At 45.0% G+C, this 144,179-nt stretch overlaps 1 protein-coding gene across 2 annotated transcripts; it reads left to right on the top strand.

Moving 5' to 3' along the window:
- The first annotated feature begins 42,815 nt into the window (after window positions 1–42,815).
- LOC138732945 (Golgi phosphoprotein 3-like) lies at window positions 42,816–103,645 on the top strand. Of its 2 annotated transcripts, XR_011339344.1 has the most exons (5): window positions 42,816–43,210; window positions 78,394–78,525; window positions 89,682–89,796; window positions 92,081–96,207; window positions 103,532–103,645. XR_011339344.1 is itself a non-coding variant. In XM_069879751.1 (4 exons), the coding sequence occupies exons 1-4, from the start codon at window positions 42,998–43,000 to the stop codon at window positions 92,503–92,505; spliced, it is 885 nt and encodes a 294-aa protein (XP_069735852.1). In that variant the 5' UTR covers window positions 42,816–42,997; the 3' UTR covers window positions 92,506–96,257. The 2 variants fall into 2 exon arrangements, 1 of the variants encoding a protein (XP_069735852.1); XM_069879751.1 differs by lacking the exon at window positions 103,532–103,645 and having other exon boundaries at window positions 92,081–96,257.
- Window positions 103,646–144,179: the final 40,534 nt, after the last annotated feature.

Here is a 144,179-nt window from a genome sequence, read left to right as displayed (position 1 = left end):
GGGTTTAGCTGTATTGGATTGTGCAGACTGGTGTGTGGGGATGGGGGGGGTCTGCGTTCATGGAGCCTCGGGGAGGAGCTCTTGAGAGTCCCTGGGTGGGCCGGGAGGGGCCGGGTGCACTAAGGGGAAGGAACATTCTCGAAGGTGATTGTAATATTCATGAAACTGAATGAATATGCATGAGAACCAATGTATAAAAAGGTATGGCAAGGGTGGTTTAGTGTGTGTGTTGGTAGAGCAGGAGCTCCCTGCGCACCCAGCGCTGTATTACCCAGCTCCCCATCCCCGGATAATAAAATACTTCGCTGCTGAATGGGCCTGGCAGTGTAGTCATTTATAACAAATTTTGGGGGCTCATCCGGGATCCTCCTTTGAGTCTCGCTTGGGGCTCGGAATACCCAGGCAAGGCGCCTACAGCTCCCTATTTGGAGCATAAAGTCTGGATATTTCAGGTCCGGGCAAAGGAGGATTTTGGGGGATTCCTAGGTAACAATAATAAAAAAAAAAAGTAATAGTACAGTTATTCCCCATAATTTTTGTGCACATGAAGACCCAAGTGAAGACGTTTGGACAGCTGGAGTCGTGAGTATATCACTGGTTTGGGGGTAGGGAGGTGTCCTGAGACAGGGGGGTTCCCCGGGACCAAACTCCCTAAGAAGGGTCCTGAGACGGGGGGGGGTTCCCCGGGACCAAACGAAAGTATGATTGAATGTGTGTGTGTGACGTAGCATAGCTATGAAGTGAGTGCGGATAAGTTGGTCACTTCTACATCCTGGCCCATTGTCCGATTTTACCTGTGTGAGAAAGGTTTTTAGCACTGCATATCGTTCCATTCCTAGTTTTGTGCTGTAAAAAGTTATTAATCGGGCTTTCTATTCCTTTGCTAAAACCCCATTCACTGTTGTCTGTGCCAGGGCCCAGCAGCTGCTGATTTGATAAGGGACACTGGAATGCAGAGTGTTCTCACAAATTGGCATTCCCCTAGAAAGATAAAACGGTTAACTCCTCTGGACTGCTTGGTGAAAGAGCTGAAAAGAAAAAAAACTTCACATCCAGGGAGAAAGGAAGGGGGGTGGGGGGGTGGCACACTCACACATACAGCTGCAAGGCTGGGCTGTTTTGGGGTTTGTTTGTGGTGTTAGGTATTTTAAAATTTTTTCCTTCTGAAGCCTTTCATTCTAAAGATCCCCAGGTAAATCTACTTGCTTTCTGGCTTAGTGGACATTTGAGATTGAAAGGTCCCAGAGGTGTATTTCCAAGATTAATCAAAACCAATTTATAAGTCTTACAAACATTTGAAGCGCTTCAAACACACCCACACACACCCACACCCACCCACCCACCCACTCATTTCTCAGCTAGCTGAATACATTCTTACTGACACGATACAGTTACACTGTACTGTTTGTGTAACTCTCAGGAGGTCACATACTGCAGCAGGGTTCCAGTCCCATGTTTCCAGGTCTCGAGCCAGCTGGTTCCCAAAAATAGTTCAGCTGTTCTTAATACCTTGAGGCAATACTGTTCAGGTTAGTTGTGTTTTACTACCAGTTTCAGGGTTTTCCCATTCAAAGGCAAATCACTTTCTTTTTTTTTTTAATATACTTTCTTCAGGCAATAAGAAGGCTTCCTTTAAATCCAGTATGGTAAACCACAACTGATCTTTTAATTGATCAGCAAAGTATAGGGATTTGCCACCACTGGATGTAGTTGTTCTTACAATTTTATTCTTGACCCTTACATTTGGCACTAACCTATAACCTTTTATCTAGTTTCTTTACAGGCATTATATTCTGATTTACATTCTTTTAGTAATCTCAGTTGTAAAAATTGTCACTAAACATTTCTATCCCCTTGCAATCTTTTAATCGTAGAGGGTATTACCTGACATTCACAGGGGCCAATTTTACCTTCACATGCTCCACATTTCTGGCCGTGCCAGATATCTCAGAAGCCAACATGCCTGGATAAACCTATTCCAAAATCTCTGCTGTTATCGGTGTTTCTTTTCCACCTGTTTTAAAGACAAACTCAATACTTTGATTAGTTGATGATCTCTCACTTTAAATTTCGTACCTCCTGCTCCAAATATTATTTCCGTCTCTAACTGCTTTAATAAATCTCCTCTCAATAATGGTCTAGGGGCTCCTGACAAAAATCATATATACCTACTTGTTTTCCCAATTCATATTTAGCAGACTGCATAGAGAATGCTTTTTCAATTTGGCCAGTAGCTCCTATTACAATATTTTATTTTTATCTGCAGGAATCAGTTGCTAGTTTACACAGAGGCTCCCGTATCTATCAAAATATAACCTCTTTACCTTTATTCCCCAGCTTTATTTTAAGCAGTGGATCCTCTAGGGTAACTTCCCCAGGTCCCTGCCATTCAAGCTCAGCTACAATACCTGGTCCTGATTCCTCTACAGTATGCGCATCGATTATTTCTTAATCCCGGACCCCATTCTCTTGCCACGTTCTCTTGCCACTCCAGGTGATTTTGCAAACTGAAAAACAGATCTGCACACATTACTTCACCCAGTTCTCCTTACACTTCAAGAACAACATTAATTACAACAAGGTGTTATGGCCACTTTTCCCATAATCAAGCTTATACACCAGCCACCACTGATTATCAAAAGTTTTTGTCAGGGTTTTTCTGTTTGTCCACCATTCGGTAGACCACTGATCCCCTTATAATCTGAGATCTTAGTGGTCTAAAATATATCCCAGCTGGCTCTTCTTTATAGTGCAGCCACTCTGCCAGCCTCCCATCTCATGGGTTCTGTATTCTGTCTCCCAGATGCAAATCACTTGCACTGCATAGGTGGATCTTTCCTTGTTGTCCTGGATCTTACATTCAGGGCAACTTAAATCCCAACTATGTGTTACCCACAGTTTCTTGTTACACCACATGCATTACATCAGGATGCGATAAACACCCACCAGTCATTCGTATACAATCTGGACAAAACTCATCATTATTTCTACAACAAAAACCCCACAATTTTATACAAATACCCCATTTCACTGAATGAGGGAATAAATCATGTTAAGGGTTTCCCACAGCAGGAACACAGGACAGGCCTGAAGACACAAGAAGGAGTGAGATAAGATAAAGACCAACAGAGGCAAACAGAAGACACAAAGAAACTGTGATATGCATCCCGGAAAGCAATGGACATGCAACATGTAACTGCTTAACCAGCATTTCCTGAAACCCACACAAACATACATGTTCAACCAGTATAAAAGTCATGCAGCCAATGGGGGACTCATTAGTGGGACACATTAAGTGGACTAACCCATGTGTGCCCCAGAATTGTTTATTAAAATCATCCCTGCTTAATAATCGAATTGGCATTGATAATTGGGTCTGGCTTTAACATCACAGCATCATCGCAAAAATAACACACACAACACAACAACGTTAACTTGAACAAATCAAATTGGCACATAGAAACCAAATATTCACTCAAGCTTCCACATAACTCCAGTTTCTTTGGTTAATATCACCTGTTACAACCAAGACCTCCTAATCAAACCGACAGAAACCAGATATTCATGTAGATCTTCAGTTGCTATCAAGATGTCCACAGCAAAACCAAATATTTGCTTTTACAACCAAGACTCCTCACAGAAACCGAATGTTCTCCTCTTACAATTAAGACCTAAACAACTTCAATGTATGCCTATAAGATGCTAACAGTCCAGCATACACTCACCCTGCCTTATACAGTAACGACTTATGAGGAGCCAAACCACACGGACTGGTCCTCAAACCAGAAAAAGAAAAAAAATTTTAAAGCATACCTTTTTATCTGATGGTCCTTGTCTACCCCCGCAGAGATCCAGTTGAGAAGAGGAGTCTCTCCGGAGAAATCCCTGGGGGTGCCCAAGAGAGTCCCGTTCTCAATGAGTCCTGCAGCCGGGCAGAGAGGGTCCCATCTGGGTCACCAAATCTGAAACAAAGAAACTTAGACTTAACAGTTTAATTTAACCATTAAGGCAGGTACACTTTATTCAGTGCTGGAGAATGCTCGGGATTTGTCCTCAGAGTGCTTCTGCCAATCAGTGGTTTCAGAATTCTATATACACAAAATTATTTCCATATCCATATTTCAAATATCATATTCAAATGACAAGCATGCTTCTTTCCTGGAACCTCACTGCATATCCAGAGGGAAATGAGACCAAGCCCGCCCAGAGCCATTAAGGTGTGGACATATCCCAGCAGTCAGTCTCAGGGACTCTATCTGACAAGACCATAAGGGTCGTTATCAGTATTTTAGTTGTTAATCTTGTTTCTAATACATTGCAGTTGACATTCCACCTCACCATTTACAAATCACCATTTCACAATATTTAATAAGAGTCGTCTTATTCTCTGTGCCCCCAGTTCCAGCAATATCCCTTCAATGCATCAGTATGCAACCCAGGGAGCTCTTCCTTAAAATTTCTTTATTCTGAGTATTACCCATTTCTGACTCCTAAAGTTGTTTCTTACTCTTTATTGCTCTCTTTCTTAGCTTCTACTCAAATCTCCTCTTACACTGTTTTAAGATTCGCTCCCAATCTTCCTCCCAAACGTTACCAAGTATCCCTTTCTGCAGATAAACTTTACTATTTCACATTTTCAAATTGTCCTTTTTACTGCACCAATGCCAATACTGTCTCTTTGACACACAAGCAAGGCCATGCCCCTCACAGCAATACTATGTCTCAACACACACACAGCGCATTTAACACAGAATTCTCAGGCTATCACAAAATCAAACACACAAATATCACTCCAGTTAGGATCCCTCCAGCAGCTGCAAATATTACCTAGGTAACTAAGAGGTTGTGCTTACCCTTCTCCCACTTCTCACAGTCATTAGCAGGTCCATCCTGGCTCCCAATTGGGATGCAGCAACAAGCTCAGGTTTGCTCGATCTACCACCAAGATCGCTAGCGTTTGTTCTATCGGTCAGCAAACCCTGGGTACCCTCCTTCCCATATGGGGAACTATGCTGTACGCCAGACGTCTCTGCACACTTTACCAGCAGCCCCAGCCACATGTGGACGTCCCCAATGACTTACTGTCCTTCCCAACCTTTCCAACCTTCCCAAACTCCTTAACCTTTGTTAAACGCACCGTTTGTCCACTGCTACAGGTGATTTTTTTCTGCCCCGTATTGAACAGCTGGGAGAGGAGCTCCTTTGAGGAATAAGCTCGGGGCGCGCCTAGGATGTCCACTCCACAGTCGGTCCCACAGCCGGCAGAAAGGTCTCCTGGCTGGCTCTCCAAAATTGACACGTGGAATCAAGACTCTATAACTTATAAAGTTATAAAGTAGGCATGTTTATTCAGCGCTGAGACGCACAGGAGAATTATTTCTCCAAAACAACGTGCGTACCCATCATGACAACTTGTCTTGGCTTTATACAGTAAACCATTACATATTCCCCAAAACGCCTATACATATTCATAACCTTTCCCCGCTTCTTATTATAATAAGTTTGAGAAGAGTCGTCTTCCTGTTTTGTGCCTGTGCAGGGTTATCTCAGGGATGGAGTCAGTTGTCTTAACTTCCTTTAGCTTCAATCTGCGTCCGTGTTCTCTGGATCCTTGCCATCTTTATCAGTGTTGTTTTCGCTCTTATCACAGGTCCAGATGACTTGTCCTGCTTATCAGAAATCTTCTAGCAACAGACCCCCTTCCCACATAAAGGCTTATAGAAATATGTTGCTTTAGCTAAACAACTGTCATCCTGTGTATTCTTTAAGTGTGAGCAGCTTCTATTCTGCTATTCTTTAAGTGTCAGTTGCTTCGGCTAAATTATTACTATTCTGTTTACCCTTAAGCGTTAGTCCTTTCTTTGTGTTTATCTCGAGCTGCTAAACAATGGTTATCCTGTTCATCAATGGTTAATTCACCTGCCCCGTATCAATATAATGTTGGTTATCACTGTTGAATTCACAATTTTTCAATGCCATGGATATTTAAACTACACACGATACTGGGCACATGCAACACTTGATTTTTTTTTTTTTTTTATTGCTCTGTGAGTACTGCATGTTGCAGGTTCACTTATTTTGATCTGTTGCAGTCCCTTCGGTCCCAAAGGACCATCCTGGGGATGCTGTAAATGACCCAGGGTTGTCAGCCCCCCCGTCAGAGGGTGCAGGACCAAGCGCAGCCAGTTCAGGAGAGTGGGGGGTTAGTGCAGTTGTTGACGATCCTGCACTCGGCTCTGAATTATCGCTGTGCTCTTTAGAGCAGACATACACCTTTAGCGCTTCAAAATAATTTCTCCAGGGACTGAGCAACTTAATAGCCGCGTTATCTACCCAAGTCGCTTGATCCCATTTTCGAACTCCAATTCTATCCCAGGTTTCTTGCTGCTTGAATGCTGAGCAAACATCAAAAGGCAACTCATGATTTTTAGGGCATACTCCACAATCTACTTTCTTTTCACCTTCTAACTTTACTTTCCCAGTTGTTCCCTTCGCGTTCATATCTTGTTTACTCCCTGGAGTCTGTTCCTCTGGAAGGAGTGGCACGGGAGGTGCAAGACACTGCATGGTACTAGAAGCAGAGGCCATGCCCTCCGCCTGGTCTCGCTACAGCTTAAAATCATTCAGAGTCTCATAAAGCAGACACCACGTCAGTAAAAGTACTGCAGCATCTTTATCCCCCCGTGTAGCAGAGTCAAACAGTTTATCGCCCGCGTCTTTCCAGACAGAAACAATAAAAGAAGTTACAGTAGTTGCTTCACATCCCTGTTCTTTACTCTATAGGAGCATTTTTCACAGTACTGACTCTTCTAACTTAACTCCCCGTTTTTGCAAGATCATTTTCCACATAGTAACGATCGTTGTCTCTTCCTTACTTAAGGAAGTACCCATATCTCCCAGCAGCTCACCTCAATCCAGGTGCTTTCTTCTAATAACAGCTCTGGAGACTCTCTCCCCCACCGGTCAGCCGGCAGCGTTGGAAACTTTCTTCCTTCACCACTCAGCTTGCAGCTCTGGAGCCCCACTCCTCCACCGCTCAGCTTTGCTGGGTATTCTTATGGCTCTCTGGATCCGCCGTCCAATTCCTCACAGCTCTCCGGATCTGCCGTCCAATTCCTCACAGCTCTCCGGATCTGCCGTCCAATTCCTCACAGCTCTCTGGTCCACCATCTATGGTCCAATTGCTGCGATCACATCGGGGTCACCAGATGTCGCGGTCGGGGCAATCCACAACACATAGAAGTTGTGGGCAAAAGGCCATCTTTATTGATTTTACAAGACTTTTAATACCCCTTCTTGAGCTGCGTATCCATGCACGATTGGTTTAGCTAGAGATCGACAGTTCATAATTGGATGGCTGCTTCTCAGTTGTAACTTCATAATTGGGTGATTCCACCTGCGGCCTGGCAGCTTCCTAATCTTGTTTACTCGGCTCTTCTTGGCACCTTCCAGCTTCTCCAAGGATACATGGGCATCTATTCAAGGCCAATGTTTAAGTTCACACACCCTGACTCCCCAGACCAGCTGAGGTTTCCCACAAATATTAACATCAAATGCTTGCTCGCTAGATACCATGCCACTGAAAGTTAAGCTTAATGAAAACTAACTGTAGGTACATCACTGTTTGCACCAGCTTAAATATCCAGCATGGGAAAAGAAGTTTCTGTATAGCTACTTTCCTCCTAATACATCACAACCTGATCTTATTCTACAGAAAACCCTGCATCTACAGATTAACACTAAGTACTATAACATGAATTTAAATCCTTACTTCTTCAAGTTTGGGGCACTCATAATTCCAGCCACATATCTTATCATTCCCAGTGAACATCTTCATGGACATCATACAGATGGTGAGAGTCACTGTTGCCACAATGAATTCCCATGGATGAGAGGCTACAACACATCCATGCATTCAAAACAGTCATGACAACATTTTCAGGACTGTTTTTCTATACTTAGCAAGCCTGCAACAAAAGAATATTTCACATAAGCAAGTACAAGATTCAGGGGAAAAGGACAGAGCTATATAAATTTCTGCAAGTCACCTGTCAGGAAAAAAAAACACAACAAACAAACCAAACCAAATCCAAACCCAAAAAAACCAAACCCCAACCAACCAAAATAACAGTTAAGTAACAGGTAAGTAAGAAAACTCATCTTCACCCTTCAAATTCCCATGTAAAGCAGATTTGTTTCTAAACTTCTAAAAAACAATATGACCTGCCCCTGCCAACTCGATCATTTTTAACACATATCTCCCTTGTTTCTTCAAAAAGTCTTAAAAGACTGCATCACTTTCATGGCCTTTCTTAGTATCTTCCTTTCACAGCTTTGATAATAACACTTTGACTTCAACTTCTTGGTTTTCATAGAACCATAGAATCATAAAATAGTTGGGGTTGGAAGGGACCTTAAAAATCAACTAATTCCAACCCCCCTGCCGTGGGCAGGGACACATCCCACTAGATCAGGCTGGCCAAGGCCCCATCCAACCTGGCCTTGAACACCTCCATGGTGTTCCAGGGCCTCACCACTCTCATTGTGAAGAAATTCTTCCTTATATCGAGCACAAATCCGCCCCTCTCCTGTTTATACCCATTGCCCCTCATCCTATCACTACAAGTGTTCAGGCCCCTTTCAGGTACTGGAAGGTCGCTATAAGGTCTCCTCAGAGCCTTCTCTTCTCCAGGCTGAACAAGCCCAACTCCCTCAGCCTGTCCTTGTATGGAAGGTGCTGCAGCCCTCTGATCATCTTTGTAGCCCTCCTCTGGGCCCTTTCCAAGAGTTCCATATCCTTCTTATGTAGAGGATTCCAGAACTAGACACAGTACTCCAAGTGGGGTCAAGAGAGGAATAGAGGGGCAGAATCACCTCCCTCGACCTGCTGGCCATGCTTCTTTTGATGCAGCCCTGGATACAATTGGCCTTCTGGGCTGCGAGCACACACTGCCGGCTCATGTCGAGCTACCCATCGACCAGGACCCCCAAGTCCTTCTCTGCAGGGCTGCTCTCAATCACATCATCCCTGATCCTGTACTGAAATAGGGGATTGCCTCGCCCCAGGACCAGGACCTTGCACTTGGCCCTCTTGAACCTCGTGAGGTTCTCGCAGGCCCACTTCTCCAGCCTGTCCAGGTCCCTCTGGATGATATCCCGTCCTTCCAGTGTGGCAACTGCACCACTCAGCTTGGGGTCATCTGCAAACTCGCTGAGGGTGCACTCAATCTCGCTGTCAGTATCATTGATGAGGATATTAAACAGCACCGGTCCCAGTACAGACCCCTGAGGGATGCCACATGTCATGGATCTGCATCTGGAGTTTGAGCCATTGACCACTACTCTCTGGATACGACCATCCAACCAGTTTCTTACCCACCATACCATCCATCCATCAAATCCATATCTCTCCAATTTAGAGAGGAGGATGTTGTGTGAGACCGTGTCAAAGGCTTTACAGAAGTCTAGATAGATCACATCCGTTGGTTTACCCATGTCAACTGCTACGGTCACCCCATCATAGAAAGCCACTAGGTTGGTCATACAGGATTTGCCCATTGTGAAGCCATGCTGGCTGCCATTAATCACCTCCATGTCCTCCATGTGCTTTAGCACAGCTTCTAGGAGGATCCATTTCATGATCTTCCCAGGCACAGAGGTGAGGCTGACAGGTCAGTAGTTCCCAGGGTCGTCTTTTCCACCCTTTTTCAAAATGGGCACAATGTTGCCCTTCTTCCAGTCACCAGGGACTTCTCCTGACAGCCCTGACTTTTCAAATATCATGGAGAGGGGCTTGGTCACCACATCGGACAATCCCCTCAGGACTCTGGGATGCATCTCATCAGGTCCCATAGACTTATGTATGTTCAGGTTCCTCAGGTGGTCACAAACGTGATCCTCCTCTACTGTGGGAGGGGGTTTTGCCCCGCTGGTCACCATCTTGCTTTCCCATGACCCAGGAGGGGTGAGGAGAGTGATTGTCAGTGAAGACTGAGGCAAAAACGTTGTTAAGTCCTCCAGCCTTCTCCTTGTCTCTTGATATGAGGTTACCATTTCCAACCATCAGTGGCGGTATGTTCTCTTTGACCTTTCTCTTTTGATTGACATACCTGTAGAAGCCCTTCTCGTTGGTCTTCACTTCCCTTGCCAAGTTCAACTCCAGCTGTGCCTTGGCCTTCCTGACCCCACCCCTACACATCAGGGCAGCGTTCCTATACTCTTTCCAGGTTCCCTGTCCCTGCTTGCACTGCCTGTGCAGTTCCCTCTTCTTCCTTACTTTAATCAGCAGGTCTTGACTCAGCCACGCTGGTCTCTTCCCTTCCCTGCCTGATTTTCTACATACAGGGACTGAGCGCTCTTACACTTTATGGAAAGCATCCTTGAATATTTTCCAGCTCTGTTCCATTCCCTTGTCCCGGAGGGCCACATCCAAGGGGATTCTTCCTTCCCAGTCTGTCCCTTCTGAGCAGCCTGTAGCTGTCAATAGCCACACTCCAGTCATGGGATTCATCCCACCACGTTTCCGTGATGGCAACTAGATCATAGGTTTTTAGTAGCATGGTAGCTTCCAGCTCCTCCTGCTTGTTACCCAAGCTGCGTGTATTAGTGTAAAGGCACTTCAGCTGGGCTGCCAGTTGCATCACCTTCCCAGTGGGACCCTTTATTACCTACAAGGTGTTTTAGAGAAATGGCCTCCCTAACACCTGACCCCTGCCACCTGTCCTCCCACTGCTTGTTACAGGGTAGCTTGATGTTGTCCCCCTCCCCCCTCACATCTAGTTTAAAGCCCTATCTGCAAGTCCTGCAAGCTCCTGGGCAAAGACCCTCCTCCCCTTCCAAGAAAGGTGGCTCCCATCCGATACCTGTAATCCCACTGCTGTGTAGGCCATGCCGTTATCAAAACCACCAAAGTTATTGCGGTGACACCAGCCATGGAGACATGTATTAATTGACTGGATCCATCTGAGCTGTGCTATGTCACCACCTGTAACTGGAAGGAGGGAAGAAAAAAAATCACCTGGGCCCCAGTATCTGTCCCAAGGCCCTAAAATCCCTTTTAATCCCTCTTGGGCTTTGTACTGCAGCTTCATCCCCTCCCACATGGAGCAGCAATAATGGGTAATAGTCCGTAGATCTCACCAGGTTGGGAAGTTCCCTTACCTGGGCTCCTGGTGGCACTCCGTGCAGCCCGAGACCTAGACAGCTGCGTGCTTGCCCAGGAGCTCAGTCTGAACTGAATCGCGCCTTCTGGCAGGTGCAGAGGATGCAGCCTTTCGCTGGGTGGACACTGTGGCTGGGCTCCCTCACACTGACCTAGCTTACCTTTTGAGCACAGGAACCACACCCTGCCTTCACGAACTGATCTTACAAACTCTTTGAGCTCGCCCCGTTTGCGTGCTCCTGTTTGCAGCGCTCCCTTGAGACCATTTAAATCTCCCGCGGCTGCTTCCGGGACCGCCCCCCCCCCCATCAGCTGTCACGTACAAGTCTGGGCTTCCGGCAGTCCAGAGGTTTTACCACCTCTCTATGTAAGCACTCACTAAATTCTGTTACTTCTTTCTACTCGCTCTTCCTATCAAAAATATTGATTAACTGCATTTTAACTGTATAAATTACCAACAAACCATTGTTGGTAATGCTCAACTTCAACAGCAGGAATTGCAATGCTATTTTCCTGATTGTCTCTTCTCTACTTTCTGCTCAATATTGAGCAGCAATTCATGTTAATCACATTTAAAACAGTTCTTTCTTCATCTGAAACACATGAATCCTTCTCGCATACAGTGTTCTGCAACAGTTCTCATGTATCCATAACCAATTCCCAGGTTACTGATGCATTTTCATCATCCCCTTTGATTTAAATAGATCAGATTCAACAGAAATTTCACATAACTGAGAACACGGATGTGCCGTACAAATAACAATAATTGCTCTGAAATGGTGATTTGTAAATGGTGGGTTGGAACATCAACGACCCTTATCTTCTTATCCCCAGAGTCATGGAGATTGACCACTCAGATACGGCCACACCTTAACGACTCTGAGCTGATCTGATTTCATTCCCCCTGGATATGCAATGACGTGCCCAGAACAAGTATAATTGTCACTTTGAATTTGAAAACAATTCTGTGTATAAATTTTCTGTGTAATCACTGCTCAGCAGAAGCACTCTGAGGACAAATCCCGCGTCTTCTCCAGCGCTGAATAAAGTGTACCTGCCTTAATGGTTAAATTAAACTATTAAGCGTAAGTTTATTTGTTTCAGATTTGGCACCCCAGATGGGACCCTCTCTGCCCAGCTACAGGACCCATTTGGGATCGGGACTCTCTTGGGTACCCCCGGGGATTTCTCCAGAGAGACTCCTCTTCTCAACTGGATCTCTGCGGGGACAGACAAGGACCATCAGATAAAAAGGCACACTTTTTTTTTTTTCCTTGGGTTTGGGGATCGGTCCATTTGGTTTGGCTCCTCATAAGTCGTTACTGCATAACGCTGAGTAGAGCGTATGCCGGACTGCTAGCATGTTATAGGCATACATTGAAGTTGTGGAGGTCTCGGTTGCAAAGGAGTATTTTGTGTTTTTCAGAGCTCTTGGCTGTAACAGGAGTATTTTGTATTTTTCGGAGGTCTCGGTTGTAAAGGAGTATTAACTAATACCTGATTTCTGATTTTTGTCGCTGTGGTCAGGAGGTCTTGGTTGTAGAGTGACATTAATCACAGAAATTGGAACTATGGCACTATACGTTGTTTTGAAGTGAATGTGTGGTCTCTGTATGTTTTGAAGTGAATAAGTTAATGTTGTTGTGTGTGTGTATGTTTGTGGTGATAATGTGAAAAGCCAACCCCAATTATCAATACCAATTCGATTATTAAGCAGTAATGGTTTTAATAAACAATGCCAGGGCACACATGGGTTAAGTCCACCTAATGTGTCCCACTGATGAGTCCCCACTGGCTGCATGGCTTCTATACAGGTTAAACATGCTTGTTTGTGTGGGTTCCAGGAAATACTGGTTACATGTTACATGTCCATTGTTTTTTGGAACTTATTAGCATACCCAATCTTGTAAGCATATCACAGTTTCTTTGTGTCTTCTGCTTGCCTCTGATGATCTTTATCTTATCTCCCCCCACTTCTTGTGTCTTCAGGCCTGTCCTTGTTTCAATTAGTAAACAAGCTAAACTAGCTAACTAATTTCCTTAACATGATTTATTCCTTCCTTCAGTGAAATGGGATATTTGTATAAAACTGTGTTTTTTTTGTTGTAGAAATAATGATGAATTTTGTCCAGATTGTATATGGATTACTGACGGGTGTTTATTGCATCCTGACATAATGCATGTGGTGTAACAAGAAATTGTGGGTAACATGTGGTTGGGATCTGAGTTGTCCTGAATGTAAGATCCAGGACAACAAGGAAAGATCCACCTATGCAGTGCAAGTGATTTGTGGTTGGGGAGCCAGAACACAGAACCCATAAGATGGGAGGCTGGCAGAGTGGCTGCGCTATAAAGAAGAGTCAGCTGGGATATATTTTAGATCATTAAGATCTTAGATCATAAGGGGATCAGTGGTCCACCGAGTGGTGGACAAACAGGTAAACCCTGATAAAAGCTTTTTGATAATCAGTGGTGGCTGGTGTATAAGCTTGATTATGGGGAAAAGTGGCCATAACACCTTGTTGCAATTAATGTTGTTCTTGAGGTGTGAGGAGAATTGGGTGAAGTAATGTGTGCAGATATCATAGAATGGGTTGGGTTGGAAGGGACCTTAAAGATCATCTAGTTCCAAACCCCCTGTCATGCGCAGGGACACCTCCCACCAGACCAGGCTGCCCAAGGCCTCATCCAACCTGGCAATATGTTTTCCAGTTTGCAAAATCACCTGGAGTGGCAAGAGAATGTGGCAAGAGAATGGGGTCTGGAATTAAGAAATAATCGATGTGCGTACTGTAGAGGAATCAGAATCAGGTGTTGTAGCTGAGCTTGAACGACTGGGGAAATTACCCTGGAGGATCCACTGGTTAAAATAAAGCTGGGGAATACAAGTGAAAAGGTTATATTCTTGATAGATACGGGAGCCTCTGTGTAAACTAGCAACTGATTCCTGCAGATCAAAATCAAATATTGTGATTGTAATAGGAGCTACTGGCCAAACCAAAAAAGCATTCTTTATGCAGTCTGCTAAATATGAATTGGAAAACAAGTCGGTACACATGAATTTGTTTGCTAGGAGCCCCTAGACCTTAATGAGAGGAGATTTACTAAAGCAGTTAGAGACAGAAATAATATTTGGGACAGGAGGTACAAAATTTAAAGTGAGAGATCATCAACTAATCAAAGTATTGAGTTTGTCTTTAAAACAGGTGAAAAAAAACCCACTGGTAACAGCAGAGATTTTGGAACAGGTTTATCCAGGCATGTTGGCTTCTGAGATATCTGGCACGGCCAGAAATGTGAAGCACGCGAAGGTAAATTTGGCCCCTGTGTCAGGTAACACCCTCTGCAAGTAGAAGATTGCAAGGGGATAAAAATGATTATTGACAATTTTTAAAAAATATGGGTTATTAAAAGAATGTAAAGCAGAATATAATACGCCAATATTTCCTGTAAAGAAACTAGATAAAAGCTATAGGTTAGTGCAAGATTTAAGGGCCATAAATAAAATTGTAAGAACTGCATCCTGTGGTGGCAAATCCCTGTACCTTGCCAACCAACTAAAAGATCAATTGTGGTTTACCGTACTGGATTTGGAGGATGCCTTCTTCTGCTTGATATTGGCTGAAGAAAGCAAAAGGTGATTTGCCTTTGAATGGGAAAACCCTGAAACTGGTAGTAAAACACAACTAACCTGAACAGTATTGCCTCGAGGTATTAAGAACAGCTGAACTATTTTTGGGAACCAGCTGGCTCAAGACCTGGAAACATGGGACTGGAACCCTGCTGCAGTATGTGACCTCCTGAGAGTTACACAAACAGTGGAGAACTGTGAGCAATGGACCGTAAGTCTATTCATCGAATCACAGAATCATAGAATAACCAGGTTGGAAGAGACCCACCGGATCATCGAGTCCAACCATTCCTATCAAACACTAACCCATGCCCCTTAGCACCTCGTCCATTCGTGCCTTAAACACCTCCAGGGAAGGTGAATCAACCCCCTCCCTGGGCAGCCTGTTCCAGTGCCCAATGACCCTTTCTGTGAAAAATTTTTTCCTAATGTCCAGCCTAAACCTCCCCTGGTGGAGCTTGAGGCCATTCCCTCTTCTCCTGTTCCCTGTCACTTGGGAGAAGAGGCCAGCTCCCTCCTCTCTACAACCTCCTTTCAGGTAGTTGTAGAGAGCAATGAGGTCTCCCCTCAGCCTCCTCTTCTCCAGGCTAAACAACCCCAGCTCTCTCAGCCGTTCCTCATAAGGCCTGTTCTCCAGCCCCTTCACCAGCTTTGTTGCTCTTCTCTGGACTCGCTCCAGAGCCTCAACATCCTTCTTGTGGTGAGGGGCCCAGAAATGAACACAGGATTCGAGGTGCGGTCTCACCAGTGCTGAGTCCAGAGGGAGAATAACCTCCCTGGACCTGCTGGCCACGCCGTTTCTGATCTGAGCCAAGATGCCGTTGGCCTTCTTGGCCACCTGGGCACGCTGCTGGCTCATGTTCAGTCGGCTGTCAATCAACACCCCCATGTCTCCCTCCTCCAGGCAGCTTTCTAGCCAGACTTCTCCTAGTCTGTAGCACTGCATAGGGTTGTTGTGCCCCAAGTGCAGGACCCAGCACTTGGCCTTGTTAAACCTCATACCATTGGACTCAGCCCAGCGGCTGAGTCCTATTGAACTTTTGGACTGAGCAGGTATCAGGTCTTTCAGCAGAAGGCCCAGCCTATGCAGTGACGACTTACTTACCTTGGATTCGAGATCTCCAGAGGACACAGGCAGCCCAAAAGGAAGCTATTTGCTGCACACTCATGCCAGGAATGGTAAAGGAACTCAGAACCTTTCTGGGAATGACAGGTTGGTGTCATTTATGGATATATAACTATGGACTCTTAGTGAAACCATTGTATGAACCATTGAAAGAATATTCAATGGGATCATCAAAATTGGCTTGGACTGGGGAGGCAAGAAGGGCATGTGAACAATTAAAGAAGGAATTGATGAAGGCCCCAGCTTTAGGCCTTCCCGATGTTTCAAACCCATTCTGGTTATTTTCTCACGAAAGACAGGGGATGGCCCTGGGGGTGCTGACACAGCAGCTAGGCCCCTGTAAAAGGGCTGTAGCCTACTCCTCCGAACAATTGGATGATGTAAGCAAGGGATGGCCTGGATGCCTACGGGCAGTTGCAGCTGTAGTTCCGAATATACAAGAAGCCCGAAAATTCACTATGGGCCAAAAATGACTGTCATGGTGTCACACACAGTCTCAGCGGTGTTGGAGCAGAAAGGTCACTGGCTTTCCCCCTCTAGATTTTGAAGTATCAAGCCATATTGGTAGAGCAAGATGATGTGAATATAATCACCACTAACACTGTAAATCCAGCATCTTTCCTTAGTGGAGCTGCTTCAGAATCAGTGATACATGACTGCCTGAAGACGATGGAGACAGTATGCTCCAGCCGCCCGGATCTAAAGGAAAAACCTCTCATGGATGTGGAAGATTCCTGGTACGCTGATGGAAGCAGCTTTGTGAAGCAAGGACATCGCAAGGCTGGATATGCAGTGGCTACCACCAGAGAAGTGATCGAGGCCAGACCATTACCCCAGGAACATCAGCCCAGAAAGCCAAAATAATCGCCTTAATGACGGAGACCAGCTCACAGGGACGTCTTAGAGAGACTAGACGGACTACTGCTCTGGTGGCAAGTAGCAATTCTTTATTCCTCAACCAGAGTTTTTATACTCTCCTGGGAGAGCTTGTCAGTTTCTACCAAGCTTGAGTGCACTGTTTACATTACGGCTATTCTTACCGTGAGAATACAAGTTATGTAAGTTCTACAAGTGAGGGACTACGTGTCTGTTCAAGGATTCACACATTCTTCTGTTTGTGCTGGTCTTATCTTAGACCTGCAGGTGCCCTGGAAATATATTTAACTCGGGCCCTGGAATGATGAGAAACTAAGCATGTTGCCAAGAGCCCTGATAGTCCACATCCTCCCTGTCAGGAGGAGCAGCTTTGTTGTTGGCATGATATTCCGTTCCTGACCCTTTCAGGCCAGACAGAATATTGCTCTCCAGGCTCTTGGCTTTCATTATTCTGTCTTTGACCCTTTCAGGCCCCCAGAATGTCTAATAGTTCTCCTCACCTTAACTCAAGCACTGGAATTAGCAAAAGGAAGGAAGATAAATAGATGGACAGATTCTAAATACGTCTTTGGAGTGGTGCACGCTCATGGTGCTATACGGAAAGAGCAAGGACTCCTTGCTGCCCAAGGAAAACACATTAAACATGCAGCAGAAATCCTAAAGCTGCTGGAAGCTGTAAATCTTCCAGGAGAAGTGGCTATCACACACTACAAAGGTCACCAGAGAGGTAATACTGGCCAGAAAAATAGGTAAGAAATTGGCAGGAAATTTTGAGGCCAGGATGGCTGCAGAAAAAGGCAGAAGTAATATCTGCTTTGATTCCAGACCGTAAACTTCGAATCCCTGATTCTGATTTAAAATTGGATAAATATTCAAGGGAAGATAGAAAATTAATTATCAATATGGCAGGAAGAGAAGTAGATAATGGGTGATTTTATGTTCCAGATGGACAAATAATAATGCCATCAGGAATGCTATGGAAACTGGTCTTAGAGGAGTTACAAATAAAATAACAAAAACCCAAAGAAAACCAAAACAAACAAACCACACCGTTTGGGGCACAGATATTCTGTACAAATAATAGGAATGCAAATAGATCTCTCTGAACTCCCAGTTGAAAAGGGGGGGCACTGCTATTCATTAGCATTAACAGATACTTTCTCAGGTTGGCCAGAAGCTTTTCCTTGCAGGACAAATAAAGCAGAAGTAACAAGAGCATTGTTGAATGCAATTATACCTCCATTTGGAGTGCTTGCAGTACTATTGTCATGTAGAGGTACACATTTGTGCTAAAGTGGTAAAAAGATTAGTGAAATTTTAAGAATTGATTGGCAGTTACATTCTCCATACTGACCACAGGCTAGAGGCCAGGTGAGAAAATGAATCATCAGATTGTTGCTGATAAAACAGCAATCAGCTAAAATTTGTCAGGAAGCCAATCTATATTGGCATAAAGCACTTCCTTTGGCCTTGCTTAGGTTTTGAAATAATGAAAGAAAAGTATTAGCCCTGTATACCAATTGCAGTGTACAGGAGAAGATCTCACAGAATTAGGTGAGAATTTGTCTAATCAGCTAACAAAACCATCTGAACCTGCTTGAAAAACAAACAAAAAAACAACCAACCAAACAACAAACAAAATAAAAAAGAACAAGCTGCATGGCCTAGAGGTTTAAGATCAACCTGTACATCATTTTACACCTGAGGATGAGTTTTTCTGTTAAAGATTTTAAAGGAAAACCACTGGGAGAACAGTGGAATGGACCCTACCAAGTATTGTTAACAGCCTTCGCAGCAATCAAGATGAAAGAACTTGGATCAAGTGAAGAAAATCACCTACCAGTCAGTGGACAACAGAATGCTTAACACCTTCAAAAGAAAACTTGCTTGTATAATATATGACAGTATGGCCTTTTGTTTAAATGCCGTTTTTTCAGTACAACATACATATCTTCCATGTATTTTGGGAATTCCCCCAAGCATTCAAACCTTTGGAAACTATACGTGGTTGTCAAAACTGTCATATAAATCTGAAACTACGCTGGCTTCCTTTTAACACCAGGAGTAGCCGTGCCCATGAATTGTAATAATTTAAAGAGTTTTATTTGTAGGTATGCAAGGAACCTCAATTATACCCCGAGCCTTGGAGGCCTCAAATCTTGAAACTAGACAACTTCAGCATCAGTTTTAGAAAATAAAACTGCAATTGATTATCTGTTCTTAAGACACCATAAATGATTCTCTGATTTTGAGGGCATGAGTTGTTCCAATTTGACCAATCAGTCTCAGACTGTGGGAACTTGTATAAAAAATTAGTATGGCCTTCTTAACTCCATACAAGAGTGGGAGGGTATAGATATTTCTTAGTTAAATTCCTAGCTCCTAAACTTGCCCTGGTTGAAACAATCCTTTCTCAGTGTTGTAGTGTTAGCAGAATGACAAACACATAACCACACTAGGAGGTTATATGTGGTGCTTTATTTCGAGGCCCCGGGAACCAGGGGTACGCACCCTGATCTGGTTCCAAAGACCGTCACATCGCGTCCGCTTTTTATTCTTTAAAAGTTTCGCAATCTAATGTATATTCAACAGGTTACAACATTCTTTAATACATATGCATAGGTAAGTTGCTTCATCGCCTTATTGCGACATCAGTCTCTACTGCGCCTGTGTAGCCCCCTCTGGTGGTCGTCCTGATGAAGTAAGTAGTCTTCCTCAGATGAAGTAAGTAGTCTTCCTTGCGTTGTCCTTTTCACCTTTTGTTCTTTTGGCAAACTTGTCGATTTTTCTTGGCTGGATCTGCTCTTATCTCCACTTGACCGCTCAGGTATATCTTTCTTGCCCCACGAAACTTATTCTTCTGTCTTCTACAAAATTTATGATGGTCTTTTGGCTATTGCAGGTGTATGTTCTACTTGGGTAGGGTAGTTAGTACATACTTTTCCTAAACACACTTTGATCCTATTTACCATATAAGGTCTTTTGAACAAGTACCTTAGGGTTCGTTACTAGGATACAGAACAATACATTGGAAATCAACAGAATCATACTGTTCCTACATCCAATCCTAGTTATTGATTCATCAATGATCAGTGTTTCTGTTATAATTGCTATTTTAAATATAACATTTCTTAACAGTAGCATTGGGACTATCAGCTTTGTTAACCCGTATAGCATTTTGGTGTTGTCAGTGAACAGTAGAAGGTTATTAGACATGGAAAAGAAATCAGATCAGACACGCAGTAGAATAACAAAAAGATTTTAAGAGAACTTTAAACAATAAGACCTCTTGTGACTCTTCTGCAAAAGAATTTGCAAAGGCCTTGAAAAAGGGGGAATTGAAATGGTGATTTGTAAATGGTGGGATGGAACATCAACGACCCTTATCTTCTTGTCCCCAGAGTCGTTGAGATTGACCACTCAGATATGGCCACACCTTAACGACTCTGAGCTGATATGATTTCATTCCCCCTGGATATGCAATGACGTGCCTGGAACAAGTATGATTGTCATTTCCGGGAAAGGTATGAATTTGAAAACAATTCTGTGTATAAATTTTCTGTGTAATCACTGCTCAGCAGAAGCACTCTGAGGACAAATCCCACGTCTTCTCCAGCGCTGAATAAAGTGTACCTGCCTTAATGGTTAAATTAAACTATTAAGCGTAAGTTTATTTGTTTCAGCTGTGTTCTACCTTTAGATGATTCATCAAGGATGTTTACTCATGAAACATAGAAACAATATGCCATAAAACACTCTTAAATACATTAGTACTGGGACTTTTCTCATTGCACAAAATCAACAATTTAAGACTCTGTGATTAATGTTAAACATATGTCGCTTTTTCGGCATCATCCAGCAGCAGGACGGTGAGTATTGCGGCGGGGTGGCCATTTGAGGCGGTGGGGCACTTCCCTGAGCCGGGAAAAGCCCAGGAAAACCCAGGCGGGAGCGAGGCGGGCGGCGCTGGGCTCCTGACACCCGGAAGCGGCCGGTCCCGCGCGGTGCCTGACGGGAGGGGGCGGTCCCGGCGGCTACCGCGGGAGATTTAAACACTCCCTAGGGAGCACCCTGACCCGGGGCACGGTGAACAGGGGCGTGGCAAACAGGTGCGGGATGCGGTAGTGTAACAGGGCAGTTTGGGCGAGCAGGGAGGGCAAAGAGAGGGACTGGAGGCCGGCCAGAAGGGACCGAGGACCATGGTGGCCACTCGGCATAAAATTAAAGCTGCTCCAGGTGCTGCAGCAGCCAGGATGGATGTAGCCACCCAGACAGAGCCTCAGTGGGTGCATGCAGCTACCCAGAGCCTGGGCTGCAGGCAGTGCCCCCCTCCCACACCGACTCACGCCTCTGGCACTGGCTTCACTTGTGGCAGCTGCGCTCGCGTGGGGGAACTCCTCTGCTTGGTGGCAGAGCTGAGGGAGGAAGTAACTAGCCTAAGGACTATCAGGGAGTGTGAGAGGGAGATAGATCAGTGGAGCAGTGCCCTCTCACAAACTCAGTAGGCTGCTGGAGCTAGTGCGGCTGAGCACCACCCATCTGCCAATTGCAAGATTGAGGGAATAAGAGATGGGGAATGGCAGCAAGTTCCTGCCTGGCAGAGCAAACCCGCTGCCCCCGCTCAGACAACAAACCCCCAGATTCCCCTGAAGAACAAATATGAAGTGCTGCAGGTGGAATCCACCCCCAAGAATGAAGAAGACAGCTCCCACAGCCTAGAATCTTTCCCTAGGCTGCGCCATCCTCAGACAACCATAAAAACATCCTCTGTTTAAAAAAAAAAAAGAAAAAAAAAAAGGAGGGGGGTTGGGGAGAGTGATTGTCTTAGGGGATTCCCTCCTAAAAGGAAGAGAGGGACCTGTAGCGATTAAGGCACGGACCTTGTCAATGCGGGCGACACTTGAGATCAACTTTATTTAGAGATTGCAAAGCTTATATAGTACCTCTGTATCCACTAACAGCTATCCCAGTGAATTTCCACCTGTGAGAATCCTGCACTGCAGCAACAGACTGCAACCCCCTGTTTTCCACAGATGTGCCCATTATCTTCATGTTTTCTGCCTAGTTTGTTCCTTTCCTATTAACCTATGACTCTTAATAAAGATTCTAAGGTCTCAACAAGCTAGCAAGCACGAGAATGTCAGCCGTTTGTTCTGTGCTTGCTGCTAATATTGCAGGCACACCAAGGCATTGGCCATTTGCCCCAGCATACATGCAATACTGGAATCTTCATGCTCACAGGGATCCGTCTGCAGACTGGACCTGCTCTACACTGAGGTCTGCTGCTTACCTGGGACATCAGTGAAGGATATAACTAGAAAATGTCCTTCCTTGCTCAAAGACACAGATTATTACCCTCTGGCAGTATTACAAATCGGCAATGATGACACACAGCACAGAAAGCTGAAAGCCACTAAGAGAGACTTCAGGGCTCTAGGGAGAACGCTGGAGGGCTCTGGGGCACAAGTAGCGTTTAGCTCCATTCCAAAGCTAAGGAATGAGGAGCAAGAGGTCAAAAAGAGGGGCTGGAGAACAGGCCTTATGAGGAACGGCTGAGAGAGCTGGGGGTGTTTAGCCTGGAGAAGAGGAGGCTGAGGGGAGACCTCATTGCTCTCTACAACTACCTGAAAGGAGGTTGTAGAGAGGAGGGTGCTAGTCTCTTCTCCCAAGTGACAGGGGACAGGACAAGAGGAAATGGCCTCAAGCTCCGCCAGGGGAGATATAGGCTGGACATTAGGAAAAAATTCTTTACAGAAAGGGTCATTGGGCACTGGAACAGGCTGCCCAGGGAGGGGGTTGATTCACCTTCCCTGGAGGTGTTTAAGGCACAGGTGGACGAGGTGCTAAGGGGCATGGTTTAGCGTTTGATAGGAATGGTTGGACTCGATGATCTGGTGGGTCTCTTCCAACCTGGTTATTCTATGATTCTATGAAAAAGAATCAATTGATTAATACCTAGCTCTGCACCTGGTGTGAGGAGAGAGGCTTTGGGTTCCTTGATCATGGAGTGGCCCACGTATACCCAGGCTTTCTTACTAGGGATGGGGCATGCTTGTCTCCTAGGGGGACTAAAGTCCTTACTAAAAATCTAGCTAGGCTCTTAAATAGAGCTTTAAGCTACATGTGAAGGGGGAGGGGGACGAAGCCAGGCTAGTCAGGAGTGAGCCTGGAAGTGGAACTCCAGTGACTGAGAGATGGTGTGCTGGCAAGGGCTGCCAGTATGTCACCACAGAGCAAATGTGGGAGAGTACATCTGGTGACGGTAAGGATGAAACTGGCACTGAGGGGTTAGATATTCCAAGGACCAGTCAACTGGGAATGAACACTATTCTCTTTATGAGAGCTGAGGGTTCACCAGCCCAGCTGAAGTGCATTTACACCAATGCACACAGCATGGGCAATAAGCAGGAGGAGTTGGAAGCTGTTGTAGGGCAAGGAGACAATGACATAGTTGCCATCACAGAAACGTGGTGGGATGACTAGTATAACTGAAGTGCAGCTATGGTGGGGTATAAACACTTCAGGCAGGACAGGAAGGGTAGGAGAGGAGGCAGGGTAGCCCCCTATGTTAGATAGTGGGCTAAGGCCCAATTAGAAATCAGATTGGCTAAGTCTGTGAAAGATAAGAAAAAATCTTTCTATAAATACTTTAACAATAAATGGAGGACCAGGAAGAATATTCAGTCCCTATTGGATGCAGATGGAACAACAGTGACAGGGGATGAGGAAAAGGCTGAGGTACTTAATGCCTTTGCCTCAGTCTTTAATTGTAAAGAAAGTTGTTTTCTCTGTGTACAAGCCCAAGAGTTAGAGGAGCAGAATGAGGCTCCCATGATCCATGAGGAGGCGGTTAGAGACTTGCTCGCCCAGCTAGATACCCACAAGTCTATGGGGCCAGATGGGATCCATCCAAGGGTATTGAAGGAGCAGGTGGATGTGCTGGCCAAACCCCTTTCCATCATCTTCCAGCAGTCCTGGCTGGCTGGGGAAGTCCCACTGGACTGGAGGCTGATGTTGTGCCCATCTACAAGAAGGGTCGCAGGGAGGATCCAGGGAACTCCAGGCCTGTCAGTCTGACCTCAGTGCCAGGGAAAGTCATGGAGCAGGTGATCTGGAGTGCTATCATGAAGCACATGCAAGAGAACCGGGTGATCAGGCCCAGTCAACATGGGTTCATAAAAGGCAGGTCTTCCCAAACAAACCTGATCGCCTCCTATGACAAAGTGACTCGACTACTGGATGAGGGAAAGGCTGTGGATGGATCTTCCTGGACTTCAGTAAAGCCTTTGACACAGTTACTCACAGCGTTCTGCTTGAGAAACTGTCAGGCTCTGGAGTGGACAGGCGCACCCTCTTCTGGGTGGAGAACTGGTTGGATGGCCGGGCCCAGAGAGTGGTGGGAAATGGAGTTACAGTTACAAGTGGGGTTCCCCAGGGCTCAGTGCTGGGTCCAGCCCTGCTCGATGTCTTCATCAATGACCTGGATGAAGGCATTGAGTGCACCCGTAGCAAGTTTTTGGATGACACTAAGCCGGGTGGAAGTGTCGGTCTGCTGGAGGGTAGGGAGGCTCTGCAGAGGGATCTGAACAGGCTGGACCACTAGGCTGAGACCAATGGCATGAGGTTTAATAAGGCCAAATGCCGAGTCCTGCACTTGGGGCACAACAACCCTATGCAGTGCTACAGACTAGGAGAAGTCTGTCTAGAAAGCTGCCTGGAGGAGAGGGACCTGGGGATGTTGGTTGACAGTGACTGAACATGAGGCAGCAGTGTGCCCAGTTGACCAAGAAGGCCAATGGCATCTTGGCTTGTATCTGAAATGGTGTGGCCACCAGATCCAGTGAGGTTATTCTCCCTCTGTACTCGTCCCTGGTGAGACCGCTTCTCGAATCCTGTGTTCATTTCTGGGCCCCTCAACACAAGAAGGATGTTGAGGCTCTGGAGTGAGTCCAGAGAAGAGCAACAAAGCTGGTGAGGGGGCTGGAGAGCAGGTCTTATGAGGAGCGCCTGAGAGAGCTGGGGTTGTTTAGCCTGGAGAAGAGGAGGCTGAGGGGAGACCTCATTGCTCTCTACAACTACCTGAAAGGACGTTGTGGAGAGGAGGTTGCTGGCCTCTTCTCCCAAGTGACAGGGGACAGGACAAGAGGGAATGGCCTCAAGCTCCGCCAGGGAAGGTTTAGGCTGGACATTAGGAAAAAATTTTTCACGGAAAGGGTCATTGGGCACTGGAACAGGCTGCCCAGGGAGGGGGTTGAGTCACCTTCCCTGGAGGTGTTTAAGGCATGGGTGGACAAGATGCTAAGGGGCATGGTTTAATGTTTGATAGGAATGGTTGGACTCGATGATCCGGTGGGTCTCTTCCAACCTGGTTATTCTATGATTCTATGAATCCTGTGTTCAGTTCTGGGCCCCTCACCACAAGAAGGATGTTGAGGCTCTGGAGCGAGTCCAGAGAAGAGCAACAAAGCTGGTGAAGGGGCTGGAGAACAGGCCTTACGAGGAGCGGCTGAGAGAGCTTGGGTTGTTTAGCCTGGAGAAGAGGAGGCTGAGGGGAGACCTCATTGCTCTCTACAACTACCTGAAAGGAGGTTGTGGAGAGGAGAGTGCTGGCCTCTTCTCCCAAGTGACAGGGGACAGGACAAGGGGGAATGGCCTCAGGCTCCACCAGGGGGTGTTCAGGCTGGACATTAGGAAAAAATTCTTCACAGAAAGGGTCATTGGGCACTGGAACAGGCTGCCCAGGGAGGGGGTTGAGTCACCTTCCCTGGAAGTGTTTACAAGACAGGTGCATGAGGTGCTGAGGGACATGGTTTAGTGATTCATGGGAATGGTTGGACTCGATCATCTAGTGGGTCCTTTCCAACCTAGTGATTCTATGATTCTATATAATCATATCCTAGAGTTTAAAAGATGCTTAAATAGCAGTCTGACTTATAGAGGCATTCTATGGTTCAGTATTTACATGTATAAACCTAGCACTGTGGAGATTTTCCATAGAGAATTTAGGGATCGAAACACAGTCACTTCAAAGTGCCTTAAAATAACAATCAGGCTTATGGGAAGACAGTCTTTCTAATATTACTTCTTTGTATGGCATCATAAATGAGAGTCATGCAATGGAAAAAAATAGACAGGGAAAATCTATCTGTTACTGAAGATACCAGGATCATTTTGATTTCTTACCAGTGCCGATCTTGATCATATGAGCATCAATAGCACCAATATATTTTTCTTTACCCTTCCATGGTTGTGGCAGGATTTTCATGTCTGATAGAACTAACTGAGGAAAATCATTAAGTGGGCTGCCTTCCTTATGAACAAATTCTTTCATTCCCTGACAGAACGCTTTTCTTAAAAAAAAAAAAACAAACAAAATAAACCAACAAAACCCCCAAAACCAAACACCCACACCCCCAAACACACATTAAAAAACCCTCCTTTTGAAGGCAACATTATCCTTAGTTTTTCCCTATGTAATGCAATCTACATACCTTTTTGTAAATGTATGTTCTTGTAAAACTTTCCCAAAGTGGCACTATGTTTTTTCTTCAGCAGCATGGAAGGTATTTTTTAATTAGGAAATCTAAAATAAGACATAGACAGAGACCCAGGTGGCCAAGAAGGTCAATGGCATCTTGGCTTGTATCAGAAACGGCGTGGCCAGCAGGTCCAGGGAGGTTATTCTCCCTCTGTACTCAGCACTGGTGAGACCGCTCCTTGAATACTGTGTTCAGTTCTGGGCCCCTGTAGGAGTCGGTCAAAGGATCGATTTCTGTCTCAACATTTTCTCATTTTTAGCAGAAATGCAGGCCTCAGAAAACAGCCAGAGCTGGTACGGAACGAATGCTTTGTACCTAACTACCTGTACCTGCCTCCTTATCTCAAAAATGTTTTGTACCTGTCTTCAAGCCTCCCTGCTCCCTACCATTGTGAAAGATCCATGAAGCAAGGAGGAAAAGACAGGAAGATTAATGACGGGACTTACCACAGACCCATAGCCAACAGAGCATGCGCGCAAGGTGATGATGACTACTGGCCTTCATCGGGAGACCCCAGGTCGACCACTGCTGCCAGAAGGAGCGCATGCGCAAGGGGAGGAGACCTGCAGACACTCCTCTCTTGGCATGTGTGGCCTGCTAGGTGGAGATTGGCACATCTCCACAGGCAAAGGCGGGTCACAGGTGTATTGACTAGCATAAAAGACAGCTCTGGAGCAGCTGAATTAGGGGGAAACAGAAGACCAAGACAGAAGAAGACCCCCCCCCTCACCGTGGGATCACCTCCATCAAAGACCAAAACAGCAGAATGCTTTCTGGACCGGGACTCCCAGAGACACCGGACATCTGTGGACCCGTGGTGGTAGCTATGAACCCCTTTTCCTTCCCTCTTCTCCCCATCTCTTTCCTTGTTCTCTGTCTCTTTCTATGGTAAGTCGCTTTATGGGCATAATTAATAAAGTGCCAGTTTAGATCGAAATTTGACTCCCTTGACTCTTTGAATTATTTGCACTCTGAAATCATAAATGAAACGAACCATCACGTGTCCACTTACGGGTGGACTGTGACAGCCCCTCACCACAAGAAGGATGTTGAGGCTCTGGAGCGAGTCCAGAGAAGAGCAACGAAGCTGGTGAGGGGGCTGGAGAACAGGCCTTATGAGGAGCAGCTGAGAGAGCTGGGGTTGTTTAGCCTGGAGAAGAGGAGGCTGAGGGGAGACCTCATTGCTCTCTACAACTACCTGAGAGGCGGTTGTAGAGAGGAGGGAGCTGGGCTCTTCTCCCAAGTGACAGGGGACAGGACAAGAGGGAACGGCTTCAAGCTCTGCCAGGGGAGGTTCAGGCTGGACATCAGGAAAAAATTTTTCATGGAAAGGACACTGGAACAGGCTGCCCAGGGAGGGGGTTGAGTCACCTTCCCTGAAGGTGTTTAAAGGGTGAGTGGATGAGGTGCTGAGGGGCATGGTTTAGCGATTGATAGGAATGGTTGGACTCAATGATCCTGTGGGTCTTTTCCAACCTAGTGATTCTGATTCTATGAATATCTTAGAGCCAAAGATTTTGAAGCAAAGCAAAACATAGAAAAGGCATAGCAATATCCTATGAAAATACTACTACTTTTGAATACCACATTGTTTCAGGAAAATGGGAAATAGTTCTTACTATAGTCTTACCAGTCCTAAAATTAGCAATAAAACTCCTAAATTCTTACAGCTGGAATTATTATCTAGGCAATTAACAAATGGTTATTAGGTCAAGAAAGTTTCCACAACCTTTCTTCACATATTGCTTCTTACATTTCTAAGTAAAACTAATAAGTGTAAAATGGCTTCACATATATCAATTAGGAAAAAAAGCATTAATTTGATTATGAAAGTACCTCTCCATAATATGTATTATTAGCCAGTGTTTTATAATTAACTGCTGCTATGAAATGCAAGATGTCTCACTACTCATCTTAGGGTTAACTGAATAGCAGCAACTCCTAATCTAAAAGGGTTCTTTAAGCCTTCATATTTATTTAACCTGCTTGGAGTGCATCCTTTATTTTGTTGCTAAGCAATTAGCATTTCTAGAAAACATTGATGAAGATTTCATGCAGATTCTGCACTACTGAGTGCTGTAAAAATAATAATAATGAAAAAGAAATCAATGCATACTATCAGCTCATATTCCTAATTATCTTTAAAATATTCCTAATTGTCTTTGTTTTTATAGCTACACTGACTTATAGCTTGAAATTAATAGTACATAACTTTATATTTAAACCTGAAGGTTATCATTAACATAGTTTTGTTAAATTTCAAAATGGTGGTTCAGAAGGGATGCTTTATAAATCCTATCCATTTCCTGCTTGTCTTTGTTTTCAATCAAAAATTTCCAGAGACTATTTAAGCAATCCATTCCAGGAATCAAAACAAAATACAAACAACAAAAATACTCCAACTGCAACACGTTTAAAAACTTGACCGGAATGTAAAAAGCAAACTAGATTGGTTGTATGTAATGCTTTAGAGCATTAAATCTGTCACTTAACTGTATGACCATTTGATTTAAATACCCAAGATTTATCACATAGCTCTCACTAACCTCAGACCAATCCTCTGCAACACCATCTATTAGATCAGCACAAATTTCCCATTTTTTGTTGGCTGACTCAGCAACGTCTACAGAATTATACAGGAATGGAGTGGAAAAATAGCTGACTGAAAAACCTGTGTGGAGCTTAACTGAAAAGCATATGACAACACACAGAGTATCAAACTGTCAGATAGCGTTCTTTTGGTTTTATAAACGGAACCACACTCACACGGGCCCATCACTGTAGCTCCTCAAACCCCTAACGGAAGGCTGGAGACACAGGGGACGGAGGGGAGGGAGAGGATGCATGGGAAGGCCGACTCTCTCCCTACAACCACAGAGCCCCCGCGCATTGCCGGGCAGAGAGCCGTCGAGGCCTGTGCAACGGTAGCTCACTCAGGAGCGCTGTAGATGGCAAGTGACGAAGACAGCCTTCTTCGGCCCCACGGTGTGGGCCGCGGGGCCGAGCCCTTCGCCATCCAGGAGAAGGCAACAGGACAGCGGCTCTAACCTCCCCTGCCAGCCACTCAGAGCAGCAGGTAAGGAGGGCGGGGATGCGAAGCCACCACTCCCTGGGAGCAGCGATGACGACAATGCCCGCCCCAGCGCCACTGTTATCGGACTGATCTCCAAAGAGCCGCTTGGGACCCAGAGCCCCAGCCCGTCCCCTGACCACCAAGGACCCCTGTAGAAACGGCAGGCTGTCCGCACCGCACCTGATCCATAGGCGGCCCATATCCCCTCCTCAGTCCCACCGCTCTCCTCTCACCACCTTGACATTCCGCCGCTACACAGGCTACACTTTTCTCCTTCCCGCCGCGCTACGGACTGAGGCTGCTGCTCGCCTCTGAGCAAGGACACCCAGGACACACCACGCCAACCGCCACCATCACCCGACTGCACAGAACAATGGCGAGGGCCCGGCATGCCCAGCCTGCGCCACATCACTCACTACGTCGCCGAAGCAACCACCCGGTGAACACTGTGCAGCTAGAGACTCGATCAGGAGCAAGGAACACGCCATCTCGCCATGGGCTGCCCACCAATATGCCCCCGCGCTCCTCTCTTCTTATTTCCTGATTGGACGGCAGGATTCGGCTTATTTACATACACTGATCGACTGACAGGTTGGCTGACTCAAGTTGTGCTCCGTTGTTCAGATTTCATCTTGCTGACCACAGGAGCCCTGCTCTGTCTCATCTCCTATTGGCAGGTTGGTGCCCATGTCCTTCTGGGCAAAGCAAGTGGGTGGGGTACCATTTGTAAGCTCTTACTGTCATAGCACATCTAGGGCTCAAACTTATGCTAACCCTTACTATGTGCCTGTGGTACAGCCTGGATGCATCTTACCAAGGCATTAAGAAATACTGTAATAATTCACAGGTCTCTTGTTTGTCAAAAGCAGCAGTGTCCACTGACATTCAGGAAAAATGCAGTATACTTACGTTTTCACTTTTCAGCTGTGTATTTGAGAAACAATCTGTTTTCAGAAGAATTTTAAAGCTCTTTTAATGATGACAAATGTCCCAGAACAGTTGACAGTAGACGTGCTCTTGGAGCGATATATACAAAGTATGAGCACATGGAGAATAATGCAAACCACGTTCCTTTTCCTACACCTTGTGGTACTCTGTCTTTTCAGCAAGGTGACAGACTGGTGTTGCAATCACGGGGGGTGGGGGGACACAACTAAAAATTGATGACATTTACATCTAACAGGATAACAATTGTTTAGCTTTTTAGCAATTAGTCAGCTCGAGATAAGCACAAAGAAGGGACTAACACTTAAGGGGTGAACAGAAAAGCAATAATTTAGCCAAAGCAACTGACACTTAAAGAACAGCAGGATAGAAGCTGCCCACACTTAAAGAATACACAGGATAACAGTTGTTTAGCTAAAGCAACATATTTCTATAAGCCTTTATGTAGGAAGGGGTCTATTGCTAGATGATTTATGATAAGCAAGACAAGTTATCTGGAACTGTGATAAGAGCAGAAAATAACGCTGACAAGAATGCCAAGAATCTGGAGAACATGCACACAGATTGAAGTTAAAGGAAGTTAAGACAATTGGCCTTATCCCTGAGAAGACACTGCACAGGCACAAACAGGAAGAAGACTCTTCTCAAACTCATTATAATAAGAGGCGGGGAAAGGTTATGAATATGTATAGACCTTTTTTTGAATTTTATGAATATGTAACGCTTCCCTATATAAAGTTAAGACAAGTTGCCACGGTGGGCATGCACGGGTTTTTTTGAGAAATAATTCTCCCGTGCACCTCAGCGCTGAATAAACATACCTACTTTATAACTTCATAAGTTACAGAGTCATGATTCCACATGTCAGGTGGGGCAGGGAGGTGGCCAGATGTGGCAGGGTCATGGCAGATGTGTGGCAGAGGTGGGGATCACAAACGCCCTCCCGCTCCCCCCCAACTTCAGAGAGCATGGGGAAAGGTGCAGAGGATGCCCACCCTAGGATGAAGGAGGCAGAAAGTGATGGAAAGTTCCAAAACCATGGGGTTGATAATTGGCTCTTGGTGCACCATCACTTGTAGCGATTAAGGCACGGACCCCGTCGATGAGGCAACAAGCGAGATCACCTTTATTGAGGGGATGCAAACCTTATATAGTGTTTCTGTGTCCAGTCAGCAGCTACCCCAGAGAATTTCCACCTGTGAGAATCCCGCAGTTACAGCGATAGACTGCAACCCACTATTTACCACAGATGTGCCCCTTATCTTCATGTTTTCTGCCTAATGCATTCTTTTCTTATTAACTCACGGGTCTTAGTAAAGATTCCAAGGTCTCAACAAGCCAGCAAGCATGAGAACATCTGCTGTTTGCTCCCTGCTTGCTGCTAATATCACGGGTATGCCAAGGCAGCGGCTGCTTGTCTCAGCATACACGCCACAGTGAAATCTTTCATGCCCGCAATCACTAATGCTTTCCAGATTCAGCTTTATCTTATGTATCTTTCCCAAACGAACAAGGCAGTTCAAAGCATCTCTGCTGTGACAGATCCGTGTGTACGGCTGCCACTTCCCTGTCATTCATTAAAAGGAGATGAGCGACAACAAACTTGGATAAAATAGTGCACCAGATCTAGCCCATTGTATCATATCCTGTGGCATGGTTAAACTGCCTGGAACAAGGGGAGCAAAACTAAAATGACAATGCCTTTGCAAAGTGTTTGGCTGATACATTGACTTAGATCACCACAAAACTTCCTACAAGTATGAAAGGCTTCAGGGAATTAGGGTGTGCAAGTCAGCCTTACTAGCACATTCACCTGTAGCATAAATAATCTCATTTTACAGACAAATCAGGCATATGTGAGCAACAGATTGTACTCGTACATTATTAAAACCAGAAAAGCCAAGGATGTGCAAGTAACAAATTGTAACTCCCAGACTAAACCAGCACAGAAGTAATAAAGAGATGTAAGAGGACTTGAGCAACCTGCCTTCTATTTCTTGCTCTACCACAGGCAACATTTGAACAAGCCATTTCACCACCCTGTGCCTCAGTTTATCCCATCTGTAACAGGAAGATCCTAATAGTTAAAAAAACATAACACAGATCCCCATATATGAATCAAATATGGTTAAACCTATTAAAGACAAAAGCACATATCTAATCAGATCAGATAAAAGAAAGCTTCCTGAGAATCCAATCCTGCCCCATCTCATACCACTCAAGCCCTGCTTTGTACTTAAGGAAAATGTCCTGCAATACACCAGATAAGGAGATAGGTAGTTACCATGCTTGACTCTGGATTAGCAAGATCAAGGAAAACTAAATTTACAGTATAGTGAAAGACTGTCAAAAAATGAGGATCCCAACTATATCAGATAACAGAATCAGAAGGTTGGAAAAGACCCACAGGATCATCGAGTCCAACCATTCCTATCAATCACTAAACCATGCCCCGCAGCACCTCATCCACCCATCCTTTAAACACGTCCAGGGAAGGTGACTCAATCACCTCCCTGGGCAGCCTGTTCCAGTGCCCAATGACCCTTTCCATGAAAATTTTTTCCTAATGTCAAGCCTGAACATCCCATGGCACAGCTTGAGGCCATTCCCCCTTGTCCTGTCCCCTGTCACTTGGGAGAAGAGGCCAGCAACCTCCTCACCACAACGTCCTTTCAGGTAGTTGTAGAGAGCAATGAGGTCTCCCCTCAGCCTCCTCTTCTCCAGGCTAAACAACCCCAGCTCTCTCAGCCGCTCCTCATAAGACTTGTTCTCCAGCCCCTTCACCAGCTTCAATACTCTTCTCTGAACTCACTCCAGAGCCTCAACATCCTTCTTGTGGTGAGGGGCCCAGAAATGAACACAGGATTCGAGGAGCGGTCTCACCAGGGACGAGTACAGAGGGAGAATAACCTCCCGGGACCTGCTGGCCACACCATTTCTGATACAAGCCAAGAAGCCATTGGCCTGCTTGGCCACCTGGGCACACTGCTGCCTCATGTTCAGATGGCTGTCAACCAGCACCCCCAGGTCCTTCTCCTCCAGGCAGCTCTCCAGACAGACTTCTCCTAGTCTGTAGCACTGCATAGGGTTGTTGTGCCCCAAGTGCAGGACTCGGCATTTGGCCTTATTAAACCTCATGCCATTGGACTCAGCCCAGTGGTCCAGCCTGTTCAGATCCCTCTGCAGAGCCTCCCTACCCTCCAGCAGACCGACATTACCTCCCAGCTTAGTGTCATCCATAAACTTGCTAAGGGTGCACTCAATGCCTTCATCCAGGTCATTGATAAAGACATTGAACAGGGCTGGACCCAGCACTGAGCCCTGGGGAACCCCACTTGTAACTGGCCTCCAGCTGGAGTTAACTCAATTTCCCACCACTCTCTGGGTCCGGCCATCCAACCAGTTCTCCACCCAGGAGAGGGTGCGCCTGTCCACTCCAGAGCCTGACAGTTTCTCAAGCAGAATGCTGTGAGTAACTGTGTCAAAGGCTTTACTGAAGTCCAGGAAGATACATCCACAGCTTTTCCCTCATCCAGTAGGTGAGTCACTTTGTCATAGGAGGCGATCAGGTTTGTTTGGCAAGACCTGCCTTTTGTGAACCCATGTTGGCTGGGCCTGATCACCTGGTTCTCTTGCATGTGCTTCATGATAGCACTCAAGATCACCTGTTCCATGACTTTCCCTGGCACTGAGGTCAGACTGACAGGCCTGGAGTTCCCTGGATCCTCCCTGCGACCCTTCTTGTAGATGGGCACAACATCAGCCTCCAGTCCAGTGGGACTTCCCCAGCCAGCCAGGACTGTTGGAAGATGATGGAAAGGGGTTTGGCCAGCACATTCACCTGCTCCTTCAATACCCTTGGGTGGATCCCATCCGGCCCCATAGACTTGTGGCTGTCTAGTTGGGCTAGCAAGTCTCTAACCACCTCCTCATGGATCATGGGAGCCTCATTCTGCTCCTCTAACTCTTGGGTTTGTACACAGAGGGAACAACTTTCTTTACAATTACAGACTGAGGCAAAGAAGGCATTAAGTACCTCAGCCTTTTCCTCATCCCCTGTCACTGTTGTTCCATCTGCATCCAATAGGGACTGTATGGTCTCCCTAGTCCTCCTTTTACTGTTAATACATTTATAGCATGATTTCTTCTTATCTTTCACAGACTTTGCCAATCTGATTGCTAGTTGGGCCTTGGCCTTCCTGATTTTTTCCCTGCATGATCTCTCTTCCCTCCTGTAGTCCGCCCAAGATGCCTGTCTCTTCTTCCAAAGCTCATAGACATTTCTCTTATTTTTGATATCTCTCAAGATCTCCCTGTTCAACCAAGCTGGCTTTTTCCCCTGCCGGCTCTTTTTCTGGAACATGGGGATGGCTTTCTCCTGAGCTGCTAGGATTTCCTTTTTGAAGAGCTCCCAGCCCTTGTGGGCTCCCTTGCCCTTAAGTACCATCTTCCATGAGACTTTGCCAACCAGCCTTCTGAACAGTCCAAAGTCTGCCCTCTGCAAGTTTAGTGCTACTTACCTGCTAACCACCCTCTTCACCTCACCTAGAACTGAAAACCCTATCATCTCCTGATTGCTTTGTCCTAGGGATCCTCCTACTGCCACATCCCCCACAAGGCCTTCTCTGTTCACAAACAGTAGGTCCAGGAGGGCACCTTCTCTTGTTGGTTCGCTCACCAGCTGTGTGAGGAAGGCGTCTTCCACACACTCCAGGAACCTCCTAGACTGCTTCCTTTCTGCTGTATTGTACACCCAGCAGATATCTGGAAGATTGAAGTCTCCCACAAGAATGAGAGGCATGGATCTAGAGATTAACCCCACCTGTTTAAAGAAGAGCTCATTAGCTTCTTTATCTTGGTTGGGTGGTCTGTAACAGACTCCCATCACAAAATCTGCCTTCTGGTGGGCTCCTCTGATTTTAACCCACAGGCACTCAACCTCCTGATCGCCACAATCCATCTCAATGGTATCCAAGTCCTCCCTTACAAAGAGGGCTACCCCACCTCCTCTCCTGCCCTTCCTGTCCCACCTGAAGAGTTTGTACCCCACCATAGCTGCACTCCAGTTATATGAGTCATCCCACCACATTTCCATGATGGCAATGACATCATAGGCTCCTTGCTCTACGACAGCTTCCAACTCCTCCTCCTTATTACCCATGTTGTGTGCATTGGTGTAAATGCACTTCAGCTGAGCTGCTGAGCCTTCAGTTCCTTCCCAATTGCCTGGTAACTGGAGTAGCTAGCCCCAGAGTGCCCGTATCTCCCTTAGCACCCCGAGGTGTGTTCTTCCCCACTTTCTGTGTGGTGATGTATTGGTGGTCCTCACCAGCACACCATCTCCGAATCACCAGTGCCCCATGTCCAGGCTCACTCCTGTCTAGCCTGGTCTCATCCCCCTCCCCCTTCACATCTAGTTTAAAGCTTAGTTAATGAGCTTAGCTAGGTTTTCAGCAAGGGCTTTAGCCCCCCTAGGAGACACACGTGTCCCATCCCTAGTAAAACAGCCTGGGGGTGTGTGAGCCACCCCATGATCAAAGAAGCCAAAGCCCCTTTCCTCACACCAGGCCCGGAGCCAGGCATTAATCAAATTCTTCTTGACTTCCTGCTCCTCTATATTTAGCCTTGGAATGTAGCAAAATACTATTTGAGCCCCAGAGCTCTCTATCATTTTCCCTACAGCCCTGAAGTCTCTCTTGATGGCTTTGGGCTTTCTGTTCTCTATATCATCACTACCAATTCTGAATACTATCAGAAGATAATAGTCCATCTCTTGGGCCAGGGAAGGAAGTTTTCTAGTTATCTCCTTCACTGATGCCCCCGGTAAGCAGCTGACCTCTCTGTGGAGCGGGTCCGGTCTGCAGATGGGTCCCTCCATTCCTTTTAGAAGGGAATCCCCTTTGACAATCACTCTCTTCCTCTTCTTAATGGAGGATGTTTGTATTTTTTTCTGAGGATGGTGCAGCCTAGGGAAAGATTCTAGGCTGTGGGAGCCATCATCCTCATCCTCAGGGTTGGATTCCACCTGCAGTGCTTCGTATTTGTTCATCAGGGGCATCTGGAGTTTTGTTGTCTGGGTGAGGGGAGCAGGTTTCCTTCATCAGGCAAGAACTTGCTGCCATTCCCTATCTCTTGTTGCCCCAACCTTGCAGGTGGGTGGTGTTCGGACACACCAGCTCCAGCAGGCTGCTGAGTTAGTGAGAGGGCACTGCTCCACTGGTCTATCTCCCTCTCACATTCCCTGATAATCCTCAGCATCTTTACCTCCTCCCTTAGCCAGTCTCCAGTCCAGTGGAACTTCCCCAGTCAGCCAGGACTGCTGGAAGATGATGGAAAGGGGTTTGGCCAGCACATCCGCCAGCTCCTTCAATACTCTTGGGTGGTTCCCATCTGGCCCCATAGACTTATGGGTGTCTAGCTGGGCAAGCAAGTCTCTAACCACCTCCTCTTGGATCATGGAAGCTTTTTTGTGCTCCTCTAACTCCTGGGTGTGCACACAGATGGAACAACTTTCCTTACTATTGAAGACTGAGGCAAAGAAGGCATTAAGTACCTCAGCCTAATCGGGTAAGAAACTTGATTTCCCTTCTGTATGGAAGTAATCATAAGACATACAGTTACAAATAAGTTCCACTGACAGTAAAACCTTTCCATCATCTCAACATTTATCAGCTATTTGTGGTCTCCCATGCATTAAAATACATGCAGGTGCTGATGGCCTACAAATGGCTCATAGGACTTGTGGCTGCTTAATGGCCCTCAGTCTTGGTTGCTATCGATGAGAGGCACTGGCAAAAGGCATGTTCCATCATGTATGGCTTGAGTGCGAGCTATATGGTGGTATTTGTCTCTTCACAGTGAGGGTGGTGAGGCCCTGGCCCAGGTTTCCCAGGGAAGCTGTGGCTGCCCCATCCCTGGAGGCGTTCAAGGCCAGGTTGGATGGGGCTTGGAGCAGCCTGGTCCTGTGGGAGGTGTCCCTGCCCATGGCAGGAGGGTTGGAACTGGATGATCTTGAAGGTCCCTTCCAGCCCAAACCATTCTATGGTTCTATGATCTATAGTAGCGGATTTCCCTGCAAATTTTGGGAACAAAATACCATATGATGCCTTTGTGGAATTCTGTTTCCAGCTGGTTCCCTCAGTGTGGCACGTGAGACAGCAGATATGTTCTGGCTTAATTGCTCTCTGCATCATCCTGGTAGTTATCAATTTTAAGCGCTGGATGAAAGTGATGCTCGTTATTTGTGGTCTCATTGTAATATACCTTGCGATACGCGTAGCTGGGACTTTATCCGAGACTCTTGGGCATCACTTTGCGAGCTTTTCTTTAATTACACTTTTGGCCTTGCCTGGGATAAGGAGGACTGTACTGCTCAGTTTGGCTGCCAGCCAGAGCAGCTAAACTGGGGGAACTACACTTCCTCCTCTTATACCGAGCCGGTTTCACTAGATTCTGAGCAAAATAGCATTATGTTGTTAATAATGCTCCTGAATTTATTACTGAATTTATTTAAACCGCTGTCTACCTTGCCTGGTCTTACAGAGGCCCCTTCTGCTGTGGGATTGCTGAAGGTTGAAGACCAAGAGGTGCTAATTGCTGACACTAATGAAGAATGAAGACTAACAGTGGACTATTGTGGTCTAAATGAGGTCACATCACCGCTTAGTGCTGCCCTACCGGCTGTGTTAAGACCTGCAATATGAACTGGAATCAAAGGCAGCCGGGTGGTTAACCACAACTGATATTGCTAATGCGTTTTTCCCCATTCCGTTGGCGGCAGAGTCAAGCTGCAGTTTGCTTTCTCCTGGAGGGGCATCCAGTACAGCTGCAATCGACTGCCCCAGGGGTGGAAACACAGCCCTACCATTTGCCATGGACCGATCCAGGCTGCACTGGAGAAGGGTGGAGCTCCAGAACACCTGCAATGCAGCGATGACATCATCATAGGGGCTAAGACAGCAGAGGAAGTTTTTGACAAAGGCGAGACAGGGAACCAACTTCTTTTGACAGCCAGTTTTCCTATAGAGGAGAGAAGCAAGGTCAAGGTGTGGGAACATTTTACAGAGAAGAAGGCCTGGATGCTGTGATACAGAACAACTCTAACAAGGCCTTGAAACAGAGAGCCAAAAGATAAACAAAGGCCAGCTGAAAGGAATACAGCAGCTAATTCAGTGGGAACGAGTGCCAGCTGAAAGAAAAACAATTAAAGAGAACTATCAACATAGTTAATTTTAGTGTAACTTGGTTTCTTAGCATGTGTGGTAGTTTAGCCAATAATATGTTAGTAATAGCTTTATGGACAGCTACCTTTAACCAATAATACACTGTAGATACCCTCATGGGCACCCAGTTATGTAACCAAAAAGGGTTTATAAAGAAACAGCTAAGCTCAATAAATGGAACACTCGCTGATCATATTGATCTCTGCATTTGATTTCGTGATGCTCCCGTCAACATCAAGGGACCTGCACGAGAGAGCCAGATTTAGGAATTAAATGGCAAGATGGGTGTGACCAAATCCCATTAGATGCGATCAACAAAGTAACAGCTATGTCCCCACCACCTAACAAAAAGGAAACATAAGCCTTCCTAGGCATTGTGGGTTTCTGGAGAATGCATGGTCCTGGTTCGTCAGATTCGGGAAATTCTTGATCTCTGTATTCCAGCACGAGTTCTAAAGTTACTAGACATAGTGGAGGCGGCAACTCACCATTCACACCTTTTCATATTTCCTCCTAAGATGCAAGGAAAAATCATTTAGACTCTTATTGTCGGTCCCCTTATTTTAACAGTACAGCCAGATTGTTCTGTGAATGTAGCCGTAGAATTAAAAAAGCAAATAAATAGAAAACCATATCTGGCCTTGACATTGTCTCCTGCCCCACTGGCCGATGTCAGATCTGGATCTTCCTAGGCATTGTGGGTTTCTGGAGAATGCATTTTCCTGGTTCCATTCAGATTGTGAGACCTCTCCAAGAAGTGACTCAAAATAAAAACAGTTTTAACTGTTTAAGTCTTTGAACAAATTAAACAGGAGATCATGCCCCAGTAGCCCTGAGGCCAATCTGAACAGGACAGGACATCAAAAAATGTGCCCTACACCACAGCTGGAGACAATGGTCCTACCTGGAGCCTTTGGCAGAAAGCACCAGGGCAGACACGAGGTTGACCCCTAGGATTCTAGGGTGGAGGATACAAAGTCTCCGAGGCCAACTATACTCCAACTGAAAAAAGAGATCTTAGCAGCTTATGAAGGAGTTAAAGCTGCTTCAGAAGTGATTGGGACTGAAGCACAGCTCCTCCTAGCACCCTGATTACCGGTACTGGACTGGATGTTCAAGGGTAAAGTCTCTTCTGCTCATCATGCCACCGATGCTACCTGGAGATGTCAGTTGTTGAGGGACAACGGATGCAATGGACGCCACAAGCGGGACAATTTGAAGATATGCAAGAGACTTCCAAAGGAGAGTTTACCAATCTGTACTAACAGTGTCACAAGGGCAAAAAGATATATATTGTTGAGCCAGTGTAATTATTGTATTTAATGAGCAATAACAGAAGGATAATTGATATCCAGCTTGCCACATACCATTTCACTTTAGATTCAACAATGTCACAAAGATGATAAATCTAGTCTAGCTTGTTGAATTTTGAATTAGAAAAATCCTTTAAATCTCTCTTAGTATAAAAACAAGTTGATGTTATTAAGAACAGCAGCTCGTAACTTAATAGGGTTCGGTACCAGCTGCGGAGAAGATACTGTTAAGGTTAAAGTACAGAGAGATACTAATAATCAGCTTGATGCTAAGATGTATATTTAGTGCCCTTAACACAACGTCTTATCCCAATGGAATCCGATGGGGAGGGGGGTTCAGCCCATCAGCTGATCCCTAGAGTTTCGGTGACATTTTTCCCTTCTCACACCACAACTCTCCCTTTGTTCTAAACTATTTATAGTCACTTGCACATTAGGGGCGGAGTTTAGGTGAAGCTTGAGTGACTGTGGTCACTACATCAAGCCCTGCTGATTGGTGGAGAAAGAATTCTCACTTTGCATGCCAAAACTTAACTGCGCATGCCCAGGAGGCATGGTTTTAGGAATGGTTTGCCTCAGAGGCGGCAAACAACCAGCAAGCGGACAAGGCTGCTCAAGTACTCCAAACAGATCTGGCAACATGAAGGTTAACTATTTCTAGCTCGGTGGGCCCATGACGCTTCGGGTCACCAAGGAAGGGATGCAACATACAAATGGGCGCGTGACCGAGGGGTGATTTAACCATGGACGCTATTGCGCAGGTTATCCACGACTGTGAAACATGCACTGCAATAAAACAAGCCAAGCCGTTAAAACCTCTGTGGCATGGGGAGTGATGGCTGAAATATAAATATGGAGAGGCCTGGCAAATTGACTCCATCACACTCCCTCAAATCTGCCAGGGTAAGCGCTGTGTGCTTACAATGGTGGGAGCAACCACCCCATGGCTGGAAACATCTCCCATGCCACTGCCCGTAACACTGGCCTGGGCCTTGAAAAGCATGTTTTGTGGAGGCATGGCACTCCAGAAAGAATTGAGGCAGACCACGGGACTCATTTCAAAAACAGTCTCATAGACACCTGGGCCAAAGAGCATAGTATCGAACAGACGTATCATATTCCCTATTGTGCACCAGCCTCCGGAAAAACTGAGAGACACAATGGACTATTACAAACTACCCCGAAAGCACTGGGGGGGTGGCACATTTAAAAACTGGGGTAAGCAGTTGGCAGAAGTCACCTGGTTGGTGAACACCCAGGGATACACTGCTGGTGGTGCTCAATCAGACCTTCTACATACCATAGAAGGGGATAAAGTCCCTATGGTGCATGAAAGGGATTTGCTGGGGCAAACCGGTTGGGTTTCTCCTGCTTCAGGCAAAGGCAAACCCATCTGTGGGGTTGCTTTTGCTCAAGGGCCTGGACGCACTTGGTGGGTAATGCTGAAGGATGGTGAAGGTCAATGTGTACCTCAAGGAAATCTGGCTCTGGGTGAGAATGCTCAGTCTTAAGCTGTATGATAATTCCTACATAACACTAACACTGTTCACTAAGTGTTTTTCAGGGTAACGAGCCAGCATGGCATCCAGTGGCCTCCTCGAGGTTGACATCTCTGACATGCTGCCTGTGGGTGTGAACCACGATGAAGCCTCCCACCATCCTCTTGCCCTGAGAGACTGCTATAATGGAGGGAAACCCACCGTCAAGAACTTAACGAACTTCTGTGTGGATAAATAATGAACTGGCAATATATATGTATATTTGAAGATATAAGTAATAATTACCTGAGCATGATGGTATGGAACAAGGGGTGGAATGCTGTGGTTTGAGCTAAAGTAGAAGGCTGCATGTTTTCAGACAGCGTTTCTCTCTACAACTGATAACACGGGGCACTGGTGTGCAGAAAGGCCACCGCTTACACTTATCCCTATGGAAACCAAGGCCGTCCTCGAGCTGGTGGAGCTGTAAGGGAAAGGGGTGGAAAAGGGTGGCACTTGCAGGGAGGGGCAGACAGGAGAGGTGACCCCAACCAACAGAGGATTCCATCCCATAGACGTCATACTCGGTATAAAACTGAGAGATCACGAGGGTGTCGCTCTCTTCTGTGATGGCCGATGTTCAGTGAGGACCTCGTCTGTCTGTTTGTCCCCGATCTGTGCTTTCCAGAATCCAGTTCCTGAGCCCAGCTCCCTCCTGCCACTGAGTCCAGCCTGAGACCTTTCCCAGTGCCTGCTCTGCAGAGTCAGTGGAAATGAGAAAGTCATTGGAGGGGGTGTCATTTCATATATTTGTATATATTTCATTATTTTCTTATTAATATTGCTTTGTTTATTTTTATTATTGTTTGATTAAAGCCATTTTAGTGTTAGTTTCCAACCCACAAGTGTCTATCATTTCCCTTTCCCTGGGGGTGTGAGGGAATCAGACACAACTGTTTCTGTTTAGCTGCTGATCAAGCCAGGTGGGGCTAAACTGTGACAAATGTCAAGATTGTTGAGAGGTCTATGTGCTTACCTGAGCTTAGTCCATGAGTGTGTGTGTGTATATACATAAAAATGGTATATTCCTGGAGGGCTGCACTAGTAAACAGACATGGTCTTATAGCTAAAAATGAAATCAAGCAGACTTAAGGGTTCGCAGCCCTTGGGTTATGCCACAGCGGGTGCCGGCCCGCCGGACCTCTTCCCCTCCACCCGGAATTATGGATTAACCGTCCTCCACAGTCCAGGTAACAGTAACAGTTGACAACGGCAGGCACCACCCGCACTCCATGAGACCGAGGCCACCGTGTCCTCCCGGCCCACGGCCCTTTCAGACCCCCCCGCCTGGCTCTTCCACATCCTCCGCTGACATCAGCCCGCACCGCCATATTGAAGGAGAAGCCGCCTCTGCAACTCGTCTGCCGCAGGGAGAGGACGCCGGTTCACACTACTTCCGCTTCCCCTGCTACAGCCGAGCCCCTCTCCACATGACTCCCCCCAGGCGGCCGCTGCCCTGGTGCGGATAGGCCGGCGGCAGGAGAGGCCGCAGGAAGAGTTCCTTCTTCCCCCCGAGGTGTCGCCGAGCTCTTCTCGCCCCGGCGGGCCTCTGCCCTCCCCCCTGTCTCCAGCCATGACTTCCCTGACCCAGCGAAGCTCCGGCCTGGTGCAGCGCCGGACGGAGGCCTCCCGTAACGCTGCTGCTGACAAGGAGCGGGTGGCAGGTGGCGGCCCGGAGGATGAAGGCCGCCGGAATGAGCCCGGCGACGACGAGAAGGGCGATTCCAAGGAAACGCGGCTCACTCTCATGGAAGAGGTACTGCTCCTGGGCCTCAAGGACCGTGAGGTGAGGCCGTGGCGGTGGGGCTGGGGCGGGCCGAGCCGAGGTGAGGGGTGCTGGGCAGGAGGTGCCTGAGGGGACATAGTTTGTTTGGGGGCTTACGGACGTCGTTGATAGGGAAGAGGAGCCTAAGTGGCACTAGGGTGAGGGTGGGATGAGGGCAAGGACGCTGTTGCAGTGTTGGTTGCTGTGGCTTTAGGGCAAAGGCTTTGCTGGGTATGGGGACTGTGATGTTGTTAGGGGTAGGAGTGCATGCTGGAAGAGGCTCGGGTTTTTGGAGGAGGTGGGAAAGGTGCTTGGGCGTTGGATGAGAGGGAACCTGTCAGAGATTTGTCACACTATTTGTATGCAGGGTTTGCAGAGAGGCTCTAATGTCTGTAGCATCTTAAGGAAGTCAGCATAAGGCTTGGGAGAAGACAGGGACCTGGAGCCTCTGACAGCATTGATGGTTGACTTTGAGACCCTGGTTAGACCTGTGATATTTATACTCCTACACTTACCATAGCTCTAATGTGGGAGCCTTGTCTACTCCCGTGTATTTTGTCAGACACAACTATATGGTCCTTATGGGGTTCTTTGGTGTTTTAGGATGCTTTGCAGCCCTTTTTAATAAGACTTTCCAGACTAATGTATGTTAAAAATGTCTTAAACTTCAGGGAGATGCATTTGACAAAAATGGGCCTTGAATAATAAGGAAATTACATTATTATCTTATTCTGTGTTTTTACTGAATTTATAGCTTAATTGGCTGTCATAATACTGTGAATAACAGTTATTCAGGAATGTATACTTCTACCAGTGTGCTGAATTCTTTCTTTCATTTGAAAGAAGTAATTAATATAAAAAGCACACACAATGCAGAGTCAGTCCTGTCAGTTTAGTTCGATGTGGTATATGGTGAAGCATAATATACCTTTATTTTAGATGTGACTTATAATATGAATTTAATTAAGCAGACTGCTTTATTTCTCTTTAGTGATAAACTAATTAAGTCAGTTCATTGATTTGGGCGAGAGTCTCAAAACTGCATGTTCACAAGCACAGAATAACAGGAGGGGGAAGCTGTTAAGTTATATGTTCTTTGACAGTATGTTGCATCCAAAATAAATTTGCTGTTTGATAATGAATAGGTTAAAGAGTAGTTTTACTAGTTAACTTTTTTTTTTAATGGGTATGGGTACATCTGCATATATACCTGCCACAATAACATATTTTATTTCTCTCTCAGATTGTATATTTTGGGCCATATTCTTGTAATCCTATTTTTTTCAGATGGACCTTGCCATAGCATCCTAATAAGTCAGTAGATATTCAGTGTTGTGTTCTACCTCTTGAATCTGAAGACTTGTGCATATGCACGTTTCTCTTTCTTACACACCTGAATAGTTGCAGGAAAGTAATTTAGGTATGACAAGATAGATATGTGGCAGGATTGCATAGGAGGTCTTGCCTCGAGGAAGATGGGATAGAGTAGGTGATCTTTCAGCCCTTTTATTTCCCATTATTGTGTGCTAAATCTTCTGAATTTGTGGGCATTAGGCTGTAAAGATTTCAAGACAAGGAACGTTCTGTCTGCATAGATAGAATATACGATGCAAATACTCTTAGTATGTCAAAAGTTAATACTTAACATTGGGCTTAAAAATCCAGCTTTGCACCAGTGTGCATCAAAATTGTAAATCATCTAACTTTGCTAAGTGCAGCAGTGGCATACATGACAGTTAATCTAGTATTTCTTTGTATGGAAAAAGGAACTAAGTGATTACAGTGGTACAGATACTCATGACTCCCCTGAGATTTTGCAGTTGAGATGTTGACATTATAACGTAATGAACACACCTCCTGGCATGCCCATCTACCCCTATGACACCTCCAAGGCAAGCTGCTTCCCAAACCACTCCCACTGGGCATGTACAGTTAATTTCTGGTGCTATGCCTTTAAACTCAAAGCAAGAGCTTTCTGTGCCAATGTGGAATGGAAAATTGTATGACTAAAGTCACTCAAGCTCTACCCAAAGGTTCAAGTTATGAAAATGGAAAACAAAGGGGAAAGTGTGGGGAAGATTCCATCAAAACTTTCTGGGATCAGTTGACAGGCTGAATCTTATCTTCCCTCCCAGGACACCATTGGGTAAGATCTTTGTGTTATGTGTGCTATATTCTAACATCACACTATTAGTATCTTTGTATATTCAGGGTTTTTGATATTCTCTACCTGTATATTGGTCCTTTCTACACTTGTTTCTTGATTGCATACTGCTTAAGATGTATTTTCGCTGACAGTATCTTAGCCCCAGCCATCATCGAATCTTTATTTTGGTGATGAATTGTTATAATGAAAATTGCTTGTATGCACGTATATAAGTCTCTGGAAACTTTACTAATTGGTATAAAGGAATAAAGGGATTTACTTCGTGATGCTGCCTACATGGACCTAGCAGGCTGGACAAATAGACTTGTCCTTGTGAGACTGCTCATATGGTCCAGGCAGATAGGTAAGATTTCATTGCTGCAGACCTGACAAGCTGGACAAATCATAAAATTTTGTCCTTGTGAGACTGTCAACAAGGTCTAAGCAGACTAGTAGGATTTCCCCCCTGTTTTGTTCCATGCTCTAACTCAAATCATGGCATTAACTGGTACCAGGAGTGGTCTGGCTATATGGATAGGCTCTGCGAAAATACTAGTGTTTCCAAAATATGAGAAGGTGTGAGGCTCAAAAGTACTGAAAAGACTAAGAGAAAGTGATAGACTGCATAGGGAACAGAAACTGTAAGTGGACAAAGGAATGTTTTGTACTTGGAGCCTGTTTCACAGAAGGATTCTTTGAAGCTGAAGACTGAGGTGTTAGGAGCCATTAGCCTCAACAGGAAAAGAGGAAAAAAACAACTGCAAGAAAAACCCAAATCTTTTACTAAGCCAAATCTTTTCCTTGGTTTGGGCTGGATCCTATCTAGCATGATAATGACAATGATTTGGTGGAACATGCTGACCGTGGCACCCATGCACTCAGCCCAGTCATAAGATCTCGGTTACCTGGGTGATCTCCCCACTTACTTTACATATTTCCTCATTGGCATGGGTGCTCAGATGTCAGTAACGTGGGCTTGTAAAAGAACGCCCCACAGCAAAAATCACCCTTTGACGGCCAAGTGTGGAAACTCCCCAACGGGTGCGTTTGGAGTTTTGCTGAATGAGACTATGAACATATTAGAGGTGTCTATACTGTTATTCCTGCTAAAAAATTACCAATGTAAAGCAATACCCCTGCCAGCAGCTACATGCTTGGATATTGCTGGGGTGGTGTCAGTTCTAGAGAGAAATTTGCAGGTTAGGAATAAATTCCAATAACAAGGAATGAAGAGGGAGAGAACAAGAAAAATCAGAGAATTAATACCTGGCTCCAAACCTGGTGTGAGGAGCAACACTTTGGGTTCTTTGATCATAGACTGGCCTACACACCTTCAGGCTTCCTTTCCAGGGATGGGGCACACTTGTCCCCTAGGGGTATAAGAATTCTGTCCAAAAATCTAGCAGAGCTCATTAATAGTGCTTTAAACTAGGGGAGGGGGATGAAACCGGGCTTGACAGGGGGGAACCTGGAAATGGCACTCCAGTGCATGAGAGATGGTGTACTAGTGAGGACCTCCAGTATGTCACCTCAGAGCGAGTGGGGGCAAGTACATCTTGTGACAGAAAATATGTAAATGGCACTGATGGGTTAGATAATATAAGGACCAGTCATTTGGGAATGAAGACTATTCCCTTTATGAGAGCTGCAGGATTAACAGCCCAACTGAAGTGCATCTATACCAATGCACGCAGCATGGGCAATAAACAGGAGGAATTGGAAGCTGTTGTAGGGCAAGGAGCCTATGATGTAGTTCCCATCACGGAACTGTGGTGGGACAACTCGTATAACTGGAGTGCTGCTATGGTGGGATATAAACACTTCAGCTGGGATAGGAAAGGTAGGAGAGGTAGTGGGGCAGCCCTCTATGTTGGGGAGTGGTTTGATACCCTTGAGCTTGATTATGGTGATGACAGGGTCAAGTGCCTGTGGGTTAAAATCAGAGGAGCCCACAAGAAGGCAGATATTGTGATGGGAGTCTGTTACAGACCACCCAGCCAAGGAGAAGCAGCTCATGAGCTCTTCGACAGACAGCTGGGAGAAGTCTCAAGATCGCTAGCTCTTGTCCTTGTAGGAGACTTTAACCTACCAGATGTCTGCTGGAAGTACAATACAGCAGAGAGGAAGCGCTCTAGGAGGTTCCTGGAGTGTGTGGAAGACAACTTCCTCACACAGCTGGTGAAAGAGCCAACAAGGGAGGGTGCCATCCAGGACCTGCTGTTTGTGAACAGAGAAGGCCTTGTGGGGGATGTGACAGTTGGAGGATGCCTGGGGCACAGTGACCACAAGATGGTAGAATTCTCAGTTCTAGGTGAGGTGAGGAGGGGGATTAGCAGAACAGTCACATTAAACTTGCAGAGGGCAGACTTTGGACTGTTCAGAAGGCTGGTTGGCAAAGTCCCGTGGGAGACAGTCCTTAAGGGCAAGGGAGCCCACGAGGGCTGGGAGCTCTTCAAGAAGGAAATCCTGGCAGTGCAGGAGCAAGCCGTCCCCATGTTCCAGAAAAGGAGCCAAAAAAAACCAGCTTGGTTATGCAGGGAGATCCGGGTGGACATCAAAAAGAAGAGGAATGTCTATGAACTTGGAAAGAAGGGACAGGCATCTTGGGTGGAGTACGGGGAGGAAGTGAGATCACGCTGAGAAAAAATCAGGAGGGTTAAAGCCCAACCTAGAGCTTAGACTGGCCAATTTGGTGAAATTTTTTTTGGTCACAACTGTGACAAAGGATGAGGAAAAGGCTGAGGTACTTAATGCCTTCTTTGCCTCAGTTTTTAATTGTAAAGAAAGATGTTCCCTCTGTGTACAAACCCAGGAGTTAGAGGAGCAGAATGAGGCTCCCATGATCCATGAGGAGGCGGTTAGAGACTTGCTTGCCACCTAGACAGCCACAAGTCTATGGGGCCGGATGGGATCCACCCAAGGGTATTGAAGGAGCAGGTGGATGTGCTGGCCAAGCCCCTTTCCATCATCTTCCAGCAGTCCTGGCTGGCTGGGGCAGTTCCACTGGACTGGAGGCTGATGTTGTGCCCATCTACAAGAAGGGTCACAGGGAGGATCCAGGGAACTCCAGGCCTGTCAGTCTGACCTCAGTGCCAGGGAAAGTCATGGAGCAGGTGATCTGGAGTGCTATCATGAAGCACATGCAAGAGAACCAGGTGATCAGGCCCAGTCAACATGGGTTCATGAAAGGCAGGTCTTGCCAAACAAACCTGATCGCCTTCTATGACAAAGTGACTCGGCTGCTGGATGAGGGAAAGGCTGTGGATGTATCTTCCTGGACTTCAGTAAAGCCTTTGACACAGTTTCTCACAACGTTCTGCTTGAGAAACTGTCAGGCTCTGGAGTGGACAGGCGCACCCTCTCCTGGGTGGAAAACTGGTTGGATGGCCGGGCCCAGAGAGTGGTGGGAAATGGTGTGAAATCCAGCTGGAGGCCAGTGACAAGTGGGGTTCCCCAGGGCTCAGGGCTGGGTCCAGCCCTGTTCAATGTCTTTATCAATGACCTGGATGAAGGCATTGAGTGCACCCTTAGCAAGTTTGCAGATGACACTAAGCTGGGTGGAAGTGTTGATCTGCTGGAGGGTAGGGAGGCTCTGCAAAGGGATCTGAACAGGCTGGACTGCTGGGCTGAGACCAGTGGCATGAGGTTTAACAAGGCCAAATGCTGGGTCCTGCACTTGGGGCACAACAACCCTATGCAGTGCTACAGACTAGGAGAAGTCTGTCTGGAGAGCTGCCTGGAGGAGGGGGACCTGGGGGTGTTGGTTGACACCCGACTGAACATGAGCCAGCAGTGTGCCCAGGTGGCCGAGAAGGCCAATGGCATCTTGGCTTGTATCAGAAACGGCGTGACCAGCAGGTCCAGGGAGGTTATTCTCCCTCTGTACTCGTCCCTGGTGAGACCGCTTCTCGAATCCTGTGTTCATTTCTGGGCCCCTCACCACAAGAAGGATGTTGAGGCTCTGGAGCGAGTCCAGAGAAGAGCAACGAAGCTGGTGAAAGGGGCTGGAGAACAGGCCTTATGAGGAACGGCTGAGAGAGCTGGAGTTGTTTAGCCTGGAGAAGAGGAGGCTGAGGGGAGACCTCATTGTTCTCTACAACTACCTGAAAGGAAGTTGTAGAGAGGAGGGAGCTGGCCTCTTCTCCCAAGTGACAGGGGACAGGACAAGGGGGAATGGCTTCAAGCTGCGCCAGAGGGGTTCAGGTTGGTCATTGGGCACTGGAACAAGCTTCCCAGGGAGGTGGTATTTAAAATCCCTGGTGGTATTTAAAAGGCACTCCAACATGATGATTCTGCAATTCTATATCAGGAAAGGGATAGAATGTGAAGAGCTGTCGTTCAAGGGTAGCCACGAACAGGTTGAGAGCTTGTAGGTCAGAAGAAAAGACTGAGGAACCAACGGGAACCTTGTGGTTGGTGTATACTACAGGCCACTCGATCAAGGAGAGCCAACGGATGAAGCCTTCTTCTTCCAGCTACAGGAGGCTTCATGCTCACAAGCTCTCATCCTACTCGGGGACTTCAGCCGCCCCTGCATCTGCTGGAACAGTAGCACGGCAAGCTGTAGGCAATCCAGGAGACTCCTGGCATGCATTGAGGATAACTTCTTAGTCCAGCTGATAGAGACTCCCACCTGAGGGGATGCAATACTGGACCTGATGGTCACAAATACAAGTCAACTCATTGGTGGATTGGAGGCAGCCTGGGCTGTAGTGATCATGCACTAGTGGAGTTCAAGGTCCAGAGGGATATAGGACAGGTGAGGAGTATAGTCGGGACCCTAAATTACTGGAAAGCAGACTTCCAGCACTTCCAGGAATTGATCAGTAGGACCCCCTGGGATAAGATCCTCAAGGATGAGGAAGAAGAGCAGAGGCAGGGAAGGGAAGAGACCACCATGGCTGAGTCGAGACCTGCTGGTTAAACTAAAGAAGAGGGAACTACACAGACAGTCCAAGCAGGGACAGGTAACCTGGGAAGTGTAAAGGGATGCTGCCTGGTTGTGTAGAGGTGAGGTCAGGAAGGCCAAGGCGCAGCTGGAGCTGAACTTGACAAGGGAAGTGAAAACTAACACAGAGGGCTTCTACAGGTACCTCAACCAGAAAAAGAAGGTTAAATAGAACTTACCCCCACTGACGATTGCGAATGATGGCCTAATATCAGCAGACAAGGAAGAGGCTGAGGTATATTAACATCTTTTTTTTTTTTTCCTCTCAGTCTTCACTGTAACTGCTCTCCTTGCCCCTCCTCTGTCATGGTACAGGAAGATGGTGACTGGTGGGGTAGAATCATAGAATCAAAGAATAGTTAGGGTTGGAAGGGAACTTAAAGATCATCTAGTTCCAACCCCCTCTGCAATGTGCAAGGACATCATACTACATCAGGTTATTCAGGTCCCCATGCAACTTTGCCTTTAAATACCTCCAGGGATGGGGCATCCACAACCTCCCTTGGCAACAGATTCCAGTGTCTAACTACTCTCATAGTGAAGAAATTCCTTCACTAGTCTACATCTGCCCCTCTCCAGTTTATATCCGTTCCCCCTCATTCTATCACCACAAGCCTTTATGAATAGTCCCTCTCCAGCTTTCTTGTAGGCTCCTCTCAGGTGTGCTGGAAGGACATTATATGATCTTCTCGGAGCCTTCTCTTCTCCAGAAAGAAATTCTTCCTTATATCGAGCACAAATCCGCCCCTCTCCTGTTTATACCCATTGCCCCTCGTCCTATCACTACAAGCGTTCAGGCCCCTTTCAGGTACTGGAAGGTCGCTATAAGATCTTCTTGGAGCCTTCTCTTCACCAGGCTGAACAAGCCCAACTCCCTCAGCCTGTCCTTGTATGGAAGGCGCTCCAGCCCTCGGATCATCTTTGTAGCCCTCCTCTGGACCTGTTCCAACAGTTCCATCTCCTTCTTACATTGAGGATTCCAGAACTGGACACAGTACTCCAGATGAGGTCTCACAAGAGAGGAACAGAGGGGCAGAATCACCTCCCTTGACCTGCTGGCCACACTTTTTTTGATGCAGCCCAGGATACAATTGGCCTTCTGGGCTGCGAGCACACACTGCTGGCTAATGTTGAGCTTATTGACCAGCACCCCAAGTCCTTCTCTGCAGGGCACCTCTCAATCACATCATCCCTCAGCCTGTACTGAAAACGGGGATTGCCCCACCCCAGGTCCAGGACCTTGCACTTGGCCTGGTTGAACCTCATGAGGTTCTCGCAGGCCCACTTCTCCAGCTTGTCCAGGTCCCTCTGGATGACATCCCGTCCTTCCACTGTGGCAACTTCACCACTCGGTTTGGGGTCATCTGCAAACTCGCTGAGGGCGCACTCGATCTCACTGTCAATATAATTGATGTAGATATTAAACAGCACCGGTCCCAGTACAGACACCTGAGGGACGCCACGTGTCATGGATCTGCATCTGGAGTTTGAGCCATTGACCACTACTCTCTGGATACGAGCCTCCAACCAGTTCCTTATCCACCGTACCATCCACTTATCAAATCCATATCTCTCCAATTTAGAGAGGAGGATGTTGTGTGGGACCATGTCAAAGGCTTTACAGAAGTCTAGATATATCACATCTGTCGGTTTACCCATGTCCACTGCTACGGTCACCCCATCATAGAAAGCCACTAGGTTGGTCAGGCAGGACTTGCCCCTGGTGAAGCCGTGCTGGCTGCCATTAATCACCTCCATCTGCTTTAGCATGTCTTCCAGGAGCACCTGTTCCATGATCTTCCCAGGCACAGAGGTGAGGCTGACAGGTCAGTAGTTCCCAGGGTCGTCTTTTCCACCCTTTTAAAAAATGGGCACAATGTTACCTTTCTTCCAGTCACCAGGGACTTCTCCTCATTGCCATGACTTTTCAAATATCATGCAGAGTGGCTTGGCCACCACATCAGACAATTCCCTCAGGACTCTGGGATGCGTCTCATCAGGTCCCATAGAGTTATGTATGTTCAGGTTCCTCAGGTGGTCGCGAACCTGATCCTTCTCTACTGTGGGAGGGGGTTTATCCCCCTGGTCACCATCTTGTTGTCTCATAACCAGGAGGGGTGAGGAATGCAGTTATTGGTGAAGACTGAGTCCAAAGAACAGCAATAAAATAAGTAGTTTCCCAATAGTTATTACTTCTGGCAGTATTGCATCTGCCCTAATTTGAAACAAAGGCAGTACAGGAAGAGAGAGTTACTCAGTCTGATGCAGCTGTTGTCCAAAATGAGGATCTGTTGCCTAGTGTGCAGTAGGCAATCTGTCCGTCACCAAGAGAGACATTGTTTATTCACAGTTTGTGCAAATAGACACTCAGGGAGACAGACCCTCCAAATTCGAGTGTGAAGCCCCTGACATAGACCCCACAATTTTATACACTGCAGATAGAGAAATATTCATAGAGTTTTCAGAAAAGTCATGCATATTCATAACTAATTCTACTATCTTGGTATTTTACTGCATGCACCCTGGAATCTTAAATGTATTATTCTATGGTCGTTATGCGATCTCTAGTGGCTATTTCACAGTCCTTCACTGATGAACTTTTGCTGGTTTCTTGCTGGTATTGAAGTTAGCTCATTAGTTCTTGCATTTCTCAGTTATCACATCCTTGCTTGGCTCAGCCTGTTACAGACTATTTTTCATCTTCAGTTTGCCCCAGGGTGCCCATTCAAGGTTAGTTTTGCTAAAAGGACAGCGCAAAGTGTCTCCCAAACTGTCTCTCTTTATTCATAACAAATTGGGGAAAATGTCTCCTTTTTTATAACAAGTTTAGTGATAATAAAACCATCTGCGATCTGACTTTTAGTTCCTTGTAAAAATATTTTAAATGTAGGGCCTTCTTGCAGTTTTATAGTTTCGTGATTTCTTTCAACACAGCATTCTAGAAAATAAATACTAGCTAACTAGTCTTATCTGGATTTTAGGAGGTTGAACTAGGTATTTTATCAGGTCTGGATTTCTTTTGCATGTTGGTACGTTAAGAACTGAAGCAGTCAGTGAACCCAGAAAATATGTTGCTAAATACTTCATAGTTGAAAGATTTAAGATATTTAACATATATCTTGAAATATGGCTATGGAAATAGCCATATAATAGTAAACTTTGGTGTTTTGTTCTTCTGAATGGATCCCCCACCATTTCTAGGGGTGGATTGGAAATGGAGTGAACAGGATTTTTGTCAGGGAGGACATTTAGTGTACTGATCATACACTGTCCAAGTCAGTGCAAATCTGCCTGGGAAAGCTACCTTACCTCTGTAGCAGTGTTGTTTCTCCTGAGTCGAGAAACTTTCCAATTATCCAATAGTTCTCTCACATCATGCAGCAGAAAAAGGTTCTGTCATTTCCAGTGTTTTGCGGAATCAAACTCTATAATTCCATTAAGGGTTATAAAGTAGGTATGTGTTTATTTGCCGGCGGGTGCGAGGGGGTAATCCTCCTAACTCGCACACCAAACGGTCTAACAAGCAGATAGTTATACTGTAAAGACAGGCCTATTCATAAGCGCCTATTACATATTCATGACCTTTCCCCGCTTCTTATTATAATTAGATTCGAGAAGCTTCTCCCATACTTGTGCAGGCGCAGTGTCATGGTCTGGGGCTCAGGGCTGAAGTAGCCTTCATCTTCCTCATGAATCGTCCCTGAACCCGATCTGTGCGCAGACTGCAGAGACGGATGCAGTCAGCTTTCTGCTGTTGTGCACGTTTCAGCTTTCCCTTATCAGTGAATGTCTGCGAATGAGCTCCTCCCTTATCAACATCCAGGGTCTTCAAGGCCTTTACTAGCAGACAGTGTGTATTTCAGTGAGCTAAGCCCTCTAAGATTTTCTAACTTTTCCCCTGTATCATATGCCTGCACATCAATTCCCCCCGTCTTTTAAACTCAGGCAAATTCATTTGCCTCACACATGATCTACCTTTTGAAGGGGAAGTGGATAGTATTTTGCTTGAAAATTACTTTTTAACGCATTTTCATGGGCATTAAACATAGAAGTCAACATTGTTAGTCGTTGTAGCATTCTCCAATTCCAAACAAACAACACAGTAGAGAAAACAAAGCTAACTAAAACTAACATCAAAAGGATAATAATGGGGTAACAAAGCTTATTTAGAATGCCAGTCGAAGTGGGGGACCATCCAAATAGCATGTCCCGCCAATGATGGTTCGCATCTTCTCTTACCCTTTCCAGGACCCTGTTCATTTCCTCCGTGTCATGGTGAGCTGTTTTCAGGGTCTTTGTCCCACTTTCTTGGACTTCATCCAAGGTCTTGATCAGATCCTGATGTTTCGTTAATTTTTTTACCAATATAAGATTCATTCCAATAGGTACAGGCGATAATTTGTGATACATAGTGTAATTAGACTTTATCGACTGGTATGATACGACTGGTGCTAAGTAAGGAAAGTCACACCCAACAATCTTAACAAAATTACAAATGCAAAAATTAGAATGATTCTTGCTATCTATAATTGTCTCATCTATTACTATAGAAATACAAGCAGTTCTTAAACATACACAACATAGGCCAACATATACGAGTACGGTCTTCCGATTAGTGTCCACATGGATCTCAACGTGACAGATGGGTCACTGGAACCCCAAAACAGTGTATTATCTCTTGTATTAATGTTCTGGTTACCTCTCGAGCCTTAGCTGTTCTGGTAGGCAATGCCTCTGGCCAAGCTGAAAAGGTATCGGTTAGTACTTACAAATATCAATAGCCCCCTTTTCTTGGAAGTTCTAAAATAATCAATTTGCCATTGTCATCCAGGCCTGTTGCCTTTCCTGATTTGGCCCATTTCCAATGTGGGGGTATTTTTGGGATTAGTCTGGAGGCAAATATCACACTGCTGAGTCACTTGTCTCACAGTAATGCATACATTTCTAGCTACAATTCCTCTAATTAGGCATTTCTACAGGGCCTCTGCTCCCCAATGCCTTTTTCTATGCTTCTCTTTTAATAAAAACCATATGATTAATTTACCTTGTAGGGTGAGAACTCATCCCTCCTCATTATGTGACCCTTCCAAATCTGCAGTGAGCTTTTGATCTTCTTTGGTATATTGGGGCTCTCCTTCCAGGGAGATTCGCCCATCAGGGGTCAAAGCTCCTTCTGTTTTTACCTCCCCTTTGGCTGCCTGTTTTGCCTCTCTGTCCACCAGCTCATTTCCTCTTTCCAGTTCCAAATTCACTTTCTGTTGCGCTTTGATTTGTGTGGTTGTTACCTTCTCAGGGAGCTGGACTGCTTCCAATAGTTTCAGGATGTCCATGTTTGATGTGTTTACCCTGTAAGTTCAGTACTCTTTCTCCTTCCAGATTGCTCCGTGCGCATGTACAACTCCGAATGCACACCTCGAATCTGTATAGATATTTGCAGCTTTGCCTTTAGCCAACTCCAAGGCATGGGTCAGAGCAGTTATCTCTGCCTTTTGTGCAGAGGTATTCATGGGTAAAGGTCCTAACTCTGTTATGTCTCGACTAGTGATCATGGCATATCCAGCATGTCTTTTACTGCTTAGGACATAACTGCTCCCATCCATGAACCAATCTCCAGCACTTCCCATAGGACTGTCCTTCAAGTCCAGATGGCTCGAGTATGTTGCCTCAATAGTTTCCAGTCAGTCATGATGTACTGGTTCCCCTGTGTTTCCCCTAAAAAGAGAGGCTGGATTGACAATGTTAGTAATTACAGTTTTCTACCATTGCAGTCTGGTATTTCAAGAACCTTTGTATGGAAAGCCAGTGTCCACCTTTCACTTCCAATACAGCAGATATTGTATGGGACACCAATAGAATCATTCTCTGGCCCAGGGTGAATTTTTGGGCTTCCTGGATATCTAGTATTACGGCTGTAACCGCTCGCAGGCATCCAGGCCAACCGTTTGCAGTTGCAGCCGATTGCTTGGAAAAGTATGCAACTGCTCGGTGATACGGGCCCAGATCCTGTGCCAATATTAGAGGAGAAAAAATGGCTTACTCACATCTGGGAGTCCCAAGGCTGGAGCCGACATCAGGGCCTTTTTCAGTAGTTCAGAGGCCTGTATAGCTTCTTTATTCCTTTGAAGGTGTTTCTGTTCAGTGGTTGTTAGTGCGTACGGGAGTTTAACAAGCAGTCCAGCCACAGTCAGCACCACCCAGTCATTCCCAGGAGAATTTGTAACTCTCTCACTGTTTGCAGTCTCGGAGTTTGCATGTTGCCTCTTTTCGGGCTCATCCCAAAGTCCTCTGTCCAGCACTGACTTCATAGCCCAGGTAAATCATCTCGTGCTACATTATCTGGGCCTTCTTTTTGGATTCCCGATATCCCTGGAGTCCTAGAAAATTCAATAGGCTCACCGCCCAGGTCATGCAAGCATCCCTTGTCCTGGTGGCAATCAGGATATCACCCACGTACTGTAACAGCTTTTCTTCCACAAACGGGGCTTCTTGGGACTCAAGATCTTTTGCAAGTTGATTGCCATATATAGTAGGGCTGTTTTGAACTCTGCAGTAATACTGTCCAAGTAAGCTGATTTCTGTATCCACTTTTGAGATTCTCCCCTTCAAATGCAAATATTTTCTGTCTGGCCTCATGGAGAGGGAGGCAAAAGAAGGCATCCTTCAGGTCTAAAATGGTAAACTAGGTTAGTTCAGGTGTCAACACAGTCAATAGAGTATATGGGTTTGCCACCACCGGATAGAGGTCTTGATTATTTTATTTACAGCTCATAAGTCCTGGACCACTTGGTATGATCCATCAGGCTTACAGACAGGTATTGGCCGAATTTCTTCCCTGTCTTCTCTCTTTAGGGGATCTTATTTAATTCTTACCGGCTGCTGCCCTTCTTTGATTTGACCTAAACAGGTGGAGCATTCTTTGTTTTTCAGGCACATCAGTGGCCCATACCCCAGGGTATACCTGGTCCGCAATTTCCTCATCGACCTTTCCTCCTGTGGGCACACTAGCTAGAGATAAACTCATTATTTGTATGTATTGTTGATCATTTACCTCCAGAGTAATTTCTCCTTTTACAAATTTAATCACAGCCCCTAATTGTTCTAGTAAATCTCTCCCCAAGAGTGCCTTCGGGGAAGTGGGGCATGTACAGGAATTGGTGTATACCCCATTGTTTCCCCAATTTGTATTTCAAAAGTTTGCAAAAATATGCTTTTTCGCTTTGGCCAGTTGCTCCCTTTACCATCATGTAGTCATTTCCCAGGGGTTTCAAAGCTTGGTTTAAAACTGAATATGTTTCCCCAGCATCAATTAAATTTCTACCTTATTTACTCTTTCCCTAGCTTCGTTATAACTAGAGGATCTGCTAGGGTGGATTTCCCAGATCTCCCTCAATCCTCCTTCACATGAGCCACTATCTGTCCTTTCTGATTACTCCGCTCTCTTTCATTTCTTTTTCGCCTCATCCAACAATACTTGCAGGTTCCTATCTCCTATGGAACGCAGCTTTTGGAGTTTATGCCTGATATCCCCTGCTGAGTGACCAAGAACAAAGAATCTAGTTGTTGTATTCCTACCTCCGACCCAGGATCCAGCGGTGTGCTGTGGGACATTGTGTCCCTTAATCAGTCCAGGAATTCAGGTGGTGACTCGGAAGGACCTTGCTTAACTGCATATAATACTGACCAATTTATTGTTTTGGGAATGGCTCTCCATCCCTTCCAGAATCCACCTCTGATCTGCTTGCAGACTTTCTTTATGCGCATTCCTGTTTGCATCCCACTTTGGGTCTTGAAGAGGGAAATAATCTTTAACGTTCACCCCTTCTCGTTTATAATAATCTTCGGCCAAATCCTCCACAGTCTTTAAGACTGTTTAATTGTTTCTCTGTCTCTGTCAAACACTCCAATAAAAACTGTAGATTGCCCCTATTGGGGTTGTGCTGTCTTATAACAAACTGAAAATGTTTGGCTATACTTACTGGATCATTCCGGTAGTCTCAGGCAACCCTTTCCATGCTTCTAAATCGACAGTGGGAAAGGTACCTTGATTAGCACTGGCCCTCCATCAGGTCCTACTGCCTCCCGGAGAGCTGCCTGCAGGACCACTGGAGCAGACTTTTTCTGATGCGGGAGGATACAGGGCTATCCAGAGGAGTGGGAGTCCTTTCTGAGTCGGCATCTTGTTCCTGTGGTTGAGGGGGAGGCTTAAACAGATCAGTTAGATCCTGTTCTGGTACCTGGCGAGTTGTGTTTAACTTTGTGCACTTCTGAATGATGCTGCACACTGAACAACAATTGCCTCAGTTTACCTCCAGATTCCTTTTTATTCTCTCGCTCAAGGGCGAGTGCCAGAGGGTCCTGTGGGGGGGCACAATTCCACAGTCCCTTTGCCACTCCGGATTGTTATGGAGGGTTAAAAACATATCCTTGTAAGACACTTCATCCCACTTTCCTTCTCTCCTCAAAACCAATATTAATTGTAAGAGGATGTTATAATCCATTGTCTCATTAAGTGGCCACTTTGCCCCATCATCAAATTTGTAAAGCAGGCACCATATTTAATAAGGGTTTTTGTTTTCCGTGCTCCCAGTTCCAAACAACATCCTTCCCACGTGTTAATACACACCCCAGAGGGCTCCTTTTGTTTTCCATTTTTAGTTTCTTTAGTTTGCCTTTTCCTTAGTTTCACCTCTTTCTTTCTCAGTTTTCACTAAAACCTTTCTTTACACTGTTCTTTAACCCATTCCTGGTCTTTCCCCTCAAGGTCCTGGATTTCTGGAACCAAACTTTCTTTTCCACTACTGATCATACTTTCCGTTAAATTACATTAAGTTTTGTCCTTGCCAATTAGGCAGTAGTTCGACCTTTCTTACATTACTGATAAACATAATATACGCACACGTATACCAAACCTGAACGTATTGTTCCCCAATTATACACAATAAAACTGTCCGCAGAAATAATCACACGACAAATTTTGATAAATTAATAGTTGGCACTCTTAAAATTTTAAGGATAATTTCTCCCATCTTTTAATAAAGCCTGTTTAGGAATCCCTACAATAGCTGGTTTGCTCATTGGTCTTATGCGAATAGAATTGTTCATAACCCAGTATCTCCCTACAGAGATAACATGTTTAACTCCTGCCGACTCAGCAAAGAAGCAGGGAGGGGGGGCACTCATACACACACACAGCCACAAGGCTGGGTTTTTCCATTTTTTTTCTCTTTTCCTTTTTGCTAGATATTTTCAAAACTAATTTGTAAGTTTTATAAATGTTTGAAGCTTCAAGCGCTTTGTCTCTGGCAGCGCCCCTTGCTCAGAGTGAGCAAGCTGTCCTGCCTAGTTTTACCTGCATAGTACTTGAAACTCCTTGGTGGCACAGGTCGGCAGCTCAAGCCCACCCTGGCGTACCCGCTTCTCTCCCCACCAGTCTCCAAAGTTTTAAATTCCTGCCAAACTCCAGCACTCTATCATATATTAAACAATTCATGGAGCACAGAACAAATTAACAACACACAACAATCGGAACTCCTCACTCACTTTGCAGCGATGCTGCGTCTCAAACACACAGCCATTCATTTCAGGGCCAGCCCAACTCACACAGTGTTAGTTACGACCAGTCGAATTGGATCCACAATTTCCGATGTTATGGATATCCAAACCACACATGGTACTAGGCACATACAACACTTAAAATACAATGATAGCTATCCCCAGCTTCAGATGCCTTACAAGGTCTTGGCAAGCTATAGGAACCCCCCACAGCTCACCTCGCTACGCATCTCATTGGGCCCAACAATTCCTAGGAGCGAGCATTCTAGCTCCTCGTCATCGTGTGTCCCATACACGACTTACAGACTCATCCCCTACCTCCCCTGCAGGTATCCGTATCCCCAAGTCACATACCTTGTCTGCCCCACCTGTGGGCTGTCTCTCTCCCCGCAGCGATCGGGTGGGGATGGGAGATTCTCCGGAGAAATAGTCCGGTGGTGCCTAGAACATCCTGCTCCCCACTGGTACTGCAGCCGGATAGAGAGGATGTACCATCTGGGGTGCCAAATTGTTTTGCGGAATTAAACTCTATAACTCCCTTAAGGGTTATAAAGCAGGTATGTGTTTATTCGCTGGCGGGTGCGAGGGGGTAATTCTCCTAACTCGCGCACTGTATGGTCTAACAAGCAGATAGTTATAGTGCAAAGACAGGCCTATTCTTAAACGCCTATTACATATTCATGACCTTTCCCCGCTTCTTATTATAATTAGATTCAAGAAGCTTCTCCCATACTCGTGCAGGTGCGGTGTCGTTGTCTGGGGCTCAGGGCTGAAGCAGCCTTCATCTTCCTCATGAATCGTCCCTGAACCCAATCTGTGCGCAGGCGCAGACTGCAGAGACGGATGCAGTCAGCTTTCTGCTGTTGTGCACGTTTCAGCTTTCCCTTATCAGTGAATGTCTGCGAATGAGCTCCTCCCTTATCAACATCCAGGGTCTTCAAGGCCTTTACTAGCAGACAGTGTGTATTTCAGTGAGCTAAGCCCTCTAAGATTTTCTAACTTTTCCCCTATATCATATGCCCGCACATCACCAGCATGATCTTGTGGCCTCTTCCTCACTGAGGGACCTCATAACTCAGGTGTAGCTAAATAGCTGTGCTTCAACCATGGCCCTAAAGTAGGGGAGTGGATGTTTCATAGTTTCGGCCTTTTTGAGCACACTCTCTCTCTTTGCTCTCTGTGGTATAACAGACTTGCTAGGCATTGTGGATGACAAATACCGAACTTTGCAAAAGGGAGCCGTTTGACTTGAACAATGAACAACTGTATCTGGTGAGACAGATAGATCAGATAGATCTAACGCTCAGTGACAACTAGGGTACGACAGAGGCCCCACAGCCTGTTGTTGCTTCAGTTAAGAACAGAAACACCCCCAGAAGCACAGACTGAGCTCCCTGCCTCGAAGGCGTGGGGAACCTACGAGTCCCTGCTTTGGATGACACAAGCAGCCTTGCCAAGGGCCAATCAACACCTACAAATTGACTTAGTCCCACCTCGCCAAGAAGCACCAAAGAGTTTGTAAAAGGTATAAAACTGGCACTTGAATAACCTTTTTTGGGAAGAGAAAAAATGATCGCCTTACCTGATGGATGGATGGACCGACCTGAATCTCTCTTCCCTCCCAAGAAAGGACACCTTTTGTGTAAGAATTACACGCCTCTGACTCTGTTGGATGCTCCCCAAGAAAATAGCTTCTAACTTGAATTTTCATTGTTGCTTCTTACATATATATATAAAATCATTGTCAACTGGTTGTAATTGTTTAGCGCTAACGCAGCAAATGAATTTATGAACAACAATCCCAAACTTGTTTTTATCAGTCTCTTTAAATCACTTATTGCCTCCAGCATTGAGAAATTGTGTCTCTGACAATCATTGTGAAACTTTCTAAACTGTGGCAGCCACTGGCTTGGGTTTGCTGGCATCAAGCATTAACCCTGTGGGTGCCAGTCTCTGAGGAGACTCTCACAGGTGACACTAATTCTGACTGGTGGCAAAGCACATATACATACACACACATAATCCTTTAGTCATAAACTGTCGACCAAGCTTGGAGCTAGAGACAAATCCAGCCACACCTAAGGTTCTCTTTGAGGGGAAGCTTAGAAAGCAAGGGGGTCCATCTTGAACCTTGTGACTTGACAGGAGGGTATCCTTCAGCCACCTATCAGAGTCATATCTATTTAATGTGACACCCTGGTGTTAAAGAAAAGTTCAAATCCTAGATTCTGACACAGAGTCTGTTTTTTACAGCCCGGGTTGTATGTCTCCTTGTGGAGAGACCCAGAACAAAGGAACTACTGGGTGATTATACCTTTTACAATTTAAGTTTTCACCCCCCATGTATTCTTCATGTGCTGTCCACACAAAAGTTGATCCAATGGTATCTCAGGGCTGGTGTCTTCTATTCCTTATTTGATTTTGTTCCTGTTTACAGGCAAGCCACCCCTTTTCTTATCTTCAAGGTATGCAGCTGGTCATAATCCCTTATCTTCTGGCCTGAATCAGTCCCTGGGGCCCCCTTCTGTGACTCAGAAAAAGTTAACCACAAGTCCATCCTCTCATATATGTCAGTCCTGTACCTTCTCCTCTGCTTAGTATCCATGCCAACGAACAGAGTTCATTTAAAGTTCACTTATGCAAAGTTTTGAACAAGCCTACTCATGCTAAGATTTAAGTGTACACACACTTGATTCAAATTTAACCTATCTCTAAGCAATCACACAATTAATTCCAACATTCTATATGTAAATTTATCTTTATCCCTAACACCTGGTATGTAGGTATATTCTCTCTTCTCCTCTCACATACAAACATATAACTTGACGTACAAACATGTATCCCTGAGAGGTAGGCCTCTACCTGTATTTCATCTATCTGGAAGTTTATGAAGCTGAGCGAACTGCAGATGTATTCCACCTTCATGATAGCTACTGTACCTGCTGCTGGTGGTGGGAAGGCTGTGGCAAAATAAATGCTGGCTATGGTACTCTTATCCTTGGGGGATCCTAGGTGAACTAATCATAGAATCACTAGGTTGGAAAAGACCCTCAGGATCATTGAGTCCAACCCTTCTTATCAATCACTAAACCATGCCCCTCAGCACCTCATCCACTCACCCTTTAAACACCTCCAGGGAAGGTGACTCAACCACCTCCCTGGGCAGCCTGTTCCAGTGCCCAATGACCCTTTCTGTGAAAAATTTTTTCCTAATGTTCAGCCTAAACCTCCCCTGGCAGAGCTTGAGGCCATTCCCTCTTGTCCTGTCCCCTGTCACTTGGGGGAAGAGGCCAGCTCCCTCCTCTCTACAACCTCCTTTCAGGTAGTTGTAATGTATCTCCTTTACTTGCTTGACTCTTTTGTCCTTTCCTCTCCTTTGATACTGCGGGTCCTTCAAATCTTCTCCATGAAAAAGGTGAAGTAAAAGCAGATGACTCCCTTCTAACACTGAAACAACAACCCCAAAAGAAAGTAACTGTATGTATGTGAATCAGTACTATGATGCTAATTTAATAATACCCTGACATGACATTTGAATTTGTTTTCCTTAGAGTCATCCCAGGAAGACGTTGGCAGTCAGTGTTTTACATGGCACTTCTCAACATATGTTTGAAAACACAGCCATGTTACTCCATTTCATAGATAGAGAAATTGCCAAATGAGAAATCAAGTCACTTTAACACTGTCATGGAAATATAGAGCTAGGAATTGTGATCAGCTTTTTCCGGCACAGAAATTTAGTCTAGCATTCTTCAGGAAACAAAATTTCCATAGTAGCTAAGCATTTAGTACCCATGCTTTAGGATTATCAAGAGTTCTTAATGCCATATATTCTCAGATTAAGAAATAGGTACTAACAAACATCTTGTTAAATTCTGTGCAAATTATTTAAAAGTCTAAAAGTAACTTGCCTGACCAGTGTTCGCTCATCATGTTCAGGGAAACACTAGAGGCATCAAATCCATATCTCCAGTTTAGAGAGGAGGGTGTTGTGGGGGACCATGTCAAAGGCTTTACAGAAGTCTAGATAGATCATATCCGTCGGTTTACCCGTGTCCACTGCTGCGGTCACCCCATCATAGAAAGCCACTATGTTGGTCATAAAGGATTTGCCCCTGGTGAAGCCGTGCTGGCTGCCATTAATCGTTTCCCTGTCCTCCATGTTCTTTAGCATGTCTTCTAGGAGGATCTGTTCCATGATCTTCCCATGTGGCATATTAACAGGCACAGACCAGCTTTCATTTCAAGCTAAGACCAAGTTTATTGTTACAAGCTCGTATTTATACCTTACTGAAAATGTCAACAATGGTCCCGCAAGTCCTTCATAAAAATTTCCACAGCGTGTTCTTCTCCTTCAAAGCTCCTCGTGACCACTGTTATTGTTTTCATGCATTCTTGTTTTTGCCACTGATATTGATTCTTCTCAGGCTGGTGGCTCGCTGGTTATCAAGGCTCTGCACTCTTGCTCCAGAGGCCCAACAACACTTGTGGTCATTTTTTGCTCACCATCTCTTCTGACATTCCCAGGCACAGAGGTGAGGCTGACAGGTCGGTAGTTCCTAGGGTCATCTTTTCTACCCATTTTAAAAATGGGCACAATGTCATCCTTCTTCCAGTAACCAGGGACTTCTCCTGACTGCCGTGACTTTTCAAATATCATGCTTGGCAACCACATCTGCCAATTCCCTCAGGACTCTGGGATGCATCTCATCAGGTCCCATAGACTTATGTATGTTCAGGTTCCTCAGGTGGTCATGAACCTGATCCTCCTCTACTGTGGGAGGGGGTTTATCCCCCTGGTCACCATCTTGCTGTCCCATGACCCAGGAGGGGTGAGGAGAGTGGTTATCAGTGAAGACTGAGGCAAAAACGTTGTTGAGTCTCTCAGCTTTCTCCTCGTTTGTTGATACGGGGTTACCATTTCCAACCATCAGTGGGGGTACGTTCTCTTTGACCTTTCAATTTTGATTGACATACCTGTAGAAGCCCTTCTTGTTGGTCTTCACTTCCCTTGCCAAGTTCAGCTCCAGCTGCACCTTAGCCTCCCTGACCCCACCCCTACACAACTGGGCAGCATCCCTATACTCTTCCCATGTTCCCTGTCCCTGCTTGCACTGCCTGTGTAGTTCCCCCTTCTTCTTTAGGTTAACCAGCAGGTCTTGACTCAGCCATGCTGGTCTCTTCCCTTCCCTGCCTGATTTTCTACACATGGGGACTGAACGCTCTTGCACTTTATGGAAAGTGTCCTTGAATATTTTCCAGCTCTATTCCTCTTCCTTGTCTCGGAGGACCGCACCCCAGGGGATCCTACCGAGTAATTCCTTGAAGCCCTGGAATTCTGCTTTTCTGAAATTTAGGGTCCCGACTATACTCCTCACCTGTCCTATATCCCTCTGGACCTTGAACTCCCCCAGCGCGTGATCACCGCAGCCCAGGCTGCCTCCAATCCTGATGTCACTGATGAGTTCGCTTGTATTGGTGACCATAAGGTCTAGTTTTCCATCTCGTTGGGTGGGAGTCCCTATCAGCTGGACTAAGAAGTTATCCTCAATGCACTCCAGGAGTCTCCCGGATTGCCTACAGCTTGCCATGCTACTTTTCCAGCAGATGCGGGGTGGTTGAAGTCCCCATGCAGGATGAGAGCTTGCGAGCATGAAGCCTCCTGTAGCTGGAGGAAGAAAGCTTCATCAGTTGGTTCTCCTTGATCGGGTGGCCTGTAGTATACACCAACCACAAGGTTCCCATTGGTTCATCTGTCTTCAATTCTGACCCACAAACTATCAACCTGTTCATGGCTATTCTTCAACCACAGCTCTTCACATTCTATCCCCTTCCTGAGATAGAGGGCAACATCTCCACCCCTCCTTCCCAGTCTGTCCCTTCTGAGCAGCCTGTAGCTGTCGATAGCCACACTCCAGTCATGGGATTCAGCCCACCACGTTTCCGTGATGGCAACTAGATCATAGCTTTCTAGCAGCACAGTAGCTTCCAGTTCCTCCTGCTTGTTGCCCAAGCTTCGTGTGTTTGTATGGAGGCTCTTTAGCGGGGCTGCTGGTCACATTAGCTTCTTTGTGGACCTTTTATTACCTATATGTCAGATATGCCTGTTTTTAATTTATACTGTGAGATGTGAAACAATATATATAAAATGAGGGCAATGCAGCTTGCTTTATCATTTTTACTTCAGCAGTCTTATTGGTTAGGGTTTGGTTATTTTTGTTACGGACAAGGACTTCTAAAATATCACATAGTTATAAACTCCTTGCCTTTAGGGTGCCAAGTCTGAAACAACTGTTTTCCAGAAACCGGATATCAGTACCTAAGCAGAGGTTCCTTTAAGGTACCTAAATACAAAATAGAATTTTCTTTCTTTTTCTTCCCCCCGCCTCCCCCAAAGGAAATGAGAAGATCAGATCAATTTTAAATTCAAAATGTGACACATTTTTTAGGGGGTTGAAATAATAAATATAAAAAAAGAAAAAAGTGTAGAGTCAGGGTATTCATCTTCTCTCCTACCTTTTAAAAATTAGGCCAGTTTAAGGTCTAAAAAATTACTTGGAACATTTTAATTTTTGCTGTAAGGTCTCTCAATGTTTTGAAAAACATTGTAGATGCAATTCATTAACAAATTTCACGCAAAGTAAAGAAATGCACTTTTAAGGAGGTAATGTTTTTAATTAGTGAGCTTTCTCTGCAGATGGTTGTTTAATTTGCCTCTGTAATGAATCCAGCATTCTTTAATGGTCAAAGTTGGTGACTTCCAGCTCCTTCTTCTTAACTGAATTTTTCCTGACTCATCTCATCTTCAGCTAATGATGTAACCTTCCTTCAAGACTTGATTATCCCCTTAGGTTCAGGTGAGCCCATAGGTTCTCCCTGCCTTTGTCTTTACAATCATGATGACTGTTGAAATGAAACACTTGAACTTTACTAACCTGATCGCCTTCTATGACAAAGTGACTCGACTACTGGATGAGGGAAAGGCTGTGGATGTATCTTCTTGGACTTCAGTAAAGCCTTTGACACAGTTTCTCACAGCATTCTGCTTAGGAAACTGTCAGGCTCTGGCCTGGACAGGCGCACACTCTCCTGGGTGGAAAACTGGCCGGGCCCAGAGAGTGGTGGGAAATGGAGTTAACTCCAACTGGAGGCTGGTTAGAAGTGATGTCCCCCAGGGCTCAGTGCTGGGTCCAGCCCTGTTCAATGTCTTTATCAATGACCTGGATGAGGGGACTGAATGCACCCTAAATAAGTTTGTAGATGACACTAAGCTGGGTGGAACTGTCCATCTGCTGGAGAGTAGGGAGGCTCTGCAGAGGGATCTGAACAGGCTGGACCGCTGGGCTGAGTCCAATGGCATGAGGTTTAACAAGGCCAAATGCCGGGTCCTGCACTTGGGGCACAACAACCCTATGCAGTGCTACAGACTAGGGGAAGAATGGCTGGAAAGCTGCCTGGAGGAGAAGGACCTGGGGGTGCTGGTTGACAGTGACTGAACATGAGCCAGCAGTGGCCCAGGTGGCCAAGAAGGCCAATGGCATCTTGGCTTGTATCAGAAATGGTGTGGCCATCAGGTCCAGGGAGGTTCTTCTCCCTCTGTACTCGTCCCTGGTGAGACCGCTCCTCGAGTACTGTGTTCATTTCTGGGCCCCTCCCCACAGGAAGGATGTTGAGGCTCTGGAGCGAGTCCAGAGAAGAGCAACGAAGCTGGTGAAGGGGCTGGAGAACAGGCCTTACGAGGAGCGGCTGAGAGAGCTGGGGGTGTTTAGCCTTGAGAAGAGGAGGCTGAGGGGAGACCTCATTGCTCTCTACAACTCCCTGATAGGAGGTTGTGGAGAGGAGGGTGCTGGCCTCTTCTCCCAAGTGACAGGAGACAGGATATGGGGGAATGGCCTCAAGCTCTGCCCAGGGAGGTTCAGGCTGGACATCAGAAAAAAAGTTTTTGCTGAAAGGATCATTGGGCACTGGCAGAGGCTGCCCAGGGAGGTGGTTGATTCACCTTCCCTGGAGGCATTTAAAAGATGGGTGGATGAGATGCTGAGGGACATGGTTTAGTGGTTGATAGGAAGGGTTGGTCTCGATGATCCTGGGGGTCTTTTCCAACGTAGTGATTCTGTGTGATTCTGTGATTCCATTGCCCAGCTACATCTGTTGAACTTACAGATATTTTAGATACCACTTCAGATCACAACATGTGATCGTTAAAGCAAGAGTTTCTAGGTTTTTGTCAGAAATGTTGATAAACTTGCAATGTATGTTTAATGGCAAGATTGAAGATATGTTTTAAGGGAAGAGTGGGAAATAAAGACTATTCTAAAGACTGGAAAGGAGATTGATATAAGCATCTTTTTAGCCTCATGATAATTGTGTGGGAGAAGACTGTAGGCATTAACTGGAAGTAGAGTGAGAGGAAAGAGTAATACAGGCCTAAACAAGAACAAAGGGTTGTATGGCCCAAATAATGTTAAGTTACCATAGATTCAGGTAAGAATGAGAAAATAGGCTGAACGTGCAATATGAGGGAGCTCTCAGGTTGTTTGGTTTTGGTTTTTGGGTTTCATATTAAAGACTTGTCCAAACTCTTAATAGGGGATGTATTAAAACCACAGACCTCATGACCTCTTTTTTGCACATGCAGAATATCTGTGTAGTAACAACTGCAGTGGTTTCAGTTAATTCTGAGGAATATAGTGAATTATTGCTCTCTTCTTTACTCTTTGATTCAGGAGCTGGAAGCAGGAGAACCCAGCACACTATGACCTGTTTTATGCACTGTCCTTCAGGAATGTGATAGTGATCCAAAAAGCATTCCATAGTTCAGTTCGTTGACACAGTACCTCAATATGAACCATGAGCAGGCTGAATTTGTTCTATATTTACTGGTACTAGCAATTATTAGAAATTGAGTTATTCATGAAGTATTTCTCTCATGTTCAACACTCAGAAGCCCTAGAATATGAATATTACATAACAGAATTTAGTCCCAACATAAATTGTCATCAGATGATACTGCTAAGATGACCTACTGAATATTGACTAGTGTTGTGTTCTCTCTTATCCACACATTCCCACTGCTGCACTGGCACTCCTCCAAGGCTATGATGAGAAAATAGGAGAGCTAAGTTGGCAGAAAACTATTTTTGTATACTTTTTTTTTTTTCCAAATTAATTCCTTGAGTTGCCTTACTGTATGGTTTGTTGGGTGTCAATGCTACCATGAGAGAAAGGAACAAGTCAGTTACTTTAGTGCAAACCAGTATGAGAATCACTTTCTTATTATCCCTATACAATCAACAAGAAGAAGAAGAAGTGTTGTTTTTGGTTTTTTTTTAAAGAGAAACCTAGTATATGAGGATAGAAAGAAAAGTATATTTAAATGTCTTTCAGTGGCATTCACAGAATATAACTTTTATGGAGAAAGCAAGGATATAATTAGGTTGAATATTTTTATTCTTAAAAAAAATAAAGTAATATTTCAGGTCCCTGGAAAGCAAAACCAGCTAGCTGATAATTACTGATTTTATTTGTTCCCCTTTTTCATTCTATCCAATAGCCTGTGGTAACATGACACTTACCTAAGAAGCAAAAATGCCCAGAAATAAGCATTTGAAAATGTTTTCAAATTCAAACAGTGTATAACATTGCCTTTGCATACACGCTATATAGCTGTACATTCATATATTCAATTTTCATATCATATCTTCATCAGTGAACTATATGTACAAAAGACAGTGATTTCTCTTCCATAGACTTCCATTTAGTTGGCTGAAAAAATCTGGGTCTTACCAAAATGTGTTATTTATTGGTTGCAATGGTCTTAACGTGAAGCTTTAGTTTCTAAAACCTAAGCTAGACTAAACAAAGGGAGGCAGACAATGGCCTAAACTGAGCCTTCAGTCATGTTTTATGTACCCTTGAAAGGGAGAGAGGAATAAGTCTTGCTAAAGTCTTCCAGTGCATATCAACTGGAAAGCAGAGCCAAGAGAGGCAACCATAAAACCAAGATTTCTACAGGTTATTCAGATTTTTTTTTCTTTTCTCTAATAAGATAACTTTATTATTGTTCCAAAGCTGAGATCGCAGTCAATTTCAAACTGATTTCTGGTCCACACAGTGGAATGACTTTATGATGTGTCTCTTCCCACCTATAATGTGAGGATAATTCAACTGTAGTGAGGTTAGAAAAACATGCTTATCTTGCAAAGCAGATGTGGTGGATTGCAGTCTAACACTCAGTCACCTGAGTGACACCTGGGGTAAGACAGAGGTCTTACAGACATATGTTGCTTCAGTAAAACTAGGAAGACCCCTGTACCTCTGTACTGAATTCCCTGTCCTGGGGGGCATGCTGAGCTGCCGGGTCTTGCTGGTGTCGATACAACAAATCTTGTTAAGAACCAATCAGCACTCAATACTTGACTTTTAGTCCCATCTCACCAAGAGTATAAATCTGGTGTTTAGTATCCTCTATTTTGAGGACAAGAACCCCAACTGCCGGATGGGTCAAAGGGCCTGGACCTCTCTCCTCCCAAACAGGGATGCCTCTTTGGTAAGACTCACAACTCTGACTGTGTCGAACATTACCCGGGAACATATTGTTAACTAAAGCGCTGTATTCTTAATCAAAGCTAGATTTTTCAGTAAGTGAATTTATCTGAACCTTTGTATCTGTCGGTTTAATAAATTACTTATTGTTTGAACTTTGTGAATCTGTCTCAGTGAAAGTCCTTGGGAGGGCTCTGACAGGCAAATGTTGACTGATAAGTGGCTGCACACAGAACCCTTAGACATAAACCAAGTCTAGCCGCACACAGGCTCCTCTCAGAAGGAATTTAGAACACAAGGGGATCCTTTCTGAACCTCTTGACTGAACAGGAGGTCCTCCCCTCTGCCATGTATCAGACTCATACTCTTAACATGACACACAGTCACAACCTATGAGGCTTACCTGACCTGTGGATGTGTAAAGATTGCAATCGTGTTCATAGTATTCCATAATATACAAGGACGCAGAGGCTTCGTTTCCATTAATTTATTACAAATTACTACTAGTAAAACAAGCATATATTACAAGTTGCTACAAAATTGCTACCAGTAAAGCATTTACATACTTATGATCATTTACCTATTTGTGCACCTATATATATTATTTGAGACGTTACTAGTATGACACTCGCCAAACCACTCCCAGGAGTGAGGCTAATTGGCAACAGAAAAGTCTCTCTTCATAGATGATCTGCATCACAGAGTCTGAAATCAGCCAAACATCCCCAGCAAGGGTGTAGTCTGTTCAGGCGCTCTTGTGCAGAGAAGCTCTTGCACAGAGAAGCTCTCGCAGAGATGTTGGGAAGGTGCTAGGAGAAACTATTCCATCTGCTCCTCTGGCATTGGGAAATTAATGGAGGAACTCCCAGCCTCTGGCCCAGGGAATTTCAAAGTTCTGATGACCCATCCCAAGTGAACAAAATTTTTTTAATTAATATTAGTAAAAGCCCTCATATACCATTGATTGTGAATGTGAATGATAAATATTATGTCCCTTTTCTCATGGACACAGGATCTTCAATATCAATGATTAAAGCTAGGGACACCCCTTGCTTAATCCAGAAAACTCAAGAAAGGCTTTATATAACAGGGATGACTGGAAAAAGGAAATGGCTCCCAGTAGCTAGGATAAAGTTAACTCTACTGAATGGAAGAAAGTTAAGACCCATATTAGCAATAGAGCTCTTAAATATATTAGCATGGATATATTACAATTCCAAACCATTAGTACTCAGTTAGGCACATGCATGTCAAACCCTCAGATTCAAACATCTGCAATCTCTATAGATAAAATATTAACCAAGGGGGTCAACTGCCTTTTTACTACAAGATGCCCCTAAAGTACCCAAAGTACCTTGACTCATGTATAACAATATTGTATTAGCCCTTGTTGCAGCCCAATCCGGGATGCCCAGGATGGGCCCTGGGTCCCCCCAAAAATGTATGGACTCCCCCCAGCTAATTAAGGTGAAAATATCACCAACAATTGATCTAAAACATATTTATTCTCACAGGCATAAATCTTGGGAATAGGAAAAGTATTGGCTTATGAAACCCTTGGCAAGAACAATGAGGAGTTAATACAAAGAAGGAAAGGAGGGAAATAAAGAGGAAATAAAAGAAAAACAGCAAAGATTCACCACCCCAAGGCTCCAGTGCCAAGAGAATCCTTCCAGGATGTTGGGCTCACGAATGGTCCCTCTTCCAGAGTATTATTTATTGGTTTTGGTGGCCCTGCACAATGCTGCTTCTAGGAAAGTTCTGGAACTGAGTTCTGGGGGTTGTTCCTTCAGGGGAGCTCGCTGACGACTCTCAGGTACTGTTCTGCCCTTGCTTTCCCCACTGGCAAGCTCACAGCATGACCTCTCTGTGCAGCAAGCGCAGCTGGGCTGCTTGTGAGTGAGATAAGGCTGAAGGATGCTGCCTCTGCTGCAGCCTCAACATTCAAAAACAAGTGATTTAAGACAGCAAAAATTATCAGCCTTACAGCCCTGAAGCCTCACTAGGCATAACTACACTTATTCAGGATTTGGAATGACAGGGTATTATTCAGAATACTCATTTTCCGTATAACTTCAGCATGTGGCCTATCTGTAAACCTAATGGCACCTGGCATTTGATGATAGACTATCACACACTGAATGAAAATACTGTACCTTTACAAGCTGCCATCCCATCTATCACGGATCTTGTTTTCATTATAGAGCGAGCGGCCCATCCTTGGATGGTGGTCCTGATTGTGAAAGATATTTTTTGTGGTTCCATTGCAACCTGAGGATCAAGAGAGATTTGCATTACCCAGTTACCCCAAGAATTCAAACATAGCCCTGCATTGTCACATTGGGCTTTAACTTGGGAATCAGAACAAGTCCCACAGGAATGAGGGGTGACAATATATCAATATATAGATGATGTTTTAATTGGAGAGGATTCTTCCAATAAGGTCCAGAGAATGTGTGACCACATCATAGCCCATCTGGAGGGTAGGGGGATAACTATCCCTGAGGCTAAACAACATGGACCTAGCCAAATAGTTTGATTTTTAGGCATAACTTGGCCGATTCCAGACTCTGTGATGCAGATCGTCTATGAAGAGAGACTTTTTTGTCATCAGACTCGCTCCTGGTAGTTTTGTAGCAACTTGTAATATATGTTTGTTTTAATAATAGCAATTTATAATAAAGTAATTCACAGAAACAAAGCCTCTATGTCCTTGTGTATTACAGAAGCCTACGAACACATGTTCACAATCTACACACCCGTGAGTTGAATAACCTTCATAGGTTGTGACTGTGACACTGGTACAACTTTTCCTAGAGAACCACGCTTCCACCATGATTTGGTGAACCTTGAGTTCAGCTAGAGACTTAGAGAAGTCAGGTCCATGAAGATCCCAAGGATGCTGTTCCTTTTCCCAGAGCTCCTACCAACCCACTTTCCATGGTGTTCTGACTCTTGGCACTAGATAAATGCTCCCTGAGTAATTATTTAATATGTGGTGCTGAGTGTTGCCCTTTTTTCATAACTTGCTGCACTGGAGCATATTATTGTGCAAAAATCCATAGCACAACCATGCTTCTTTCATAGAATATAGCTCTATTTCACAGAACACAGCTGACACTATTGAGGTGTCTGAGCACGTATGGCTCTTCGCTTTTCCCCTGAGCTAATAACTTGTTCCTTATGTGTCTTCTCCTAGAAGATACATTCTTCTTCTAGGTGTCCCCTAGAAGCCTTTTCCCTTCTGGTACACTCATTCATTAAGTAATGTTACGATAATCACCTTTTGCTTGTAATTCACGGCTAATAAACACCATGATTTGGTTGTCATAATTTAGTCTAGTGCCACTTTTGCAGTAACTTACCAGATAACTGCAGCACTTTGAGAGTTTTATTGTAGAACATGAACACAGTGCATACAATGCACTTGTTTTCCTTCCTTCTATATGCCCTGCATACAGGTAGCCTTTGGAGAGCCTCTTTTTAGACAAATGTAGAGAGTGTGTTTCTGTGCACACCACCATCAGAGGGGCAGTAGTAAATAGAATCTAGAAATATGTCTTGAATGTGGTGAGCCTCGGTGTTTACTGAAGCTTCTGGACAGGCTATCTGCAGTGCTGCCTATGACTTATTTGCATTCACAATCTGTTTTTCTTTATCAATGAGCTTTGCCAGGAATGGTAGCCACTAATGCTGTGCTTCCACAGTGACAGGACAAATAACTTATTTGCAAGAGCACCAGTCACTTTAGAAAGATATGGAATTTAGAGCAGAATATATTAGGATATACTGTGGATAAAAAAAAATCAGCACAGGTTGGCTACCAATTATGTGAAAAAATGGCTTAAAGCAAAAATCAGCAATATATTATCATTTTTTATGTTTAGTTCATTTTGCTAGGAAAAAAAATTTAATATTACTGTGTCCAGCTCTGGAGCCCTCAGCACAAGACAGACATAGACCTGTTGAAGTGGGTCCAGAGGAGGCCACAAAAATGACAAAAGGCCTGGAACACCTCCCCTATGATGAGAGGCTGAGAGAGTTGGGGTTGTTCAGCTTGGAGAAGAGAAGGCTCCAGAGATATCTTATTGTGGCCTTTCAGTCCTTAAAGGGGGCTGATAAGAGCGATGGGGACAGACATTTTAGTAGGGCCTGTAGCAATAGTACTAGGGACAATCGCTTTAAACTAAAAGAGGGGAGATTCAGACTAGATACAAGGAAGACATTTTTAAGATGAGGGTAGTCAAACACTGGAACAGTTTGCCCAGAGACATGGTAGATGCCCCATTCCTGGAGATGTTCAAGGCCGGGTTGAATGAGGCCTTGAGCAGCCTGGTCCAGTGGGAGGGGTCCCTGCCTGTGGCAGGGGGGTTGGAACTGGATGATCTTTAAGGTCCCTTCCAACCCAAACCATTCTGTGATTTTAGGATTCTATGTCAGCTCAAGTCAATTGTTCTTTTTAAAGTTTGTTTTGCTAGTTACTCAGTTTTTATACTCTATGTTGTGCTGAGTTATGGATACACTGCCCCCACGCTGGTGTGGCTGTCTCAGGAAGACATTCACACTTTTTTTATTAACTCAGGGAAGGCCCTTTACACAACCAGCCAATCCACTCAACTGATAGAGAACCAGTTGATACATTTATCTAAAAGAAAGGGCACCCTCCAGTCCCCTTTTTGATAAGTTCAGATTTCTTTGCAGCAGTTATGTTCCCTCCCTATATTCTTCCCTGACCTTCATCAGCACATTGCCCGTCTCCATCTGTTCTGAGCCTTCTTCCATTGTAAGAGTGCCAAAGGAATTTTAAAATTACTTTATAATTGGATATTGCAAACAAAAATTATTCTGAATATATAAGATGATATAACCTTCAGTAGAAAAGGGTTTCCATATGTCAGCTACATATAAATGATGTTTATAAGCCATTTAAAGCTTTAAGTAGTAATTTTGTGGGCAGAAGGTGTAATTGTAAGACATTGGTAAAACATCTCACAGGTAAAGCAAGGATATAAGTTTAGTGCACACTTCTCTGATATTAATCTCCTACGTGTATGCTTTTAATCTGTGATAAAATGACCCTCAAGGTAAGTTGATTTGCATTCATTATGAGGTACTTCAGGGTAACACTACTGAAATATCATAAAAGAGTTGCTATCCTGTAGCCATCTATTTAGTAGGTCATGCGATGTGTCACTGTATAGCCCCGGCCCAGACAATTTTGGTAGCTAAAACCAATCAATTGGGCTCCCAATTCCCTTCCCTTCCACCCCCAGGGAAAGGGAAATGAGAGGAAAATACCTGCAGATTGGAAAGTAACATTAAAATTACTTTAATGAAAAAAAATAATGAAGGAAATACTATTAATAAGAAACTAATAAAATATATACAAATATATATTCCCCCCATGGAAAAGGTCCTAAGGGATGAGGGAGCAGAGCAGAGCTGGCAGATTTTTAAGGATGCTTTCCATAAAGCACAAGAGTGCTCAGTCCTCAGATGTAGGAAATCGGGCAGGGAAGAGACCAACATGGCTGAGTGGAGACCTGCTGATCAAACTGAAGAGCAAGAGGGAACTGCACAGGCAGTGCAAGCAGGGACAGGAAACCTGAGAAGAGGATAGGGACGCTGCCCGGTTGTGTAGGGGTGAGGTCAGGAAGGCCAAGGTGCAGCTGGAGCTGAACTTGGCAAGGGAAGTGAAGACTAACAAGCAGGGCTTCTACAGGTACATCAACCAGAAAAGGAAGGTTAAAGAGAACGTACCCCAACTGATGGTTGAAAATGGTGACCTCGTATCAGCAGACAAGGAAAAGGCTGAAGGACTTAACAACTTTTTTGCCTCAGTCTTCACTGACAACCACTCTCCTCACCCCTCCTGGGTCATGGGACAGCAAGATGGTGACCAGGGGGATAAACCCCCTCCCACAGTAGAGGAGGATCACGTTTGTGACCACCTGAGGAACCTGAACATACATAAGTCTATGGGACCTGATGAGATGCATCCCAGAGTCCTGAGGGGATTGTCCGATGTGGTGACCAAGCCCCTCTCCATGATATTTGAAAAGTCACGGCAGTCAGGAGAAGTCCCTGGTGACTGAAAGAAGGATGACATTGTGCCCATTTTTAAAAAGGGTAGAAAAGACGACCCTGGGAACTACTGACCTGTCAGACTCACCTCTGTGCCTGGGAGGATCATGGGACAGGTGCTCTTAGAAGCTCTTCTAAAGCAAATGGAGGACAGGAAGGTTATTAGAGACAAGCAGCACGGCTTCAGCAGGGGCAAGTCCTGCCTGACCAACCTAGTGGCTTTCTATGGTGGGGTGACCACAGCAGTGGGTATGGGAAAACCAATGTATGTGATCTATCTGGACTTCTGTAAAGCCTTTGACACAGTTCCAGACAACATCCTTCTCTATAAATCGGAGAGTTATGGATTTGATGGGTGGACTGTTTGGTGGATAAGAAACTGGTTGGATGGTCGTATCCAGAGAGTAGTGGTCAATAGCTCGAAGTCCAGATGGAGATCCATGACTAGTGGTGTCCCTCAGGAGCCCGTACTGGGACCAGTGCTGTTTAATATCTTCATCAATGATATTGACAGCGAGATTGAGTGCACCCTCAGCAAGTGGGATCTAGTGGGAGGTGTCCCTGCCCACGGCAGGGGGCTTGGAACTGGATGATCTTTAAGGTCCCTTCCAACCCAAACTATTCTGTGATTCTATGATTTAGTGGTGTATTTGTGAGAATACTAGTGCTATTTGTGAACATTAAATAATGGAATGACTTGCATCTATAAATAGTGCTATTTGATCTTCAATCTAAGTGCTTTGAGCTGTTAGGTATCTGGAATATTTATATGAGACCAGTGTTAAAAGTTAAATCAAATCCTTGTTCCATAACCTGTAACCAGCAATGGTCGGGCCATGTTCAGGGAACATAGAGTGACTATTCCTCCAGTGTATGCTGAATTCAACTGGGTGGGGACTTCCCAGGCCATGCGTGGCTTACAGATCCATTGATGTCTGTCAAACTTCATTATCAGTCTTTTTTGAAGGTGTTTGTTTTTTAAAAACTACTCTTGCCTTCCTATAGAAACAGTTGAATAGAAACATAGAAGTTAGCCTTTGACTTTTCCAGCCTATGAGCTAGCTTCATTTGCTACCTTCTAGTTCTTGTCTGTGGAAAAAGAAAAAAAAAGGTTGTTTCCTGTGCAAATAGTACGTTACTCTACATTATTGATCTCTAACTCTATGTATTGGGTCAAATATTCTGTTTTGCCATTTAAGCAGACAGCCGTACACGTAGAAATATAGATGATAAAGCATGGTAGATGTGGTGTGGTTCATAGAATAAATGTGGATTGCAGTTTGCAGTCTGTATAATAACAACATCATCAAGTTTTAGAAATATATTTTTTCAAAGGATTTAAATGACAAAATAGTAGCTGTTCCATATATTTGCTTGGAAACTTTTGTCTTTTGGCTTACTATATTCAAGCTGAAGAATCTCTTCTGTGGTTTGTGCTGACTGACACATTTGTGTTTTGGCTCTTTATTTCCAATATACTCCATATTTTATGTAATATTTTTTATTCAGGTTATTATTGCTTCATTGGTGCCATATTGTTTATGGATGTATAATCATGTTAATATTTCTCAGGAAACTTGAATAAGTCTGTGAGATGTTGGTAATGCCAAATGCTTGATGTCTTAATAATGTAATAAGTTTATTTTGACTACATATAAACTGCACTGTATGTCTCACAGGTCTTCATATCTTCCTGTTTTGTTTTGTATCACTTTCCTGAAGTTTGCCTGTAGAGACTAAGTGTCAAAACTAATAGAGGATGATTCTGTTTTTCTCTTTCATGTTTTCAATACAGGAATGGTAGTTGACTAGTGATGTTACTTCAGAAGTGTATGAGGGCTGGAGAACTGCTTAGAGAATGCAGTGAGCCTCTTTCTATTTTGTTTCATTTGGAGATGGGAATATCTTACCGCCTTTCGTTCTTCACAGGGCTATACATCATTCTGGAATGATTGCATCTCCTCAGGATTGCGTGGCTGTATGTTAATCGAATTGGCATTGCGAGGGCGTCTTCAGTTAGAGACTTGTGGAATGAGGCGCAAAAGTCTATTAACGAGAAAGGTAAGTGGAGGAAAATGGTCACATTTACTTTTGTGTCATTCTCTAGGCAATACAGTAGCTATAAATTACAACTGGTTGTAAGAAAAAGAGATGGTTTTTTTTCTTCATATGGGGATAGGTATTCTGAGTAGTGACCTAAGTTAGATGCAGAGAGCTATTACCTAAAGAGTTTAAATGGTGAGCTGAAGTGCCCCATAAAATCTTCTGTACTTGTTCTGTACTCCTGTTTGTTCTCTTGCTGTGCTCCTGCTGCTGTTGGGAACCTTGCACAAACAATTGGCAGTGGCTCTGTCCTGGGTGCTGTGGCAGCAGTTGCTGCTGAGAGCCAGTGGCACCAGTTGTAATCTGCTGAAGGAATTGGATTTTTCAATATTGTCGAGATGTGGGTTGGGGCTGAAAGGGATGGCTGACAGCCTGCCAGATGTATCCTGCAAGTCACCAGTTTAATTCTACTGTACACAGTGTTGCAGTTAGTGTTCGCAATGCATGGGGAAGAAATGATCCTTGTACCTTAGGCCCCTGAGAACACAAAACTGTATCTAGTTTAAGCATGTGACCAGTGTTAAAATTGTACTCACTAACCTTTTAAGGTTCTTTATTGAATTAGGCTGAAGATTTGAGGTGCCTTTATTTATTACTTTTGCCACTGGATTTTTCTCTTTAGTACAAAACGTTCTAAGTCACACTGAAGAATTTTTTACTTCATCAGCATTAGAGGATACTTGTAAAATAAGTTTATTGAAAACATGGTCAAATGTTGTCTATCCATCACAAATAAATTCTCTTTCCCTGTCAATGTTATCCCTTGTTAAATTTTTGAAGGAAAGCTTACAAATTCCCCAATCTTCTTCCAGCTTCCTCCTCTTCTGAAGAATTGAACCTCTGTTCAGACAAACAGCTTCTACTTCTTTTAGATTAATTTAAGCATATTCAGCATTGATTAGTTTGCACATTTTTTTTCCAAAGCCTTTGGCTCCTTTGACATTCAGGAATGTTCTTTAGCTGTTATTTTCATTAAACACAAACCTTGTCAGCTCTAACTGAAATTTTAACTGTGTCCTTTTAGGAAAATGGAAAAATAACCCATGGGTATCTTCAATAAAGAATACAAGCAAAAATATTGTTTTCCTTTTTTTTAATCTTATCATGTGATTTTTTGGGGAGTGGATTGGTCTGTGTCTTTCAATTTTTATTCCCCCCCCCACTGTTTAAGGAGAGCGAAAAGCTACCCAATATTAAATGCTTTGCTCTTCCTGCCGTTGTAAGGCAATAGAGATATTTCTTTTTGCAGGATTCTATGAAAAAGGCTTAATATAAAATTCAAATGAAGATTGATTTCTGCTTAAGAAATTTCTTGCAAATAAAATCCCTAACAACTGATATATGATGTTTCTTCTCCACTTGCCCCACCCTTCTCAATTTAGAAATCTTTCTCATGAATGACTTGTGTTGTTTTATACCTTTTTTGAAGTCTTGCATTAAGACTAAATTTCAGTCTCATTTCTGTGTTTGCTAGATTTAATTGTCTCAACTCTACCAGGTGTCTCCCTTGTGTCTCTCTTGTCCCCCTTTTGCAGGCTTTGCTCCTCTTGCCCTCAGCTTTCTCTGTGAATTAAATACTATGCTTAGTGAGTGGAACGATCTGTCTAGTTTCCCTCCAAGGTTGTGATTCAGTGAGGTGGAATTTCAGTGGTAATACGATTTTTATATAGCTTCTGCCCCCTCAGGCTAGTCTTTCTCCCTCCCTGCCCCTGCTCCATTCTATGACTTTGTGGAAAGGTAAAATCTCATTAAAACTAAGGCTTTGATTTGTGACTCAAAACCTTGTAACTTCAAGCCATGGTCTGAAGGGAGGAGTTTAGGCTTCAGCCACTTTAGCCTGTGCTGCAACTGAGAAGGGTAGTCCTGCCTTTGCAAAGAGGCTTATTATTGGAGTCACTTTCGAGTTGATGCTAGTGTTTGTGCAGCCTTGTCAGGTAACCACTCTGGCTGAACACCAGTTCACTTCTTTGATCAGTTTAGTTTTTATATAAAATACTCTCTTGATCTTGTCATCAGGTGGGGCACAAGTGAAGATGCTGGCACAAGCAGTAATGTGGAAGAGGATAGAGTGTTCTTTGGGCAGTAGTACGGATTTATAACCAGCTAAAGGTGACCTTGGTCACAAAGGTGACTTCAAAGATTGCTAGCTACAGTGTTTTCCACTTCAGGCATTAAATCAGGTGGATCTTTGCTGATTATTTTGTGATTTCTAAGACACAACTTCAGAAGTGATCAAGATGCATTAAATCCATGCTTGAATGCCATAGAGAGACAAATGAGACAGATACTGGCAGAAAAGGACTTACTGAACATTAGTGAAAATTCTGCAAATCAACATGACGTATTTTATGTTGCAACATCCTTGTAAATTTGCCTTCAGAGTATGTAATCATTACATAATTTTGGAGTTCTGTCTGCTGATATCACTGTTAGAAACAAAGAAATGAATGTTGAGGTTTATGTATAAATAATTTCTAAGACTAATGGTTATTGAAGTTAGAAAATGGTACCCTATGCTATCTTACGGTCTCAGAAAGCAAACCCAGTAATTACAGTTCTTAAAAGAAATCCCAACAAATCCTTGGTGGATTAACTTCAGTATTTTATAGCTCACAGTTCTGAGTGATTAATGCATGAACGAATTTTTGTATTTGTCTCAGTTTAGCTCCCCCTCATCCCCCCCAGCCTGGTTGACAGCTAAACACAGGGCATTTGTATCCCAATTCTACTCTCTCCCCACAGGGAGAGGGGAAAGAGAAAAGAGAGAGACTTGTGGGTTGGAAACTAAAACAGTTTTAATGAAACAATATTAATAAAAAGTGAAATATTATTAATAGGAAAATAGTGAAATATATACAAATATATGAAATTACACACACACACACAATGAATTTGTCACCATGGACTCTGCAAAGCAGGCACTGGGAAAGATCTCAGGCTGGACTCAGTGGCAGGAGGGAGCTGGGCTCAGGAACTGGATTCTGGAAAGCACAGATCGGGGACAAACAGACAGACGAGGTCCTCACTGAACATCGGCCATCACAGATGAGAGTGACACCCTCGTGATCTCTCAGTTTTATCCCGAGTATGACGTCTATGGGATGGAATCCTCTGTTGGTTGGGTTGGGATCACCTCTCCTGTCTGCCTCTCCCTGCAAGTGCCACCCTTTTCCGCCCCTTTCCCTTACAGCTCCACCAGCTCGAGGACGGCCTTGGTTTCCATAGGGATAAGTGTAAGCGGTGGCCTTTCTGCACACCAGTGCCCCGTGTTATCAGTTGTAGAGAGAAACGCTGTCTGAAAACATGCAGTTCACTCTCACAAACTGAAGTCACTCAGACGAGGCTTAGGCAAAAAGTTAGAAACTGATTCTGCTTCAGCTCAGACCATAACAGTACTAAAACTAAATAATGACATTTACTTAAGGATCAGTGCAAGAGATGCTTCATCTTTAATATTGCTTAATTGCAAAGCTGCATTGTGGAAAATGAAAATGAAATATCCTGTTTAATTGAAATTACCTCGGCAGTTGCTTACAAGTACATTATAAATCACTGAAAAATTGGAATTCAGAAATATTCTTTGCAGAAAGGCTAAGTACCATCATCTCTGAAGAACCAGGATCGTAGCTTCTTTTTCTAATTTAGCTCACCTGTTAAAGAGAGAGGAAAAAAATCGTAGAATCATAGAATAGTTTGGGTTGGAAGGGACCTTAAAGATCATCCAGTTCCAACCCCCTGCCATGGGCAGGGACATCCCACTAGATCAGGTTACCCAAGGCCCCATCCAACCTGGCCTTCAACACCTCCAGGGATGGGGCAGCCACAGCTTCCCTGGGCAACCTGTTCCAGTGCCTCACCACTCTCATGGTGAAGAAATTCTTCCTTATGTCTAGTCTAAATCTGCCCCTCTCCAGTTTATACCCGTTCCCCCTCATCCTATCAACACAAGTCTTTGTGAACAGTCCCTCTCCAGCTTTCTTGTAGGCCCCCTTCAGGTACTGGAAGGGCGCTATAAGATCTCCTTGGAGCCTTCTCTTCTCCAGGCTGAACAAGCCCAACTCTCTCAGCCTGTCCTCATAGAAAAGGTGCTCCAACCCTCAGATCATCTTTGTAGCCCTCCTCTGGACCTGTTCCAACAGTTCCATCTCCTTCTTATGTTGAGGATTCCAGAACTGGACACAGTACTCCAGGTGAGGTCTCACAAGAGAGGAATAGAGGGGCAGAATCACCTCCCTCGACCTGCTGGCCATGTTTCTTTTGACGCAGCCCAGGATACTGTTGGCCTTCTGAGCTGCGAGTGCACATTGCCAGCTCATGTCGAGCTTCTCATTGACCAGCACCCTCAAGTCCTTCTCTGCAGGGTAGCTCTCAATCACATCACCCCCATCCTGTACTGAAAACAGGGATTGCTCCGACCCAGCTGTAGGACCTTGCAATTGGCCTGATTGAACCTCATGAGGTTCTCAGAGGCCCACTTCTCCAGCCTATCCAGGACCCTCTGGATGACATCCCGTCCTTCCACTATGGCAACTTCACCACTCACCTTGATGTCATCTGCAAACTTGCTGAGGGTGCACTCGATCTCGCTGTCCATATCATTGATGAAGATATTAAACAGCACCGGTCCCAGTACGGACCCCTGAGGGGCACCACTAGTCACACATCTTCATCTGGACTCCTTCAAGAAAGAGCAGACCCACGAGCATAGGAGAGAGGTGGTTGGGCTTCCCCTGATGCTTCTCTGCATGTGCTGGGAAAGGGACTGGAAGAGAAATACTTTTGAATTGTGAACAAAAAAACTTTTTTTTGAGGTGAAGGAAGAATCTATGCAGTAATTATGCAATGTAGCAGAGAATTGAGAAGGAACCGTGCTGTATGCTTGCCTGCAGAGAACAGTAAACTTGGAAACAAAATCACTGTGTATTGTGGCTTCCTAAGAGCTTGTGGAGCCCCTACTGTGTTGAATGGGAGAGTCTATGCTCCTTACAGCTCATTCTGATAAATACCTGTATGTTTATGCTCATACTGTCATGGTAGATTATATTCAGGCTAGCTTCTTAAACTTCTTTGCAGTGGTAGAAAGATGTATCTTTACCACAAATAAGAAAGAAAAACTGTTGTCTAAACTTTGTCTAAAAAAATCTTTGATATGTCTCTTCAGTAAGGTGTGTGTTTTTTAATAAAACGAGTCAAAAAGATGACTTCACATCTTACCAGTTAAAGTGAGATGGAGAGTAGTAGGTTATCAACTGCAGCAGGCTGAAGTGATCTAGTATAACTAAGGCTACTGTGAAACAAATCGCATTGGAAACATCAAAGAAACTAGAATATTGCTGGAAAATCATTTTTTAAAAGAATCATAGAATCACTTCTTTGGAAAAGACCTTTGAGATCATCAAGTCCAACCATCCCTGTCCACTACTCAACAGTATCCCTGAGCATTTTGTCTACCTATCTGTTAAATATCTCCAAGCTGGTAGGTTGAAGTCTCCCACAAGGACAAGGGCTAGCGCTCATGAGACTTCTCCCACTTGCTTGTAGAATATCTCACCAGCCTCCTCATCCTGGCTGGGTGGTCTATAGTGGACTCCCACCACGAAATCTGCCTTGTTAGGTGCTCCGCTGGTTTTCACCCATAGACACTCAACCCTGCCATCACCATCACTGAGCTCTAGGCTACCAAACCACTCTCTAACATAGAGGGCTACCCCACTGCCTCTCCTTCCTCTACAATCCAGCCTAAAGAGTTTATAGCCAGCCATGGCAGCACTCCAGTTATGTGAGTCATCTCACCACGTTTCCGTGACGGCGATTATATCATAGTTTTCTTGCCATACAATGGCCCCAGCTCCTCCTGTTTGTCGCCCGTGCTGCGTGCATTGGTGTAGGCGCACTTCAGTTGGGCTGTTGATCCCGCCACGCTCCTGAGGGGAATAGTCTCAGTTCCGAAGTGACTCCTCACTGTCGTTTCTAACCCATCAATAACCTTTGTGTCTTTGCTGCCACTTGGAGTGCTGTTCCCCACTTCCTCTGAGGTGGCAGAGCAAAGGGCCTCGCTGCCACACCGTTCCCCAGACACTGGAGTGCCATCCCCAGGCTATTTTCGATCGAGTCTGGTTTCGTCCCCCTCCTGCTTCAGACCTAGTTTAAAGCTCTATGGATGAGCCCTGCCAGCATCTCGGTGAGTATCCATTTGTACCCCATCATTTCCCAGCAGGCCTGCTCTTGTACAGGCCAACCCACGGTCAAAGAACCCAAAGTTCTGCTCCTCACAGCAGGTTCGGAGCCAGGTATTTATTTCCTGGCTCTTCCTACTCCTTCCCTCATCGTTCCCTGGAATAGGAATGGCAGGGGAGAACACTACCTGTGCCCCCAATCCATTCAGGATTCGTCCCAAGGCCCTGCAGTCCCTCTTAATTGTCCTCAGGTTTCCTGTTGGGGTTTCATTGCTGCCTACTTGGAAACTCAACAGTGGATCATAATCCATGGGCCTGACCAGAGTTGGAAGCTTTCTTTGCACATCTCTAACGAGGCCCCAGGTAGGCAGCAGACTTCCCTATGAAATGGGTCCAGTCTGCAGATCGGGCCTTCCGTTCCCTTCAGAAGGGAAGTAAAGATATCTAAGTTGGGTGGTTTTGGGCTAATTATTAAAGGTATATCTGAAGGCTGGCTATTAAGTGCCACAATCTAGTGGCTTAAAGACCAGCCTTAAAATATGCTTCTGTATAATTAAAAAGAGAAGCTTCCAAAATTCAATCTTGATATAAAACTGGAAGATGTGCAATATCATTATATGTGATTAATAAAGATTTTAAGTGATGCTAGTAAATCAGAAAGATATATAGGCACTGTTGTGTGTTTCATTTCAAATAGGGATTGGCTTGGTCACCTTCCCTGGAGGTGTTTAAGGCACAGGTGGACGAGGTGCTAAGGGGCATGGTTTAGTGTTTGATAGGAATGGTTGGACTCAATGATCCGGTGGGTCTCTTCCAACCTGGTTATTCTATGATTCTATGATTAAAATGTAGCTTTGTTTTTAAAACCAAATCTCTGATATTTATGGTTGGAGTGATCTTCAGCTTCCAGAATTAGAGATTTGGACAGTATCTCAAGAGACCATTTAATCTTGATGGAGAAACAGAAAATCAGGTTTCTCTGGTCCCTCTTTGGCAGATGTTTAGTCTTAAAATTCCCCAGTGAATGTAATTCAGGAACCTCCGTGAATGTTTATTTTGCCTGTTGAAGGTTATGAAAATACATCCTTCATCTTCTGTATATCCAGAATAAACTAATGTCTTTTATTTTTCCCAAAGTAGCCACCTGAAACTACTGTTTGATACCCTCTTTGTAAAAATATCTTACATGCTTCTTTTAGATCTTAACAAACATTCTTTTTAGCCTGTCATTGTGGACTGGGTCATTCTTACTTATTTCCATTAAAATCTTAGTTTCTGTGCTTTATAGACACCAACTAAACTGGACATATTATTCCAACTATGACCTGTCAGGTATTCACAAAGATCTCTCCAGCAATTTCCAGTTAATGCAGCTTAGAATTAAATTCTTACTTTATCAAAAGATTTGGCTTTTGTTGATTCATTTGGCTCACAGTCTACTTACTGCTAGAATTACTAGACGGTTTTTCTGCTGTTCTGAACTATATAGTCATTTATTAGATCTCTTATATTTGTCGTCTGTTTTCTCATCCTGACTATACTACTTGGCATTTCTTTTTAATTTCATCTCATTTACTTTGTAGACATTTCCAGTTTGGGATCATCTGCCAGTATTGAAGCTGTTTTACCATTGCAACTCATTTCAGCATCATCTACAGATGCTATGAAACTTTATTTTATTCCTCTGTTGTTTGTAGTAAGGATTATTGGAACTATGGAACAGAACTGAGTTTGGAATATATTTCAATAGGACACAAAGCTTTTCCAGGACACCTTTCTGACTACTGTGACGCTTGATTAAAAATAAGATCTTTACCTGGTGCTTCTCTTCTATATGTGGAATTGTTTTAATATGTTATTTTGTTCTGTCAATTGCCTATTGTCTTTTTGCTGATGCTTATAAAGTGCTAACTTGTAAAACTACTTAAATTACCAGATTTAATCATTTTCATAAATAGCTTTGAAACAGTAGTAATTCTTCCTTTCATAGAGAAAAATAGAAATTTGTTGGTTTTATTCAAACATATTCACTTGGACTAGTTAAGTCTGTATGTTTTAGTTTGGTACTCTTGTTTTTCTAACCAGAAAAAATGATATTTGTACATAGTTTATATAAGCACTTATTCTGGTAAACAACCAGTTACTCAAATTCTTAAATTTTATTATGTTATTGTGAATGACTATTTTTTCCGCTCTCTTGGGGGAAGAACTCAAATAATTTCGGAATTTATTAAATAACAAAATTACCTAAGTGATATTGCACTTATTATTGCATATTAAGGGGTTTATTGGTATGTAAATATTTTGCCTTATACATGTATTTTAACTGTTAGTGAATGAAACTTAGTGTTGCTGGTCAACATGTTCTTCAGAGCTGCAAAATCTATAGATGTTGTCTTGAACCTATTTTTATCCATCAATATGTAGAATCATAGAATCACCAGGTTGGAAGAGACCCACCGGATCATCAAGTCCAACCATTCCTATCAAACACTAAACCATGCCCCTTAGCACCTCATCCACCCGCACCTTAAACAACTCCAGGGAAGGTGACTCAACCACCTCCCTGGGCAGCCTGTTCCAGTGTCCAATGACGCTTTCCGTGAAAATTTTTTTCCTAATGTTCAGCCTAAACCTCCCCTGGCGGAACTTGAGGCCATTCCCTCTTGTCCTGTCCCCTGTCACTTGGGAGAAGAGGCCAGCATCCTCCTCTCCACAACCTCCTTTCAGGTAGTTGTAGAGAGCAACGAGGTCTCCCCTCAGCCTCCTCTTCTCCAGGCTAAACAACCCCAGCTCTCTCAGCTGTTCCTCATAAGGCTTGTTCTCCAGCCCCTTCACCAGCTTCATTGCTCTTCTCTGGACTCACTCCAGAGCCTCAACATCCTTCTTGTGGTGAGGGGCCCAGAAATGAACACAGGATTCGAGAAGCGGTCTCACCAGTGCTGAGTACAGAGGGAGAATAACCTCCCGGGACCTGCTGGCCACATCATTTCTGATACAAGCCAAGAAGCCATTGGCCTTCTTGGCCACCTGGGCACACTGCTGGCTCATGTCCAGTCAGCTGTCAACCAGCACCCCCAGGTCCTTCTCCTCCAGGCAGCTTTCCAGCCATTCTTCCCCTAGTCTGTAGCACTGCATAGGGTTGTTGTGCCCCAAGTGCAGGACCCGGCATTTGGCCTTATTAAACCTCATGCCACTGGTCTCAGCCCAGCAGTCCAGCCTGTTCGGATGCCTTTGCAGAGCCTCCCTACCCTCCAGCAGATCCACGCTTCCACCCAGCTTAGTATCATGTGCAAATTTGCTAAGGGTGCACTCAATGCCTTCATCCAAGTCATTGATAAAGACATTGAGAAGGGTTGGACCCAGCACTGAGCCCTGGGGAACCCCACTTGTCACTGGCCTCCAGCTGGATTTCACACCATTTACCACCACTCTCTGGGCCCGGCCATCCAACCAGTTTTCCACCCAGGAGAGGGTGCACCTGTCCAGGCCAGAGGCTGACAGTTTCCGAAGCAGAATGCTGTGTCAAAGGCTTTACTAAAGTCCAGGAAGATACATCCACAGCCTTTCCCTCATCCAGCAGCCGAGTCACTTTGTCATAGAAGGCGATCAGGTTTGTTTGGCAAGACCTGCCTTTTATGAACCCATGTTGGCTGGGCCTGATCACCTGGTTCTCTTGCATGTGCTTCATGATAGCACTCCAGATCACCTGTTCCATGACTTTCCCTGGCACTGAGGTCAGACTGACAGGCCTGTAGTTCCCTGGATCCTCCCTGCGACCCTTCTTGTAGATGGGCACAACATCGGCCAGCCTCCAGTCCAGTGGGACTTCCCCAGTCTTCCAGGACTGTTGGAAGATGATGGAAAGGGGTTTGGCCAGCACATCCACCTGCTCCTTCAATACCCTTGGGTGGATCCCGTCCGGCCCCATAGACTTGTGGGTGTCTAGCTGGGCAAGCAAGTCTCTAACCACCTCCTCATGGATCATGGGAGCCTCATTCTGCTCCTCTAACTCCTGGGTTTGTACACAGAGGGAACATCTTTCTTTACAATTAAAAACTGAGGCAAAGAAGGCATTAAGTACCTCAGCCTTTTCCTCATCCCCTGTCACTGTTGTTCCATCTGCATCCAATAGGGACTGAATATTCTCCCTAGTCCGCCTTTCATTGTTAATATATTTATAGAAATATTTTTTATCATCTTTAATGGACTTAGCCAATCTAATTTCTAGTTGGGCCTTAGTCCTCCTGATTTTTTCCCTGCATGATCTCACTTCCCTCCTGTAGTCCACCCAAGACGCCTGTCCCTTCTTTCCAAGTTCATAGTCATTCCTCTTCTTTTTGATGTTCACTCAGATCTCCCTGCTCAACCAAGCTGTTTTTTTCCCCCGACGGCTCTTTTTCCGGAATATAGGGATGGCTTTCTCCTGAGCTGCTAGGATTGATGGAAGGAAAAAAACCAATTTTCCTTCGTTTTTCACTTTCTAATTGATTTCTCAATTTCACATCGCCTAATTGTTTAACTGCAGTATTCTGAATGAATTGACTTGAGGCAGTAAAACTGACTACCATCAGAGAGCAATTTAACACTGTAGTATACTTTGTTCTGGGGAGGAAGTGAAGGACTTGGCCAGGTTAGTGGATTATCTCCCTTAAAAATTAGGTATTAAGCATGTTATTAATACTGTCGGTTTCGTCAGTTGACGTTAATTTAGATTATAGATAAATTAAGACTTAATATAGCTTTGTAATTAAAATCCTAAATATTTTTTTTAACAACTAGGTATTTTTTAAACTTGCATATTCTTAGAGAAGATTCCTCACTCCTTAAAAATTTCCTCAGTTCTGATAACAGGTAGATTTTTTTCAGGTTTTATTGTTGGATGTTTATTTTATATGAATTAACTCAAAATACTGACTGCATTTTATTCTGTCCTAGGTGATTTGCAAGTCAGATGCTCCTACAGGGGATGTTCTGCTTGATGAAGCTCTGAAACACATAAAAGAGACCCAACCTCCTGAAACAGTACAAAATTGGATTGAACTGCTTAGTGGTAAGCCTTGAACATAATGTATTTGCTTCCCCCCCTTCTCCAGTAAAGCTAATTATTTGGCATCACTAGAGATTATACTTTAAGATTCTGGGGAAGAAGTATACAAAAAAGCTAATTAGTCTTTCCTCTGGAGTAATCTCTTGTTGATTGTAGCCTTTAATCAAATATAAGTAACTGTTGCTTTTGACTTGGTACAGAAAGGATCTAGGTGGAAATGTCCGAGAACATCTCTACTCTGTGAAGGAGGTGTCTTCTGCTGACTCTGAAGTAAATCAGGACTGCACTCTGGAGATATAACTGCCTTTCTCTGTAATTGGAAATGAGAGTTAGTGGAAGTTTGGAGTATAGCTGTATGGATTCAGTATTCATATCTTTTGATAAAGAAAGATGATAAGGAGCTCACTATTCAGATGTAAAAATTGAGGGTGATTTGACCATTAGTCATAAAGAGTCAGGAGTTCTTTCCATTTTTCCATTAATTGTCGAAGTGTAACAAATATTTTCAATTATTAGATACTTCTACTTGTTCAAAACAAAGTCTTCAAGATGAGTACTTTGCACACCGCTCTTTCTGTAAACTGAATAAATTATTGCCAAAAATATTAAATGTCAATTGTTTTGTCAAAATTATGACTTTGGAAGGTAGGGGATAATGAGACTTGAAGTCGCCTATCTAAATCTATTTCTTGTAACAACAGATAAGTAAAAGTTTCAAAAATTAGCAAAATCCCTCCTGCTTTCTCTGCCTTCTTAGAATCATAGAAGGTTATTAATGGCAACCAGCACGGCTTCACCAGGGGCAAATCCTATATGACCAACTTAGTGGCTTTCTATGGTAGGATGACCGCAGCAGTGGACATGGGTAAACCGACGGATGTGATCTATCTAGACTTCTGTAAAGCCTTTGACACAGTTCCCCACAATGTCCTCCTCTCTAAATGGGAGAGATATGGATTTGATGGGTGGATGGCATGGTGGATGAGGAATTGGTTGGATGGTCATATTCAGAGAGTAGTGGTCAATGGCTTGAAGTCGCGATGGAGATCCGTGACTAGTGGTGTCCCTCAGGGGTCTGTACTGGGACCGGTGCTGTTTAATATCTTCATCAATGATATGGACAGCAAGATCGAGTGCACCCTCAGCAAGTTTGCAGATGACATCAAGGTGAGTGGTGAAGTTGCCATAGTGGAAGGACGGGATGTCATCCAGAGGGTCCTGGATAGGCTGGAGAAGTGGGCCTCTGAGAACCTCATGAGGTTCAATCAGGCCAATTGCAAGGTCCTACAGCTGGGTCGGAGCAATCCCTGTTTTCAGTACAGGATGGGGGTGATGTGATTGAGAGCTACCCTGCAGAGAAGGACTTGAGGGTGCTGGTCAATGAGAAGCTCGACATGAGCTGGCAATGTGCACTCGCAGCTCAGAAGGCCAACAGTATCCTGGGCTGCGTCAAAAGAAACATGGCCAGCAGGTCGAGGGAGGTGATTCTGCCCCTCTATTCCTCTCTTGTGAGACCTCACCTGGAGTACTGTGTCCAGTTCTGGAATCCTCAACATAAGGAGGAGATGGAACTGTTGGAACAGGTCCAGAGGAGGGCTACAAAGATGATCTGAGGGTTGGAGCACCTTTTCTATGAGGACAGGCTGAGAGAGTTGGGCTTGTTCAGCCTGGAGAAGAGAAGGCTCCAAGGAGATCTTATAGCGCCCTTCCAGTACCTGAAGGGGGCCTACAAGAAAGCTGGAGAGGGACTGTTCACAAAGACTTGTGTTGATAGGATGAGGGGGAACGGGTATAAACTGGAGAGGGGCAGATTTAGACTAGACATAAGGAAGAATTTCTTCACCATGAGAGTGGTGAGGCACTGGAACAGGTTGCCCAGGGAAGCTGTGGCTGCCCCATCCCTGGAGGTGTTCAAGGCCAGGTTGGATGGGGCCTTGGGCAGCCTGATCTAGTGGGATGTGTCCCTTCCCATGGCAGGGGGTTGGAACTGGATGATCTTTAAGGTCCCTTCCAACCCAAACTATTCTATGATTCTATGAGGGTTATGTAGCATTTTGTCCAAAGTTTAAGTGCACAATGAACCTCCTCAAAGATGCTCTTGTGGTGTCTGCCTGTATGCATATATCTGAGTAGGTCAAAGATCAGAGAAATGCTGACATGAGCACAATAACAGTATAATAGTCAGCTATATGAATTTGTCAGCTGATTCTGCAGCAGGGAGGAGAATCACTCTAATAGTACAGCTTAAACTTTTGCCTGACTCTTGTCTTTTTTCTTGTTTTTTTAGGTGAAACATGGAACCCACTGAAGTTGCACTACCAATTGCGAAATGTCCGTGAACGGTTAGCTAAAAATCTAGTGGAAAAAGGTGTACTGACAACAGAGAAACAGAACTTCCTTCTTTTTGACATGACTACACACCCTCTCACCAACAACAATATCAAACAGTGCCTCATCAAGAAGGTTCAAGAAGCAGTTCTTGACAAATGGGTGAATGACCCTCACCGCATGGACAAGCGCTTGCTGGCACTTGTTTATTTAGCCCATGCTTCAGATGTTCTGGAGAACGCTTTCGCCCCCCTTTTGGATGAGCAGTATGATTTAGCCACAAAGAGAGTGCGGCAGCTTCTGGATTTAGACCCTGAGGTTGAATGTATGAAAACCAACACAAATGAGATTCTGTGGGCTGTTGTAGCAGCTTTCACAAAATAGCTGCGTTCAGCCTGCAGTGTTCTCCATTCATGTAAACCAGTTGTTTCTCTTCTATTGACTATTCATGCTTTCTGTAATTTGTACCTTCTTACATGATGAATCAACTCTTGTTTAATGAGAATTATAAGTGGTGTATTCCCTCCTTTTCTGTGTATCTATACTGTATACAGGATTCTGCTGGTACAAGAGATATTCCTGTTAAAAAACAACAGAAAAAGATTTTACTGCCATATTGGCATTCTATTTCCTATTCAGTTTGAGTTATCTGAAATACTTTGTTTAATCTATTTTTCATCTTACTATTATTGAAGTGGTTTAACATGGAAAGCACCTCAAGGGGGAAATGTGCATGCAGTGGATTGCTAGTCTCAGCTGACACAAATGTGTGCATGCATCAATACTTCTGCAGTACAGTTCATAACAGATCAAAAAAGATCCTTTTAAAATCACCAAAGCTTAATGTTGAAATGTCTGTCAGGACATTTTATGAGGGGATTAATGCACAGACTTCAATCTGATGGATCGAAGACACTTTATTGAATTAGCTGTTTCTTTATATACCCTTTTTGGTTATATAACTGGGTGCCCACGAGGGTCTCTACAGTGTATTATTGGCTAAAGTTAGCTGTCCATAAAGCTATTACTAACATTATTGGCTAAACTACTGGGCATGCTAAAAAAACAAGTTACACTAAAAATAACTATGTTGATATTTCTCTTCCTTTGTTTTTCTTTCAGTTGGTACTTGTTCCCACCGAACTAGCTCTTGTATTCCTTTCAGCTGGCTTTTGTTTATCAGAAGGCTGTCTCTTTTTCCCACAGAACTGGCCTTTGTTTATATTTCAGTTCTCTGTTTCAAGGCCTTGTCAGAGTTGCTTGGTATCAACAACTCCCACAGCATCAAGGCCTTCTTCTCTGTAAAATGTCTCCACGATTTTATACACAGACATTGCTTCAATTCTATCTAACAAAATTATTTTAAAAGCAGAAATGCCATTAAGCAGGTTTGTCAATGGTTCCTGTAAAATGCTCCACAAATTTTAACTTTCATGCAAGTCTCTTGCGTACATTATGTTTTCATTAGATAGATAGCTGAGTCATAAGGCTAGTGCAGAAATTCCCATTTGTTTCATAAACCAGTTGTGGAAGGGATACATTCCATTATATTGTGTATATAGTTCAAATTGCATATAAACAACTGCCCCATCTTAGTATTTTGCAAGATCTACTTAGTTGTATACCTGGTGACCCTTATTTGCTATCAGCCATCGTCATTTACTGGAAATAAAGGCCTCCTGTAAAGAGCATGTATGTGAAAGCTGTTTCCAGTGTCTACAGAGTTTGCCATCCAGATATTCTCAGTCTATGCATTGCCTTTGATAATTAGTGTATAGAAAGACACCACTTCCTATCATTGTTTGTACTTTATTTTTCTTCCCCACCCCCTTATGGAAGAGGCTTGTGACCAGTACAGTTCTTGAGTGCAATTTTTAATTTTGTTTGGACACAAATTAATGTTTGTCTCTTAAACCTTGTAATCTATTTTACACTTTATAACCAAAAAGTCAGTCCCAGCAGGTGTTGCATATAAATGGTTAGCAAGTAATGACTGCAGTTCAGATGATCAAAATTTCTGTAAATGGGACACTGCTATATTTTAACTTTTTATATACAATTATGCTGATTGGCATAATATTGTTAAAAAATATATATAATACTTTGGCTTTTTAAAATGTATTACCTCTTTGCCACTGCTTGTTATCTCCCATTGGTTTCACAGTGTAAAAATCATACATTGAACAAATTAAGCATTGATTTTTTTTTTTTCTCATAAGAATGAAGATTTATACTGGGGCTTACAGGTGTTTAGAAACTTTTTTTGGTTAATATTCAGAGCAAGAATACTATATGGTATATAACTAGAGTTGAAATTTAACAGATCCCTTAGTCTGTATACTAGCTTTCTACCTACAGAAAATAAACTATAATCTTAAAAGTGCCTGAAACAGAGCAAGCATGTAATTTTTATTTTTTTTTGCTAATTAGAAAGGTTTTATTGCTTAACTGAAAGCTTTAGTTAATATCCTTCTTACTAGAAAGGGAGAGTTTACATAAAGTAGATAAAACTTACCTAATCAGTTGTGTCACTCAGATCTGAGGGATTCATGGCTGAGACAGACTTAAGTTAGATTATGAGTGTGCAACTGTGCCTGTCATGGGTAGACCTCTTGTTATCCTGAGCACAACTCTACAGCCACATCTGTGACTGGACTTCCAATTTTGCACTTCATTTTAAATCATTTAGATGCTTAAGGAGTTAACTTTAAAATACAACTTAAATTCATCATACCTGTACAACCTTTTTTTTAATAAAGGTTTTTAAAATATGGTCCTTAACATTTAGTGGCACACTGTTCTTTCAGTTCCTAAATGAAGTTTCTTTAGAAAAATTAAATTAAAAGTACATTATAAAGTATTTCAAACTTTGGTTTACAAATAAAAAGATAAACGGTGTTCCCTCAGTTGTAAGATGCTGTGTTTAAAATGTTGAGGTGCTTGGGCATGAACTTTGGACATTTTCTTTTAAATATTTTCAAAATGTTATTGCTTTAAGCAGAGGGAGGAAAATGAAAATTGCTGTGTTACTCTCATATTTGACAAGTTACAGAATACTTTCTGCACTTGATAGTGTATGCTAACTCACTGCTTTCATGGTCTCTCTCTCTCTCACCCCCGTAATGTTTTCTCATTTTCTGTTGCAGTTTGGGAGGAGAGAAAAATAATTAGGTGGAAAAGTCAGTAAAAATAGTGGAGTATTTGGGAGCAAGTTGAGTGCACAAAACTTTTAAAATGGCTTTGAAAATCAAAGCTACATGAAACACACTTCAGACTGAAAGTGTCTTTCATAGTCCCTTTTCATAGAATCATAGAATCACTAGGTTGGAAAGGACCCACTGGATCATTGAGTCCAACCATTCCCATCAATCACTAAACCATGCCCCTCAGCACCTCATCCACCCATCCCTTAAACACCTCCAGGGAAGGTGACTCAACCACCTCCCTGGGCAGCCTCTGCCAGTGCCCAATGACCCTTTCCATGAAAATTTTTTTCCCAATGTCAAGCCTGAACCTTCCCTGGCAGAGCTTGAGGCCATTCCCTCTTGTCCTGTCCCCTGTCACTTGGGAGAAGAGGCCAGCTCCCTCCTCTCCACAACCTCCTTTCAGGTAGTTGCAGAGAGCAACGAGGTCTCCCCTCAGCCTCCTCTTCTCCAGGCTAAACAACCCCAGGTCTCTCAGCCATTCCTCATAAGACTTGTTCTCCAGCCCCCTCACCACCTTCGTTGCTCTTCTCTGGACTCGCTCCAGAGCCTCAACATCCTTCTTGCGGTGAGGGGCCCAGAAATGAAGACAGGATTCAAGGAGCAGCCTCACCAGTGCCAAGTACAGAGGAAGAATAACCTCCCTGGATGTCAGAAGAGATGCTGAGCAAGAATGACCATGAATGCTGCAGAGCCTATGGAGATAAAACTGCAGAGAGCTTTGATAACCAGCTAGCCTCCAGCCTGAGAAAAATCAACATCAGTGGCAAAACCAAGAGGGCATAGAAACAATAACAGTGGTCACGAGGAGCTGGGAAGGAGAAGAACAGCTGTGGAAATTTTTATGAAGGACTTGCAGGACTGTTGTTGACATTTCACTAAGGTATAAAGATGAGGTTGTAACAATAAACTTGGTCTCAGCTTGAAATGAAAGCAGAGTCCGTGTGTGTTTAATACGCCACAAATGTTGCCCGTATCGGGTCTGAATGGAGGCTGAGTTAGGAGCACAGTCCAGTGGCGTACAATCGGCAGAACATTTGGAGGGGCTGAAACGAAGTCTGGAGTGTGCGCCAGACACCTGCCCACTGGACGGAAGGTGAGCTGCCGATAAGGGGATGGGGAACACGATAACCCAGGAACAGAAAGATGTAATTGACTTATTTAAACATATTCTAAAAGATCAAAACCAAACATTAGATATTAGTGATCTTAAATCGCTTTTGACATGGGCCCGGGATCATGAGCCATCTTTTGGCGTTTGCTCAGCATTCAATCAAGAGGCCTGGGATAAGATCGGAGTTCAACTAAGCTACTAAGTTGCTCGGCCTGTGGCGGAATGTTTTTGAAGCGTTACAGGCATATCATAGAATCATAAAACCACCTGGTTGGAAGAGACCCACCAGATGATCGAGTACAACCATTCCCACCAATCTCTAAACCATGCCCCTCAGTACCTCATCCACCCGCACCTTAAACGCCTCCAGGGAAGGCGAGTCAACCACCTCCCTGGGCAGCCTGTTCCATTGCCTAATGACCCTTTCTGTGAAGAATTTTTTCCTTATGTCCAGCCTGAACCTCCCCCGGCGGAGCTTGAGGCCATTCCCTCTTGTCCTGTCCCCTGTCACTTGGGAGAAGAGGCCAGCTCCCTCCTCACCACAACCACCTTTCAGGTAGTTGTAGAGAGCAGTAAGGCCTCCCCTCAGCCTCCTCTTCTCCAGGCTAAACAACCCCAGCTCTCTCAGCCATTCCTCATAAGGCCTGTTCTCCAGCCCCCTCACCAGCTTTGTTGCTCTTCTCTGGACTCGCTCCAGAGCCTCAACATCCTTCTTGTGGTGAGGGGCCCAGAAATGAACACAGGATTCAAGGAGCGGTCTCACCAGGGACGAGTACAGAGGGAGAATAACCTCCCTGGACCTGCTGGTCACACTGTTTCTGATACAAGCCAAGAAGCCATTGGCCTTCTTGGCCACCTGGGCCACTGCTGGCTCATGTTCAGTCACTGTCAACCAACACACCCAGGTCCTTCTCCTCCAGCCAGCTCTCCAGACAGACTTCTCCTAGTCCGTAGCTGCACAGGGTTGTTGTGCCCCAAGTGCAGGACCCGGCATTTGGCCTTGTTAAACCTCATGCCATTGGTCTCTGCCCAGTGGTCCAGCCTGTTCAGAACCCTTTACAGAGCCTCCCTGTTGGAACATTTTACAGAGAAGAAGGCCTGGATGCTGTGATACAGAACAACTCTAACAAGGCCTTGAAACAGAGAGCCAAAAGATAAACAAATGCCAGCTGAAAGGAATACAGCAGCTAATTCAGTGGGAACGAGTGCCAGCTGAAAGAAAAACAATTAAAGAGAACTATCAACATAGTTAATTTTAGTGTAACTTGGTTTCTTAGCATGTGTGGTAGTTTAGCCAATAATATGTTAGTAATAGCTTTATGGACAGCTACCTTTAACCAATAATACACTGTAGATACCCTTGTGGGCACCCAGTTATGTAACCAAAAAGGGTTTATAAAGAAACAGCTAAGCTCAATAAAGTGAACACTCGCTGATCACATTGATCTCTGCGTTTGATTTCGTGATGCTCCTGTCAACAAGTGGTGCCTGAACAGGGACCCTCGGATTACCTGCCGAAGTTGCTCTGAACGACTAAAGATGCGGTAGAGGGTGGAAGGACCGGCTGAAAACTTTTTCCGGCACTGCTGATGATTGAAATTTTCCGGCACTGCTGATGACTTTCCGGCACTGCTGAAGATTGGAGTAAGACGCATGTCCAAATAAAGAAGACTCCAGAGTCAAAGATCCACTGCAGGCAAGTAGCGGTGGTTGGGGGAGGGGATGGGTTCCATGCTTTTGAAAGACGAACAAGCAGTAGTGAAACTCCTCCAACATATCCTCTCCAAGAGAGGGATTAAATATGACAACAATTGTCTAATTGAACTATTGAAATCAGCTACTAAGTTTCTTGGTTCCTGGTGGAAAATTTTTGAAGCATTAAAGGCGCATGTTGGCTCTAAAAAGCAGAGCGATAATTCCGAGCCGAGTGCAGGATCGTTAACAACTGCACTAACCCCCCACCCCCCTAAACTGGCTGCGCTTGCCTCTGCACCCCCTGACGGGAGGGCCGGCAAACCCTTTGATCCGGGTCCGATAGACTCCGACAAGGAGCCTGATCCACCTCCCCCCTGTCCCTCAGACCGAGGGGCACAAGCCAGGAGGGAGGCGCAGCGGCGCGGGGAAGTTGAAATGTTGCAAGCTTTGCCTGTGATCTGTGCGCGGGACGGCGGTCCGCGCTGTGAACTAATTAGTGACGAAGCGATAAAGGAGATTCCAAAAGCTGTGAAAGAGAATGTACCAACTGCTCCAGAGCCCCCCACCCCACCCCTCCAGCTCCCGCGGCCCCGACTGGAGCAGCTACAGCAGCCTCGGGGGATTTACAGCGCTCACAGGACGGTCCTTTGGGATCGAAGGGCTGCGAGAATCAGAAAGTACTAACTTCTCTGCACAGCGGGGGGCCACTGCCCCGGGCTGAGGGGCAGGCCGCTCGCCGCCACTGCTGCCACCGCAAAACCCAGGCAGTTTCAGCATTACAGAAGGGACTGTTAACAGATACAATAAGAAATTACTCGATTAAACAACGTTGGTAGCAGTTCAAGAATCAAGACAGCTTAAATAATGTGATCTTACAACAGGTGCGGCTTTTTGGTTTATCAAATACTCATAAAGATACTGGATGTTGGAAAGTTGAAACAGGTATGACCTGTATGTGGCATTTATAGACAGAATGAAGGATGTGCTCAACAGCAGGTAGACAACTGAGCAGTTACAGAAGCCTTAATTTTGTAATCAGTGATCAAAAATCCTAATGATGAAAGTAGAAAGATATGGTGTGGTCTGAAAACTCCTACAACAGCAGCTGGGATCATTTACCTATCAAGCACAGCTGATGATTGCTGCCCTGACTGTAAACTGGGATAGAAAGACATTCTGTTATAGACGCGGCAAGGAGAGACATTTTAAAAGAGACTGCCACACGCAATGCCAGGAGAGAAGGCCTAAAATCTGCCCTCGGTGTGGAAAGGGCAAACATTTTGCCAGTTGGTGTAAATCAAAATGGGATAAGAACGGGACAGTATTGTCAGAAAACCAGGAGCAAAGCATGGTTCGGAGGCACGTACCGACACAGATGCCTCCACGGCAACCAGCAGCTCTCACCTCAGAGCAAGAACCAGAGGCAGCACCTAGATAGACATGATCACCACCATCGCAGTAGTGCTGCAATCATCCACACTTCACACAATACCACGGAACGTAAAAGGACCACTGAGGGGTGGCTTTACTGCCTTGTAATTAGAGTGATTATCAATAATTTGTTTGGGAATCTTTGTTTTACTTGGGGTCATAGATGCAGGCTGTACTGGAATCATTCAAGAAAGGGTATGGATGCTGTCTCCACTAGTGTTATGAACACCATTTCCACTAGTATTAATACCAAAGGATAGCTGGATAGTGTATTTAATTTTGTTCAAAGCAGCTGTGTTTCAAGCTGACTCTGTAGAGCATGGCTCGCAAGCATTTGAATCCCTGAAATACATTTGGCTTAGTCCCTATAAACTCAGCATCTTATGTAGAAGTGAACATTAAGGGTTAAATTTGGAAAATAGCATTTATTACATGACTTTTCTAGACAAACCACAAGAGTTCTTAAATAAGCAGGCAGGCAATATCACCACTAGAGAAGTTTTGCTTAAACAATGAGCCTTAGAGAATGCAAATATGGACTTAGTGCACTGTTAATTGCATCATCACCTGTTACAAAGATTGCTTGTTGTACCAGAATTGACTGATGCTGACTTTATGAGAGCAATGCAAGTAATAGCTAGGATGCCTGTGCCTCCTGACTTTATATCAAAGGGCACTAGAATCACTCAGCTGATTTGTTTTTCAGCAATTGTACCCCATGAAGGAAATCACATATGGGGAGACAGAGGGCTGTGGTTCAACTGACCAGTCTGTGATTCTATCAACACAGAAACTACAAAAAAAAAAAAAAAATTACCAGAAGTGAAATATTTGTTAGACAATTGATATAAGCCTTATTAGATAATGCATGTACATATTTTAAGTGTTGTATGTTCCCGGTACCGTGTGTAGTTTAAATATCCATAGCATCGAAAAATTGTGGATCCAATAGTGATAACCAACATTGTATGAATGTATTCAGCTAGCTGAGAAATGAGTGGTCTTGTGTGTGTGTTTGAAGTACTTCAAATGTTTGTAAGACTTACAAATTGGTTTTGATCAATCTTAGAAATACATCTCTGGGACCTTTCAATCTCAAATGTCCACTAAGCCAGCAAACAGGTAGATTTACCTGGGGATCTTTGGAATGAAAGGCTTCAGAAGGAAAAGTTTTAAAATACCTAGCAAAACATAAAAAAAGGAAAGAGAGAGAAAAAAAAATTGATAAAGCCCAGCCTTGCAGCTGTATGTGTGTGAGTGCCTCCTCCCCGCCTGCTTCTCCTTCCTTTCGAAGTTTTTTTTTCTCTTTTCAGCTTCTTTGCTGAAGTCCAGAGGAGTTAACAGTGTTATCTCTCTAGGGGAATGCCAATCTGTGAGAACACTCTGCATTCCAGTGTCCTTCATCAGCAACCGCTGGGCCCTAGTGCAGACAACCTTTAGGGATAATTGAGCCAATGATAGAGGAAAATTCAAAAGATTCATTACGAATGACTGAGTGGATATTTTGCCACACTAACCCCAAAACCCAGTAGTAACTAGACTCGAAATGATTACAACAATAATCACCAAGGGAAGAAAAAGAAGAACTCAGTTATTAGGCCAGGACCTGACAATCATTTATATCCCAATGACAAAAGAATATGCTAAGTGATGCATGGCAAATATTTTGAATTTACAGGTAGCTCTAACAGATTATCCAGGAATTATTGATATCCACTTACCGAGTCATAAATTGTTTTCCTCTCTGCAAACATTACAAATAGAACAGAAGCCCTTATGTAGAGAGCGACCGGTTAACGGCCCTACAATATTTACTGATGGCTCAGGAAAAACAGGAAGAGCAGTACTAACGTGGAAAGAAAATGGACAGTGGGCAAATAAAGTGTAGTTTATATAGTAGAAGGATCAACACTAATAGTGGAATTATATGCAGTGCTAAAGCCTTTGAATGACATCATAGTCCCTTTAATTTAGTTACAGATTCACAAAATGTAGCCAGAGTACTGCAGCATATAGAAAGAGGATGGTTAAAACAGGTAAATAATGAGTGATTGCTTTTAAATGTTAAAGCAGTTACGGTTTCAAGTCACAGCTAGAAGAGCAGAACTTTACGTGATGCACATTCGGAGTCACACATCACTTCCAGGATTTATAGTCGAAGGGAACAGAATAGCAGACAGACAGCAGGGCCAGTCCAGGGCCCGCTACCAAACATTATTCAACAAGCACAACAAGATTCACATAATCTTATCGCCAGTCTGCCAAGGCACTACGTAGGCAACTTAAAATTTCATTAAAATTAGCCTGGAACATAATAAAATATGCCCAGATTATCAACAAATAACACCATTACAGCCTAGAGGAGCCAACACGAGGGGACTAAGCGCTTTACAAATTTGGCAAAAAGATACTATTCACATACCTGAATTTGGAAGATTGAGATATGTACATGTTTCGATTGACAGGTATTCAATTGCAATATGGCCAACAGCACATACAGAGGAATCTTTAAAGGAAATAGCAAACTCACACAGGTAAAAACAGACAATGGCCCAGGATATGTTTCTAATATAACAAAATCCTTTTTTCAACAATGGGCAATCACACATGTCACGGGCATTCCTCACTCACCGACATGGCAAGCCATAGCTGAACAAGCTCATGGTACATTAAAAAATATGTTGTTAAAACAAAAAAGGGGGAGCATGGGATACGCCCCTCAAGAGAGACTATTAAAAGCTATGTATGTTCTAAATTTTTTAAATCCTTGCCAAGACAATATTCCCCTGATAGAGCGACATTTTATCATGAAATCAAATGATATCATGAGTAAAGCTAAAGTAATGATACGTAATTTAGAAACGAGACAATGAGAAGGTCCATGGCCATTAATAACGTGGGGGTGAGGGTATGCTTGTGTTTCTACAGATCATGGGCTGCAATGGATGCCAGCATAGATGTGTGCGACCTGCATTGCAATAATTGTGGGAATTTCGTGTTGAGCAACGACCATTCCATGGATCCCCGCACAATCCCAAGAAAACATCTGGGTAACCCTAGCAAATGCAGCACAGCAAGATTCATTGTGTTTGTCGGTAGCAACTCCAACCAAACTATTTAGCACCTGTTTAGTAAGTTTGCCGACAGATGATGTTCTTTATTAGGTATGATAAAAGTAGATTTTAGTAAATGTTTTAGTTATATAAACAAAATTGTAACTCTTATATAAAATGTTAATTCCTTACTTAGTGTGTGTTGAAATTATATTATATGATGTAATTACATATCTGCAGATATATCCAAATCCAACAACATCTCCCTGCAATCACCAAGAGAACTGTATTTTATTTGAGGAGACAGAGCATGGGCAGATATTCCTTCCTGTATTTCAGGAGGCCCATGTACATTAGGCAAATTCATATGATTAACTCCGAATGTTTCTATGATTTTAAACCATACTTTGGCTCAGCATCATCAAACAAATGCCTCATTGGCAGCTTTATCTAGTGTTTTGACATATTTATCAGATCATTCAGAATTTATACATTAAAGTATTAACACCTTAGAATATTTAACAGAAGAATTGCAAATATAGAATGAGTGGAATACACGTGCAGGATTTTTTGTTGGAATAGAACCTTGGATTATAAAAATGGCCATGATAGGTTTTAAGATTTTACTTGATTTTTTTCTAGCATATTGATTTGTGTGCCTTGCTTAATTAATTTAGTGTAGAGCTTGATTCATAGAGTGTTAAGACAAATATTAGTAGTTCATGAAAACAAAAAAGGGGGAGATGTCAGAAGAGATGCTGAGCAAGAATGACCATGAATGCTGCAGAGCCTATGGAGATAAAACTGCAGAGAGCTTTGATAACCAGCTAGCCTCCAGCCTGAGAAAATACAACATCAGTGGCAAAAACAAGAAGGCATAGAAACAATAACAGTGGTCACGAGGAGCTGGGAAGGAGAAGAACAGCTGTGGAAATTTTTATGAAGGACTTGCAGGACTGTTGTTGACATTTCACTAAGGTATAAAGATGAGGTTGTAACAATAAACTTGGTCTCAGCTTGAAATGAAAGCAGAGTCCGTGTGTGTTTAATACGCCACACCTGGACCTGCTGGCCACGCCGTTTCTGATACAAGCCAAGATGCCATTGGCCTTCTTGGCCACCTGGGCACACTGCTGGCTCATGTTCAGATGGCTGTCAACCAACACCCCCAGGTCTTTCTCCTCCAGGCAGCTTTCCAGCCAGACTTCTCCTAGTCTGTAGCACTGCATAGGGTTGTTGTGCCCCAAGTGCAGGACCCGGCATTTGGTCTTGTTAAACCTCATGCCATTGGACTCAGCCCAGCAGTCCAGCCTGTTCAGATCCCTTTGGATCCTGCAGAGCCTCCAGCAGATCCACGCTTCCATCCAGCTTAGTGTCATCTGCAAACTTGCTAAGGGTGCACTCAATGCCTTCATCCAGGTCGTTGATAAAGACATTGAACAGGGCTGGACCCAGTGCTGAGCCCTGGGGAACCCCACTTGTGACCGGACTCCAGCTGGAGTAAACTCCATTTCCCACCACTCTCTGGGCCCGGATATCCAACCAGTTTTCCACCCAGGAGAGTGTGCGCCTGTCCAGGCCAGAGGCTGACAGTTTCTCAAGCAGAATGCTGTGAGAAACTGTGTCAAAGGCTTTGCTGAAGTCCAAGAAGATATATCTACAGCCTTTCCCTCATCCAGTAGTCGGGTCACTTTGTCATAGAAGGAGATCGGATTGTTTGTCCTTCTTTAATCTCTTCCAGAGGGAGGGTTTGTTGTTTAGTTTTGTATTCACGTAGAAGATAACTGCCTACAGTACTTATCAGCTTTATTTTTCTTAAAGATGGAACCTCTGTCTGTGATGGGTAGAGCTTGTATTGGGTGTATCAAAGAACTCTGATATGAATCACAAATGGTTTGTGAGTAGTTACAGTATCTTTTGGTAGACCACCTGGCATAAGCCTGCATGTGCAGTGGAAATAGATGATTTTGTGGAGCCTTGAGTCCTATTTTGTGCTTTAAAAAACCCAAAGCCTCATGAGTGCTTCCAAATCTTAGATCCAACCATGAAGGTCGGTTTGGTAGGTTAACAGGAACTGATTTAATAACGCTCCTTGCTTTTGTTGTTATTTCAGATTCTAATAAAATGATTAACATAAGTGGCTGCTTTGTTCTGCTGAAATTCAGATACCTTTCTTCCTATTAGCTGCTACTGCAGCTCACAGAGACCTAGTTTTTAAGAGAGTTTTGGCTGCTCTGAGTCCTCAGCTTTCAATGGCTGCTTAAAGTGAATATTGCTGTCATAGCCTGAACCTGAACCTGTGCCTCAGGTAAGAACATATATTATTCTGGGATTCATTCCTTTAAAACAGAGATTTACTTGAGATTTACATCTTCCTCTCCTGTGTTTCTAGAGATGATGTTGCAGTGCTCCTATATGGGATGTTAGTGAAACCTGTGTGCCATACATGATGCTTTAGAGGCAGAAGTTGACTAGCTATAAAAAGCTGGTGACTGAATGCTCATGTGTTCATGCCTATTTCTCTTACAAAGTGAAGATATGTATTAAGTAATGTGTTCTCTGTGAACTGGACTGAATCAGTACTGAAGCAAAATAAAGCACCCTTTCAAGCTATGATGAGCTGCATTTACTGTTTATCACATGCACACAACACTTAAAGGATTATTTTTCATTTTCTAAATAATTTCCAGAAAAATGTCACCAAAGGACAGGCTTACAGTTGCAGTCAGTAATATATAAGCACGTGCTTGAAATATCTACTTTAGTAGATGATGATGGGCAATCAAACGGGGGCCAGAGCTAGAATACTAAATATAGTTTGGAAGGGACATGGTCATGTTCTGCACTGTTTAATTGTAATGCCTTCTAGGGAGTCTGCACAGTAGACTGGATTTTGGACTCTTTCCCTTAGCATGCTTCCTATAGATGAAAATCCTCACTATCTTAAAAAACATCTTGGCCAGTATCAAAGCCATCACAGTTTATAACAGAGTCTCCTAACCTTTTTTCTAGACAAGAGGATTGTCAGTATTCACCTTGACTCAGTCACGAGTGGGTTTTGGAGATTCTGTTCTAACTGTGCGGTGTCCCCAGAGCTCAGTGCTGGGGCTGGTTCTGTTCCATATCGTCATCAGTGATCTGGACAAGGGGATTGAGTGCTCCCTCAGTAAGCTTGCAGATTGACACCAAGTTGTATGGGAGTGTTGATCTGCCTGAGGGCAGGAAGGCTCTGCAGAGGGACCTGGACAGGCTGGATCCATCCATGGGTTGAGGCCACTTGTATGGGGTTTAACAAGGCCAAGTGCCGAGTCGTGCGCTGGGGTCACAACAACCCCATGCAGTGCTACAGGCTTAGGGAAGAGTGGCTGGGAAGCTGCCTGGCAGAGAAGGACCTGGGGGTGCTGGTTGACAGCAGCTGAAGTGGCCCAGCTGGCCAAGCAGGCCAACAGCATCCTGGCTTGCATCAGAAATAGCGTGGCCAGCAGGAGCAGGGAAATGATTGTGCCCCTGGACTCGGTGCTGGGGAGGCCGCACCTCGAATCCTGGGTTCAGTTTTGGGACCCTCACTCCAAGAAGGACATTGAGGGCCTGGAGCATGTCTGGAGAAGAGCGACGAAACTGGTGAAGGGGCTGGAAAACAAATCTTATGAGGAGCGGCTGAGGGACCTGGGGTTGTTTAGCCTGGAGAAGAGGAGGCTCAGGGGAGGTGCCTTGACTTCTCTATCATGCTGTTTCCTTGAGCTGCAGACCTGGAAGGTAATTTTCCTTGGCAGCACTCTTCCCTAGTCTAATGCTTTCTAGGAATTTTCAAAGTGGTGTTTACCATTTTAGCAATGTAATTTTTTTAAACTTGTATACTAAAAATAAAAGAATAAGGTTTCAACTCTTTTACCTCTACTGCTTCCTGAAACTTTATAGCAACCACTAAATTGTTTTGCCTGCGTATGTGTTTAAGTTCTGTGGATGTAGGGCTTTCAGAAGCTTCATGCAGAAAAGCGACATACTGATATTAATTTCTGAGTTAAGTTTTCTTAAGTACACAATTCTTCAGCACTTTTGGCCTTTGCAGAACTAAAAATGTAGCCACTGAATAACCATGAATGAGATGCAAATTTCCAAGCTTTTCGTGTTTATACATTTCAAGAAAAAGCAGTGATGCAAAAAAAAAAGTGTCCTCTGGACAAATTTTGCCTGAATTCACCCAGTTTAGGAAAGTAGCATTGTGTAGCATGATTTCCAACCCCCAGCATTGAAACACTACTGTACTAATGAGTGGGCAGAGGGGTGTTTTCTCTGTGCTAGACACTTTCCTGAGAACTCTGCTATAGAAGAGTCCTTTTCATTTTAGGTATGATGGAAGAATGATGAAGCCATTAACCACTAACTAACCACTGCTTTTATGCTAGAGATTTCTAAGCATAAATTTCCTTTTCAGAAATCATGTAAAGAAACCCTATTGTCAGAGAGACATGTCTGATGTTGACTACTTCAAAACTAATCCATTGTGTATATCCTTGTGCAATAAAACAGTTCAGAAGGGAGGGGGAGAGGGAAAGCTGGTGTTTCTGTATTGTGTTTATTCTTACACGTTCTGCCTTATTTTTAAGGTTTCATAAATATGACAAAATAAGGCTTTTCCATAAGTGGTCTTTATGAGAACATGGAAGATATTTCATGTTTCAAAAATTATAACAGGGTGAATAAAATGAGTCACATTTTAAGTGATTCAGTTCAGAAGTTTGGATTTTTGATAACCAAGAATTGGAAACCAAGTGATGTCTTATGCTGGCCAATTTTGTGGATGGTCCTTCCTTCTACTGTCTCCAACCAAACAAAATTTTAAAAGTTGATAAGAATGTTGGCATAAAAGGGCATTTGGTGATTTTACTTTTGTTGTTGTTGTTGTTTTGACAGGGTAGGGAACAATTGTTGATATAATTAGCATTTAAGTACTTACCCCAGTATAATGGAAAATTATACATGAAGCAGAATTGACCAATGTTGTAGTGTGAAAGAGTAGAGTGAAAAATTCTAAAACCTTATATCAAATAAAGGCTTCCCACTTATATGTTTCTGTTAGTTGTTCAGAGGAATTATAGGTTCATAGTTGTAGCCCAATATTTGATGCAGTATCTTGATCTGAATTAGGGGATAAAAGTAAACTCCAAGCATTAGAGAAACAAAGTTTAATATTAAATGTTTGCTTTATAGATTATATTCTATGGTGGTTTACATTCTTTTTATTTTGTTTTGGTGCTTAATATGTCCTTACAGACTCTAAGAAAACTGTGGAAAACAATTTAATTTTTCCTGGTTTTCTTACTTGTGGAAAATAAACCTTTCTTTTTTTTTAAAAAAAAAAAAGACTTTTACATGCATTAACTTTAAGCCATAAGATTGTTTTACCTAAACATTTAATATGCATGTTTGTATAAAATAACAGTCATAAGGATCAAATTACTATAGAAATACATATGCTATGTATCAACTGCACAGGGAAAATATATTTCTGGAGGTGCACCACTGATTAGCACAAAAGCTAATTTTTAGCACCTTCAGTTCCTTTTTCTTGTTTATATCAATGATTTCCTGCAGCTAGGTTCCAGAAGGGAAGGTACAAGATAATGTCTTAAATTTAGAAAATAATAGTAACTTACAGGATATTAATGTCTTTCAAGGAGACTGTTTAAAATTTATTATAACTGGTGATCTCTTTTCAAGTTGCCAAGTATTTTCCAGTACATATGCTGGGGGCAGGGACTGCACATTTTGGTGCACATGTGAGGAAACTGGGGAAGGGGAATTAGTTTAAAATCCAAATGAATGGTTTGCAGTTACAATCTGAAGGTTGGTTTGTTGAACTGGGGTCAATAAGGTGTATCTTGCTGTTTCCGTGGAAGTCTAACGTTGCTAAATGTTGAAAATCACTATCTGCAATTTGTGTTTTGGTCAGTAGAGCTTTGCAAGATAGTAATACAGCTTCTCAGCATTCCAGAAATGAAGCACTGTCATAGTATCTTGTTTCTGCATACTGCACACAGCTGAACCTCTGACAGAATGGACTACTATCATTGTTTGTTATCAAAATGTCATTTGACATTGGTTCACTAGACTAGCAGCTCAGGGACTGAGCAGTCCAATATCTGCTGTTCCTGTCTCTTGGTATTAAAGGTACTGAAGACTGCAAAATTCTCATGGTTCTCTACAGCAGGTTTTATGCTGTATGCTACTAACCTAGACACACTAAACATTTGATCATTTAACTCCTTGTATAATGCAAACAGTAGATGTCCTGAATGTGCAAATTCTTGTGTGAAATTAAGCATTTTGATTTAATTTTGAATTTGTAACTGACAACAGGGAATCCAGAAACATCTTTTAGGTTTTTGTCCATTAATAATGCCGTTAATAATTTGTGCCTGAGTTCTGTTAGAAACTAATACAAAATATAAGAAATAAGGTTGTCTCTCATTGTGATCATATTCTTGGAACTCCTTTATAGGTAAGTGTAGTGATTGAGGCACGGAAACCATTCTGAGGCAACAAACGAGATCACTTTATTGTGCAGACGCAAAGCCTTATATAGTGTTTCTCTACTCAGCTAACACCTACCCCAGTGAATTTCCACTTCTAAGAATCCCACAGCAACAGTGATAGAGTGCAACCGACTATTTACTACCGACATGCCCCTTATCTTCATGTTTTCCGTCTAATGCATTCTTTCCTTATTAACTCACGGGTCTTGGTAAAGATTCCAAGCTCTCAACAAGCCAGCAAGCATGAGAACACTGGTCGTTTGCTCTGTGCTTGCTGCTAATATCACAGGCATGCCAAGGCATCGGCCGCTTGTCCCAGCACACGCCCGACAGTGGAATCTTTTATGCCGGCGTCTCCCGCTCCTTTGTTTACAATCATCACAGCCTTTGAAGGACTATCAATTGCTCGTTGTACCTCTCACAGAAAACATGATAAACACATGATTAGGCATAGAAATATCTTACTACAGATACACAGAAATGTACTAATGCAAAGAAAAGCGATTTTGATTAAAGCTTTTAGCTAGCTTGTTAATGCTTATCCACCAAGCAAATTTTCTGACCCAAAAATCCTTTATAACAAGTTTTTCAACCATTGTTCATCTTCAAACTTCTTGTCCCATCCATGAGTGCTGATACAGCCCCAGCATTATTGCTGTCCATGTTAGTATCACTGTCATCTTCATCAGAATTACCATTTCTGCTTAAATACGGATGGACACACTGTGCTGGCATCCGCTTGGGTTGTTGACCTGTCGAAATGCAAGCATATCCTCGACCCCATGTTATTAACTGATATGGTCCTTCCCATTGACCTGATTCCAAAGATTTTAATAATACCTTGGCTCCTTCCTTGTTGAGCTGCTGACCCTCTGTTTGTAAAGATGAAAAAATGCCTTACTATAGGTGATTATACTATTTCCTAATTCTCTCTCACATTTAAGCAATTCAATGCATACAGTGCTTTCCTTAATCTGTTCTATGGTGCTTTACCCTTCATTCCCCTCTTTTTGTTTTAATAACATATTTTTCAGCATCTGATGGGCTCGCTCTACTATCGCCTGTCCTTGTGGAGAATGCAGTATGCCTGTGACGTGTTATTCCCCAGGTCTGGAAAAACTTCTTAAGTTGATTACTTACATATCCTGGTCCCACCCACTGGATCATCGAGTCCAACCATTCCTATCAAACACTAAACCATGCCCCTCAGCACCTCATCCACTCGCACCTTAACCACCTCCAGGGAAGGCGAGTCAACCACCTCCCTGGGCAGCCTGTTCCAGTGCCCAATGACCCTTTCTGTAAAGAATTTTTTCCTAACGTCTAGCCTAAACCTCCCCTGGCGGAGCTTGAGGCCATTCCCTCTTGTCCTGTCCCCTGTCACTTGGGAGAAGAGGCCAGCACCCTCCTCTCTACAACCTCCTTTCAGGTAGTTGTAGAGAGCAAAGAGGTCACCCCTCAGCCTCCTCTTCTCCAGGCTAAACAACCCCAGCTCTCTCAGCTGCTCCTCATGTTCTCCAGCCACCTCACCAGCTTTGTTGCTCTTCTCTGGACTCTTTCCAGAGCCTCAACATCCTTCTTGTGGTGAGGGGCCCAGAAATGAACACAGTATTCAAGGAGCGGTCTCACCAGTGCTGAGTACAGAGGGAGAATAACCTCCCTGGACCTGCTGGTCACGCCGTTTCTGATACAAGCCAAGATGACATTGGCCTTCTTGGCCACCCGGGCACACTGCTGGCTCATGTTCAGTCGGCTGTCAACCAACACCCCCAGGTCCCTCTCCTCCAGGCAGCTTTCTAGACAGACTTCTCCTAGACTGTAGCACTGCATAGGGTTGCTGTGCCCCGAGTGCAGCACCCGGCATTTGGCCTTGTTAAACCTCATGCCATTGGACTCTGCCCAGCGGTCCAGCCTGTTCAGATCCCTTTGCAGAGCCTCCCTACCCTCCAGCAGATCCACACTTCCACCCAGCTTAGTGTCGTCCGCAAACTTGCTAAGGGTGCACTCGATGCCTTCATCCAAGTCATTGATAAAGACATTGAGAAGGGTTGGACCCAGCACTGAGCCCTGGGGAACCCCACTTGTCACTGGCCTCCAGCTGGATTTCACAGCATTTACCACCACTCTCTGGGCCCGGCCATCCAACCAGTTTTCCACCCAGGAGAGTGTGCGCCTGTCCAGGCCAGAGGCTGACAGTTTCTCAAGCAGAATGCTGTGAGAAACTGTGTCAAAGGCTTTACTGAAGTCCAGGAAGACCACATCCACAGCCTTTCCCTCATCCAGCAGCCGAGTCACTTTGTCATAGAAGGCGATCAGGTTAGTCTGGCAAGACCTGCCTTTTGTGAACCCATGCTGACTGGGCCTGATCACCTGGTTCTCTTGCATGTGCTTCATGATAGCACTCCAGATCACCTGCTCCATGACTTTCCCTGGCACTGAGGTCAGACTGACAGGCCTGTAGTTTCCTGGGTCCTCCCTGCGACCCTTCTTGTAGATGGGCACAACATCAGCCAGCCTCCAGTCCAGTGGGACTTCCCCAGTCTTCCAGGACTGCTGGAAGATGATGGAAAGGGGTTTGGCCAGCACATCCGCCAGCTCCTTCAATACCCTTGGGTGAATCCCGTCTGGCCCCATAGACTTGTGACTGTCCAGTCGGGCTAGCAAGGCTCTGACCACCTCCTCTTGGATCACGGGAGCCTCATTATGCTCCTCTAGCTCCTGGGTTAGTACACAGACGGAACGACCCTCCTTACGACTAAAGACTGAGGCAAAGAAGGCATTAAGTACCTCAGCCTTTTCCTCATCCCCTGTTACTGTTGTTCCTTCTGTGTCCAATAGGGACTGTATATTCTCCCTAGTCCGCCTTTTATTATTTATATATTTGTAGAAAGATTTTTTGTTATCTTTCACAGACTTGGCCAATCCAATTTCTAGCTGAGCCTTAGCCCTTCTGATTTTTTCCCTACACTGACGGAGACCAGCTCACAGGGACGTCTTAGAGAGACTAGACGGACTACTGCTCTGGTGGCAAGTAGCAATTCTTTATTCCTTAACCAGAGTTTTTATACTCTCCTGGGAGAGCTTGTCAGTTTCTACCAAGCTTGAGTGCACTGTTTACATTACGGTTATTCTTACCGTGAGAATACAAGTTCTGCAAGTTCTACAAGTGAGGGACTACGTGTCTGTTCAAGGATTCACACATTATTCTGTTTGTGCTGGTCTTATCTTAGACCTGCAGGTGTTCTTGAAATATATTTAACTCGGGCCCTGGAATGATGAGAAACTAAGCATGTTGCCAAGAGCCCTGATAGTCCACAACCTCCCTTTCAGGAGGAGCAGCTTTGTTGTTGGCATGATACTCTGTTCCTGACCCTTTCAGGCCAGACAGAATATTGCTCTCCAGGCTCTTGGCTTTCATTATTCTGTCTTTGACCCTTTCAGGCCCCCAGAATGTCTAATAGTTCTCCTCACTACACAATCTCACTTCCCTCCTGTAGTCCACCCAAGAGGCCTGTCCCTTCTTCCAGAGCCCATAAACATTTCTCTTCTTCTTGATATCACTCAAGATCTCTCTATTCAACCAAGCTGGCTTTCTCCCCTGACGGCTTTTTTTCTGGACCACGGGGATGGCTTTCTCCTGAGCTGCTAGGTTTTCCTTTTTGAAGAGCTCCCAGCACTCATGGGCTCCCTTGCCCTTGAGTACTGTCTCCCATGAGACTTCGCCAACCAGCCTTCCGAAGAGATCAAAGTCTGCCCTCTGGAAATTTAATGCTACCGTCTTGCTAACCACCCTCTTCACTTCACCTAGAACAGAAAACCCTATCATCTCATGGTCACTTAGTCCTAGGTGTCCACCTACTGCCACATCCCCTACAAGGCCTTCTCTGTTCACCAACAGGAGGTCCAGGAGGGCACCTTCCCTTGTTGGTTCATTCACCAGCTGTGCGAGGAAGTTGTCTCCCACGCACTCCAGGAACCTCCTAGACTGCTTCCTTTCTGCTGTGTTGTACACCCAGCAGATATCAGGCAGATTGAAGTCTCCCACAAGAATGAGAGGCATGGATCTAGAGATTGACCGCAGCTGTTTATAGAAGAGCTCATCAGCTGCTTCTCCTTGGCTGGGTGGTCTGTAACAGACTCCCATCACAAAATCTACCTTCTGGTGTGCTCCTCTGATTTTGACCCACAGGCACTCAACCTCCTGATCGCCACAATCCATCTCAATGGAGTCCAAGTCCTCCCTTACAAAGAGGGCTACCCCGCCTCCTCTCCTACCCTTCCTGTCCCGCCTGAAAAGCTTATACCCCACCATAGCCGTACTCCAGTTATATGAGTCGCCCCACCATGACGACATGAGAACATGCCTTTTTTTTAAGGGGGTAAATAACTTCCTGAGGCAGATGGTGAGGGAGCCAACTAAGGAAGGTACCCCACTGGACCTGTTGTTTGTGAACAGAGAAGGACTTCTGGGTGATGTGATGGTTGGAGGCTGTCATGGGCATAACAATAGAAAAATGATAGGTTTTGATTCTTGGAGAAGTGAGGAGGTGGGGCAGCAGAACTGACACCTTGGATTTCTGGAGGGCAGATTTCAGCCTGTTTAGGAGACTTGTTGACAGAGTCCCTTGGGGAGCAGCCCTGAAGGGCAAAGGAGTCTAGGAAGGTTGGACATTGTTCAGCGAGGAAGTCTTAAGGGCACAGGGGCAGGCTGTCCCCATGCGTTGAAAGATAAACTGGCAGGGAAGACATTAGTCCCAACAAGATTACAACAGCAATTATTATCAGGCCATAAATCCCTTGTTTGAAAGATTCAAAAGATGGAAAAGCAGATTTTAAAGCATTGACAAATGTTTCTGTCTGTTCAGCTACAGATAGATCTATCTTATGAGAATTTAACATATCTTGAATATGTTGCCTCAATTCGTCCAGGTCCAAGGAAGTGTTGGCATTATCCCAAATGCCTTGTAAGTGACTTTGGATTTTCTGCCATGAGAATACAGTGCAATTATATTTCACTGGAGTTACACAAATAGTACGATACTTTGCATGGCACAAAAGGGATTCTCGAGTTGCTAAGATCTGCAATTGTCTCCCCATAATATCAACAGTATCTTTAAGCGAATTCAAACGTAGTTCAATTTTCTCATCCCAATTGATTTGCTTTTGGAATGCCTTTGATATGTTTATTGATAGCTCATTGACATACGTGGCTGTTTGAATACTTGTGGTCAAAGAAATGGAGGCTACTGTTGTTACAGTAATAGCAGTAATTAAGGCTGTAATTCCTGCTATTATTAGTCCAATCATTCTTTTATGCCCGTGTACGAGTTGCTGCGTTGCCTTTTCCAATATCTCTGATCCTCTATCCGCATACCAGTTTTGCGATAGATTGACAGGTAAATATACATAATCAGGCTGTTTTACCAATAAGAAAGGATCACTAGTGCTGTTCATGCAATTGGAAATTTGACAGTTGGTACAATTAACTGTATTATTAATAATGGTCAACATTCCACTTAGGAACGCATAAGGTTCTGGAACACAAGCCCGCATATAAAACTCAGTGATATTTTGTGTCTCTCCCATTGCCCATACCAATCCTATTTGAGTCCATGTAACATTTAGTTTTTTGCCTTAACTTTTCCCATGGCGGCAACAGCCTTCCATAAATTAGAATAGAATGTACGATTATTTTTTGTCCATATTCCAGAAACTAAATTTATTGGCTGCAATTGTTTATTAATTATATTCCAGTCACATAGAGATGTATTTGAACACGTTGTTTCATTAGCGTGACACACTCTCCAAGATGGTGCAAAATCCATCTGTGGAGGAGATAAATTTCGGCATGGGGGAATATGCGGCGGGGGTACTCCAGAACCTTTACTTCCATTCGTAAGATTTGGATAATAAAAATCTAAAGCCCAATGAATCCCTGCTGACACATCAGTATCCCAATCATGCTGAACAATCACTTCTTCACACAATAATTCAGTATGATTAGTTTGAAAACACATTGGATTTCCATCTATTTTTCCAGAAAAGTTAAAGTTTGCCGAAAAGGCCACAATATGTTTATCAGAATATTGTCCCATAAATATAGTCTGATTATTGTATACAGGTATGTCCACTGGTTCTTCCCATGTGACTGGATGGATAACAGGAGGATTGGGGACAAAAGCCCAATAGGTTTCTGCCTTACATCCGTGTTGTATCAGCCATAGGGTGCTCAGCAGCATTGCTACCAACCGGATCCTCGTCTCCCAGTCTCTGCTCAACGACAGTCTTTTCATTCGTCTCCCCAGCTTTCCCATTTTTGTTTTTGGCATGTCGGACGCACCGTCCTGGAATCCACCGGGGTGAGGTTTCATCTGTTGGAAAAACACAAACATACCCTCTGCCCCAGATTAGTACCGGATCAGGACCACGTATTTTTCCATCCATTGGATCTTTCCAATATATCTCAGGCTTATTGTTATTTTTATAATCCCAATGTCTGTCAGCAGCAGACTGACCATCTTCGTCCAATGTAAAAAAATTCAGAACAAATAAGGCATGTGATAATAAGGAAAATGGGGTATCCTTTATTCCCCATGTCCCCCTTTTTAGTTTATTAATTTGAGTTTTTAGAAGGTGATTGTATTTCTCAACTATACCTTGTCCTTGCGGGTTATACGGAATGCCTGTCTTGTGTTGAATAGAAAATTGTTGACAAAAGGTTTTGAATCCTTGACTAATGTAGGCAGGGCCGTTGTCAGTTTTTATCGTTTTCGGAATCCCCATAACACTAAAGCAATGAAGTAAATGTGTACATACGTGCGATAATTTCTCCCCTGACAGAGCAGATGCAACGGAAAAATGTGAAAAAGTATCTATGGTGACATGAACATACGAAAGTTTCCCAAAAGCTGGAATATGAGTAACGTCCATTTGCCATAAATCATTAGGCAACAAGCCTCTAGGGTTAACGCCGTAGTGAGGGGCAGGCAGTAATGGAGCACAAGAGGAGCAATCTTTAACGATCAATCGTGCTTGTTCTCGTGTAATATTACACATTTTTCTTAAGGTACGGGCAGATAAGTGATGTAATTCGTGGAGTTGTTTAGCCTTACATATATTATATACTTGTGGTTTCGTCAGATCATCAGCTAATTGATTGCCTTGTGCCATAGGACCAGGCAGGTTAGAATGACTACGAATGTGCCCCACAAAAACCGGGCAGTCCCTTTGCAGCAACAGGGACTTAAATGCTGCTGAATGAAAGTTACTTTAGAATGTATCATCGGTACTGTTTCAAGCATACACAGAGCCTGTACAATATACAAACTATCAGTAATAATGTTCAAAGGTTGCGCATATTTTAATAATGCCTGGTAAACAGCATATAGTTCAGCCATTTGTGCAGAAACATCCTGTAAAATCCAAACAAAATGATCAGGTGGTGATAATAGTACAGCACGACCATTTGAAGATCCGTCAGTATATACAGTCAAAGCATCCTGTAAAGGTGCTTGTTTTACAATTTTGGGAAAAACAATAGAGTGATATGTTGCAAAACTGAGTAATTTGTTTAATGGGTACTTGTTAGATATTTCTCCTGGAAAATTTGCAAGGGATAAGGCAAAGTCATCCATCATATTGAGCAACCATGTAATTTGATCAGGTTTATAAGGCAAGATTATTTTTACTGGCTCTTTTCCAAGATAAGTTATACTTAGTTTTCGACCTTGTTGCACACACTCTGCAACTTTATGGGGGTACGATTTTAAGACAACATTCTGACCATGACGGCCATGAATCCAACAGAGGATTCCATCCTGATACAATACTCCTGTAGGAGATAATTTAGTGGGAAGAATAATTAATTCCCAAGGCTTATTTATGTCAGCGTAATTTAATCTCGCATCTGTCATGGCCTTTTCTACTTTTGTCAAGGCTTGAGAGGCTTCCTCAGTCAGGCCACGAGGGGAATTAGGGTCAGGGTTTCCTTCCAATATCTTAAATAAAGGGCTGAGGTCAGAAGTGGTGAGTTTCAGAAACAGCCGTATCCAATTAATGTCACCTAAAAGTTTTTGGAAATCATTCAAGGTTGTTAATTGTCGTACTGAAAGAGCAATTTTCTGTGGTGCAAAATACTTAGGATACAATTGAAATCCTAGGTATTTGAAGGGAAAGGTTCGCTGTATTTTATCTTGGGCTATCTTCAGCCCATTTCGCTCTAATTGTTGTTCCATATGAGAATAGGCTGCTGTCAGTAATTCCACAGATTCAGCAGCCAACAAAATATCATCCATATAGTGAATGCAAATTAATGTTGGAAAACACAATCTAGTTTGTTCAAGACTTTTGTTTACAAATTTCTGACATAAAGTGGGACTATTAGCCATACCTTGAGGTAAAACTTTCCATTGATATCGGTCCATAGGTTCACTGTAATTGACAGAAGGAACAGTAAAAGCAAATCTCTGGCAATCATCGGGATTTAACAATATTGTATAAAAACAGTCCTTTAAATCAATTATTATTTTCTGATAATTTGGTGGTATTGCCATAGGGCTAGGTAGCCCAGGTTGCAGAGCACCCATAGGATGCATGGTTTTATTTACTGCTCGAAGATCTTGCAATAATCTCCATTTACCTGTTTTCTTTTTTACTACAAATATAGGAGAATTCCATGGAGAAGTAGATGGTTCAATAACGCCATGACTGGGTAAATGGATGTCAATACTTTCTGGATAATTTATTAGATCTACTTATAAATTCAAAATATTTGCTATGCAGCACTTAGCATATTCATTTATCATTGTGATATAAATGATTGTTGAGCCTTGGCCTAATAACTGAACACTTCTTTTTCTTCCTTTAGTGATTATCATTATAATCATTTCAATTTTAGTGAATATAGTTTTTGGGGTTAATGTGGTAAAATATCTACTCAATAATTTGTAATGAAGCTTTTGAATTTTCGTCTATTATTGCCTCAATTATCCCTAAAGGTTGTCTGCACTAGGACCCAGCAATTGCTGACGAGCAACAGTGGAATGCAGAGCGTTCTCACAACATTTTCCTAGAAAGATAACACCGTTAACTCCTTTAGACTGCTGCAAAGCTGAAAGAAAAAAAAAACTTAGAAAGGAAAGAGAAGGGTGGGAGGGCGGGGGGTGGGGGGGGCACTCACACACATACAGCTGCATGTTTTGCTAGGCATTTTAAAACTTTTTTCTTTTACTAGGTATTTTAAAACTTTTCTTTCTGAAGCCTTTCATTCCAAAGATCTCCAGGTAAATCTACCTGTTTGCCGGCTTAGTGGACATTTGAGATTGAAAGGTCCCAGAGATATATTTTCAAGGTTAATCAAAAACAATTTTTAAGTCTTACAAACGTTTGAAGCGCTTCAAACACACACACGCACACCCACTCATTTCTCAGCTAGCCGAATACAGTCATACAATGTTGGTTATTACTATTGGATCCACAATTTTTCCATGTTACGGATGTTTAAATTACACACGGTACCGGGAACATACAACACTTAAATTACGTAGATGCATTATCTAATAAGGCTTATATCGATTGTCTAACAAATATTTCACTTATGGTAATCTTTTGTAGTTTCTGTATTGATAGAATCACGGACTGGTCAGTTGAACCACAGCCTCTGTCTCTTCATGGGGTACAACTGCTGAAAAACAAATCAGTTGAATGATTCTCGTGCCCTTTGATATAAAGTCAGGAGGCATAGGCATTCAAGCTATTACTTGCATCGCTCTCATAAAGTCGGCATCAGTCAATTCTGGTAAAACAAGCAATCTTTGTAACAGGTGATCATGCAATTAACAATGCACTAAGTCCATCTTTGCATTCTTTTAGGCTGATCGTTTAAGCAACACTTATCTAGCGGTGATATTGTCTGCTTGCTTATCTAGGGTCTCTTGTAGTTTGTCTAGAAAAGTCATGTAATAAATGCCATTTTCTAGATTTCTTTTTTATTACAAATACGGGTATGTTCCAAGGACTATTAAATGGGACTGTATGCCCGTGATCTATTTGCTCTTCCACTAAATTTTGAAATGTACCCAATTTTTCACTCGTTCATGATTCCAATGTCTATTCCCATTGTATTTAACACATCTCTCCCCCACAAGATTAGTGGAACGTGCACAACTAAGGGTTACACTACATTTCAACATAAGAGGCTGAGTTTATAGGGACTAAGCCAAATGTATTTCAGGGATTCTAATGGGCTCAAATCTTTGTGAGTCATGCTCTACAGAGTCAGCTTGGAACACAATTGCTTTGAATAAAATTAAATACACTATTCGGCTATCTGTTGGTATTAATACTAGTGGAAATGGTGTTCATAACACTAGTGGAGACAGCATCCATACTCTTGCTTAAATCGTTCCAGTACAGCCTGCATTAATGACCCCAGGTAAAACAAAGATTCCCAATCGAATTATTGACAATCATTCTAATTACAAGTTAGTAAAGCCACCCCCCAATGGTCCGTTTACGTTCCGTGGTATTGTGTGAAGTGCAGACGATTGCAGCACCACTTGGTTTCGTGGCGGCAGTGGTGGTGGTGAGTGGCTGGAGCGGAGCTCCGGGACCCTGGGGGGGGGTGGGGGGGGGGTGGCGGGGGGCGAAGAAGGAAAAGCATCCAGAGATTTAGAACGGGGAAGCGAAGGATACAGTCGTTTAATGGAGGAGCGCGTTTCTCTTACCCACTTTTCATCACCTGTGTCTCCTCTTAAACATTCTTTAACCAGAGACCACAAGGTGAAGGCATCAATAGGGACCTTTTCAGGCCCATGAATAGTATAATAGCCTTGAATCTTATCTCCTACCTTATTCCAAGTTTCAATATTAATTGTACCGTCTTTAGGAAACCATGGACAAACTTCTTGTACGAAATCTAAAAAATGATCAACTTGTTTTCTTGTAACTTTTACCCCCCTAGCACAAAGCAGGGACTTTAACATACTTGCAAAAATGTTACGTTCGTTACTGAAAGCAATGCCCATTTTTTTTTTTTTTTTTTTTTTTTCTTTTCTCTTTCTTTCTATTATTCTTCTCTCTCTCTCTTTTTTTTTTTTTATTATTCTTCTCTTTTTTTTTCCTTTTCTCTTTCTTTCTATTCTTCTCTCTCTTTCTCTTTTCTTTCGTCTGCCTCAAAATCCCTTGTCCTCGCCCTCGATTTCAACTTACCAACCGCGGCTCGTGAAGGCGAGCGACGTCCTGTCCTTTAGCAACCGAGTATCCCGGGTTTTGGCACCAAATGACGGAGACCAGCTCACAGGGACGTCTTAGAGAGACAGACGGACTACTGCTCTGGTGGCAAGTAGCAATTCTTTATTCCTTAACCAGAGTTTTTATACTCTCCTGGGAGAGCTTGTCAGTTTCTACCAAGCTTGAGTGCACTGTTTACATTACTGCTATTCTTACCGTGAGAATACAAGTTCTGCAAGTTCTACAAGTGAGGGACTACGTGTCTGTTCAAGGATTCACACATTATTCTGTTTGTGCTGGTCTTATCTTAGACCTGCAGGTGTTCTTGAAATATATTTAACTCGGGCCCTGGAATGATGAGAAACTAAGCATGTTGCCAAGAGCCCTGATAGTCCACAACCTCCCTTTCAGGAGGAGCAGCTTTGTTGTTGGCATGATACTCTGTTCCTGACCCTTTCAGGCCAGACAGAATATTGCTCTCCAGGCTCTTGGCTTTCATTATTCTGTCTTTGACCCTTTCAGGCCCCCAGAATGTCTAATAGTTCTCCTCACTACACAATCTCACTTCCCTCCTGTAGTCCACCCAAGAGGCCTGTCCCTTCTTCCAGAGCCCATAAACATTTCTCTTCTTCTTGATATCACTCAAGATCTCTCTATTCAACCAAGCTGGCTTTCTCCCCTGACGGCTTTTTTTCCGGACCACGGGGATGGCTTTCTCCTGAGCTGCTAGGTTTTCCTTTTTGAAGAGCTCCCAGCACTCATGGGCTCCCTTGCCCTTGAGTACTGTCTCCCATGAGACTTCGCCAACCAGCCTTCCGAAGAGATCAAAGTCTGCCCTCTGGAAATTTAATGCTACCGTCTTGCTAACCACCCTCTTCACTTCACCTAGAACAGAAAACCCTATCATCTCATGGTCACTTAGTCCTAGGCGTCCACCTACTGCCACATCCCCTACAAGGCCTTCTCTGTTCACCAACAGGAGGTCCAGGAGGGCACCTTCCCTTGTTGGTTCATTCACCAGCTGTGCGAGGAAGTTGTCTCCCACGCACTCCAGGAACCTCCTAGACTGCTTCCTTTCTGCTGTGTTGTACACCCAGCAGATATCAGGCAGATTGAAGTCTCCCACAAGAATGAGAGGCATGGATCTAGAGATTGACCGCAGCTGTTTATAGAAGAGCTCATCAGCTGCTTCTCCTTGGCTGGGTGGTCTGTAACAGACTCCCATCACAAAATCTACCTTCTGGTGTGCTCCTCTGATTTTGACCCACAGGCACTCAACCTCCTGATCGCCACAATCCATCTCAATGGAGTCCAAGTCCTCCCTTACAAAGAGGGCTACCCCGCCTCCTCTCCTACCCTTCCTGTCCCGCCTGAAAAGCTTATACCCCACCATAGCCGTACTCCAGTTATATGAGTCGCCCCACCATGACGACATGAGAACATGCCTTTTTTTTAAGGGGGTAAATAACTTCCTGAGGCAGATGGTGAGGGAGCCAACTAAGGAAGGTACCCCACTGGACCTGTTGTTTGTGAACAGAGAAGGACTTCTGGGTGATGTGATGGTTGGAGGCTGTCATGGGCATAACAATAGAAAAATGATAGGTTTTGATTCTTGGAGAAGTGAGGAGGTGGGGCAGCAGAACTGACACCTTGGATTTCTGGAGGGCAGATTTCAGCCTGTTTAGGAGACTTGTTGACAGAGTCCCTTGGGGAGCAGCCCTGAAGGGCAAAGGAGTCTAGGAAGGTTGGACATTGTTCAGCGAGGAAGTCTTAAGGGCACAGGGGCAGGCTGTCCCCATGCGTTGAAAGATAAACTGGCAGGGAAGACAACTGGCCTGGCTGAACAAGGAGCTTTGGCTGGGACTCAGGAAAGAAAGGAGAGTTTATGACCTTTGGAAGAAGGGGCAACACACTCAGAAGGACTACAAAGATGTCTTGAGGAGAGAAAATTAGAAAGGCCAAAGCCCACCTAGAACTTAATCTGGCTACAGCCCTAAAGGGCAATAAAATGTCTCTATAAATATAGCAGCAGCAAAAGGAGGGCTAAGGAGAATCTCCAGCCTTTATTGGATGCAGGAGAAAACATAGTGACAAAGGCTGAGCTGCTTAATGCCTTCTTCATGCTAGTCTTAAAGAGTAAGACCAGTTGTTCTTGGAGAACCCAGCCCCCTGAACCAGAAGACAGGGAGGGAGAGCAGAATGGAGCCCCCATAATCCAAGAAGACATGGTTAGAGACCTGCTACACCACCTGGACACTCACAAGTCTATGGGGCTGGATGGGATCCACCCAAGGGTCCTGTGGGAGCTGGTGGAGGTGCTCACCAAACCCCTTTCCATCATCTACCAGCAGTCCTGGCTGACTGGGGAGGTTCCATTGGACTGAAGGCTGGCAGATGTGATGCCCATTTACAAGAAGGGCTGGAGGGAGGATCCGGGGAACTCCAGGCCAATCAGCCTGACCTCAGTGCTGGGGAAGGTCATGGAGCAGGTCATCTTGAGTGCCACCACACAACACACACAGGACAATCAGGGGATCAGGCCCACTCAGCATGGGCTTATGAAAGGCAGGTCATGCCAAACTAACCCGATCTCCATCTCTGACAAGGTGATCGACACACTTAGTGGACGAGGGACAGGCTGTGGATGTAGTAGACCTGGACTTCAGTAAAGCCTTTGATACCGTATCTCACAGTTTTCTGCTTGAGAAACTGGCTGCCGCTGGCCTGGACAGGCACACCTTCTACTCTACTGGGTTAAAACCTGGCTGGATGTCCAGGCCCAGAGAGTGGTGGGGAATGGAGTTCACTCCAACTGGAGGCTGGTCACAAGTGGTGTCCCCAGGGCTCAGTGCTGGGGCCAGTCCTGTTCAATATCTTTATCAATGACCTGGATGAAGGCATTGAGTGCTCCCTTAGCAACTTTATGGATGACACTAAACTGGGAGGAAGTGTCGATCTGTTGGAGGGTAGGGAAGCTCTGCAGAGAGACCTGGACAGGCTGGATTGATGGTCTGAGACCAATGGGATGACGTTCACAGAATCACAGAATCACTAGGTTGGAAAAGACCTACAGGATCATTGAGTCCAACCATTCCTATCAATCACTAAACCATGCCCCTCAGCACCTCGTCCACCCGTCCTTTAAACACCTCCAGGGAAGGTGATTCAAACAACTCCCTGGGCAGCCTGTTCCAATGACCCTTTCTGTGAAAAATTTTTCCCAATGTCAAGCCTGAACCTACCCTGACGCAGCTTGAGGCCATTCCCTCTTGTCCTCTCCCCTGTCACTTGGGAGAAGAGGCCAGCTCCATCCTCTCCACAACCTCCTTTCAGGTCGTTGTAGAGAGCAATGAGGTCTCCCCTCAGCCTCCTCTTCTCCAGGCTAAACCACCCCAGCTCTCTCAGCTGCTCCTGTCACGGTCCACTCATAAGCGGACGTGTGATGGTTCGTTTCATTTATGATTTCAGAGTGCAAAAAGGCAATAATTCAACAAGTCAAGGGAGTCAAATTTCAGTATAAATTGATGCTTTATTAATTGTACTCATAAAATGACTTACGATAGAAAGAGACAGAAAACAAGGAAAGAGATGAGGAAAAGAAGGATGGAAAAGGCGTTTATAGCTACCACCATGGATCCACAGATGTCTGGAGTCTCTGGGAGTCCCAGTCCAGAAGGCGTTCTGCTGTTTCGGTCTTTGATGGAGGTGATCCCACAGTGGGGGGGGGTCTTCTTCTGTCTTGGTCTGCACCTGTCCTGCAGCCATTTGTTGATTTGCCAGACTGGACTGGCCCTTTCAAACCCCATCCCTTTGACCAGGAAGATTGTATAAAAAACTACCTGAGCTCCAGAGTCCCTTACTGCTGCTCCCCCTTGATATCCCTCAGACTGCCCTGGCTATATCACTGGTGTCCACTTGACACAGCAGCAGTAGACAGTAGTCAATGGGCTGCACCGGGCTTGGTGGCCTCTTGGTGATGTCCCTGATACAAGCCCCTGGTGGGCAGCACACACTCTCTGGAGAGTGGGTCAGGTCGGCAAATGGGTGCCTCTGTCCCTCTCAGAAGAGTCTCCCACTGATGTCACCCGTCGTCTTTTCTTCGTTGTGCTGGTACTTATCTGGGGGGGCACATGGGGCTGCCTTAGCCGGCTCCAGCACCACCTGATGTGACGGGCATTTCCTCTTCAATCTGCAGAACGGTGAAGTGGTTCTGCAAGGGCACCTCTGGCTTTGGGGGAAGCCTTTTCCTCCTGCTGCTCCTTGCCCTTGCTGACTTCCATTCTTCTGCATTACTGTCCCCCTACTCCCTTCTGCGTGTGCCCGTGGGGCAGGTTTTGGCTGACTGGCTGTGGGCTGTGGTTCCACTGTAGACTGTGCCTAGAACCAGCTTTCCAGCTCCTTCTCAGTCTCACTGATGCTGCGCAATCTTCTCGTTGTCTCCTGCAGCTCAGTCACCTGCTGCAGGAGCTTCTCCACCTGAGCACACCTTTTGCAGGCAGCTGTGCCGCCTGCCCCTGCCCCAGGAGAAAGGTCCAGGCACTTGTGCAGTCTGAGGTGTACACCGCAGCCTCTTCCCTCAGCAGCTTCGTCTGTGTGGAGGCATCAGCCACCGCTGGGGTAGATGGTTCAGCCCACCCGGCCGGAGCTGCAGCCTTTGCCCTCAGAAGAGTGCCCACCATTCTGTGTTGAGGGTCAGGTAAGATGGGAGCCCTTGACCTGTGCAGGTGGTCACAGAGCGTGCCTGGGTGCTGGGCTCTACTTACCTCAGGACTTCCACTCAGCCAGTGGGATGCTCCCCTTTGAAGAGGTGCCCTTCCTCGCAAGCTGCCACGCAAACTGATGCACCACATTCTGCAGAGTGCTCCTGGTCGGTAGCACTCCCTAGGGCTGCCTTTTTGTGGGGGTGGCCAGCGTTACTTCTGGCCCCACCCATGCCACATCAGCTGCCCTCATGAGAGCTGCCATTTCCTGGTGGATCTCCGCAGGTCTCTGCGCTCCCCCTAGAATTTCCCTGATTCAGTAAACCCCTCTGAACACCATGATCCTCTGCTGTGGCACACACCTGCACTGGCACTGATCACCTCTGCAAATGACTGTTGCTGGCAGTTTCACCACATTTAAATTTATCTTTAATGATCTTAAAGGTCTTTTCCAAACTAAATGTTTCTATGATCCTATTGTGAGAATGGATATTAAGGAGATTCGTGTCAGCATGACAGGAAATGGCAGCAATTGTGAAGTTGTGAATGTTTATCTTCAAGTTTAAGCATTTGACAAAATTAGCGGTTTAACATTTGTGCAGGGTTTAGCTGTATTGGATTGTGCAGACTGGTGTGTGGGGATGGGGGGGGTCTGCGTTCATGGAGCCTCGGGGAGGAGCTCTTGAGAGTCCCTGGGTGGGCCGGGAGGGGCCGGGTGCACTAAGGGGAAGGAACATTCTCAAAGATGATCGTAATAGTCATGAAACTAAATGAATATGCATGAAGGAACATTCTCAAAACTAAATGAACATGCATGAAGGAACATTCTCGAAGGTGATTGCAATATTCATGAAACTGCTCAGTTGTCTACCTGCTTGTCGAGCGCATCCTTCAGTCTGTCTATAAATGCCATATACAGTTCGTGCCTGTTTCAACTTTCCGATATCCAATATCTTTATAAGCATTTGATAAGCCAAATAGCTGTGCCTGTTGTAAACTTGCATTATTTAAACTGGCTTGATTCTTGAACTGCTACTGACATGTGGAATCAAGACTCTATAACTTATAAAGTTATAAAGTAGGCATGTTTATTCAGCGCTGAGACGCACAGGAGAATTATTTCTCCAAAACAACGTGCGTACCCATCATGACAACTTGTCTTGGCTTTATACAGTAAACCATTACATATTCCCCAAAACGCCTATACATATTCATAACCTTTCCCCGCTTCTTATTATAATAAGTTTGAGAAGAGTCGTCTTCCTGTTTTGTGCCTGTGCAGGGTTATCTCAGGGATGGAGTCAGTTGTCTTAACTTCCTTTAGCTTCAATCTGTGTCCGTGTTCTCTGGATCCTTGCCATCTTTATCAGTGTTGTTTTCGCTCTTATCACAGGTCCAGATGACTTGTCCTGCTTATCAGAAATCTTCTAGCAACAGACCCCCTTCCCACATAAAGGCTTATAGAAATATGTTGCTTTAGCTAAACAACTGTCATCCTGTGTATTCTTTAAGTGTGAGCAGCTTCTATTCTGCTATTCTTTAAGTGTCAGTTGCTTCGGCTAAATTATTACTATTCTGTTTACCCTTAAGCGTTAGTCCTTTCTTTGTGTTTATCTCGAGCTGCTAAACAATGGTTATCCTGTTCATCAATGGTTAATTCACCTAGCCCCGTATCACTATCACCATCGTTTCCAAAAACTGCCTGTGTTATAGAAAGCGTCAGTGGGTGGCCCCCCCCTCGGCCGGGGGCAGCGACCCCCCATGGCCCGTGGTGCAGTTAGCATTTTCTTTACAGGTTTTCGAGTGAACAAATTTCAGGGAAAGTTTGTAGCTAGTTAAGGTCACCGCACTTCCGCAGACAAAAATAAATAAAAGTTCATTCACGGTCTGCTGGCCCCGGATCAAAAGGATTATTGGTCGTTGCTGATGGCCCTGCACCAGTCTCCGAATACAGAATATTCCTGTCCTCCTGCTTTTTTCGTGGGTCCGTTAAATCTTTGCGTGATCTCAAGTGCTTTTATGATTTGATCATTAATCTCCAGGTAGATAACAGGCTTACCGCCCCAGGGTCGTCCCTGGTAGCCGTGTCCCACAATTTAAATCCCGCGGCATCCCAGACTTCTATATCATATGCAGGAGTCAAATCTAAACCTGGATCCTGACCCTGTATCCATTTTAATAAAGTCCTGAGTCGTCGCTCAGCATAGTTAACATCCTGTTTCTTTACTCTTGATATTCAGATATCTAGTGTAGTCTGCTCTTCCGCAGATATCGAAGACCCCATTATTCCCGAGTTCCCAGTTGCTCACCTTTTTTCAAGGATCTTACTCGTCTGGACTGCTTCAGTGCACCACACTGGCCAAAATTCGTCCAACTGGGCATCACTATGGCCGCTTCTATCCAGTGGTTCTGACCCTGAATATCAGGGTTTGCCCTGAGAGGTGTGAGTCCCTCTCAAGTTGGGTGCCATTTGTAGCGATTAAGGCACGGACCCCGTCGATGAGGCAACAAGCAAGATAAACTTTATTGAGCGGGTACAAACCTTATATAGTGCCTCTGTATCCAGTAACAGCTATCCCAGTGAATTTCCACCTGTGAGAATCCCACAGTACAGTGACAGAGTGCAACCCCCTGTTTTCCACAGATGTGCCCCTTATCTTCATGTTTTCCGCCTAGTGCATTCCTTTCCTATTAACCCACGGGTCTTAATAAAGATTCCAAGGTCTCAACAAGCTAGCAAAAATGAGAACCTTGGCTGTTCGTTCTCTGCTTGCTGCTAATATTGCAGGTACACCAAGGCATTGGCTGCTCGCCCCAGCATACACGCAATACTGGAATCCTGCCCGCAGGAAGGGACCTTAAAGATCATCCAGTTCCAACCCCTCTGCCATCGGCAGGGACATGTCCCACTAGATCAGGCTGCCCAAGGCCCCATCCAACTTGGCCTTAAAAACCTCCAGGGATGGGGCATCCACAACTTCCCTTGGTAACCTATTCCAGTGTCTCACTACTCTCATGGTGAAGAAATTCTTCCTAATATCTAATCTAAATCTGCCCTTCTCCAGTTTATACCCGTTCCCCCTGGTCCTGTCACCACAAGCCTTTATCAACAGTCTCTCTCCAGCTTTCTTATAGGCTCCTTTCAGGTACTGGAAGGGCGCTGTAAGATCTCCTCAGAGCCTTCTCTTCTCCAGGCTGAACAAGCCCAACTCCCTCAGCCTGTCCTCATAGGGAAGGCGCTCCAGCCCTCGGATCATCTTTGTAGCCCTCCTCTGGACCTATTCCAGCAGTTCCATATCCTTCTTACGCTGAGGATTCCAGAACCGGACACAGTACTCCAGATGAGGTCTCACAAGAGAGGAAGAGAGGAGCAGAATCACTTCCCTCAATCTGCTGGCACGCCTCTTTTGATGCAGCCCAGGATACAATTGGCCTTCTGGGCTGCACATGCACACTGCTGGCTCATGTAGAGCTTCTCTTCAACTAGCACCCTGAAGTCCTTCTCTGCAGGGCAGCTCTCAATGACATTGTCCCCTATCCTGTACTGAAATCATGCATTGCCCCGACCCAGCTGTAGGACCTTGCACTTGGCCTGGTTGAACCTCATGAGGTTCTCACAGGCCCACTTCTCCAGCTTGTCCAGGTCCCTCTGGATGACATCCTGTCCTTCTGGTGTGACAACTGCACCACTCAGCTTTCTGTCATCTGCAAACTTGCTGATGGTGCACTCGGTCTCACTGTGTCATGGATGAATATATTAAACAGCTCTAGTCCCAGTACGGACCCCTGAGGAGCACCGCTAGTCACAGATCTCCATCTGGGCTTGGAGCCACTGACCACTACTCTCTGGATATGACCATCCAACCAGTTTCTTATCCACCGTACCGTCCACCCATCAAATCCATATCTCTCCAATTCAGAGACAAGGATGTTGTGGGGGACCATGTCAAAGGCTTTACAGAAGTCTAGATAGATCACATCTGTTGCTTTACCCGCTGCTGTGGTCACCCTATCTTAGAAAGCCACTAGGTTGGTCATACATGATTTGCCCATTGTGAAGCCATGCTGGCTGCCATTAATCACCTCCATGTCCTTCATGTCCTCCATGTGCTTTAGCACAGCTTCTAGGAGGATCTGTTTCGTGATCTTCCCAGGCACAGAGATGAGGCTGACAGGTCGGTAGTTCCCAGGGTCATCTTTTCCACCCTTTTTCAAAATGGGCACAATGTTGCCCTTCTTCCAGTCACCAGGGACTTCTCCTGACTGCCATGACTTTTCAAATATCATGGAGAGGGGCTCGGTCACCACATCAGACAATTCCCTCAGGACTCTGGGATGCATCTCATCAGGTCCCATAGACTTATGTACGTTCAGGTTGCTCAGGCGGTCACAAACGTGATCCTCCTCTACTGTGGGAAGGGATTTTGCCCCCCTGGTCACCATCTTGCTGTCCCATGACCCAGGAGGGGTGAGGAGAGTGATTGTCAGTGAAGACTGAGGCAAAAACGTTGTTAAGTCCTCCAGCCTTCTCCTTGTCTCTTGATATGAGGTTACCATTTCCAACCATCAGTGGCGGTATGTTCTCTTTGACCTTTCTCTTTTGATTGACATACCTGTAGAAGCCCTTCTCGTTGGTCTTCACTTCCCTTGCCAAGTTCAACTCCAGCTGTGCCTTGGCCTTCCTGACCCCACCCCTACACATCAGGGCAGCGTTCCTATACTCTTTCCAGGTTCCCTGTCCCTGCTTGCACTGCCTGTGCAGTTCCCTCTTCTTCCTTACTTTAATCAGCAGGTCTTGACTCAGCCACGCTGGTCTCTTCCCTTCCCTGCCTGTTTTTCTACATACAGGGACTGAGCGCTCTTACACTTTATGGAAAGCATCCTTGAATATTTTCCAGCTCTGTTCCATTCCCTTGTCCCGGAGGGCCACATCCAAGGGGATTCTATTGAGTAATTGCTTGAAGCCCTGGAAGTCTGCTTTTCTGAAATTTAGGGTCCCAACTATACTCCTCACCTGTCCCATAACCTTCCGGACCTTGAACTCACCCAGTGCGCAATCACTGCAGCCCAGGCTGCCTCCAATCCTAATATCACTGATGAGTTCGCTTGTATTGGTGACCCTAAGGTCTAGTTTTGCATCTCGTTGGGTGGGAGTCCCTATCAGCTGGACTAAGAAGTTATCCTCAATGCACTCCAGGAGTCTCCCGGATTGCCTACAGCTTGCCGTGCTACTTTTCCAGCAGATGCGGGGTGGTTGAAGTCCCCATGCAGGATGAGAGCTTGCGAGCATGAAGCCTCCTGTAGCTGGAGGAAGACGACTTCATCAGTTGGTTCTCCTTGATCGGGTGGCCTGTAGTATACACCAACCACAAGGTTCCCATTGGTTCATCTGTCTTCAATTCTGACCCACAAGCTATCAACCTGTTCGTGGCTATTCTTCAACGACAGCTCTTCACATTCTATCCCTTTCCTGAGATAGAGGGCAACTCCTCCACCCCTCCTTCCCAGTCTGTCCCTTCTGAGCAGCCTGTAGCTGTCGATAGCCACACTCCAGTCATGGGATTCATCCCACCACGTTTCCGTGATGGCAACTAGATCATAGGTTTTTAGTAGCAAGGTAGCTTCCAGCTCCTCCTGCTTGTTACCCAAGCTTCGTGTATTAGTGTAAAGGCACTTCAGCTGGGCTGCCAGTTGCATCACCTTCCCAGTGGGACCCTTTATTACCTACAAGGTGTTTTAGAGAAATGGCCTCCCTAACACCTGACCCCTGCCACCTGTCCTCCCACTGCTTGTTACAGGGTAGCTTGATGTTGTCCCCCTCCCCCCTCACATCTAGTTTAAAGCCCTATCTGCAAGTCCTGCAAGCTCCTGGGCAAAGACCCTCCTCCCCTTCCAAGAAAGGTGGCTCCCATCCGATACCTGTAATCCCACTGCTGTGTAGGCCATGCCGTTATCAAAACCACCAAAGTTATTGCGGTGACACCAGCCATGGAGACATGTATTAATTGACTGGATCCATCTGAGCTGTGCTATGTCACCACCTGTAACTGGAAGGAGGGAAGAAAAAAAATCACCTGGGCCCCAGATTCCCCCAGTATCTGTCCCAAGGCCCTAAAATCCCTTTTAATCCCTCTTGGGCTTTGTACTGCAGCTTCATCCCCTCCCACATGGAGCAGCAATAATGGGTAATAGTCCGTAGATCTCACCAGGTTGGGAAGTTCCCTTACCTGGGCTCCTGGTGGCACTCCGTGCAGCCGAGACCTAGACAGCTGCGTGCTTGCCCAGGAGCTCAGTCTGAACTGAATCGCGCCTTCTGGCAGGTGCAGAGGATGCAGCCTTTCGCTGGGTGGACACCGTGGCTGGGCTCCCTCACACTGACCTAGCTTACCTTTTGAGCACAGGAACCGTGCCCTGATCTCGCAAACTGTTCGAGCACGCCCCTCTGACGAGCGTGCCCCTATTTGTGTGCTCCTGTTCGCGGCGCTCCCTGAAGACCGTTTAAATCTCCCGCGGCGGCTTCCAGGACCGCAACCCTCCCCACCACGTCAGCAACCACGTATGAGCCTGGGCTTCCAGCAGTCCGGACCCACCCGCCGGGCTCCCTCTGGGGTTCCTGGGCTTCCCCTGCTCTGGCAAGCGTCCCTTCGCCTTGATCTAGTGCCCGGCTGCAGCACTTACTGTGTCTGACGCCGAAACGCGTCAATTAATCCTCTTCTTTTTGATATCCACCCAGATCTTTCTGCTCAGCCAAGCTGGTTTTCTTCCCCAATGGCTCATTTTCTGGCACGTCAGGACAGCTTGCTTTTGTGCTACCAGGATTTCCTTCTTGAAGACCATCCAGCCCTCTTGGGCTCTCTTGCCCTTAAGGATTGTCTCCCATGGGATTTTATCAATCGGTCTTCTGAACAGTCCTAAGTCTGCTCTCTGGGAGTTTAAGGTGGCTGTTAACTCCCCTCCTCACCTCACCTAGAACTGAGAATTCTACCATCTCATGGTCGCTGTGCCCCGGGCATCCTCCAACTGTCACATCTCCCACAAGGCCTTATCTGTTCACAAACAGCAGGTCCAGGAGGGCACCTTCCCTTGTCGGCTCTTTCACCAGCTGTGTGAGGAAGTTGTCTTCCACGCACTCCAGGAACCTCCTGGACTGCTTCCTCTCTGCTGTATTGTACTTCCAGCAGACATCTGGTAGGTTAAAGTCTCCCACAAGGACAAGAGCTAGCGATCTTGGGACTTTTCCTAGTTGTTTGTAAAAATGCTTGTCATCCTCTTCTTCCTGGCTGGGTGGTCTGTAACAGACTCCCATCACAATATCTGCCTTCTTGTGGGCTCCTCTGATTTTTACCCACAGACGCTCAATCCTATCATCACCATTATCAAGCTGAAGAGTGTATATCCCACCATAGCAGCCCTCCAGTTATATGAGTCGTCCCACCACGTTTCTGTAATGGCAACTACATCATAGTCTCCTTGCCCTACAACAGCTTCCAATTCCTCCTGTTTATTGCCCATGCTGCATGCATTGGTGTAGATGCACTTCAGTTGGGCTGTTAATCCTGCAGCTCTCATAAAGGGAATAGTCTTCATTCCCAAATGACTGGTCCTTGGATTATCTAACCCATCAGTCCGTTTACATCTTTTCCATCATAAGATGTACTTGCCCCCACTCGCTCTGAGGTGACATACTGGAGGTCCTCACCAGCACACCATCTCTCAGGCACTGGAGTGCCATTTCCAGGTTCCCCCCTGTTAAGCCTGATTTCATCCCCCTCCCCCTTCACATCTAGTTTAAAGATCTATTAATGAGCCCTGCTAGATATTTGGACAGAATTCTTACACCCCTAGGGGACAAGTGTGCCCCATCCCTGCCCTTCTACTCCTCTCTTGTGAGTCCCCACCTGGAGCATTGTGTCCAGTTCTGGAATCCCCAACATAAGAAGGACATGGAAATGTTGAAACAGGTCCAGAGGAGGCTACAAGGATGATCAGAGGGCTGGAGCACCTCTTCTATAGGGACAGGCAGAGAGAGTTGGGGTTGTTCAGGCTGGAGAACTGAAGGCTCTGGGGAGACCTCATAGTTGAGCAGCCTGGTCTAGTGGGACGTGTCTTTGCACATGGCAGGGGGGTTGGAACTGTATAATCTTTAAGGTCCCTTCCAACCCAAACCATTCTATGATTCTATGAATACACCCATAAACTGTGGGTCTTCAAAAACTGCTCCAGCACAGGTCTTTTCCATGGGATGCAGTCTTTCAGGAATGGACTGCTCCAGAATGTGTCCCAGGCAGGGTCAGAGGTCCTGCCAGGAAATCTCTTCTTGCATGGGCTCTCCACAGGTTCACAGCTACCTTCAGGGCATATCCACTTGCTGTAGTGTGGGATCCTCCATGGGCTGCAGGGTGGATAGTTGCTCCACTGTTAACCTCCATGGACTGAAGGAGGACAGCCTGCCTCTCTGCGGTCTTCACTGCAAGCTGCAGGGGAATCTGCTCTGGTGCCTGGAACACCTCCTCCCCTTCCTTCTTCACTGACCTTGGTGTCTGCAGAGTGGTTTCTCTCACATTTTTTACACTCCAAGCTGCTCCTGCACAGCATTTTTTTACCCTTTCTTATTTATCTTATCTCAGAGGCACTACCAGTGTCACTGATTGGCTCAGCTTTGTCCAGCAGCAGGTTCTCTTGGAGCCGTCTGGGACTGACTCTGTCCAACATGGGGTCAGCTATTGGTATCTTCTCACAGAAGCCACTCCTGGCACCCCTGTGCTACCAGTGCCTTGCCATGCAAGACCAATACACAAACTAAAAGAAAAACAGACTTCCTACTCATTACATATACAAGTCTTCGAATTATCTTTAGCGGCTGCCTTTTCACTGAACTGTGAGGCAGCTTAATTTGAGATTACTTTTTTTTGGAAATCCTAAACCCTTGAGATATTTCATTAGGTACACAATTATTATAGATATTGGTTAATTTGTTTGAAGAATTTTTGTTACAAAGGATTTTAAAGAAATTTAGTAGTTAGTAGAGAAGGGAAGCTGTCTCTAATCATTAGTTTATTTACTCAGCACTTATTAAGTACCACTTCTATATTGATCAAAAAAAAGAAACATTTTCAGCAAATGACAAAAGTAGGCTTGACTCTTTCACAGACACATCATAAGTCAATTGTTAAAGCAAGGGTGAAAACTCTGAAAGGTAAGATGTAGGAGAGAGGCCATCTCTGAGAAGGTATGGTGTGAAAATTTGCACTGGGTGGAGCTTCACAGGGGATAAAGGATGGAAAAAAGAAATTCTAGAAGTGTGCAATTTGCTTTGTTGCAGACATCCTCCTCCAGCTAGTTTGTAACTATGCATGGAAACTGTGGGACTCAGCTCTCTATACATTCGGACAGCACAAGCACTACACACCAGGGAAATTTTAGGTTGACCTTAAATGATCCTTAAGCTTTGTATAACTTCACATCAGTGGAATTGACTATATATGTTTAAAAGAAATACAAAGAGTGATTGGCCAGAAAAACAGTTGAAGTGAGATATTTCAGGTTACTGGATTCCTTGAATCATAGAATCATAGAATCACCAGGTTGGAAAAGACCACTTGGATCATCGAGTTCAACCATTCCTATCTGCCCCTAAACCATGCCCCTCAGCATATTGTCCACCCATCCTTTAAACACCTCCAGGGATGGTGACTCAACCTGTTCCAGTATTCCAATGACCCTTTCCGTGAAATTTTTTTCCTGATATCCAGTCTGAACCTCCCCTGGCACAGCTTGAGGCCATTCCCCCTTGTCCTGTCCCCTGTCACTTGGGAAAAGAGGCCAGCACCCTCCTCTCTACAACCTCCTTTCAGGTAGTTGTAGAGAGCAATGAGGTCTCCCCTCAGCCTCCTCTTCTCCAGGCTAAACAACCCCAGCTCCCTCAGCCGTTCCTCTTAAGGCCTGTTCTCCAGCCCCCTCACCACCTTCGTTGCTCTTCTCTGGACTCGCTCCAGAGCCTCAACATCCTTCTTGTGGTGAGGGGCCCAGAAATGAAGACAGGATTCAAGGAGCAGCCTCACCAGTGCCGAGTCCAGAGGGAGAATAACCTCCCTGGACCTGGACCTGCTGGCCACGCCGTTTCTGATCTGAGCCAAGATGCCATTGGCCTTCTTGGCCACCTGGGCACGCTGCTGGCTCATATTCAGTCGGCTGTCAATCAACACCCCCAGGTCCTTCTCTATGACCTTGACATATAGAATGAAGAAAATTTTTCAAGAAACAGTCATGTTGATTCTCTGTTCATTACTTGGAAGTGCCTTCTGAAAATACTGGGTACAGCCCAATCTGCAGAGGTTTTATGTGTCTAATGTATGATACTGCATCATTTCTGAGTTCAAGAGGGACTTATCATGTTGTACATTAGCATGTACAGCAGCTTACAAAAGTCCTATAGTACAGAAAGAAGATATATATGTTGCAAATGCATTCTTCAGCCTTTATTTGAAAGGAAAAATATGGAGCTAGAGTCAACTGTGTTCAGGTGTTGATCACTGATCAGATTTCTCCTACAACAAAGTTCTGAATATATTCTCCATGATGGATAAAACTACTGCAGCTGTAGATCCTCTAAGGGTGGAGGGAATGATGTATGAAATTGAGAAAATAGCAATAAAAATATATTTATCAGAAAAAGGAAAAACAAAAACATAGAAAGGACAATAGTCAATTGGAACAGCACTGTCAGTGGGGACTGCAGATATAACACATAACAGAGTCATAGGTATAAGGCTCTCTGTCTCTTCATTTTATTTGGAAAAGATGCCTGTTGCTAGGATCATCAGAGATTGTTTTTCTTTAAAGCTGTCAGACTTCTGAAAAACCTGCACAGTTCATTTTTTTTAAAACAAAACCAAAACTGAACAAGCCCTGCAAGTGCCTAAAGGAAGGATAGGGCTACTTATTGCTACTTAAAAATTCATTTGCTGCAATGTCAAAGCAGCAGGAGGCATATTTTAAAGTAACATCTAAAAACAATTGTTCATGCTTCCACCTGCCTCTAAACTCTATCCACTCCAAAAGAAAAATTCTCCATTGGTCCCCAGTTAGTGAGCTGAAGTACTTAAAAATCAAACAAGGGCCCTCTCTATCTCAGACTCATTAGTTAGCTTTCCTTAGTCAAGGTTGTGGGTTTTTTTTTCTGAAGAATCTGTTTAGGACTGTTAATAATAGTAGTTAGAGGTCAAGAAACCATCTTGAAAGTTGAGCTAAATTTTCATCCCAAACTTGAAATGAACACAAAACCTTCCTGAGTTTTGAAGGAGCTCAAAACTTCTTCAAAGAACATATTCATAACTTGGAAATATTCTTTTTAAAATATTATTTCATTCCTGCATACCAAGCCCTTGAAAAAATATTTAAACAGAAAGGCTGCGTTTTAGGAAACTTCTAGAAGCATTTTTGGTTTTATTGTTTTTCTTTTGGGCCTGCTCAAAATACGTGCACCATCCTCAGAAAAAGATAAAAACATCCTCCATTAAGAGGAGGAGAGTGATTGTTGTAGGGGACTCCCTCCTAAAAGGAACGAAGGGACCCATTTGCAGACCGGACCCGCTCCACAGAGAGGTCTGCTGCTTACCGGGGGCATCAGTGAAGGAGGTAGCTAGAAAACTTCCTTCCCTGGTCCATGAGACAGACTACTATCCTCTGATAGTCCAAACTGGTAATGATGGTCTAGTAAAGAGAAAGACCAAAGCCATCAAGAAAGACTTCAGGGCCATTGGGAAAATGATGGAGGGCTCTGGGGCACAAAGAGTATTCTGCTCCATCCCAAGGCTAAATAGAGAGGAACAGGAAGTCAGGAAGAAGAATTCGATTAATGCCTGGATCCGAGCCTGGTGTGAGGAAAGGGGCTTTGGCTTCTTTGATCGTGGGATGGCTCATGCACCCCCAGGCTGTTTTACTAGGGATGGGACACGTGTGTCTCCTAGGGGGGCTAAAGCCCTTGCTAAAAACCTAGCTAAGCTCGTAAATCGAGCTTTAAACTAGATGTGAAGGGGGAGGGGGTTGAGACCAGGCTAGACATGAACGAGCCTGGACGTGATGCAATGGTGATTCAGAGAGGGTGTGCTGGTGAGGACCACCAGTACCTCACCACACAGAAAGTGGGGGAGAACACACCTCGGGGTGCTAAGGGAGATACAGGCACTCTGGTGTTAGATACTCCAGCTACCAGGCAATTGGGAAGGAACTCTGTTCCCTCTAAGAGGGCTGAAGGCTCAGCAGCTCAGCTGAAGTCCATTTACACCAATGCACACAGCATGGGGAATAAGAAGGAAGAGCTGGAAGCTGTCGTAGGGCAAGGAGCCTATGATGTCATTGCCATCACGGAAATGTGGTGGGACGACTCATATAACTGGAGTACGGCTATGGTGGGGTACAAACTCTTCAGGCGGGATAGGAAGGGCAGGAGAGGAGGTGGGGTAGCCCTCTTTGTAAGGGAGGACTTGGACACTGTTGAGCTGGATTGTGGTGATGAGGAGATTGAGTGCCTGTGGGTTAAAATCAGAGGAGCCCACGAGAAGGCAGATTTTGTGATGGGAGTCTGTTACAGACCACCCAGCCAAGGAGAAGCAGCTGATGAGCTCTTCTATAAACAGCTGGGGTTAATCTCTAGATCCATGCTTCTTGTTCTCATGGGAGACTTCAATCTTCCAGATATCTGCTGGAAGTACAATACAGCAGAAAGGAAGCAGTCTAGGAGGTTCCTGGAGTGCGTGGGAGACAACTTACTGCACAGCTGGTGAATGAACCAACAAGGGAAGGTGCCCTCCTGGACCTGCTGTTTGTGAACAGAGAAGGCCTTGTGGGGGATGTGGCAGTAGGTGGACGCCTAGGACAAAGCGATCATGAAATGATAGGGTTTTCTGTTCTAGGTGAAGTGAAGAGGGTGGTTAGCAGGACAGTAGCATTAAATTTCCAGAGGGCAGACTTTGGACTGTTCAGAAGGCTGGTTGGCAAAGTCTCATGGGAGACAGTCCTTAAGGGCAAGGGAGCCCATGAGTGCTGGGAGCTCTTCAAAAAGGAAATCCTAGCAGCTCAGGAGAAAGCCATCCCCATGTTCTGGAAAAAAAGCCAGCAGGGGAAAAAAACAGCTTGGTTGAACAGAGAGATCTTGAGTGATATCAAGAAGAAGAGAAATGTTTATGGGCTCTGGAAGAGGGGACAGGCCTCTTGGGTGGACTACAGGAGGGAAGTGAGATTGTGTAGAGAAAAAATCAGAAGGGCTAAGGCCCAACTTGAAATCAGATTGGCAAAGTCTGTGAAAGATAACAAAAAAATCCTTCTATAAATATACAAATAATAAAAGGAGGACTAGGGAGAATATTCAGTCCCTATTGGACGCACAAGGAACAACAATGACAGGGGATGAGGAAAAGGCTGAGGTACTTAATGCCTTCTTTGCCTCAGTCTTTAATTGTGAAGAAAGTTGTTCCCTCTATGTACAAACCCAGGAGCTAGAGGAGCATAATGAGTCTCCCGTGATCCAAGACGAGGTGGTCAGAGCCTTGCTAGCCCAACTAGACAGCCACAAGTCTATGGGGCCGGACGGGATTCACCCAAGGGTATTGAAGGAGCTGGCGGATCACAGAATCACAGAATCACAGAATAACCAGGTTGGAAGAGACCCACCGGATCACCGAGTCCAACCGTTCCTACCAAACACTAAACCATATCCCTCAGCACCTCGTCCACCCGTGCCTTAAACACCTCCAGGGAAGGTGACTCAACCACCTCCCTGGGCAGCCTGTTCCAGTGCCCAATGACCCTTTCTGTGAAGAATTTTTTCCTAACGTCTAGCCTAAACCTCCCCTGTCGGAGCTTGAGGCCATTCCCTCTTGTCCTGTCCCCTGTCACTTGGGAGAAGAGGCCAGCACCCTCCTCTCTACAACGTCCTTTCAGGTAGTTGTAGAGAGCAATGAGGTCACCCCTCAGCCTCCTCTTCTCCAGGCTAAACAACCCCAGCTCTCTCAGCCGCTCCTCATAAGGCCTGTTCTCCAGCCCTTTCACCAGCTTTGTTGCTCTTCTCTGTACTCTCTCCAGAGCCTCAACATCCTTCTTGTGGTGAGGGGCCCAGAACTGAACACAGTATTCGAGGAGCGGTCTCACCAGTGCCGAGTACAGAGGGAGGATAACCTCCCTGGACCTGCTGGTCACGCCGTTTCTGATACAAGCCAAGATGCCATTGGCCTTCTTGGCCACCTGGGCACACTGCTGGCTCATATTCAGTCGGCTGTCAACCAACACCCCCAGGTCCCTCTCCTCCAGGCAGCTTTCTAGACAGACTTCTCCCAGTCTGTAGCACTGCATAGGGTTGTTGTGCCCCAAGTGCAGGACCCGGCATTTGGCCTTGTTAAACCTCATGCCATTGGACTCTGCCCAGCGGTCCAGCCTGTTCAGATCCCTTTGCAGAGCCTCCCGACCCTCCAGCAGATCGACACTTCCACCCAGCTTAGTGTCATCCGCAAACTTGCTAAGGGTGCATTCGATGCCTTCATCCAGGTCATTGATGAAGACATTGAACAGGGCTGGACCCAGCACTGAGCCCTGGGGAACCCCACTTGTCACTGGCCTCCAGCTGGATTTCACACCATTTACCACCACTCTCTGGGCCCGGCCATCCAACCAGTTTTCCACCCAGGAGAGTGTGCGCCTGTCCAGCCCAGAGGCTGACAGTTTCTCAAGCAGAACGCTGTGAGAAACTGTGTCAAAGGCTTTGCTGAAGTCCAGGAAGACCACATCCACAGCCTTTCCCTCATCCAGTAGCCGGGTCACTTTGTCATAGAAGGCGATCAGGTTAGTCTGGCAAGACCTGCCTTTTGTGAACCCATGTTGACTGGGCCTGATCACCCGGTTCTCTTGCATGTGCTTCATGATAGCACTCAAGATCACCTGTTCCATGACTTTCCCTGGCACTGAGGTCAGACTGACAGGCCTGTAGTTTCCTGGGTCCTCCCTGCGGCCCTTTTTGTAGATGGGCACAACATCAGCCAGCCTCCAGTCCAGTGGGACTTCCCCAGTCTTCCAGGACTGTTGGAAGATGATGGAAAGGGGTTTGGCCAGCACATCCGCCAGCTCCTTCAGTACCCTAGGGTGAATCCCGTCCGGCCCCATAGACTTGTGACTGTCCAGTCGGGCTAGCAAGGCTCTGACCACCTCCTCTTGGATCATGGGAGCCTCATTTTGCTCCTCTAGCTCCTGGGTTTGTACACAGGCGGAACGACCCTCCTTACGACTAAAGACTGAGGCAAAGAAGGCATTAAGTACCTCAGCCTTTTCCTCATCCCCTGTTACTGTTGTCCCTTCTGTGTCCAATAGGGACTGTATGGTCTCCCTAGTCCGCCTTTTATTATTTATATATTTGTAGAAAGATTTTTTGTTATCTTTCACTGACTTGGCCAATCCAATTTCTAGCTGAGCCTTAGCCCTTCTGATTTTTTCCCTACACAATCTCACTTCCCTCCTGTAGTCCACCCAAGAGGCCTGTCCCTTCTTCCAGAGGCCATAAACATTTCTTTTCTTCTTGATATCCCTCAAGATCTCTCTATTCAACCAAGCTGGCTTTCTCCCCTGCCGGCTTTTTTTCCGGACCACGGGGATGGCTTTCTCCTGAGCTGCTAGGACCACCCCTTTGAAGAGCTCCCAGCCCTCCTGGGCTCCCTTGCCCTTGAGTACTGTCTCCCATGAGACTTCACCAACCAGCCTGCTGAAGAGATCAAAGTCAGCCCTCTGGAAATTTAATGTTACCGTCTTGCTAACCACCCTCTTCACTTCACCTAGAACAGAAAATTTTATAATCTCATGGTCGCTTAGTCCTAGGCGTCCACCTACCGCCACATCCCCTACAAGGCCTTCTCTGTTCACCAACAGGAGGTCCAGGAGGGCACCTTCCCTGGTTGGTTCATTCACCAACTGTGCAAGGAAGTTATCTCCCACGCACTCCAGGAACCTCCTAGACTGCTTCCTTTCTGCTGTGTTGTACACCCAGCAGATATCAGGCAGATTGAAGTCTCCCACCAGAACGAGAGGCATCGATCTAGAGATTAACCCCAGCTGTTTATAGAAGAGCTCATCAGCTGCTTCTCCTTGGTTGGGTGGTCTGTAACAGACTCCCATCACAAAATCTACCTTCTGGTGGGCTCCTCTGATTTTGACCCACAGGCACTCAACCTCCTCATCTCCACAATCCATCTCAGTGATGTCCAAGTCCTCCCTTACAAAGAGGGCTACCCCACCTCCTCTCCTACCCTTCCTGTCCCGCCTGAAAAGCTTATACCCCACCATAGTCGTACTCCAGTTATATGAGTCGTCCCACCACGTTTCCGTGATGGCAACAACATCATAGGCCCCTTGCCCTACGACAGCTTCCAGCTCTTCCTTCTTATTTCCCATGCTGCGTGCATTGGTGTAAATGCACTTCAGCTGAGCTGCCGAGCCTTCAGCCCTCCTAGAGGGAACAGGGTTCGTTCCCAACTGCCTGGTAACTGGATCAGTTGACACCAGAGTGCCTGCATCTCCCTTAACACCCCGAGGTGTGTTCTCCCCCACTTTTTGTGCGGTGAGGTACTGGTGGTCCTCGCCCGCGCACCCTCTCCCAATCACCAATTCCCCACATCCAGGCTCATTCCTGTCTAGCCTGGGCTCAACCCCCTCCCCCTTCACATCTAGTTTAAAGCTCGATTTATGAGCTTGGCTAGGTTTCTGGCAAGGGCTTTAGCCCCCCTAGGAGACCCATGTGTCCCGCCCTTAGCGAGAAAGCCTGGGGGTGCATGAGCCCCCCCATGATCAAAAAAACCAAAGCCCCTCTCCTCGCACCAGGCTCGGAGCCAGGTATTAATCGAATTCTTCCTCCTGGCTTCCCCCTCCTCTCTATTTAGCATTGGGATGGAGCAGAATACTACTTGTGCCCCAGAGCCCTCCATCACTTTCCCAATTGCCCTGAAGCCATTCTTGATGGCTTTGGCCTTTTTGTTTGTTAGGTCATCATTACCAGTTTGGACTACTATCAAAGGATAGTAGTCCGTCTCGTGAACCAGGGAAGGAAGTTTTCTAGCTACCTCCTTCCCTGATGCACCTGGCAAGCAGCAGACCTCTCTGTGGAGCGGGTCCGGTCTGCAGATGGGTCCCTCCGTTCCTTTTAGGAGGGAGTCCCCTACAACAATCACCCTCCTCTTCTTCTTGATGGAGGATGTTTTTATCTTTTTCTGAGAATGGTGCAGCCTAGGGAAGGATTCTAGGCTGTGGGAGCCACCATCCTCATCCTCAGGGCTGGATTCCACCTGCAGCACCTGGTACTTGTTCACCAGGGGGATCTGGGGCTTTGCTGTATGGGTGAGGGGAGTAGGTTTCCTTCCTCTGGCAGGAACTTGCTGCCATTCCCCATCTCTTGTAACCCCAACCTTGCAGCTTGCAGGTGGATGATGTTCAGACACTCCAGCCCCAGCAGGCTGCTGAGTTAGTGAGAGGGCCCTGCTCCACTGGTCAATCTCCCTCTCACACTCCCTGATGGTCCTCAGTCTCTTCACCTCCTCTCTTAGCTCCTTCACCATGTGAAGGAGTTCCCCCACTCGAGCGCAGCTTTCACAAGTGGGGCCAGGACCAGAGGCACGAGCCGGTGTGGGAGGGGGGCACTGCCTGCAGCCCAGGGTCTGGGTAGCTGCATGCACCCACTGTGGCTCTGTCTGGGTGGCAGCATCCACCCTGCCTGCTGCAGCACACGGAGCAGCTTTAGCCTTCTGACGGGTGGCCACCATGGTCTTCGGTGTATTCTCTCTAGTCTCTAGGTCCTCTCTGCGCCCTGCCTTCTCGCCCTGCCCGCTCGAACTGCCCCGCACCTCTTTGCCACGCTCCTCTTCGCCGTGCTCCAGGTCGCGGTGCTCCCAGGGGCGCAGTTTAAATCTCCCGCGGTAGCTGCCGGGACCGCCCCCTCCCGTCAGGCACCGCGCGGGACCGGCGTGTGGGGGCTGTCAGGACCCCCGCCTGGGTTTTTTATTTTTTCTGGGATTTTCCCGGCTCCGGGAAGCTCCCACCGCCTCAAAAAGTCCACCCCACCACAGAACTCACCGTCCTGCTGCTAGATGCTGCCGAAGAAGCAGCTGTGGATGGATGTGCTGGCCAAACTCCTTTCCATCATCTTCCATCAGTCCTGGAAGACTGGGGAAGTCCCACTGGACTGGAGGCTGATGTTGTGCCCATCTACAAGAAGGGTCGCAGGGAGGACCCAGGGAACTACAGGCCTGTCAGTCTGACCTCAGTGCCAGGGAAAGTCATGGAGCAGGTGATCTTGAGTGCTGTCATGAAGCACATGCAAGAGAAACGGGTGATCAGGCCCAGTCAGCATGGGTTCACAAAAGGCAGGTCTTGCCAGACTAACCTGATCGCCTTCTATGACAAAGTGACTCGGCTGCTGGATGAGGGAAAGGCTGTGGATGTGGTCTTCCTGGACTTCAGTAAAGCCTTTGACACAGTTTCTCACAGCATTCTGCTTCAGAAACTGTAGAGGATTGGTTAAGAAGGAAAGGGCATCAGGACACTTGCTCTTTAAGGCTTGATATTTTGGCAGGGCCTCAATCTCAGAATAACCTTGACATTTAGAGGAAGTTGGCTTGTAGCAAGGCGAAGTGGGTAATGTAGTAAGTAGTACAGCTAACCGCAAGGCAGGAACAAGAACAGAGCATGCTTGGCAACTGCTACCAATGGGCACCTAGTGCGTAGTAACTGCTAACCAATTAGTGCGTGAATAGTGGACACAGACCAATAAGCACTTTACGCGTAGACTGTAACATGGTGTATAAAGGTTGGTGGAGGGTTCGTAATAAACTGAGCAAGATTCTAAACTCATATTGGGTGTGGTCTTGACTACAGCTGACTCTCCTTGCAACAAAAAACTGTCAGCCTCTGGCCTGGACAGGCGCACACTCTCCTGGGTGGAAAACTGGTTGGATGGCCGGGCCCAGAGAGTGGTGGGAAATGGTGTGAAATCCAGCTGGAGACCAGTGACGAGTGGGGTTCCCCAGGGCTCAGGGCTGGGTCCAGCCCTGTTCAATGTCTTTATCAAT

Source organism: Phaenicophaeus curvirostris, chromosome W, assembly GCF_032191515.1.
Source record: "Phaenicophaeus curvirostris isolate KB17595 chromosome W, BPBGC_Pcur_1.0, whole genome shotgun sequence".
Lineage (NCBI taxonomy): Eukaryota > Metazoa > Chordata > Aves > Cuculiformes > Cuculidae > Phaenicophaeus > Phaenicophaeus curvirostris.
This window is presented reverse-complemented; position numbering and strand designations above follow the sequence as displayed.

Coding starts and splice junctions, on each gene's coding strand:
- LOC138732945 (XM_069879751.1), top strand. CDS start 42,998: ATGACTTCCCTGACCCAGCGAAGCTCCGGCCTGGTGCAGCGCCGGACG. Junction 43,211..78,393: donor TGGGCCTCAAGGACCGTGAG/GTGAGGCCGTGG, acceptor CGTTCTTCACAG/GGCTATACATCATTCTGGAA. Junction 78,526..89,681: donor AAAGTCTATTAACGAGAAAG/GTAAGTGGAGGA, acceptor ATTCTGTCCTAG/GTGATTTGCAAGTCAGATGC.